General features: G+C 43.2%; 3 protein-coding genes and 1 non-coding gene across 6 annotated transcripts in view; 1 reads left to right on the forward strand and 3 right to left on the reverse strand.

Moving 5' to 3' along the window:
* Positions 1-807: 807 nt before the first annotated feature.
* On the reverse strand, positions 808-59945 carry Etfa (electron transfer flavoprotein subunit alpha). Its single transcript, XM_036193772.1, has 12 exons — positions 59754-59945; positions 48886-49032; positions 47962-48043; positions 47779-47861; positions 41632-41731; positions 40161-40271; positions 39450-39551; positions 37459-37527; positions 31673-31755; positions 10025-10090; positions 7164-7244; positions 808-1067 (listed from the first exon to the last, which is right to left on the reverse strand). The coding sequence occupies exons 1-12, from the start codon at positions 59790-59792 to the stop codon at positions 1029-1031; spliced, it is 1002 nt and encodes a 333-aa protein (XP_036049665.1). The 5' UTR covers positions 59793-59945; the 3' UTR covers positions 808-1028.
* A 26836-nt stretch (positions 59946-86781) lies between these two features.
* On the forward strand, positions 86782-91768 carry Isl2 (ISL LIM homeobox 2). Its single transcript, XM_036191714.1, has 6 exons — positions 86782-86971; positions 87767-87956; positions 88062-88324; positions 89743-90026; positions 90518-90685; positions 91004-91768. Exons 1-6 carry the CDS (start codon positions 86914-86916, stop codon positions 91118-91120), a joined length of 1080 nt encoding a protein of 359 aa, XP_036047607.1. The 5' UTR covers positions 86782-86913; the 3' UTR covers positions 91121-91768.
* A 4321-nt stretch (positions 91769-96089) lies between these two features.
* Positions 96090-144179, reverse strand: part of Scaper (S-phase cyclin A associated protein in the ER) — a 366940-nt gene continuing 318850 nt past the window's right edge. For all 3 annotated transcript variants that reach the window (XM_036192654.1, XM_036192655.1, XM_036192653.1), the window contains exons 28-32: positions 134102-134339; positions 127911-128060; positions 102230-102421; positions 99632-99683; positions 96090-96718 (exon numbers count right to left, since the gene is read on the reverse strand). In XM_036192654.1, coding sequence (XP_036048547.1) covers positions 96615-96718; positions 99632-99683; positions 102230-102421; positions 127911-128060; positions 134102-134339 — 736 coding nt within the window. In that variant the 3' untranslated portion in view covers positions 96090-96614. The remainder of the gene's footprint in view (positions 96719-99631; positions 99684-102229; positions 102422-127910; positions 128061-134101; positions 134340-144179) is intronic.
* Positions 137851-137957, reverse strand: LOC118588189. Its single transcript, XR_004945578.1, has one exon. It is a non-coding gene; the product is annotated as a U6 spliceosomal RNA (small nuclear RNA).

The following is a 144179-nucleotide window of genomic DNA, read 5'->3' on the forward strand; positions in this document are numbered from 1 at the left end:
ATGATGGTGATGATGGTGATGGTGGTGATGATGGTGGTGATGATGGTGGTGGTGATGGTGATGGTGATGGTGGTGGTGGTGATGGTGATGGTGATGATGGTGATGATGGTGATGATGGTGGTGGTGATGGTGATGGTGATGGTGGTGATGGTGATGGTGATGGTGATGGTGGTGATGATGGTGATGATGGTGGTGGTGATGGTGATGGTGATGGTGATGGTGGTGGTGGTGATGGTGATGGTGATGATGGTGGTGGTGGTGATGGTGATGGTGATGGTGATGATGGTGGTGGTGATGGTGATGGTGATGGTGGTGGTGATGGTGATGGTGATGATGGTGGTGGTGGTGATGGTGGTGATGGTGATGGTGATGGTGGTGATGGTGATGATGATGGTGGTGATGGTGATGGTGATGGTGATGGTGATGATGGTGGTGGTGGTGATGGTGATGGTGATGGTGATGATGATGGTGGTGGTGGTGGTGGTGGTGGTGATGGTGATGATGGTGGTGGTGATGGTGATGGTGGTGGTGGTGGTGGTGATGGTGGTGATGGTGGTGGTGATGGTGGTGATGGTGGTGGTGGTGATGGTGGTGATGGTGATGGTGATGGTGGTGACTGAGACCATCTATGTAGCCCTGGTTGGCTGGAACTTGCTATGTGGACTAGGCTGGCTTCGAGTTCACAGAGATCCATCTGCCTTTGGGGTGCTGCGATTAAAGTGAATGCCACCCCACCCGGCTAAAAGTGCATTGTATTCCCTTTCTTCAATTTCTTCTTTATTTAAGAAGTTAGGCGTGTTTCTGATAGTAATTTTAAAGGATGACAAAACTTTATTATATATTTTATTACAGAATTAGAAAATGTCAAAAAATAATTGTTTAGGACCACAAAAAATTAAGAAGGAATATAACAACTGATTCATCAAAAGGCATTCTAGCTGCTGTTAGCATAATTTTTCCCTCAGATTATGAATTTCTATGATTTCAGCTGAATACTTTTGACAATTTCCTTAAGATATGATTTTGATTTATTTTTTCTTCAGTATTTCTGTCATTTCAGGAACCACCTGTAAAAAAACAAAAAAGCCAAAACAGTAATTAAACAATGTAAGCCCTCTCTGAGATAAGGCCACAGAGCTCTTGGGAAGGTCAGAGAGGCTAAAACCATGGCAAAGCTGTTCAGTAACAAGTGCCGTTCAGGCACACACATTCCTTGCTCACTCGCTCTTTCCTCCACCCCTAGTGAGATGGCTCTCCTCTGTGGGGAGAGCTCACCAGGAGCACAGGCTGTCAGGGTCTAGAGCCAACTTCTGCCCAGCTGCCTTTTGACACAACCACCATCTTAGACATTACTACAAATACTGAGGAGGAGACTCAGCTCTTCTCTCTGGGGCTAACAGCAGCGAGACCTCTTTCCCTTCGTAGTTCCCCAGCATCCTTCCCACCTTCACCGTGCACCTCACTTTCCTTCAAGTCTGCACACCAAAGTCACACCTCACAACTCTCAACCTCCTCTAACACTTGCTCTTTCTTTCTTTCTTTTTTTTTGGTGGCACTTTGTTTGTTTCTTGAGACAGGGTTTCTCTGTGTAGCTCCAGCTGTTCTGGAACTCGCTTTGTAGACCAGGCTGGCCTCGAACTCACAGAGATCCACCTGCTTCTGCCTCCTGAGTGCTGGGATTAAAGGTGTGCACCACCACTGCCTGGCTACTCTTTCATTCTTGCATTGCACACTTCATCAACATTCTGTGGCTTCTCACCTTCATTCAAACGAACTGAACATTCAGTATCATTGCTTTTCATTAAAATCAAGATTTTGTGCCAATGCTGTGGCTGGTCAGCAGACAGAATAAACCACAGCAAGTGCAAATGACTAGGCTAACGCCCATTCTAAAGCACAATTAGCTTTGACCCTTAGTCCTGTCAGGGCAGGCTACAACTAGAATGTGATGTCTGAACAGCAGAAGAGAGTGGACAGTAAGACTGGGATGCCACACAAACGCTCTGAGCACCAGCTGATTGCCTGTGTAAAATATCAATTACCCCATCTTTCAAAGGGATGTGAGCTGCCCTAGCTCAGAGATCTCCACTGACCGCTGCACTGATGAATGCAGCCTCTCAATTATTTAAGAGAGCTACATTTTCACAAGGTGGAAATAATGCGTTCCTACAAAATTTATTAAGGAAATTGTCGACATGTTGTTTCTTCCGAATGTCACTTTGTCTCCAGCCTATTAAAAGGCCTGTGTTTACCATGGAGCCAGCAGGCATTCGCTCAGGGCAGCTCTAAGTGCTGGCACCACTTCCCCTGGCTTCCCTCAGTGGAGGCACCATGAGCTCATGCCAGTCACAGGGATGACACGCTCCTTGAGCCTCACATGGGACCAGCGTGTTTCATGAAAAATATGCCATAGCACAACATCTTTCCCCAAGAGATCAAACATTTAGAATATATAAAAGCCCACCCTACAGAATGTCCCCTAACCAAACTCCCCACAGAAGAGTCAAGGGGACTTTCTCTTGTCATCATTAAACCAACTATAGACTTTACAAGGATTCTATATAATCCATTAGGGGGAAATGCTAAATGTAAAGGCCGGGGCATTCTGAAAGACCTAGATTCTTACTTTTAATTTCCTTTGGACATTGCAGAAGCAGCCAGATCTACTCAGGAAATGCAAATCAAGGAGACTTGAATTTAAAAAGAAGGCAGTCTACTGCCATAAACCCATGATGAACATGTTCCCCTTAGAGCTGGGAGAGTGGAGACATCTCTGGGTATGGGATTTCTCTTCAGTGTGATGGAAATGTACTGGGATTAAAAGATGTCTGCACAGCTCTATAGATATACTAAAAATCAACAAACTTTACATTAAGTTTGTTGATCAATTCTGTTACTAGAAATACACTCTAAACATGGTCATCTTATACCAGATGTAGGAGAATGAGAGAAACAGCACTACATGCTCCAAATTAAGGAGTTCTGTGGTTTGTGGTTGCTTTGTTTGTTTGTTTGTTTTTTTGAGCTGAGGACCGAACCCAGGGCCTTGTACTTGCTAGGCAAAGCACTCTACCACTGAGCTAAATCCCCAACCCAGGAGTTTTTAAGAAAGAAGAGACCAGTGTAGCCTAGGGAAATTCAGAATATCATCCTAGAGAAGAAAAGGAATCTGGTTAAAAGAGAGAGGGGGTGGGAGGAGGAAGAGAGGGCGGGAGAGACAGAGAGACAGAGAGATAAATACTGGAGGTTCAAGAGGTAACAGAGTATAATGGCTGTGGTGGGAAGACAGGAGGTATAACAAATCCATCCCATGGGAACACTATGGTCTTTTCAATAGAGGGTGCAGGGCGGCCGGGCATGCCCATGAAAAAGAATGAAGGTGGGCCTATCGCACACCATATACAAAAATGTACTCCAAACAAAGCAATGACTATAACCATGAAGTTGTCAGAAGAAAACCTAAGAGGGAATCTGCATTACTTTAGGCTGTCCATTGCCTCTCAGATACAGTAACAAAAGCACAAGTAACGTCAGGAGCATTAAACAGACTGGAAGTTCTAGGCCAGCCAGGGCTACAAAGTGAAACCTTGTTTCAACAAACAAACAAACAAAAATAAATAAATACAAAACAAAACCCTTTACTGAATGGGAAGAAGTATTTAGAAACCATACATAGGATGATGGCTTTATATTGAGATTATGCAAAGAACAAAACAAAAAGTCAGACAGCCTAACCAAGACTTCAGATATAGCTCAGTGGTAGAGCATTTGCCTAAAATGCATGAAGCCCTGGTTTCTACCTCTCGTACCAACAAAAAGGAAGCAAGAGACTTGGGTAGAAATGTTCAATACACATCTTTTCATGTGCTTGAATGTTCTTAACACCATTAGCTACTGGTGAAATACACATTAAAACTATAACTGAGATACTACTTCATCCCTAGTTGGGGATTTAGCTCAGTGGTAGAGTGCTTGCCTAGCAAGCACAAGGCCCTGGGTTCGATCCTCAGCTCCACAAAAAAAAAAAAAAAAAAAAAAAAGCACTACTTCATCCCTAGGATGGCTCTAATTAAAGGAACAGAAAATAACAAGTGTGGATGAGGCTGTGGAAAAAGCCTTATAGACTGCCATCAGGAATGTGAAAAGGTGTGACCTCTGTGAAAGCAGTCTAGAAGGTCAATTCTGTTCTGTGTGCATGCAAAAAAAAATGAAAGCAGGGGTTTTAACATATACTTGAAGCCTAATGATTACTACGGTATATTAGGAAAAGGGAATCATACCTGATAGGGAGCTAACTTCCAGACAAACAATTTACAACTCAAGAACAAAAAGGCCAAACAATGTTAAAATACAAGAGTCACTTCTACAGAGAAAATATGTAAGTGGCTAATAAGAATACAAAGAAAATAGTCATCAGGAAAACACAAATCACAACTAAAAGATGTCACTTCACATCTGCAAGGACCTGTATAATCAGGAGGACACAGTAACACGTGCTAGTGAGTGTACAGAGGACTCAGAGCCCCACATCCTTCTAGTGGGAATGTAAACTGGTACAGCTGCTCTGAAAGCAGATTGACACACACTTCTACAGCAATTCCATGCTGAAAAAAGAACTTCAAAGAAATAAACACCATTATCTATATAGAAATCTATATATGGATGAGAAATCTATACATGGATGCTCATAGTGTCATTATTCACAATAACAAAAAAGCAGAAACAACTGAATGAACAAACAAATGTGGCATATTTCAGTGATGGATGCTGTTTGTCAACAGAAAAAATGAAGTACTACTAACACGTGCTTCAACAAGGCTGGAACCTGAAGCTTAAGCTCAGGGAAAGCAGCCAGAAAGATCACAATATTAATGATTCCAGCTATAGAGAGAGGCCAGGATGAACAAGCCTGTCGACTAAAAGTAGATTTGGGGAGCATGTAGCATAGAGGTCATGGGTATAAGGTTTCTCTGCAGTGGGATGGAACTATATTAACATTAGGTTAGTTGTACAGCAGCATGACTAGCCCAACAATAATTAATTATATATTTTATCTATGTTGATTTGTATGTAAATATGTGGATGCATGCATGTGCATGATTCCGTGCACAGAAGTCAGAGGACAACTTTGTCGGGGCAGGAGTGTATTCTCTCATTCCACCATGGGGGTCCCAGAGATCAGGTTGTCAGGTACGGCAGCAAGTGCCTTTACCTGTTGACCATCTTACTGGCTCTAATTATACATTTTAAAGATAAACTAAACATTGTTTAAATTGTAAGTCTGTGTGAGGGTTTGTGCACATGAATGCAGGTGCCCAGAGAGGCCAGAAGAAAGTGTTGGATCCTCTGAAGCTGGAGTTACAAGGGGTTGTAAGCTGCTGATGTGAAAGCTGGGAATCAAACTTAGGTCCTCCACATGAACAGAATGTGCTATGTCATCTCTCCATTTAAAAATAGCAAACTTTACAGTAAAATTATTTTATATTAATAAAGCCTTTATATTAAAAAAAAAGCCAGGTGATGTTCAATGTCCTGTCATTCTAATACCTTTTATAATATTTACCAATTACTTTGAACACCTACTATGTATCTGAACAGGAGAAAATACAAACAGGCAGGCTAATATTTACCACAGACTGCAGCAGATACAGTGTAATCACAATCTTAAGGGTAGGCAGTGTAATATTTACTATACTTATGATGAAGGTAACATTCAGCAAGATTAATCTGGCTGAGATAGTATAACTAGTATGAAGACAAGACAGAATTTGAATTAAAGCTCTTAATATATCATAGTATTTCTGTTTGTGTCCTAATTCAAAATTTTTAAAGGGTGAAGCTGTATAGAGATAATAAAATTTCTCTTTTGCAGGGCTAGGAGTATAACTCAATGGTAAGAACACTTGCCTAGCATTTGTAAGACTCTGACTTTAATCCATAGCAAAACACACACACACACACACACACACACACAAACACACACAGAGACACATACACACCCCTTCTTTTCATACCAGTTCCTTCTCTCACCAAGACATCTCAGTGGCTAAACAACTCTCCTAACAGTTACACACCTAGGTCAAACAGGAGCAGGTGACCTATATGAACTCCAGGTTCCTGATGCAGAACCTCAGCATCATTGAATTGGGTTATATTTTTCCCAAGACAAGGTCTAGGCCCTTTACAGGGTCCCTTGAATGAAGGATGACCTATGCTGAATGAGAGAACAGTCTCCTAGTTTTTCCACACAGTCTGAGCCAGTAGTGAGTGCCACGGAGCAGCTGAAGGGTCTCGGGTCTATTTCTCACTGTCTGGCATCAGTCCATTTGCTGTGAACTGTCTTGCCTCTATTCTCAGGCTGCAGCCTCCCCAGTGTGGCACATACTTCCTCAGTATAGTTCCATGTTGGGGATCCTATTCTGGCAAACCCATTTCTCCAAGGGCTGAATGCTACTCTCAGAGTGTCAACTTCTGCATGTATGATTCTGCACAGGCAGACCAGGGTGACGAGAGGAGGCTGAGCCAAGCATGAGCTGTGTACCTGTAAATGTAGCTAAGTACATTTCAAGTGATTATCAACTACAATTTGCTAAGTAAGTTTCTATGGTTAAAGCAGTCTTTCTCAGGGAGAAGGCAAACACACAGAAGTAGTAGAGTAAGAATGCTCACAAATGAAGAGTGTTTAAAATGGGGGAAAAACACATTTTCCTTCAACCTGTCACATGAGAAAGACCTTAACTTTCAAATTCAGTAAACAGAATATTCTTGTTGAGCCAGTTAAACTGGACTTGAGTGCCAACTCTTCCCTGAAAAGGCCTCATATCCTCAGCAACCCCTGAATGAAGAGCTTGATGCTCATTTCTTTAGTATATCTACCAAATGTGGTCCTAGGTTCTACCTATGGTGTTACTTTACACTATGCTGATTCAGTTATGTGATACACCAGGAGGCGTGGATATTTTACAATTTGGATTTCTTTGAAAGAAGAAAGCTGTGTTGCATAGTAACTTCACAAAGCTGTTAAGGAGACTGCATTTTAAGTAGGATAAAATTATGTAATCTATTAACAGCATGTATACAGATGCACAACACACATTTCATCCTTGACAAAACCCACTGGATGGCAATGTTGGTGACAGCAATCCCTTTTAAGGCTAGCTTACCTTAAACAAATCTGCGACTATCCCATAATCTGCCACCTGGAAAATCGGAGCTTCTGGGTCTTTGTTAATAGCCACAATTGTCTGTGAAGTGAAAACAGCACAGTGACCGGTAGTTCTGTTTTTAACTTCTCTCTTACAATACACTAACAGTCTTTATATTATCTCAAGACTAATTTGGAGCTTTAATGCCAACACTATACATATAAGAAGGTTTTGGGTAGTATTGTAGTAAAATATCTACCACTATTAAAATATCACTACTGAGCCCATCTCAGAGTAAAGAGTTTAAAATTATTAACCTCTTAAAATTCTTTCTTAACAAGAAAAAAAGTTTGATTTTTAGATAAAATAGTAACAAATCTATACCCCAAAATCATAATGCTTGTAAACTTTTATTTCCTATATATTCTATTCCATTTGTTACTCATCCTGGATCTGTTGTGAGTATATAAAAGCTGTCTTGCCAACCTGCTATTAAAGGAAACTTAAAAAAATTAAATGTTCTTATGTATGCAGCAAATAAATGTAATAGAACAAGTTCCTGGGGCTCTTGTACAAACTACCAAAGATCAGCCTTACCTCCTACAGATGCATTCTTAAATACGAAAGGCTGTGGCAGTTACAAAGCAGGAGGAATGACTTGGTATTTCCCATAGGTGTCGAATACCATTACAATTAAGTCAAGTCAGAGCTGTGACTCAGATGCAGTATTATTTTAATGGATGGTGGATTATCATAATTCAGGTTTCTAGAGGTGAAGTTAAATTTCTAACTACCCGTCATTGTATCTTGAGAAATCCACTGGCATTATTTTGATGTAGTCTGGCCTAGAATGAAGGCTTCAGAACATGTCTAATTCCCCTAGCAGGGCTCCTGAAAGGGACAGTAGAACATGTCAGAAGAACAGATTAAAGCTCAGTGTGGCCTTGATGTTGGCCAGCTCAGAGACAATACATGAGTTTCACATGTGAGTTTCAAATTCAGACTTGTGAGGACAAACATGCCTCACAGGCCCCAGTGTTCACTGATGCTTCTCTTCTGGGAAAGTGTACCCTGCTTCACAAGCTAGAAGCAGAGATTTATTTAATTGATGATGGTTAACGATTCTCCTGGAGGCCACCTAGTCAAACATTTGACAGTTTAATCATCTGAAAGCTTTCTCATCCCACTACATAAAAGTTATTTTAAAAGAGTGAGCACATAAGTATGGGCTAGGAACCACAATGATATTAAAAAGAGAGTGAATGGCTATACTTTTTTGGATTACTAAAATAATATTCTTAAATTATCAACTACAAAACTGCTATGATAAAAGTCTTGCTTGCTCTCAAGAGCTCCTTGTAAATTCAAGCTTTTCCTCCTGTTTTAAATGCACACATTGTATTCAACCCTATCACTATGTATACTGATTAATTTGCTACAATAATCAAATCTCATATTCAACTACACTATCATGCTAATTTTAAAAACCGCAGTTCATAGTCAATGTGACTATCAGATTTAAGCCATTTTAACCTCATTTTAGAATTTAATAAAAATTACCAGTAGAAATCAATGCTTTCTGCTACTTTTTGGATCCAAGGTCTATAAACCAGGCTAGCCTTGAACTGATGTTTTTCCTGCCTTAGCCTCCATGGTGGTGTGACTGAAGGTGTGCATCACCACATCTGCTGGGTTACTTTTTATCATTTAGTCACTTAATTATGTATCTGCTGACTGGGTGAAGAGATGTCACCATTGAAGTTTATTCTCATAGATTATTCCCCAACTGTGGTCTCCATATTCCAGCTGTTCCTGGCTTGCTTAGACATACACTATCAAGTCTGTTTGTTTCCCTCAGCAACTAGTCCTGTTGCCAGGTGAGAGGAATTTTCACCAGGATCTTCTTGGCACACATAATCTTTTATTTTAGAGAAGCAGTATTTTAAGTACATCTGAATTGGTCTAGCTAAAAATGTATTTTAAGCTTCTGGTACTGGAACAGTTTGTGTGTGTGTGCGCGCGCGTGCGCGTGTTAATGCATAAGTCACACTTTCCCCACTGGCACTGCTGTTTTCAGAGCTTTGTAAAGGAACCTGCCATCCAACTGTGAAATCTGACTGGGTCTGACCAATTCATTTAGAAGCTACAAAGACATAGTGCATGTATTTCTTCAAGTTAGAACTTAAGCCTGTTAAAAGTTTTATTATCTTTTATATCCAGCTTCCATCTGAATGGATAAATGCAGGGTTTCAGATGCATCTCTGCCTTCATGAAAGATAAGTTCATAATTCAAACTGTACATTATTATGCATGAGTTAATATGTCATACTCTGAAATATATGTTCAGAGTTATTACAGAGGCCTTGCAAATGTGGTCCAAGCAGTAAGTTAAAATCGAGTATTTTGACTACACAGTGCACCTTCATCAATTTCCAAGGTATTAAGACTGCCCGATACTCTAACCCAGCGCGTGTCAGTCACACATTGCTAACAACCCAGAAGAGGGTGTTCTAATAGGTCACCAAGAGAAGGTGACAAGAGAATCAGGGACCAAACCCTCACATCTTCCACCCAGGTTGTCAGGGCTGAAATGAACACTGGTGATTGTCTAACACCTACTTTGGGAGACAGAGAATCTGAAGCACAGGCAGACAGGGCCCAGCACACAGTAAGCTCGGCTTAAGGTTCATCTGTGCCTTGGGATAAGCTGCCCCTCCCCACTATCAGTACACCTCAGGCAGGGCATAGGGCATAGCAGCTTCAAACTCTCAGTTCCCAGAGCTATGTTAATGTCAAGTGTTCAAGTACACACTCTAGCTGCATGTATATAGAAATGTGAAAGCTTTTCCTCTTAGCTCTCAATTACTGCACATAATTACCTTGCTGTCCTTCATCCCAGCTAAATGTTGGATGGCTCCAGATATTCCAACGGCAATATAAAGTTCCTGAAACAAGAGACCACATTATTAATATGCGTTTATATTATATAACACTTTTGAGGCAGAGTCTCAGGTATCCCAGGCTGTCTCAAACTCATTACCTAGCTGGGGATGACTCTAAAATTCTAATCCTCTTGCCTCTACTTCCCAAGTGCTGATATTACAGGCATCCACCACCACATCTAGTTTATAGAGAGCTGTAACTAAACCTAGGGCTTTGTGCATGCTAGGCTAGCACTCTGCCAACTATGTGCTACATCTCCAGCCCTATACAATACAAACTGTATACCATAGCAATATAAGTCTTAGGCAAAAGATATGTAAAATGAATTTCCCAACATGTACCTCTTAAGTCATGCTTTTCTTCTCCAATTTTTGTACCACAGTTCTCTTTTTCTAGTGAGTTCCCATAGTAGTGGTGGTATAAAAATACATATACACACACTGAACAGTTACAATGCACCAAATACTGCTCAGCATCTCACAGCAACCATCCCAGTTTCATACTGACACCTATGGCACTAATGTGGGTATCATTGTGCAATTCACATATGTTGTATCTACATGCACACAATGTAATATTAACATATAAACTCACATTCAAACATATTAAAATAGATTTGTTTTGCTTGTTTGGCTTCTCATAAAAGGATATTTGTGAAAATGGTAATTAGGATCTATTAAATTTAGGATCTACTAAATGGTAATTAGGATCTACTAAATTTCCTATTTATAAAGGCCAGGAATACAAATTAGTGTCAAGAGGTCCTATGCATATGTTCATAGACAGATGGATGAATGGATGGGTGTACACACATACATTCATACATACACACACACACACACACACACACACACACACACACCCTGGCTGAATATAAAAAGTAACAAATTTCTTGAAAGTATTGGGTGAGGCTCCCACATGGGCATTTCTGGGTGATGGCATCTGCACACCTTCCACACAATCTGCCCCCAATAATTAGAAGGAAAGCATAGCCAACCACTGTTCTATCTCTTTATCTAAAAATTTTAAAGTACCAATGTTTGAAAATTAAAACTACCATCATGGAAGAGTGATTTAACAAGCACTTAATTACAAGAGCTTAGCGGCTCCATTTTGTCTACTCGGTATAATGAAAACTTCAACTGAGAACCTTTTCCCACCCATAAACTGGCATGCCCTGGCTTGGGTGGGAGGGGCATTGACCATGTAACTAGAACGTCACTACTTTTGGGTGAGTAACATGCAGGAAACACTGGAGGTTTCCTGCTATACTTACTTTTGTTATAAGGCAGACACTTCAGAGTCACTGGCAGCATCAGGTGGTCTCACCTTGTTTTTCCTATTGCTTACGATCTCATTTAACTGTTCACTGTATCAGACAGCATTTCAGCTGGGATATACCTAGGCGTATATGGACATGCATAGGTCACTTTCTCTCCTGTGGGTCTTAAGTCTACTGGTGCTCTTTCAGCAGCCTCCAGAGTACGCTCAAGAACAGCCAGAACTGAATACGGTAAGCAGAGAGATCCTTCAACTCTGATTACAATATACAACTCTAGTACATTGGTAGCATAACCATGAGCCTTCTCTTTAAGAGCATGAAGTGTCCAGCTGCTTTCGGAACAACACAGGGCCTCTATGTAACCTGAAAGCAGTCTTGTCTCCATAGTGAAAGAGCTATGTGCCTTAAAGATTGTGTGTTGGGATGAGAGGTCTACCACAGAAAGTAAAGGTAACTAGCTAGTACATGTTCGGTCCTGAATACACCAGCACTTGCACAGCTGGATTACAGTGTGGTAACACGCCCAGCTGATGTAACAATGTTAAAATTATTCAGACAGAAAATGTCTCACTAGTCGCTCTTCCTGACTACTCTTCCATGCAGATTCTCAAAGCAAGCACTGGAAAAGATCAATAGTCCTATAAATGAGTTTTTCTGACATACATGTCTGCATTAAAATTCAACACATCTTAAAAGCTCCATCTGTAGCATGAAATGCTAATAAAAATGTTAGTTCACTCTGGCAATAAATAGGAGCATAATATAAATAAGTCTACTTTGAGCTTCTGCATCCTTCAAAAGAATCCCATTGCCTTTTATCACAAACATACCAAGGAGACAATAGAATGCTGACCAAAGCCAATCCAAAACAGGTGCTTCAGGCTATCTATGACCAACATCAACAGCCTAAGGGATCCACCTGACCATCAGACTTCATTTTGTTGTCTAAAAGTACTGAAATAAGACCTTAAGAGAGAGAGTTGGGGATCTGGGCTGCTGTGCTGAGGCCCATGGCTCTCAGGCAGGAAGAGAAGCTTTCTCCTTCCTTTTAAAAACATGCTCAGGCAATTAGACTAATATCCTAGGATGCTTCCTCTGGCTTTAGAAAGCATTTTTCTGTATTTCAATAATAATAATTAGTATGTACAAAACTCTCCAGATGCTCATTTATGGAGCACTTCAGATCACAGCACAGGGCAATCCCTGCCCTGAGGCACTTTCCTTCTAAATCAGTGAAATAACTGGGAGAGAAAATGAGAGACGTTGAGGGGAAGAACAGAAATTAAGGGTTCAAAAAGAGGTGGGTTAGAGGACAGAGACAGACACTGGAAGGAGGAGGAGGAGGCATCTTGAAGCTGATCCTAGGGCTTTAATGAATGTAGGAAGAGGAAAGGAAAAGGGAGAAGGGAAGGAGAGAAGGAAGGAGAGAGGAAAGAGGAGGGAGTGGGGAGGAAGGAACAAGAAGACGAACACAAAACCAGACCCACCACACGACTGGTAGTAGTATGGGTTGGTTACTCTGCAGGGAAGAAGTAAAGCCACAGGAGAGAAGAAGGGCCAAAGTGATGTGTGTGTGAGGGGGGGGGGGAGGGAGAGGGAGGGGGAGAGGGAGGGGGAGGGAGGGGGGTAGAGGGAGAGGGAGAGGGAGAAGGAGAGAGGGAGAGAGAGAGAGAGAGAGAGAGAGAGAGAGAGAAGGGGGAGGAGGGAGGGGGAGAGAGGGGGAGAGAGGGAGAGGGGGAGGGGGAGGGGGAGGGAGAGAGGGAGGGAGAGAGGGAGAGAGAGAGAGAGAGAGAGAGAGAGAAGGGGGAGGAGGGAGGGGAAGAGAGGGAGAGGGGGAGGGGGAGGGAGAGAGAGATAGAGATAGAGATAGAGAGAGAGAGATAGAGAGAGAGAGAGAGAGAGAGATGGCACCAACAAACCTGACCCAAAGAAAGCACTAATTCTTTTACTTTTCCCAATGCTAAACAAAAAAGCAAAACAAAACCCTACACCTGTAGGCCCATCCAAGGAACTCAGGGGCTGAGGACTTACAGTGGACTAGGAGTCCAACACCAAGTCTCAGAGGCTGCTCACAGATGTGCTGGAGCACTGCTGGGGTCAGTAACCCAGGCTCTGGAGACTGTTCAGGTCAGAATCCATTATTTAACCTCTCTATGCCCCTGCCACTTGCTCATCTCAAAACTAGGATCATAACAATTCCTACTTCTTAGGATTATTGTTGAGGTTTCAGTCTTTAGTACAGTATCTGGTTTCCCAATACACAATGATCTCTCACAGTCTGAAATCTGTTCAAACCTTAATTCTCCAATCTCACTGGCGAACTGGGTGGAGTATCCCAGGGGTTCCTCAGGACTACAGTGCATGGGGTGCACTGATCAACTCTGGAGAAAGGCACCGTTTATGTCAGTCACTATTAATCTACATTTTTATTACAATAGCTTTCCAACAGATGGCAGCTTGAGAACTTGAGAAAAGGGCACTTTATAATTCAAAGGAGCAGCCATAATGCCAGGTGATGCAAATAATAAAATGTAAAAGTGTACCAGAACCAGAAAGAGTTCAGTGGCAATGGTTAGCTTTCTACTTTATGTGTGCCTGTGTGTGCTGCACAGCCTAGAGGCTAACACTGGGTATCTTCTTCAATCCTTCTTCCCTTTATTTTTTGAGACAGGGTCTCTCATTGAACTTGGCTGGGCTGGTTGGCCAGCAAGCCCCAGTGATCATCCTATCTCCACCTCTTCAGCACTGGCATTACAGGTATGCAATGTTTCGCACAGCTTATTTTCTGTTATAAATGTATTTTAAATTTATCCCCGGGTATCCAATAGAATCATATAATGTATTTTGGTCACATCCACCCCACTCCCCCATACTCTCCCAACCACATGTTCTCTTTTTTAAAAACACAGAGTCCACTTAGTGTTGCCTGCAGGCCATCTACAGGAGCCTGAAGAATTCTAATCCCCCCCCCCCCCCACATACACACACCACCAACAATCATCAATTGCCAGTAGCTCCTCAGGTAGGGTGGGACTTGAACCCCTCCCCCATCCATGCTGGAATTCTGAGTGGCTTGATCTTGTCCACATCTTGTACAAGAACCCACAGCCACTGAGAATTCATGAGTGCAACAGCCCTGTCATGTCCAGAAAACACTGTTTTGTAGCAGTCTTCCCCAATCTCTGCCTCTAACAACCTTTCTGGCTTTTCTTCTGTGACGTTCCTTGAGCCTTGGAGACAGAAAGTATGACATAGATACATCTCATGTAGGAGTGAGCAATCCACAGTCATTTATTTTCTGCATTTTGAGCTGTTATGAGTCTGCTTTAACCACCATCCACTGCAAAAAGCTTTTCTGATGAGGGTTAAGAAATGCACTATTCTATCAGTATAAAGGTTAAGTACTTAGAAATAATTTGATATGATATTCCACTCAGTAATAACAGTAGTAGGTTTTCTTCCATGACTCATGACCTCCCCAGTCATGGGTTCTTGACCTAGTTTACAGTATCAGAGCATGTGCTGTGTCTTGTGGAGTGGGCCTTAAAGTGGCTGGTTACCCCTTCCTCACCCCGTAACATTCATGACACTAGTGTATACCAATGTGCGTATCTTGCCAGGCCAGTCATTATTATAGCTCACAGGTAGCTCACTAGATAAGACTGTTGATGGTTTTTCTCTTGTCAGCCTGTACAGCACCCTCTAACACTATAAACACTAGCCAGGAGGGAGGAAGCTTCTGCATCAACTTCTACCTTGATTTCTCCATGTCCTGTGACCCAAGTATGTGCTGTCTTCCACATCAGGGTTGTACCATCAAGTTCTGGTGAGTGATCAAGAACAGTGGTAATAGCTTGAATTGTTTGGCTGTATGGGGGGAACCCTGACCAACAACTTGAAGGGGAGTATCCCATACATGGCACTGGGGCCTTTACACGGATGCTGGGGCTTGAAATCAGATCTTCATGCTTGCATAGTAAGCCCTGTACCCACTGAACAATCTCCCCATTTTGGTTAGCTAATTTTTCTATTGTCAATGTTGTTAAACCTTATAGGCAATAGAAAGCAGCACACTGCCCTTGTCCTCAAGAAGCTTATCATCTAACAACACAGCTTAGGCAAACTCATAATTTAAAGTAAGGAAAAGGGCAGAAAAGAATGTGACAGCTCTGGTCTCTTATGTAAACCTTCACTTCTTGATGGACCACTGAGAAGTACAAAGGCCTTTAGGAGCAGGAAGCAGATGGAGAGGCAGCACTTTTACCCTTTGGCGTCTCTGTCCCTACTTTCTTAGTCCTTCAAGCAACACTCACATTTTTATGGTTCTAACTCGATATATGTGAGGTTGACTGAACGAGACCTTAGTACTTCCACAGAACTCTAATGACTCCAATGAATTCAATGTGGTCACTGTCCTCTGCAATGGTCTGGCTTCTTTAGGAAGTCAGTAGCACTAACATCAGTGATTCAGATGGTGAGCTGGAATTCTGAGGAATGTAATCTGAGCACTGCTTCTCCAGGGAGGCTGAGTGCAGGGGCTAAAGGGAAAGCTGTCTCCTCCTTACAACACTGATTGTAGCCTAACGCTATTAAGCCTAAAACAGAGATATTCAATATAGATATCTTTTAAGCCACATGTTTAAAATTTTTAGTCAGTCATGTTATGGTAAAAGGAAACAGCTGAGACTAATTTTAATAATATAATCTCAATTTAGACTAGCCACATTTCCAGTGGCCAAACCCACACATGGCTAACAAATTCAAAATAATCACAGAATAAACTAAAGAGGAGTTTTTCATAAGCTCTAGGACACTGTGGGGTGTGGTTGAGAGACAGAACTAATGGCTGTTACTGGTCCTAAAAAGAAAGGTTAGCCATGGGTACAGGACAGCAGCACAGTGGGAGCCAACAAGAGGCACTAGTGGAGAGTCAATCAACCAACAAAAATGCACCAGAATTCTGGTAACAGGGATCACTGTGGGTAAACCAAAAGTGGGGAAAATTGTACTGGCTTAATATGGAAAATTTACACTCTAAAAAGCAATTCTCCAACTAGTAAATTATATGTATATTCTAGAGGCACCTGAAGAATCTATCCTCAAAACCTGATGCCCTCAAAATAAGGACCTAAAGCATCAAAAACATTAACATGGAATTTAAAAAATATCTGGACTGGAACACCAAAAAGGGTGTTATATCACAATGTGTGGGACTTGGCTAGAGGGATGGCTACAAATGTATTAGTCAGTTAAGTTTGACTGTTTGTCTAAATTCCTAAACAGTGTTGCAAGGAAGCTGGGATTGGGATGAACTCTCATGCAAATCCTTAACACTATACATTATATATATATATTTATATATATATAAAATAGCTGAAATTAAATTAGTTTATAACACAAACTCATGAAATCCTTTTTTTTTTTTTCTGGATCTGGGACAAGGTTCTGCCTGGAGCAAGCAACTTCAGATCTGCCTTACTTTAAACAACGGAGAATAGAGAGATTTAAACATTTACTTTTTTGTTTATATAAAATATGGATATGAGCAGAGTGGTTATATCTGGAGCATTCAGAGCAAAAAACTAATTTGGTATTGTTTCTACCCTAAAATTTAATCAGGTTTTAAATTTATTTTCTACCAACAATCTCTCTCTCTCTAGATAAAGCTGGAGGAAAGAACATGAAAAATTACATTTTGCCAAAGGAAAAAACTTAAAACACATCATATAAATAGTTCTTATTAAGTAAGTTCAAAGAGTCAATTCTATGTATTCAAGTACAAGATCCCCACGCTGCCCGAGACAAAAGCTCTGCAGAAGGGCAAACAACTTCAACCCTCTTTACTCAATAGCTAGGCAGAACCTACACAGTAACTGTTAAAGCTCAACAGAATAAAGGACACGTGTCAGGTGAGGACAGAAATGAGTTTATCTCAGCAATAGCAAACGCCTCTTTGAGGATTAGACTGAACCATATTTTCTAATTACTGCAAGCATCCTATGCATCAACGTTGCTATATTTCATACTGCTGCTCATTTTAAAAAGCCAAACTATTTTCTGTTTGCCAAATTGCCAAGTATTTAAGACGACTTCTTGGAAGAGGTTCCAAAATGCAAAGACAACTAACTATGGCTTTTCTCAAGCAGCCCTCTGTCTATATGACAAAACTGTTGAGCAGGATTATGGCTAAACTACATTTTTACATGAATGGAAGTTGGACTCAGTCTCTCTTTAGAGCTGAAATTCTGTCTCATCCACAATTTTCCCATCAGGTTAACTCCTTGAACTGAGACTGCCTCAAGGCTGACCAGGATTCAAGACTGCATGCCAATCACACAAATGTGTTGCTGGTGACATGCCAGCACCCACACTGTCCTTTATATTATTTCACTGACCTACAATAACTTTACAAGGAAGAAATATTCCCATTGTATAAAGAGAAATCAGAGACTCGGGCAGGTTTACTGAACTATACACCTAGTTAAAGGAAGGCTTTTTATTCCTAGCTTTATTGAGGTATTTTTGAAAAGTTATTTATATGGAAAGTATACAGTGTAACATCTTGGTATACGTGTGACTGTGCAATGTTTACCACAATCAGCCGGTTAGCATACCTATTGCCTCATATCATCACCCTTTCCTCCTTTTTTTTTCAGATACTGAGTACTTATGATTAACTCTCAACTCAGTTGTAGACACTTGCCTACACGTACAACGCTCTGGGTTTGATCCCTAACACTGAAAAAGATTCTTTATAATGTATGCTCAACAAATTTTAACTATCTAACCTAGTATTAACTACAGTCACCATTATCATTCTGGGTATCAGATCTCCAGAAATAATTGTCTTTGACAATGGAAACTTCATAACTTTTAGCTACGCTTTCCCCACTCATCCACCCCCCACTAACCCCGCTCTACTCTCTCAAAAGGTAGGCACTTTTTCTACGATACCATATGACTAAAAGTGGTTACAGTACCATAATATGCTTCAAGTGAAGTCACCAGTCATCTGAAACTACAGTAAATAATACACTGACCATAGAGAAAATCCCTGAAACTTATGAGGTCAGATGAGACTAATCCGCAGAAGTGGCAAGACTGAAGTTACTGCTATCTTTTTTTGTTAATGATGCTTATTTAATTTATGAAACCTGTATTGAAAACTAGCTGATACTTTTTGGTTAACTATCAATGAAATCAGTACCTGGTCCCAGACAGCCATTAAAGGGAAATGTCTAGAAGCAAAGCCAATGAGTGGGTACTTCGTTACTTAGTAGATGGACCTGGTGCTTATTAGGGAATAATGTAGCTGTGGCTCCTCAGTCACAAGTTCCCCAACCCCCTAAATCCCTCCACAGATAGAAATTCCCCCTAGTCTTTTACAGCCACTTTCTTTTCCAAGAGGCCCAGGGAACTGGTATCATCTTCACAAGCAGCCTATTTACAAAATGCTGAAAGCTGGTCATGAACTCATGACATCTATGCCACCACCTTCAAAGCTGGTGGGGTGATTAACACCATGCCAGGCTCAAAGCTTTATGGATTTATTTTTATTTTTACTTTAAACTTGGATATGAAATATATTATAATTTATACTTTGAAAAACTAAATATAAACAAAAAAAAAAGAAATTTTTGCCCTTGACCTCTTTAGTATTATTTTTAGTTACAGGTTTCAATTATACAGTATGTATAAGACCTGAGCAAGTTTTCCTTAAGGAAATGTTTTCACATTAAAATATGATTTAATTACTTTGCAATGAAATGGTTTCCCTTTACATAGTTTGTTTCTATACTAAATCACATTTTTTTCCAATTTGGAGAATATACTTTTAGTATACCTAAAATAACAGAAAACCAAGTATGACCTTGTACATTTGGCCAAATCTACTCATGTGGTTAATTCATATTGAAATGTTTGAATATAAGGCACAGAATACTTAGATAGAATACTAAGATACAAAATCAAATCTATTATAAAGCTTTTCAACTTAGGAAGTCACATATAAAGTTTATTTTGACCACCAAAATTATTATCAGCAAATGTCTTAATGGATCCAAGTCAAAATATGTAATATTTTACTTATCTGTAGAATCTGAGAGCTGTAAAGGACCACTGTGTCATATATTTTAATCAATAAAAATAAATCTAGGTTACAGGAAACAAAGCTGGCATTGGAACCCAAGCCCTGACCTCCAAGCAGTAGTACTCTTACCATTTACCAAACTATTCTCTCCTCAAACTTCTAGAAGCCAGGCTTTCTTTTTCTTTTCTTTTAATTTTTCAACCCAGAGTTTCTCTGTGTAGCTTTGGCTGTTTGGTCCTGAAACTCAGAGATTTATCTGCCTCTGCCTCCTGACTGCTGGGATTAAAGGTACGCACCACCAAGCCCAGCTAACAAAGGCTTTCTTGATGGTTAATCTATCAATACTCAGGCAATTTCTATAAAATAGCACATAAGAGCTACAAAGCAACTGGAGGAAACAGTTTTGCAGTTACACACAGTGCAACCCAGCACTTCCACTCTTAGGTCTAGATCTACAAGTAACAACGGAGAAGCAGAGGAAGAGAACCAATTCCACAGTTGCCCTCTGACCTCCACATATCACTTGTGGTGTGTGCCCACATAATACATCATACACACACAACAATAATAAATAATCCTTAAAAAAAGAAAAAAAGAAAAAAGCTACCCCCTTGAAACCTTTATATAATTTTCCACCTTCAAAAAACTTAATTTGGGAAACAGGGGAGGGGGAGATAGTCCAGCAATTAAATCACTTGCCTTACAAGCATTAGAAATAGTTTGGAGGGGCTAGAGAGATGGCTCAGAGGTTAAGATCACTGGCTGCTCTTCTAGAGGTCCTGAGTTCAATTTCCAGCAACCACATGGTGGTTCACAACCAGCTACTATAGGATCTGATGCCCTCTTCTGGCAAGCAGAGCAGTCATACATAAAATATAAATAGATAAATTAAAAAAAAAAAAAAAAGCTGGGCAGTGGTGGCACATGCCTTTAATCCCAGCACTGGAGAAGCAGAGGCAGAGTTTGAGGCCAGCCTGGTCTACAGAACAAGGTCCAGAATAGGCTCCAAAGCTACACAGAGAAACCTTGTTGGGGGTGGGGGGTGGGGAGCGCGAACTAAAAAAAATTAAAACATAAAAAAAAAATAGAGTTTGGATCTCTAAAAAGCCATGTAAATGCCAGGTGGTCATGGTGGCCTACCTGTAACTTCAGCCCCAGGAGACAGAGGCAGGGATCCTCAGAACACGCAGGCTCCTCGGACTAGCCTCACACACAAGCTCTGAATCTGATTGGGAGATTCTGCCTCATTGAACTCTGTAATAGTGGTTCTCAGCCTTCCCAATGCTAAGACACCTTAATATAGTTCCTCATGTTGTGGTGACCCCCAACCGTAAAATTATTTCATGTTACTTTGTAACTGATTTTGCTGCTGTTATGAATCATACTGTAGATATCCTGTGATATGAGACTCCTGGGGGGGGGGGGGTCACTGCCCACAGGTTTAGAACCACTGCTTTAAAATAATCTCTTTAAGGAAATGGGCAGGGCTGGTTGCACATACCTGCAGTCACAGCACCTGAAGTGATAGAGGCAGGAGGACTGCTACAAGTTCAAGGCCAACACCAGACATTCAAAGTCAGCCTAGTCCGCATAGTATGCTCCAGGCCAGTCAAGGCAATACATTGAGACCCTGTCTCAAAACAACAAAGAAAGGAAATGGAACACATACTTCCATCCTCTGGGGGGAAAAACTATTTCCAAAATGCTGTTAGTCTAATATTAACATATAGTTAAACCAAGTTGTTAACATTTATTTTCCTTTTGGTTTCCTGAGAATGGGTGTTGCTTGATGATGCAGCTGGCCTGGATCTGCATCCTAAATTAGCCTTGAGTGTGCAATCCTTCTGCTTCAGCCTCTTACAGGCGAACGGCACCATACTCAACTTTAACTTTTTTTGTACATTTTAGTATTTATTATTTTGACCTCAAAGTAAATCCAAGAGCTGAATTACATGTGCTAAATCCACTGGCTGTATTTCCATCTGGTATATGTCTTATATTCTTTGACACTCAAATACACACGTATCAACTTGACACCATGCACAAAAAAATAAATTCATTTTTTTATGAAAGACCCCCAAAGTACACAGTGTTGGTTTTTCAAAATGGAAATTTAGAAGTTTTATTCCTTTTGAGTTACCACATCAAGATGGCTGAAGTAGATCTGCTATCTACTCTAATTGATTTTCATGTCAGCTGTTAAATTAGGTTGACTATGTACAAGACATGTCAATCTATCATTCAGTAGCATGCTTTTAAGTAGATAAATGGGGCAGAAAAGAGGGGCATGTATACAATAGTCTGAAATTAAAATAGTTTAACTTTATATAATAAAGTGACAATAGGTAAAAAGAAAAATTCCACTGATCCAAGTCCTCTGGAATAAATGTAAAAAAAAATCAGCTTGATAAATTTTAGCTGAGAAAACAAACCAAAGATATATCTAGAACTGCTAACTTTTGGCAACTGCACAACCAAACAACATATACATGCAAACCACAACCTACAAATGCTGTACCTTCTCTTTGTCACTTAAGATTCCCTGGAAGGGCTTTGATCATCCAGGCCTTGTAATTACCTTTTAAGAAGCATGCTTAGGGTGTTTTCTGGACTGTGGGTCCACACAGCATTTCTCTTTGTCCTCTTGGGGACAGAACATCAATTGCTTTCAGCCAAATGCACTCACATATGAATATTTTAGTACAATTTAATGCTTCTATACCAACCCCAAAGGAAAAGCACATCAATTTGTGAACACCGTTCTCTTGCAGCTAAAAGCCAAGCTAGATAATGCAGTATGAAAGCAGTTGTCAATCTTCAGCTTTTTAGCAAGTTAGAGGACAGCCTATCCCATAATCTCATTCCCAGTTGTATACAAATAACTCCATAAAGTTTGTTTCTACACTGACTTTTCAACACTAGTGAATTTTCAAAACAAAGGTCAGAAACAAAATATACTGTCTTGGTAAATTCTCCTAAACTGCTTATTCATTTGGTAACTTTGACTCTATTCACTTAATCTCAAAATTATAAACAGGAAGTTGATCTGTCAAGAAAATATCAAAATACAGACAAAGTAATCCACACCTACTAAGATGCTGCACCAAGTGTAAGGACCACACTCCCTGGCAAAAGATAGTAGACTCTAATGATCATGACATGCTTATGTGTTTGGATAGCTGCAAAGGTCAGGTCAGCACCATCAAACAGATCATTGAGAGCAATCCAGAAAAGGAACTTCTCCCAAGTACATCAAGACTTAAAAAGTCATACTAATTAAATCTAGTCTCAGTATAAATCTAAAACTCTGAACCCAACAAGTATTAAATGATAATAAAATCCAATGAGCCTGACAAATACCAGAGAAATAATTTAATGATTGATTGTTCATGATTTCAACAACAACAAAATCTTTTAAGAATCTGTAGGGGCTGGGAGGTGACCCAGTGGGTAAGAGCATTTGCTGTAAAAGCAAGAGGATCTGAATTCAAATGCATAGTACCCATGTAAAATCTGGGCACAGTCCATGCACCCTGTAACCCTAGCACTGGTTAGTGGATACAGGCAGATTGCTTGCTGGCTAGCCAACCTAATTGAAAAGGGGAACTTCAGATTTAGTTGAGAAGATCTGTCTCAAAAGTTAAGGTGAAGACCAATAAAGAAAAACAGACAATATCTTCTTCTGGTCTCCACAAGCACACGTAGGACGCACACCCCTATATGTTAACACATGTGAATACATAGTACAACACACACATACTATAATACATACACAAAAAATAATCTGTAATAGTCATTGTGACATTAGCTAGTGCATAGCATTTTAACATGCCAGGCACAGTTTTAAGTGTCATATACACACACAATCTCTCATTTAACCTTGTTTTATATATATTAACTCATTTATTATTTACAACTCTGTGAAACAAGGATTATTATCACCATTACACATCTCAGGAAACTGTAGCACAAAAGGTTAAGTGATTTATCCAAGGTCAATAGAAAGCAAATGGTAAGCTAGGTGCAGAACTCAGACAGTTTGACTGGCATCTAGTCTGTGTCTGTGTCTGTCTGTCTGTCTCTGTCTCTGTCTCTCTCTCTAAAGATAGAGTCTCATGCAGTCCAGCCTGGCCTGGAATTATGTACAGCCTGATCCTCCTGCCTCTATTTCCCACAGACTAGGATCAATTTGTGCATTTCATAATGCATGTGTCACTACTATTCAAAAAAACAACCCACATTAAGAATTTACATGAGTGTGTATTTAAGGTACTTATGAATCTGAGTGAGACTATACCATTAACTCAGCAGCTGTTTCTCAGCTACTATCCAGACAGGATTGGTATTATGCCCACACTGTATAACTGCAAGCAAAGAGAACACACATATCCATTTGAGATTGTTTTTTCTTATCACTTTTGGACTCAAGGCTTTAGACAATAGTTAACAGCCATTTATTTCTAGTATTTCAGGAGCTAAGAAGTCCATCACCTCTTCTTTGGATCTGAGAGACCCTCTACCACCTTGCTTTCAATTATCCTGATACCACTCAACAGTTAGTACAGCTCCCTCTCCTCAACACAGAAGCCATCCATAAAATATCTATTATAAAATGGGTCAAGTGTGATATATTCATATAACAGGCTATTGTAGAATCAATAAAACAAAAAACAGCCTGCCTGTATTCACATAGAAAAACCTCAAAAATAAGATTATAAAGAACACATATAGTGTGTTGCTATTGATATTTAAAAAATACTGTGTGACTAGTGCTCTCCAATATATTTAGGTCATAGCACGCAGATCATAACACAGTATGTTACACTTCAGTAAGTGAACAAAGTTGGTCATAAAGTCTACAGTTCAAAGGCTGAGAAGATGGGTCTCTCCAACACTTGAGAATCATCCACAGCATTCAAACTGGTTTCCTTCCCCTTCCCTTTCTTTCTTTCTCCTCGATAGAATCCTGCTTAATATCCTATGCTGGCATCAAAATACTCATGACAATCCTCTTGCCTCTATCCTCCTGAGTGCTGGCATTATAGGCATGCATCACTCTATCTAGCTCTATATAGTACTCAAATTGAAAAGTTCAGTCATATACTGTTTAGAGATTTGCACAAACATAGTAAAAGTAAAAATGAAGTATATTAGAAAAATAATCATCAAATTTAGGATGACAGTTACTTTTGAGGACAGAAAAGACTATATATTCAAGCAAAAGATTCATGGGGCTTTCAAATAACACTGCTTTTTTTTGAGGTGGGGGGAGGTGTTTCAACACAGGGTTTCTCTGTGTAACAGCACTGGCTGTGCTGGAACTTGCTCTGTAGACCAGGCTGGACTTGAACTCAGAGATCCACCGAGTGCTGGGATTAAAGGCGTGTGCCACCACTATCTGGTTTTAACATTGCTTCTTAAGTTGGGTGTTATTTCAATATTATGTTCCATATATTTATATAAATATATAATTTTAGATGAAAATAATAGGAAGTAAAGTACACAGAGCAAGTGTAAACAACATTTCAGGCTTAGACTTGTGAGATGAGAAAAGGGTGGCAGCTTGGGAGAAAAAGAGGTTGCCAGATAAATGCAGGAATGATGAGCTCTAGAGAGAGCAGGTACAATATTCACATCAAACAAGGAAAGGATAATGTTTTTCTCTTGACACACACAGATAAGCTGGGGCTTTATTTTGTATGGTTTTTGCTTTTATAGCAAGTACATCACATTACATTTATCTATCTATCTATCTATCTATCTATTTATTTATCCCAATTAGGCAGTAGTCTTTACCCTGTGTTCTAGGCTCTAGTTATCTTGCAGAGGGGCAGATCTGAGCTAGCACCTCTATACATTCATCACCTGACTTCAGCTCCATTCTTTCTAATAAAATTCACTTGAAGAAGGGTTTGATAACTTAATTGCCAGCCTGCAGTTTTACTATAACATAAGCCTCAACAGCAGACACAGAACTAAATAAATTCTGTTCCTCTTGAAAATGCACTTACTATGCAATTGGCCCACACTGTAGGGCATCATAAAAACAACCCTATAAAACTACTGTCCTATTTATAGTAAAGATATTGTTGAGGATGTCAATCAATAGTGTCTTCTTTATATGGACTCAAGGGATATATCTCTTTGATCTTGATACCAGGCCAAATGATACTTCCCATGTACAATTAGTTTGTTTTACCTTTGGGACACTATAAATCAGGGCACTGATCTTGTTTCCTAATATGAACTGGCTTTTAGAAAACCTAATGCCAAATTTGTAGATCACATCTAGAGAGGGCCACATAACTTTCCAATATTTCTTCATCTGCCACCTGAACTTTCTCAAAACCATTTAAAGTGCTACCTACAACAAAGAGATTAGAAGAGCTTGCCTGTCATAGATAGGTGGTAAGGAATAGGATCATAAATACTGAGAAAGACTAAGAATGAAGCCCAATAAGAACCAAGTTCTACTGTTCATCACAACCAGGAAACCACAGACTGAAGAGGCACAACAATGGATGCAGATTCTGTACTGGGGGGTCAGAATTAGTAATAAATATGAAGATGAATGATAAAATTAGAGTATTAAAATACAGAAAATGGGGGCTGGAGAGATGACTCATCAGTTATGGGCACTAGCTGCTCTTCCAGAGGACTTTTTTCCCAAGTTCAATTCCCAGCACTCACATGGCAGTTCACAACTATCATAATGGGATCTGATGTCCTCTTCTGGTGTGCAGACTTACAAGCAGACAAAGCACCCATATATACAAAACGCATAAATAAATATTTAAAATATAGACAATTAGAATAAAAACACAAACAAAATTGGGATATAAAACATAACTGTACTAGAGCTGGAGCTGGAGAGACAGCACAGCAGTTCAGAGCACTGGCTGCTCTTCTGGAGGACCCAGATTCATCCTCAGCATTCACATGGCTGCTCACAACCGTCTGTAACTCCAGCCTGAGGAGATTCAAGGCCATCTTCTGGCCTCTGCAGCACCAGGCAGAGAATGATAGAGGAAGACTCCTGATATCTACTTACACAAACAGACCATGTATGCACAAAGTAATAAATATAGGAAAAAATAAATAAATGTAACTGTATTTCAGATGAGAATATTTCAGTCTGAAACAATTATGCACTGAGGTATTTAGGAGCAAAACCCCACAATGTTACTTAATGTAAAACAGTTCAGAGAAAAATATAAGCATGTACGTACACACATGCACACTATACAATTTAGTTTTACTTTTCTAAATTTGAAATTAACTCCAAATCAGAAGATAATTAGAAATAAAAAGAAGTCATTGTCATAACAGTAAGCTGGGAACTAACGAGTGGCTTCTGAATGGGGTCGGGGGAGTTCTATATCTTGCAAGACTGTGAGGTCATAAGGACATTGGGAACTGTTTCACACTATAAATTGTTGTGAATGACAAAAAAACCATGTAACTAAATTCAAGGTCTATTTCTGGAATTATATACTTTCTCTAATTAAAAAATAAAACAATTATTTTTTTCTTAGTTGGGTTTTATTGCTGTGAAGAGACACCATAACCATAGCAACTCTTATAAAGGAAAACATTTAATTGGGGCTGGCTTACAGTTCCAGAGGTTTAGTCCATTATCATCATGGCGGGAAGCATGGCAAAGAATTATTTTTGTACAGATAACAAAATTGACTTTCTATGTTCTGTTACTTGAAGCAGGGAACTTCTGGCTCCTCACCATCAGAAAAAAAGTGATGATACTTTCCACAGTTGTTACAAAATGCCAACAAGTCAAAATACTACTGGATCTTCTAATAACAAAACGAGAAAAGAAATAAGCCTCGAAATGTTCAAAGGTGGCAAAATGGCCCCATTAGATAAGAATAAATGAATGTGCTGTGTTACAAACAAAGAATGCTGCATTAGTATTAGTGGAGATGGATTTAATAGTACATAGTTCAAATGGGTGGAGGTGGGGAGAGATTTTTGGATGTTCAGAAGTATAATTCTTGCCAATAGTGGGATATGGCTGAAAAAAACCTAATACAATATTAATTAACATTAATTAAGATATTATTTAGGGTGATAATAACCAACTCCACACTAGTCAGTGAGGATATGAAGTAATACATTCAAATTCTGGGCCTTAGGTCTCCTTATGGCTCTAAGGAACAGCTCCTATCAGACTTACCATCCTGCTAAAATAACTATAATCCAGGTTCAAGTATGGATAGCAACTCTAAGTATGCTGGATATCAACACTGACAGGTAGCATTTGAGGAGTCAAAATTCTGTAGAGGAGGGAAGCATGCAGACATGAGTTCAGCATACTTCTCCCCTTTCACCTGGGGTATCTGCAATTTCTCCACAGGGATAAAGGCCCTTTAGGTGAAGACCTGAAGTCTTACTGGTTGAAGAAAATACACAGAAGGTATGTGGCTGTGACACCAGCTGAAGTGTGGAGAAAGTTCCAGAGAAGAGAACCATGAGAGAAAACCACAGACTCTGCACAGAAATTCCATTCATGATGAGAGCTTACAGCAAATGAGAAACAGCAAAGAAGTTCCTCAATTAGAGATCATATCAGAAAAATAAATAGGCAGGCACGCAATGGAAGTAGAGAAAGTGAACAAGAAAGTCACTACCTGAATTTATTAAAAAAACAAAAAAACAAAAAAAACTTCCACAAGTCAGTAATAAAAACAAGCACTTCAATTAATAAAAGTAAAAGATTTCAATAACACTTTACAAGAAAATACCTAGATGGCCAGTAATACAATAGTTGCCCTATAATCCTGAAGTCCCTCATGATGTGAAACTAGGATTGAGAAACTAGAACTGAAGGACATGCCAGGTATGTGCAATATGTGATTCTAAACTAGCGACATTTTCTATAAAGGACATTAATGAAGTAACAGGCAAAATCCAAATGGAGTGTGATGACTAGATGGTATTATGTGTTAATGTTCTGATTTGAAAGGCTGCATTATGGTTATGTAGGAAAATGCACATATTTGAAGCTGGAAGGGCACTGTCTCAGCAACTTACTCCCAAATGGTCACAAACACACACACACACACACACACACAAAAGTTTTGTTCTATACTTGAAAACTGCAAATTGATTGTTTTCTAAAAAAGGTTTTAGAAGTGAGAGGAGGGGTAATAGAGGGCAAAGAATGGAGGATGAGAACATAAGAAAATGGGAGGGTCAAGCTGGAACAGGGACAGAGTGGGAGAGCAAGAAAAGAGATACCATGATAAATGAAGACACCATGGGAACAGGAAGAGGCAGGGTGCTAGGGAAGTTCTCAGGAATCCACAAGAATGACCCCACCTTGGACTACTGACAATGATGCCTGGACTGGTCTACTCTGGTGACCAGAGTAATGAATACCCCAACTGTCATCACAGAGCCTGTATCCAGTGACTGATGGAAGCAGATGCAGAGATCCATGGCCGGGCACCAGGCTGAGCTCCAGGAATCCAATCTGAGAGAGAGGAGGGATTCTGTGGGCAGGGGACATCGAGATCATGATAGGAAAACGTGCAGGGATGACCAGTCACACTTGTGGAAACCCATGAACTGTGGATTAGTAGCTGTGGAGCCCCCACAGGACTAGACTAGGCCTTTTGGATATGAGAGACAGTTGTTTGGCTTGAACTGTTTGGGGGGCCCCCCAGGCAGGGGGATCAGGATCCATCCCTGGTGTATGGGTGGGTTTTCTGGAGCCCAGTGCCTAGGGTGTGACACCTTGCACAGCCTCGGTGCAGGAGGAAGGGGCTTGGACCTGCCTCAGCTGAGTGTGCCAGGCTCTGCTGAATCCCCATGGGAGACCTTGACTTGGAAAATGTGGGGATGGGAGTGGATTGGGGGAAAGGCTAGGGGGTGGGAAGAGGGAAGAGGGGGGAGATCTGTGGTTGGTATGTAAAGTGAATAGAAAATTTCTTAATTAAAAAAAAAAAAACAACTATGGTGTATGTGTATATGAACACACACACATACGCACACACACATATATGCACATACATCTATGCCTGTAATGGCCAATCCTCATTGTCAACTTAAAATCACCACTGAGACAAAAACATGCCTCTCTGAGTGCTTTTGAGGGTATTTCCAGAAAGGCTTAGCAGGGTAGGAAAACCCACCCTGAACATGGGCGCTATTCCACAGGCCAAGGTTCCCAACAGAATGAAAAGAAGAGAGTGAGCCGAGCACCAGTGTTCACTCTGTTTCCTGACTGGACTCAATGTGACTTTATTAAGCTCTTGTCATGTCTTCCTCATCATAATGGACTGTACCCCTAAACTGTACCCCTAAACTATCCTTCTTTCAGTTGCTTTTGTCCACTATTTTGTCTCAGCAACAAGAAAAGGTACTAACACAATGCTCAACTAGAGAGGTAATACATTAGAATTCCCTGAAGGGTTGCATGAGTTATGTTAAAGTCTTCAAAGCATTTAATGTTTACTCTCCTTATGAGCAAAATTCAATAGTTCTATAAGAGTAAAGCTGAATAAAGCTGGCTGTATGAAACTTGTTTCCAATACAAGAAAGGATGCCACCAGCCACTCCCTGCCCTCTGCTCCTGTTTAATAACTATGAATGCCCCCTTCTGAACGCTACTTCAGGGTATAGTACACACTGAATTTCTTATAAAAGTAGTTTTGATTAGGAAGCTGTTGATCTTTTATGAATTCAAGCCTGAATGTGTCTACTCACATAAAACTGTACACGCAAGATTTCCACAAAAAATATATGTGTGCCACACCTAATTAAATGTCATGGAAGGCTCCAGCTCATCTGCTCAATAAATCCACTTCCACAGCCAGACTAATGTGGTATGACAAGCAAGTCAGTCACACAGTGCTTTGACTTAATTTATGAATAGTTTTAGTGCCTATACTCAGTACGAGATGTTCTCTGACTTCAAGTAAGCTAAGTAACACAAAATATATTAACCAAAAGAAGAAAGATTGCTTCACTGAACTTTGTCAAAAATGAAACATTTCTGCTCATCAAAAGAAAAATAGGAAAGTCCTAGCATGGGAAAAAATTCACAGTACAGATCTGAAAAATAATTTGTATACAAACTATATAAAGTTCCAGAAAGAGACAATAAAAAGATAAATGACCCAACTTTAGAAGGACAAAATAGGTATTTCAAAACAAGCTTCAAAGATAAGCCTTAAAGAGTTGGGAGGAGGTGGGGACGGGAAACATGATCAAAATATTTTGTATGAAAAAAATTTAAAAAGAGATGACTATTTGAAGTCATCATCTTATAGACCAAGGTAATAGGAGAGTTTAATGAACATGATATTGAATCTTGTTTTGAAATGACAAAAAACCATTTTTTTGAGTTACATAAAAATATTTTCCTCATACAATACAAATTTAAACTGGTTGAAAAATATTATTTAAGAAACATGAAGTTTAAGAAACAAGAAATGCTTTAAAAGATTCAACTTTCAATTCAACATTTCCTAAACTTCCCTTTTAAGTTTTGCAAAGACTTTTAGAATATGCGATCTGGCTGGGTGTGGGGGCTTACTCCTGAAACCTCAGCACTTGCGAGGCTAAAGCAAGAAGACTGCCAAACTCTTGACCTGGACTACAGACAGATTCTGTCTCATCCTCTTGGCAGAAAGGAATACTCGAGCAGTAGGAATCAAAATATCCTGAAATTTATACAAATAGATAAAAATATAGAACTAAAGTAGGTATTCAGGAGCACATAAGACTACAACAGTCATTAGTAGCTTCTATGACAAAAGCCTAACTAAAATAGGCTCAATTAAAATAGGCTAACTGTCCGGTTTTTATACTTAAAAGACTTTATGGACAATAAATATAATCAATGTTAATTTACAAAAACCATAATAAAGTAAGTTAGGGTGTAACTCGGTGGAACAGCACTTGTCAAGCATGGAGTCCTACTAGCTCTACCACACTACAAATACAAGACAACAAGCATTACGACTTCATACTGCTTCAAATCATTGTGCAAAGCAATTCCTAATTTAAAATGCTAAGCATTTTATTAAGACCAAAAAACTCCACACTTTGTGAGGACACATTCACCATCATAATGGCTAGCTGTATAGGATCATTGAGTAAGATATAAATCACTGAAATTATTGTCCAACAAATACATACAGTGCTGATCCCTACAGAATTCTGCAGGGCGTATTTTATTGCAATACTTACTGGCGCTACTATTTTTCCTGTCTGACCAACTTGCATGTCATTGGGAACAAAGCCAGCATCAACAGCAGCACGGGAAGCACCAACTAAAAGGGCAGGAAATGTCATTATTTTCAAGCTCTATTATTCAGCTAGTGAGATATTCACCAACAACTACAAAACATCCTAATATTGTAGTCAGAAATTATTGTATAAAGGACTCACTTTTGAAAAAAAATCCTCTAACTGATTAAGAATTCTAAACAATAAGTACAAGTGCATTTTTTCAAAATAACTTCCACAAATTTCTTTTTCTTCTCTTAAATTTATTTATTTATTTAATTTTATGTGCGCATGTGTCTGTGTGAGAGTGTCGGATGCCTTACAACTGCATTGGACAGTTCTGAGCTGCCATGTGGGTGCTGGAAATTGAACCCTGGTCCTCTCGAAGAGCAGTTAATGCTCTTAACAGCTGAGCCATCTTTCAACCACCATCACCCCCCTTTTTGGGACAGGGTCTCTCTATGTAGTCCTAGCTATTTTGGAACTCACTATGCAGATCACACTGACCTTGAACTCACAGAGATTCTCCAGTCTCTGCTTCCTGAGTGCTGGGTTTAAAAGCATGCACCACCACACCACTTCAGGCACAAAATTTCAATTTTTTAATTTGGTTGGCTTCTGACATTTGCTTTTATCAAAAAAGCATTCATAAACTCCACATTATAATCTACTTAAGAAATACTATACAATGTTCCTTTACATACTAATTTCATGGTATTTAAGGAAATGCTGTATAATATCATTACCTATTATTATCAGATAGTCATATTTAACACAAGATTGAGGTTTAGTAAAGTATCTCAAATTAATAAATAAAATGTAACTGGTTTTCTCTCCACAAGATCTACTCTTGGGGCGGAACCACCCCTTCTGTAGAGGGGGAAGAAAGGGACTCAAATATTTCTTCTGTCTACTGTTGCATTAATTTATTTTCCTTGTTCTGGTTTCTTTAGAAGCTCAGATAATTAAACTTAGATCACTTTTTTTTCTGATACATATTTAATATTAGAAATTTCCCTACAAGAACTTATCCTATTGGTACAGGTCCATACTTGCAGCACATGGAAGGCTGAGGCAAAAGGATCATAGGCTAGCATGAGCAAGGCAGTGAGACTGTCTCAAATATTTGAAATTTAAAAACAAACAAATAAATAAAAGGTAGGGGCATGTGGATATTGCCCAATGGTGGAACATCTGCCTAACATATGAGAGGCCCTCAGTTCAATTCCAGTACTAGGGAGCCACCTCCTCCCCCACATCCAAGCACTGTTTTTACTGCACCATACACTTTTTTCATTCAGTTCAAAATATTTCTCTTGAGGTGTCTTCCTTTACTCATGTGTTACGTAGAAACACGCTATTTAATCATGGAGATATGTCTTGGAATTTTCTAGTTATGTTTAGTTGCTGACATCTAGCTCAAGCTCACTGTGGTCTAAGAACAGACATTGTATGATTCCCTATTCCTTTACATTTATGAAGGTGTTTATGGTCCCAAATGTGCTCTTCCTTGGTGAATATTCCTGTCAGCTTGAGAATTTGCTGTTGGGCAACAAAGACACCCATAGATGTTAATTCAATCCAGCTAACTGCTGAGTTCAACTGAGTTTCCCTGTTTTGTTCTATACATTTCTGATAGAATCACTGAACTTTACTAGTAGATTTATCTATTTCTTCTTGGATCTTATCAATTGTTTTCTCTTTAAAAATATTTGTGTCAGGCGGTGATGGCACACACCTGTAATCCCAGCACTTAGGAGGCAGAGGCAGGTGGATCTCTGTGAATTCGAGGCCAGTCTGGTCTACAGAGCTAGTCCAGGACAGGCACCAAAGCTACAGAGAAACCCTGCCTCGAAAAACCCAAAAATAAATAAATAAACAAACAAACAAATAAAATTTGTGTGGGGGCTGGAGAGATGGCTCAGAGGTTAATAGCACTGGCTGTTCTTCCAGAGGTCCTGAGTTCAATTCCCAGCACCCACATGATGGTTCACAACCATCTGCAGTGAGGTCTGATGTTCTCTTCTAAATAAATAAATCATCTTAAAAAAAAATTGTGTGTTCCCAGATATGAGTATTTGTGTGCACAAGTACATGTGTGATAAAGGACAGAGGTTCACTCTATCTTCCTCTATCGCTCTCCATCATTTGTGTGTGTGTAATTTTTAGCTTTATTTTTCATTTTTGTTTTGTGTGTATGGGTGTTTTGCTTGACCACATGCCTATACACTACTTCTGTGTAGTGCCCTAGACACCAGAGAGGGCACTGATCTCCTGGAACTGGAGTTACAGATGGTTGTGAATCTGCTATGTGGGTGCTGGGAACCGAACTGGAGTCCTCTGTAAGAGAAGCTAGTGCTCCTTAACCAATGAGCCATCTCTTCAGCCCCTCTCCGTCTTATTTTTGAGAAATAGTCTCCTCACTGATCCTGGAGTGCAGCATTTGGCTAGGCCAACTGGTCAGCAAGTCTTCAGGATTCCCCTGCTCACACCTCACCAGAGCATCCGTCCACCACACCCAACTTTGTAAGTAGGTGTAGGGGTTCTGAACTCAACTCCTCAGCAAACACTTCTTGACTCAGTATTTTTCCCATCCCCTTGTGTCTGTTTATGAGACATTTTGCTATATTGCTATGATGTTTAACTTAGACTATCAACTTGATGGGATTTAGAACCACCATGGAAACAGTTCTCTGGGTGTATCTGAGATATATTATCTAGATTAGGTAAATAAAGGGAAAGACCTACCTTAAATGTGGATGGTACCATTTCATGGGCTGGGCAGGGCAGCAGCATCCATCACTTTCTACTTCTATACTACAGACACAATGTGGCCAACCACTCTACTCCCCCTACCTTATCTCCCTGCCATGACGGACTATATCCCCTGAAACTGAGAGCTAAAATATGCCCTTCCTGAAGTTGTTCTTATCAGCACTTCTTCACAGCCACAACAAAGTAACTAACAGTCACCCAGTTGGTCTTGAACTCCTGGGAGAAAGGGTCTTCCTGCTTTAGCCTCTGCAATGCTAGGACTATAGGCATGCAGTGTACCAAGCTTCAATCCAACATCTTTTGCCTCAGTTATCTGGATACTGTTTTTAGACAATTATACATTAGGGCTTGCCATGTCTTCAGAGAAATGACTCTTTAAATATTATGTAATGTTTCCTCATCTCTGATGATTTTCTTTGCTATTAAGCTGGCACAGTCTTAATTTTTTGTTTTGTTTTTTGCTTTTTCAAGACAAGGTTTCTCTTTGTAGTCTTGGCTGTCCTGGAACTCACTCAGTACACCAGGCTGGCCTTGAACTCACAGAGAGATCTACCTGCCTCTGCCTCCTGAGTGCTGGGATTAAAGGCAAGTGACACTATGATCAGCTTAATATTTTTCAACTAGGGTTAATCAATGTGTGTGTGTGTGTGTAATTCTTTGAGAATTTCACTCAGTGTATTTTGAACATAATCATTCCCCCTCAACTCACCCTTAATACCCTCTTAAACCTCCCATCCCTTCTCTTCCAACTTTTACTTTTTCCCCTTCTTTTCCCATTGAGGTAGTTTGTGTTGGCCTGCTAGTGTACTTCTATATTTAAAATGAGTTTCTTGTAGACAAGAAATAATTTAAGTCTTGGTTTTCCATCTACTCTGACAATCTCTTAATTGATGCATTTAGATCACTGACTTTCAAAATGATTATTGACAATCTTGGATTGACTGGTATCTAAATTATTTGTTGCCCCTTATCTTTTACATTTTCTGTGTTTTTCTTTAACTAATTTTATATAATTTATCTTTTCTCTTTCCTTACTTCTTTTTCATTTTTGTAGTGACTGCTGGAGTTGGCAATTGACACCTACTCTAATTCCACTTTCAAGTAACACTGCACCACTTCAGGGTGTGCATCCATCGTAGGATAACCCCAGAATCCTATTCCTGCTGCTCCCTGGTAGTACTGTCACTCATTTCACCTACCCATGAGCTAATACAAATGCTTACACGCACATAAGTAACTGACCACATCACTGTCTATTATTTTGACTACACTATTACTTGTTAGATTAATAAGAAAAGCACATTTTTTATTTATTCATGCCTTTTGATTCTCTTTACTCTTTTGACCCTAGCAGTTCTTCCTTTCTTCAGAATTCTGTATGATTTCCTTTTTTAAAATTTAATTAACATTTTTTTTCATTTATTTTACATACCAACCAGTTTCACCTCCCTCCCTCTTTAGCATTTCTTGCAAGGTAAATCTCTAACAGATTTTTTTTTTTTTAGAGTTTTCTATTTCCTCTTTACTTCTAAAGATAATTCCATGGGTACAGAATTCTAGGTGGCTGCAGTTTTCCTGTCAACACTTGAAGCTTTTTATCCAATTCTCATCTTACTCACACGGCTTCTGAAGAAAAGTGGAATGTATTTCTTTTTTTTTTTCATATATTTGTCTTGCCTGCATGTATGTCTGTGTAAGGGTATCAGATCTTGGAGTTACAGACGATTGTTGACTGCCATGTGGATGCTGGGAATTGAACTCCTCCGGAAGAGGAGTCGGTGCTCTTAACCACTGAGCCATCTCTCCAGCCTCTGGAATGCATTTCTTATCTTTGCTATGGTATGACCTTTTTGTTTTGTCCACTATGGTTTCTTTCAGGATTTTTATCTTCATCTTTGACTTGTTCTAGCTTGCAAATTACAAACACATTTGGTGTTTTCTGAGCTTCCGAGATCTTTGCTTGGGTGTGATGTGAATTTAGAGAACTTCTCAGGCTTCATTGTATCAACCACTCCTGTTCTTTCCTCCCACCTCCACATTATACCCACTATTCCTCAGTTGTAGTTACTTTTTACTTTACATCACGTTACTTGTATTTTTTGGAGGTGTGTCCTAGGTACTGGATATTTTATTGTTGTTTTCTAGCTCTTTTTTCTCTTTGCTTTTAGCGTTAACCATGTCTGTGGCATATCCTCAAGCTCAGAGGTTCTTTCCTCAGTTTACTCTGTTGGTAAGATGCAGTCATTTCTGCTCCCATGTTTTTGTTCTTAAATTTATCATTTTTTCCAGTTCTTTCTCAGAGTCAAGAGAAGTAGATTTACTTAGTATTGTGTATGTAAGTCACACAGAATCAGAGAAAGGGAGGAGGTTGGGGAACAGCTAGTAGGAGGTCTGCAGTAGGCTGTGAGGCTGGCATTTCAGTACTTTAAAAATCAAACTAGAGAGATCCCCAAGATTTGGCAAATTTCAAACTGCCACACACTCTTTAAAAATTACTAGGATACCCCTTTACTGAACTGTTTCAGCACTTATTGGGGGACTAAGAAAACCACTGCAGAAAGACTGAAATAATGGTCACAACTGGAACTCATGTAATGCAAAGTAAGTCAGACACAGAAAAGCAAGTATCTTGTTTTCTCTCATGAAGAATCTAGATTGAAAAAACAAAGACATGGAAGTAGAAGGGAACTACATGGACAGAGAAAAAGGAAAAGAAGAAGGCAGAAAAGAAGTAAGTAATCAGGGTAAATATGACCAAAATATGCTATGCACATGAATAGAAATGCCACAACCAAATGTTATTTTGTATAACTGATAAATGATAATAAAGTTAAACAAAAAAGCCAAGTCAATAAATAAGAGGAAGAAAAACTGAAAACCATAGAAAACAAAATAACCTGAAGCTTTGGAGGAATTATATAAATGAAATAATGAAAAATATTTCCAGCAAAAAGAGAACATCATGCCTTTACCTGCAGCATGCAATTGATCTGCCAGGTCGTATAGCAGCTTAAAGTTCTCTCCACTCTTCAAGCCCCGACCTCATTAAAAAAGAAAAAATGAAATTAGGTATATACAGGTTGCACTCTGTGAAATGTTTGCCATTTTATAGGCCCAACTGAATGCCCATATTACACACTGCCACATAAAGCATACCACCTCCTCCACAAAGTCTTTTTTAACATCTATGAAGCATACAGCTTTGAAGTTAATTAACTACATAAAGAACACTGTGATGCTTGCCGTTTCTCCACTATAACGGAAACACTTTAAGTCCAAGAGCAAGATCCACAGTCTCTAGGTCACTGCTCTATATGTGGTATTAGAAAACTCTTACTAGAACTTGGTAAATAGTCCCTGCATGACTGAATGGAACTTCCTGCTAGATTTCAAATTCCTTAAGGGCAAACATATTCTACTTTTTGGTTTTATTTCTCCAGGAAATGAAAATGCATCAAGCCCACCATAGAACAGATATGGTCTAATATTTCCTGAATATACAAACCAATAAACAAGACAAACATCTTTGCAAAATATTAAATTGCTCCCTCTGAATACCACTTGAGCAATAGATGGGCACTGGGAACATCAACTATTTTGTTTAATGTTCAATTTGGAAAGATTTTAAAATCATATCAATCCTTATTTTCTCAAAAAGTCATAGTCAACAAACTATAAAGGAGCATAATATACAAAAAGAGTTAAGCCTGCCAGGTGGTGATGGCGCAAGCCTTTAATCCCAGTATTCGGGATCAAGCAGATTTCTGTGAGTTCGAGGCCAGCCTGGTCTACAAAATGAGATCCAGGACAGGCACCAAAACTAAACAGAGAAACCCTGTCTTACAAAAACAAAAACAAGGGCTGGAGAGATGGCTCAGTGGTTAAGAGCACCGACTGCTCTTCTAAAGGTCCTGAGTTCAATTCCCAGCAACCACATGGTGGCTTACAACCATCTGTAATGAGATCTGGCGCCCTCTTCTGTATACATAATAAATAAATCTTAAAAAAAAAAAACAAAAAAAAAAAACCAACAAAAAACCAAACTGGGCGGTGGTGGCGCATGCCTTTAATCCCAGCACTTGGGAAGAAGGGGCAGGTGGATCTTTGTGAGTTCGAGGACAGCCTCGAGGAAAGGTGCAAAACTACACAGAGAAACCCTGTCTTGAAAAACCAAAAAAAAAAAAAAAAAAACGAAAAAACAAAAAAAGTAAGTCTTATGCCACATTCAGGTCCTGACATTAACTGTGAAGGGCTTCCCAATTGTCATCTACAGAGACCTGTATAACACTGAAAGCCCTTGAAAGTAGAATAAAGCAGGGGATTTATAGAGAAATTCGAGATTCCAATCACTTTTTCCACAATTCAGAAGCCAATCAAATGCCAAAGAAAACCACCCAGAAGTCTGAAAAACAAAAACACCATGTGGCAGAGGTATGGACTGAGATTTGTGCCCTGCTCCCAGATGCCATTGACAGATGTATGACAGGGAGCCCAAATCCTTACTATGGTCATAATTACATATTCCTGGTAAAATATGACTAATATTTACAACTTACCAACTTCTGACACTTGGAAAGAAAAATTAAGGGGCTGGAGAGATGGTTCAGTGGTAAGAGCACTGACTGCTCTTCCAGAGGACGCAGGTTCAATTCCTAGCATCTATAAGGCAGCTAAAACTGTCTTTAATTCCAGTCTCAGGGGGCCTGAAACCCATGGCAAAACACTAGTGGATATAAAATAAAAATAAATAATTTTTTAAAAGCAAAAAAAAGAAAGAAAAATCAAAACAAAACAGAAACCCTATGCTCCAGACTACAGATTCAGCTCAACAGTGCAAGACCCTGGGTTCCTTCCCCAGCACCACCAAAAACTAAATAAAAAATTCTTTTTTTTTTTTTTTTTTTTTTAAATGAAGTCTGTAGTGTATAGCTTATGTTATCTTTTAAATTACTATTGCACTCACCACCAGATACCACCACTTTGGCACCAGTTAGTTCCGGTCGATCACTTTTTGTCAGTTTCTGGTCAAGCCACTCTGATATTCCCACTGGTGAGGAACTTGGTGCTGCACACATTGATAAATAGAATTAGAAAATGAGAATGACTTCAAGCAATATGGTAATAATTATTTTTAAGACAAACACACAAACATCCAATTCTAGGAAATTTAAGTTCACTCATTTTCATGTTCCCAATTTCATTTTCTTTAATTATAAAGGTTTAAGGGGACAAGATTCTTTTGGGAAGTCATTTACTGCTCCTAAATTCATCTGTAAAAACCAGAATAACCATTCTCTCTAGTGCTCAAATAAGATGCCAGACATCTTAAAATGTAACCCTATTTTTACTGTTATTACATTCTGTTATTATACTGAATCACTCAAATATCAAAATAGGAAACAATAATGAAAATAAAAAAGTCATAACACAAATGTAACAGATTAATCTTAATTGGTCCTCTCTCCTACTTTCAATCTACCTAAGTGGTTATCCTTGTACCAAGAGGATGTGAAACAGGCGTAAGTTATAATTATTTATATAACCTTGGAATACAAGTCAGTTGAATTTTTACTCTGCACTAGAAATCAAATGAGAGGCTGTCTCTGATTCTAATAAAATCTACAGACTGAAGAAACAAAGGCCAGCCTATCAACAGGCTCAAGTGCACACTTACCTTTCTCTGAACCAGCACTACCTCCACTTGTTGCTGCAGCCTCAAAAGAAGTTCCTCGGACAGAAAACACCTTCACTTTCTCATCACACTTCACGGTACATAACGCATTTCCTGAAACACAAATTTTATTATGAAGAAGGAAGAGCAAAAGTATTCCTCTCAGGCTCAAAATTTACTTTATGAAGATGAGGCAAAAAATAATTATGGATCAGCTGTTTCCTACCTCTGCTAATAGAGGAAGAGAGGAGCACAACAGTGAACAACTTCACCAGGGACATCTGTACAAGTCTGAATGTCTTTTAAAGAGAGAGAGGTACTGATATGCCTGGAATCAACACACGCAAGCAGGTGGCCAGAGGAGGAATGCACACCTCCTCTGCAGCAAGCAGGAATGACGTTCCTTTCTCCCAAACCAACTCAATCAGTAATCTAAAAATACAAGCTGCTCTGCCTTAATACACATGTAACTGCTATACGTACCAAAGAAGATTATATGAAAGCATGGCAGGGCATAAAGAACAAGTTCAGAGGAACCAAAATTTTAAAAGTATTAGAGACATTTCATGTAGACTAGCCATCACGTTAGGAGTGACTGACACCATGATCAAAAACTTCCCCTTGAATATTACTCAAGAATACAGGTCTGATTTAAGAATCAACCAATTGCACTGAAACATACAACTTTAACCAGAACAAAGGCAGTAACAAAGAAATCAACTCCTTCCCCAGCCCCATTCGAGATCAGTGTGTTTAGAAATGATCAATCAACTAAAGAGATGCTAAAATGAATTGTTTAGTGCACATGGAACTAGAAAGCAAAGACTGAGAATACTATTTTTAAAATATTTTGCCTTTCCAGGTACTACTTTCAAAATATAGCTACTTAAACAAGAACTGAACATGACAATAGCAACAGACATGCTAATGTGACAAGGAGAAAGAATTACAGGCAACTAATTAGTCTCTCCCAGAGATGGACCCTGTAATTGGTTATCCAATATAATTGGCTATCCAATGCAAAGTAGCCAGCCCAGAAATCATATACACACAAGCAAACCAAACAGACTCAGCAGGTTGTATTCATATATTCATGCATGTGTGTAACAACAATAAAGAAAAACAGACTGTCAATGTGAGAGTGAAGAGGAATTGACACAGTAGTGACTGGAGGGGAGAAGTGACGTAATTACATCTTAATTTAAAGAAGATATATATGGGTGGCAAACTTAATTTTTATTAACCACTGGGGGGAAAGATCTCACTCCATAAACTCAAAGGCCAGTATAAAAGCACTGTGCACAGGACAAATCAGAATGTCATGTCATGGCATAGTAGCAATTCTGAACTAAAGCATTTCTCAGAAACATTTAAGATGATCCATTTAATCATATGGTTTGCTTCCAAATCTATTTTTAAGATTGCATACTTTTAAAAAGTAGCATGTTGATTAATTATCTTCCTTGGAACTTACCTGCATAGATAGTTCTCACAAATGTATCAGGTGATTTGATCTCAATGATGTCAGAAACTGGGGCAACATCAAGTTTAGCTGCTACTCTGGGCAAAAGGTTCTAAAAGAAAAAGAAGTAGTAAGCTACAAAAGTGCAAGCTGATTAATATAACAATCAACAATGGTTATCTTCTAAACTCCTTTAAAGGGAAGTGATCTTCTGCATAAACTTTAATTCAAATTCAAGATTTTATACTTCATGTGTCTTTGGACATGGGACATCAAGCCCAGCTTTTGAGGTGTCTTTAAAATTAAGTGCCCACCATTACTCTATGTTAAGAGTTATAGAAGATTTACAGTAATAAGAAGCTGGCTCAATTTGATAAATTATGAGATCTACTGCCCTAATAAACATCAAGTACAAAGTGTGACAGTTATGGATCCCTTAATTTAAACAAGAGAAGGAGAAAATATTAGAAGAGTAAAATACTGGAAAAGATTTTATATATTTACTATAAGATATGAAAGAAAAAATTTCAGCAGACATTTCAACCTTTGTCAAGTTCATGTTGCATTAACAAATCAAGCACGGCAGCCTGTGTGTCACACATGAAATAAGCAGCAGAAGAACAAGCACGCATGCTCTTGCTGACACAGGCACATAACAATGTTGTTTGTTTTTGTCTCTTTTTGGGGGGCCTGCCATCCAGCTCCCAAATAAATCATCACACATGGAAGCTTATTCTTAATTATGAATACCCAGCCTTAGCTTGGCTGGTTGCTTTCCTTAACTTTAAATTATCCCATCTACCTTTTGCCTCTGGGCTCTTCCCATTCCCTTACTTCTGCAAATCTTACTTGTAGCTTGCTGTGTAGCTGGGTGGCTGGTCCCCAAAGTCCTTCCCCTCCTCTCTCGTTCCCTGATCCCTCCTCCTACTAGATATATTCTCTGCCTGCCAGCCCCGCCTATTTCTCTCCCGCCTTGCCATTGGCCGTTCAGCTCTTTATTAGACCATCAGGTGTTTTAGACAGGCACAGTAACACAGCTTCACAGAGTTAAACAAATGCAACATAAACAAAAGTAACACACCTTAAAATAATATTGTACAACATAACCATTTAAAGTAAATACATGTATAACTTTGCTCTCAGTAGCCTGCATCCTTAAGCCAGTCAAAATCTCCTTGCATTTCAGTTACCACATTTTATAAGGAGGTGAAAGGGAACCTCCACATGTGGTTACAATTCTACCAGGACTCTAGGGCTCTAAGCAGAAGACAGTCACTTTGTGAAGGCTGAATTTCCATGTTTTCTGAACGAAAGTTCTTTTAGATGATATAAGTAATTTTAAAAGTGAAGCACATTTTATCACACCAATACAAATGCTGATGCCTACAGACACTGGTGTCAGACAAGCTTCTGGCAGCCATGCTTTCACAAAAACACAACAAACCCTCTCTATTCTGTAAAGAGTCTTCCAAACTACCTCGTCATCACCCCCTCATTCCGTACTCTCCCACATGCACACATAATTATATTGCATTAGCTGTGACTAGCATGGATTTCTGTAGTAAAATCATTTTTAATATACATGCTGTATGACTCCTAACTAGGGTTCTAAGCACCCTGAAGGTAGGGAATTGTGCCTTCTATTTCTCTTGTGTTCCTGTCCTGTTTCTACTCAGTGACTTCATATAAAGTAACTACAAGTACTGACAGAATCAACTTCACGACTGTTAGAGTTTCTGAAAGCAGATTCTCATTTTCATTTTGTCATACCTGTACTAGACAGTAATCCTCTTTCAACCACGAATAAAGAACACTGGTCTTCACTACTAAAAATACTGAACAGTACCAACGTTAATTTTCTTCTTTTGTGGATCTTCCTCTCCCACTCTTCCCACATCCCCATTTACACTACCCTTCCACTCCCAGGGGTCTCCTTTCCACTTTCACCCCAATGAGTCCTACAGCCCTCCCCAACTTCCTATCTTTCCTCTTGTGGTCCCCTCTCTACTGTTATAACCTATACCCATAGATATGCACATATAAATCTTAAAAGCTAGGAACTGCTTGCCAGAGAGAGTATACTGTATTTGTTTTTCTGAGTCTGGGTCATCTCAATATAAGAACTTCCTTTTCCTGAAATTTTAATTTTTTTTTACAGCTGTATAGTACCACATTTCCTGTATCCATTTACATGTTGATGGATATCTAGGACATCTATTTCCTTGCTACTGTGAATAATACAACAGTAAGATGTGCAAGTACCTCTGTGGTAGGATATCAGGTTCTTTAGGTATAAGTTCAGGAGTGGTACAGCTGGGTCATATGGTAGTTCTATTTTTAATTCTTTGAGAAATATGATTTCCATAATGGCTGTACTAGTTTACACTTCCCACCAGCAGTAAATAAAGGCTCCTCTTTCCCTACATCCTCACCAGCATTCTCTGTCCTTTATTTTCTTGATGATGGCCACCCTCATGAAGATGAAGTGGAATCTCAAGATTTGTTTTGTTTTGTTTTGTTTTTGTGGTTTTCCTAGACAGGGTTTCTCTGTATAGCCCTAGCTGTCTTGGAACTATGTAGACCAGGCTAGCCTCAAACTCACAGAGTCACATGCTTCTGCCTCCCAAGTGCTGGGATTAAAGGCATGTACCACCACACCTGACTGTATTCTCAGGTTTTAATTTGCACTTTCCTTATGGTGAAGGAAGTTGAATATTTTGACAAGAACTTAGATGTCACCCCAAAGCCATGTATTGAAAGCTTGGTTGCTAGCTGCTAGATGACAGAACCTTTAGGAGATTAAGACCTAGGGCAAGATAGCTGGGAGTGAACCTCAAAGGAGATACTGAAATGCTCACTCCCTTCTTTCTCCCTTTCCCCTCTCTCTGCTTCCTGGCTACTATGAGGTTAGCAATTATGTCTTCTCATGTACTTCTATCATGAGCCAAGACCTCCTAACTCACCACAGGGCCAAAGTGACAGGCTGCATTGACTGAAACCAAGAACCAAAATACATTCTTATTTTGCTCAGGTTTTTGTTTTTTCTTTTCCCCACAGTGACAGAAAGCTTACTCCAGACCTACTTAGAGTCCCCTGTGGAACCCCTCCTATGGACTTGTCCTCATTTCATGTGCACTTGTAGGTCACAGCACCAGTGTCTCTTCGTTGGCTTGCTGTCAAACTCTCATCTTTCACAATAGAGACGTCAAGGTCAGGGAGCTTGGAAACCAAAACACAACAAACACTCACAGTCTCACAGGTGAACTCTCACCAACTAAATTCAAGATTAAACCACCCAAAACAGAAAGAATACTCTCAGAGACAAGATGGTCCACAAAGACTCTTCCATTAATTTAGAGGAGGGTGGTGTAAAAATTTGTAATACCATGTGTTGGCAATTTAACAGTATCTATCAAAATGTTCAAAGCACAATCTTTAAATTCACCTATTTTACTTCTAGAACTCTTCTACAGATATGTCAGCAAAGGTGTACAAAGATGTATGTGCAAGGATGTTTTCCTTGCAGCAAGTGATTGAAAACAACCTGCTGACATTGATTAACACGGATGTTATGCAACCAGAGAGACAGATACATTGTGAGCTAATATTTTCAAGACACTATCAAGCAAAAACTTCTAGTCACAAAATAATAGAAATATGTGCATACATGCACAATCTAAAGACCAATATAAAGAGGTCATTACTAAAGTACACTCTTGAAATAGGAAGAGTTAAATTAAAAATACAAAGGAGGGACTTACATCCTTGTTCTTTATACTACTATATTATATCTAAATTTCTACTAAGAGTTTATTTGTGTACAGCTAATTTTCCTATACTGAGTACTGAACCTAGTACCTTGCACATGTGAGTGAGTAGTCAAGGGTTCTATCTGTAAATCAGTCGTGTGTGTGTGTGTGTGTGTGTGTGTGTGTGTGTGTGTGTGTGGCGCATGCACATAGTGCTCAAATGCATATACATCTGTGTGCATACATGAGGTGGCCAAAGCAGAACCTTCCTCTCTAGGTCTCCATCTTATTGCCTTGAGGCAAGGTCTCTCACTGTAGAGTCCTGGAACCCCCAATTTGGGTAACTGTTGTCTTGCTTGCCGACCTTGACCAGATGTCCTCCCTAAACTGATTCCCTGCCAGTCTCCACCCTCCTGAATGCTTAAGGGAAGTTCCTTGTTTGTGTATCCTGCATTAGGACATAAACAGCTTAGATGTAAGATTGTAAACATCAGTAGGGAACTTCTGCCCTCCAGGGTTCTCCCATTGTGCTGTAAGCCTGTATTTAAGGTTTCCTTCCTCCTTCAATAAACGGCATTCGGCATTCTGCTGACACGAATGACCCGCTGTCTTTCATCCACAGCCCCTTGCTGGGACATGGTAAACAGGTGGTGGTAACATCTCACTAACCAGAAACTGACTATCTGGGCTAGGCCGAGTGTCCAGTGAGCTCACAGTATCCTCCTGTAATCAGCTTCCAGTGTTGGAGTGACAGGCTCATGCAGCCATGCCCTTATATAGGTGCTGGGGACTTGAACTTGGGCCCTCATTCTTACAAAGCAGGTGCTCTTACCTGCTAAGCCATCTCCTAGCCCTCTCTTTTACTTTTTATTTTGAGACAAAGTCTTGCTAAGTTTCCTAGGTAAGCACTGAACTTGCAATCCTACTGTCTCCACATTCTAGGTAACTGAAATTTAGGTAAGCACTGGCTGCTCTTCCAGAGGGCCCAGGTTCAATTCCCAGCACTCATATGGCACTTCACAATTGCCTTGGTTACTTTTCTATTGCCATGACAAAACATCATGACCAAGGCAACTTATTTAAAAAGGCATTTGATTTGAGATTCATGGTTCCATAAGGTTGGAGTCCATGACTATCATGGCAATGGGCTGGCCAGCAAGGTGCTGGAGCAGGAACTGAGAGGTCACATCTCCCTCCACAAGCACATGGCAGAGAACACTAATTGGGAATGGTATGAATTTTCTAAAACCTCAAAGCTCACCCCCAGTGACACACCTCCTAATCCTTCCCAAACAGTTCCACCAACTGAGGACCAAGTATTCAAATATATGAATCTATAGGGGTGATTCTTATTCAAACCATCACAAGTGTCTGTAACTCCAGTCCTAGGGGATCTGATACCCTCTTCTGGCCTCTATGAGCACTACACCCACATGGTGTACACATACATGCAGGAAAAAATGCATAAACATTTTTTTTTAATGAAAACAAAAAGAATAAAAGAAAAGGGAACTAGTGGGGGATTAAATTCCTGAGGCCCCATGCACATATGTCAACACTCCCCTCTAAAGTATACCCCATCCCTTTGTCCTTCCCTCCATGTTACCTTGATATAGATCAACATTACTCATTTGTGATGGTAACTTCTAATTGTCAACTTGACACAATTTAAAATCATCTGTGAAGGGGTCATCCATGGTTACATTAATTGATGTAGGAAGACCCAGTCCACTATGGGCAACACCCATTCCCTGGGTTTGGGTCTTGAAGTGTATAAGAGAAGGGTTGAACACAAGTAAGCATGCATTCATCCTCCTCTCTCTGCTCTTGACTGTGGATGCAATATGACCAGTTGTCTCAAGTTCCTGTCACTGTGTCGCCCTGTCCTGATGGACTGTACCCTGGAATTTTAAGTTGAATAAGCTTTTTCTCCCTTAAAAGTTACTTTTGTCAGGGTGTTTTATCACAGTGCATATGATCAGATTATAGCCGTCTTTAAGAGTATCCCTAACCATATAACAGCCCTTCCCAAATCCCTAGGGTAGACAGACTTAGATTTTCCACTGTGTCCATCAGACATCCAAGTAAATCATCTCTTAACATGCACACACATACACAGAATTCAACTGAACAATAGCATTATCTGGGCCAAATTAGAAAACCTAGAAGTGACAGGTTTAATAAATTATGACAAAATTCTGAAAAAACAGTTAACTCTGTGACAAAATTTAAAGATCTGGAAATGACATTTTAACAGAAAACTGGATAAAATCTTGAAAGAATAAATGCAAATGTTAGCAGTACTCCTCTAGGTATGACCAAGCCAAGACTGGCTATCTAAACAAAGTCTATTACATTTCCGGCCCAGAGAAATCAATACTGTTCAATGAGGTCAGACTCCACTTCTTACCTTTCCAAAAGCAGATGCTCCAGCACAGATGTGTGTGTAATTGAACTGTTTCTGAGTTTCCAAAATCAATGGTGTCAGTTCCTCTGAGAATTAAACACATTTGGTAAAACACATTTCATGCTATTTTCATAATCATATATTCAAACATAACAGACTCTACATCTTCCCACAGGACCACCTCACCTGGAAGAAGGCCTTTGTATGCATCATGCTGGGCCACCAGAACCTTTGCTACACCAGCTACTTTACAGAGATCTTGTACCACCTGTGATAAAGAGACTCAATAATCATCAAGAGGAATGTGATAAAGAAATCCATATAGCCCGAAACTGAATATAGTCTTTAAAATACCAAGTTCATGCAAGGAATTAGAAGTGGTACTAGCATTCTGAACCTGCATTACCACATGCTCTATTTAGTAAAGTACATACTCTCCCAAAAAGAAACATCCTCTCTTATGCCTCCGTCAGGGCCAAGCCCCAGTCACACAGGTGGCAACTCTGACATGGTGGAGGAGAACTGGCCGCTAAAGCTTTTTGAGTCTTCACAGGCACTTGTCTACAAAGCAGCCCAAGGCCAAGGGCACAGACCCTGCAAACCTATTGTAGGATAAATTTTCCCAAGGGTAAGTTTCCAAAGCTGTTACTTAACAACCATGACAAAACCAACATTTTCTATCAGCTGTAATTTGGGAAGAATGAGACTGAGATTTGAATTCTTCTACCAATTAATTAGCACCTCTGATACTTTGCCTAGATTTACCACTTTCAGGAATTAGAAGCAATTAACAAGTATATTCATCAGTACAAAAGGGATCAGCTATTAACCTCTAAGGGAACTCATACTACCATTCTCCTTGGTACCTGATGGCACAAGATGGTGCCAGCAGAACTAAATCAAGCATTCCACCTCATTTTGAAAGACAAAATGCTTCGTGAGCAAACCTTTTGGTTCTTTTTCTACACAAGCAATGGTTGTGACACTGGCCATTTAATGAGGCTTAGAGTCAGTTTGGGTTAGGGTCCTTAGCATCATTCTCTATTACCATCTTTTGCTGTCTCGTGATGGAGATTATATTTGCTATGGCTGACCTTAAAAATCTCTCACCTTGTCACATTTGGTTCCAGCTACTAAGCAGGACACTTCACCTCCAAGACGTCCAGCTGCAGTGATGGTATTTAGAGTAATGGGTGCTAGAGAATCATTTGCATGCTCAGCTATTACCAAGGTACTCTGAAATCGGAGCAATGAGGCCTAAAAGAAAAGGAGAGGAACATTATTGTATTTAAAGTGTATGTGGGCTTTAACGAAAACATTTTTGTATGCTATTCAGTTTTGTAAGTGTACTAATAAAGTACTTCTTCGATAGCATAAATTAAGCTGTGTCTACCTTTATAATATCAATACCCTTACCTAGCAAAACCAAAATGGAAATTTGTTTCTGTGCTGGCTATGTGAATTTGACACACAAACTACAATTATCTGAAAGGAAGGAACCTTAATTGAGAAAATACCTCAATAAGATCTGGCCGTAAGGTATTTTCTTAATTAGTTATTGATGGGGAGGGCCCAGCCCATTGTGGATGGTTCTATCCCTAGGCTGGTGGTCCTGGGTTCTACAAGAAAGCAGGCTGAGCAAGCCTGTATGCAGCACTCCTCCATGGCCTCTGCATCAGCTCCTGCCTCCAGGTTCCTGCTGTGTTGTTTGAGTTCCTGTCCTTTCTTTGATGATGAGCAACAACATAGCACTGTAAGCCAGATAAACCCTTTCCTCCCCAACTTGCTTTTTAGTCATGGTGTTTTCTTGAAGCAAAAGAAACCTTAAGACAGAGCCGGGCGTGGTGTCGGCGCACGCCTTTAATCCCAGCACTTGAGAGGCAGAGGCAGGCAGATGTCTGTGAGTTCGAGGCCAACCTGGTCTACAGAGCGAGATCCAGGACAAGCTCCAAAACTACACAGAGAAACCCAGTCTTGACAAACCAAAAGGAAAAAAAAGATAGTTTCTTTTTTAGTTTTTTGAAACAAGGTTTCTCTGGCCCTGGCCATCCTGGAACTCTCTGTGTAGACCAGGCTGACCTGGGACTCTGAGATCTGCCTGCCTCTGCCTCCTGAGTGCTGGGATTAATGGCATGGGCCACCATCACCTGGCTCAAAAATGCAGGTTTCTTAACATTAAAAACGAACAACAAAATTTATAACAAAACAATTTTCCCACTCTGACCAATAAATAACTGCTTAGATCTATATTTAAAATCTTTAAACACAATATATTAGATGTCAAACTAGGAATTAGACAAATTCTATCACCAATTATATTCAGTTACATAATGAACTTCTACTAAGATATTTTGGGGGAACCATTTAATATCAAAGTAAATGAAGACCTGTTTTTAAAAATGACACAAAAGGCTGGGGATGGCTTCCTGGGTAAAGGTACTTGCCCTATGCCCAAGGTCCTGAGTTCCACCACAAGGACTCACATGGTGGGAGAGCACTGATTCCCACAAGTTGTCTTCTGAATATGGATACTGTGGCATGTGCATACACCTCCCACCAAAAGATGTAATTTTTAAGTTTTAAAGATGACACTAGCAGCAGTGTTGCTGAGATGTCAACTGTTTGAATATGCTACGTTGCTGAACTCCTATCTAGCACAGACTCTCAAACCACCACCATGGACCGTGTAGGATGGCGTAAGAAACTGAGAAAGAGGCACGTGGATCAAATGGCACTGTTGTGTGGCTTCATTTACCATAAACCTTAATTCTAGAATGGTAGTGAAGAAAGCACCGCACAAAGCTGAGCCAGATTTAGAAACTCACAGGGAAGATGGGAATGAAGAGGAGCCAGTGATGGTGCTGTGAGGCTGCTTACATAACCAACGGCCAGGCTCTATAGATCGCTGGGCTATTGTGACGGTTTTTAAGTATTATAAGCAGCATGGAGAAAACATTCCTCCAAACTAAATATCAGCACAACTTCAGGAGACAAGAATGTCTTCTGCTGAAAGGATCCTTCTGGCTGGAATCTGAGCAGGCTTTCTTGGTCTCCATAAGCCAGATTCAGCCCTACTCTCAACAAGATACGTATCCTTCTGCCCCTAAACTATAGCACTTCATCCCCAACCTTCTCCCAGCCCTCTAAATCCCATCTACCTAAAATGAAGCAAAACCAGACAGACATGGGCACATACCACCCACCATCTCCAGAGATCAAAGACCCTAGAGCAAGGCATCCATTAGTAGAAAACTCTCCAAGGTCACATGTCCCCAAGGCTTAGGGAAGTAAGAGGACAGGGCAGCAAATGATGCCAGGGGAAGCTTTGTGGTACTAGCATAAGGCACTTCTTGTCCTTTTCTTTCCTTTTTGTTTACTCAAAGGAAGCAAGGAGCCGGGCAGTGGTGGTGCACACCTTTAATCCCAGCACTTAGGAGGCAGAGCCAGGTGGATCTCTGTGAGTTCGAGGCCAGCCTCGTCTCCAAAGCGAGTTCCAGAAAAGGTGTAAAGCTACAGAGAAACCCTGTCTCAAAAAACCAAAAAAGGGAGCAAGGAAAAGGGAGAAAATTGATACCTTGGTTTCTTGAGGTTTTGTGTTGTTTTGTTTTGAGACAAGCTCTCACAGATATCCTAGGCTAGCCTCAAACTAGTAATCCTCTTGCCTATGCTTCTCAAGTACTAGAATTATTGCAAGTACCAGCAAGCTTCAAAGAAAGTAAGATTGGTTATCACCAAATCACATACCTAGTCATATAAACTACTTCACAACTGAAACTTTTCAGAAAGAATTTCTAATTAAAATCAGGAATTTTTATGCACATTTTAAGATTCTTTTCTTGGGCTGATGAGATGAATCAGCAGGGAAAGACCTAGCCACCTGAGTTTAATCCCTTGAATCCACATAAAAGCTACAAGGGTAGCTGGGTGGTGGTGACACACACCTTTAATCCCAGCACTCTGGAGGCAGAGGCAGGCAGGCAGATCTCTGTGAGTTCAAGGCCAGCCTGGGCTACAGAGTGAGTTCCAGGACAGGCACAAAGCTACACAGAGAAACCCTGTCTCTGTGGGGAGGGGACGACGACGACACCCAACTCCACAATTGTCCTCTGACCTCCACACACACCTCTTCTGGCGTGGAGGCAGTGAGATGGTGCTTGCTGCACAGCCTGGCAACCTAAGTTTGACCCTTAGAACCCACATAAAGGTGGAAAGATAGAACTAACTCCACCAAGTCATCCTCTGGCCACTATATGCATGCCATGACAGACATGCTTCCCGTACTCACATATCACACCCGCACGCATGCACGTTTGTTAATAAATATTAGAAAGCATCCTTTACAATTTTACTCTACAAACTGACCTCTAAAGAACCACTTCAAGCCTAAGTCAGTCATTCTCCAGTACTATTCATCTGAGCCCCAGAAAATAACTGGAATTACTACTTTCTTGAATTTTCCAATAACAAGCACAGCTAAACAAGGTACACAGTTGAAATGTGAGCTCCCACCTAACACTATCTTCCTTATGTGCCTCTGGCAGGAAGTTTATTGAGGAGTCGTCTAGAGAACCACGACTCCCCAAAATCAAGGAGTGGGACTGGACAATGGGTTAAACTGAACTGCACTATTGCCTAGATATGCAACAAAATGCAGGGGAGCCCTAACACCAGTAGGCCCTGAGATCTGGGGAGTAAAGAAAGGGGCTGTAGATTCTCCTTTTTAGACTGTGTCCTGGTATTCTAGGACTTCTCCCTAAGTCCCAGGACCTCATTGGTGTGTTCTGCATTACTGTTTCATTTATTATTTGTTTATTTATTTGAGGGTTTCTTTTATGTAGCTCTGGCTGTTCTGGAACTCACTATGTAGACCAGGCTAGCCTCAAATTCACAAGAGATCTGCCTGCCTCTGCCTTCCAAATGCTGAGATAGATTCAAAGGCATGTGCCACCACACCCAGCTCCCCATGTTTTTTTAAATAGTTTTAAATAATCAAATTAATGTGACAGATATTTTGTTTCTACTTCAGCTCCAGAAACACCATATTAAAAATAAACACATGTTAACACACGACATGAACAGAATCAAAATAATGGTAAGGTGATTGATTTAAAACAAAAAAAACTAAAAAAAAAAAAAAAAAAAATTTAAAAATTTTTAAAAAAGAACATTTTATTTTTAGGTATATTTATTTTATGTGTATAAGTGTTTTGTCTGCATGTATGTATGTGCAATACCTGAAACCCATAGAGCTCAGAGAAATCTATCAGATCCCCTGGAACTGGAGTTATGGATGGCTGTGAGCCACCATGTAGGTGCTGGGACTCCAGTGCTCTTAACCACTGAGGTATCTCTTCAGGTCTTTTTTTTTTTTTTTAGTATTTACTTTGTGTGTGCATGCACACACACATATCGCAGTGAGCATGTGGAGATCAGAGTATAACCTATGTGGTTTAGTTCTCTCCACCATGTGGATTCCAGGGACCCATCAAACTCAGATTGTCAAGCTTGAAGGCAAGCAAAGGCAAGCACTTCTACCCACTGAGCCATCTCAATGGCCTACATTTTTAATCTACGAAAAATCTTAGCTGGGTGAGACAGCCCTGGAATCTTAGCTCCTAAGGAATCTAAAATAGGAAGATCACAAATTCAAGGCCAGCCTGGTCTACAAAGTGAGAACCTGTCTCAAAATAAAAAGTAAAAAGATCTTGGAACTCTCATCCAATAACTGATGGAAGAAGGAAAAAAAAAGTAAAAAGAGAGCAGGTATAAAGTTCTGTGGTAGATCAGTTGCCTAATAACCCCAGTACCACAAGTAATACAAATATAGAAGATTAGAGAAAAAAACCATCATTTTTATTATTGTATAATAAAATTAGTAAACTTCAGTTTACTAAGACTTTGTAATACTCTTTTTAGACTTTCTCCAGCCACCAAAGGATTTTATGCTCCCCAAATACCCATTCACTCTTCTTAAATGATCCCACTTAATGTGATTAGCATATATCTTCTCCAGACTACTTGCACCAAACTGGCAGGGACTAGGCCCATCTTGCTTTCCACTATGAATTCTGCATCTACTTTTGTGCCTGGCACATAAGTGGCCTCAATGAACACTGAGACTAAATGAAAAGGTTCCCCAAAGTATCTAAAACCTGAAAGCAACAGTTCCTGGACCATCTGTGGGCTAACCACTATTAGTTACTATTCTTACCGCAGTGACCTGGAAGAAGTAACCTAAGGAAAGGAGGGTTTGCTCGGCTCTCTGGCTTAAGGTCACGGCTGCTGGGACACCTTACTGGAACAGAAGAGAGACATGAATGCTGGTGCTGTGGTTTCCTCCTTCTCGCTGTATATTCCACTTAGAACCTCAGCCCATGGGATGCTGCCACCACTTTCATGGCTGCCTCATGTTAAACAACTCTGTGAACACATTCACAGACAAACCCAAAGATGTGCTTGTTAATGCGCTACCCTAAGTGGGTTTTCTGTTCGTTTGTTTTTAAGGGTCTCATTATGTAGCCCGGATGGCATAGAATTCAATACGTAGAGAAGGTTGACCTCCAACTCTTGAGATCTGTGTTCTGCTTCCTGAATGCTGGGATCAAAGATTTGTGTTACCACACTGGGCTCCCTAATCCAATCAAGTTGACAATCCAATTGGTCATCAGGAGCATCAAAGCACACGTAAAGAAGGCTACGCAGGCAGTACATAACTTGCTAAGTCATTGACATAGATAACCCACCATGCTTCTTGGGAATTTATCCAGACTATAGAAAGCTGACTGGTCTTTTAACAAGCAACATGCTTTAAAGAGGTCATCGCCTTCCCTATACCCTTAGAGAGCCAAACATAAAAACATCACTCACAGCAAGCTGGTTTTCATTGCTACCACAGCACTGAAGCCCATCTTAAGCCACGGACACATTAGCCCAGCATACACATTTCAGTCCTTCTATTATTCAAACTCATCACTGACCCTGATTGTGTTTCTCAGTTTCTTTGCATTCCATTACTGCAACTGCATGGTCTAGTACAAACTAGCAGATGTTACATTACACACTTTACTACCCCAACAAAACTACTCACATTCAAAGTAGCAAGAGCTCTGTTAACCTATTTCTCCCCTAACTACTTTAAGAAAGTAAATGGGATGAGGACATAGGGGACAGATATGGAGGGGTGGAAGAAAAGAGTAAGACTTTGTTTTGGTTTTGCTTCTTAAACTAAAAGAACAAACAGAAAACAAGAAAATAGCAGGAATAAGCTATAAAATCTTGCCAAATACTATTTAAAGGGATTAAATAATATATAATTAAAGTCTCCTGTCCCCATTTTAACATATTTTGTCATAATAAAATGTATATTACATTTCTGTACTTAAACTACTTTAACCTCTGTAGTAATAAAACATAGCAGCTTTTAACCATGACTAGAAATGTCATATGACATTGATTATAATATTAAAAACAGTCAATTTACTTCACTTTAAAAACAGACAAGACTCTTAGTAGACACATTGGCAGGCAGCATAATTTTAATGAAATCACTTTATGCAATAAATTTTGTTTCAGAATCACACAGAATTGGCTCTCTTCTTTTAAATGAAATTTAAATTTGCATGTGAAACACAGAGTTCAGTATCATTCATCAAGGTTGGACAATGGGCTCTGAAAAATGTCCTGTCCTTAATAGTTCACAGCTTCTCAATCATGACAGATAATCCTTCCTGTCTGCCAAGAAACAAGAACATGCAAATGACCTAAAAGTGTTGCTTCACTTACTACATACAATTTCTTTTGGATCCTACTAATCAACAAAAATTTTAAAAACAAATCAATAAAATAAACTCAGGGTCAGGTAAAAACCTGGCTCAAGGAAATCTCCCAGGAATTTACAAGGATGCCCAGCTAAGACACTTAGCAATAGTGGATATGCAGCCTGAACTGGCCATCTCCTGTGACCAGGCAAGACTTCAAGTGGAAGAAGTGGGACACCAACCCAGCCACATAACCTTCGCCCTACATACAGTCTGTCCTGCCTAGGGGATGTGCTGGAGTAAGGGTGGTCTAGAGATTGACAGAGTGGCCAAACCAATGACAGGTCTAGGCTAAAACCTGTGACAAGACAGTAAGCCACCCTTGACACTGCCTGGAGCACCAGAACCCACAGGCTGGATGACCAAGAGGCCTAGGATAGAACCAAACATGACTGTTGGAAAAACAAGTCAATGTGATGATGCCTAACGATATTCTGTTGTACTCATAGGTTGGTGCCTAGTCCAACTGTCATCAGAGAGACTTCATTCAGCAACTGGTGAAAACAGATGTATACCCACAGCCAAACATTAGGCAGAGCTCAGGCAATCCTGCAAAGGAGGGGAAGGACTGTAGGAGCTAGAGGGGTCAAGGACACCACAAGAAAACCCACACAATCAACTAACCTGGGCTAATGGGGGCTCACAGAGACTGAACTGACAATCAGGGAGCCTGCATGATACTGAACTAGGCACTCTGCACATATGATTTAGCTGTGCAGCTTGGTCCTTTTGTGAGACTCCTAACAGAGGGAGCATGGGCTGTCTCTGACTTTTACTGGCTTTTGAGACCCTCTTCCTCATACTGGGTCACCTTACCCAGCCTTAATACATGGGCAAGTGCTTAATCTTACTGCAACTTCATATGCCATGTTTTGTTGATATCCATGAACAGAAATGGACATCTTTGCCCTTTCCTGAACAGAAATGGAGGGGGAATGGATTGGGGGGTGAGCACAGAGAGGAGTAGAGGGAGGGACTGGGAGGAGAGGAGGGAAAGGAAACTGTGGCTGGGCTGTACAATTAATAAATAACAATAATTCATACTAATAATTCAGCAAGAACACTAACTACAAATCCTTGACTATTTTCCTCTGAGTGTGCTCTCTAGCTCTATAACTACAGCTATATATACAAAATTACCTTCACTGATGGGTGCCATAACATAGTGACTAGAACACCAATATTTGATAGGCAGAGACAGGAGGATTACCATGAGTTTCAGGCTAGCCTAGTCTAGACAAGACCTTACCTCAAAAAGACAAAATAAACAAAAACACCTTTGTTAACAGATGACTTTAAGGACACTACTCAGTGACATTAATTGGCCAAAACTGAAACGGCTTTGATAGTACATCTGCCATTAGTAAAAATATGTATTTAGATTTTTTTCAAAGAAATCACAGATAGCTAGAGGTTTTGTTTTTGTTTGCTTTTTTAAAGAGTAGGACCTGCAGAGTGCTCAGTGGATAAAGTACTTGCCAAGCAAGTGTGAAGAACAGAGTTTGAATCCCCAGAACCCATGTTTAAAAAAAAAAAAAAAAAAAGAAAAAGAAAAGGCAGCTATACTGGCTGCCTGTAATCCCAGATGTCAGGGCAACCTCGATAGCTGGGCTACTCAACTCCTGCACACTACACATACACATACATACATATACACATACACACACATATACACACATATACACACACATACACACACATACACACACACACACACACACACACACACACACATCACATACACAAACATACAAAAAAAACAAGAGCAAAGATTTGAGATAAACTATTCTGGTTTATAGTATCATAAATTTATATAAATAATAACCAGATTAAATTGGTCCCCACTTTATAAATATGGAAAGAACCAAACATCAAAATAAGGGTGATAAGAATTATAACCTATTAAGGATCCCTGGGTCTGCACATATATAAACAGGCAAGGGAAGGTTCTTCCTTAGCATAGAATGCTAAGTAATAAATGAAGGAATCATGGATTAGAAAAAAATCACCATTTTGTATCAAGTATTATTTCTCAATTAAAAATCAAGTGCTAAAACTAGTGAAAGTGAAAAAAAACAAGAGCTTTATATAGTCTCCATCTTTGTAATCAGTTAAAAATTACTGAGGACATTGGGAAAAGCTGGCAAACTACTTATCACCTAAGTCAGTAAGGTTAAGATCTTCACTAATGGACAAACTAGTGTTGTTCACCTCACAGTACAATGTACACAGAGCACAAATCACATGCTAACCCTGCAAAGATACAGGAGGTAGTCATGAGGGAAATGTCAGACACAACTAAAGTGGGTAAGTCTACAAAACAGAAGGCCTGTGCTCTATACAAATGTCAATGTCATAAAAGCCAAACTGAAAAGCTGACAGAGGCACTGGGTACCTTAGAAGTGGGGGGGGGGGGGGGGGGGAGGGTGCTTTACAGGACAGGAAGACAAGGCAACTTTCATGTGAATGTCTGGTAAGAAAGTGGTACTATATAACACTGCTAAACTTCATGATTTTGCCAGTTATATTCTCATTAGGAAGTGAACCTCCTTGGTGATTTATTTGCCTGGTTTTGTTGTACCCTGACTCTAACAGAAGGCATGGGGTCTACTACAGAGTGAATTCCTAAGCCTCATCCTTATAAAATACCTAGGGAACCATTTAGAATTAAAGGCTATGTCTAAACAATGTGTTATGTACAGTGAGAGATAAAACAAACTGGTCAACTGTTAAGAGTTGTTGGAATTCAAGGAAGTTCTGTGTTTTTTTTTTTTCTTTCTTTCTTTCTTTTTTTAACTATTCTGGCTGCTTTTCTGTAAACTTAAATTTATTTTAAAATTTAAAGAGGTAATTATGTGATTTGTGTGTCCATTTGAGTGTGTTCCCACCATTTGTTTTGTGCTTGCAATTCAAATCTTCAAACTATTCTTAATGACCTCAGAGACACTATCTACTAAGCTTGACTTCTAATTTTAAAAATAAGCCAAGGTCACAATTCTTGGCAAATCACAACAAAGGTTTGGCAATGCTGCCTATGTATGAACACTGGATTTTTCCCCACTACTAACTCTACAAAATTACCAAGTCCTAAATTCTCCTTACCACAATTATGCTGGGCATAAAACCTATCCATATTATTGCCTTCCAAGTACTGTATAGGTCTTCCAGTCAGGTTCTGGGGCTTGGAATTTCCCCCAAACATGGTTTTCACTTATTTATTGACTCTCATAAGGAAAGGGGGTTAAAAAATCTCGGAGAAGACGAACTAGGAACCTGAAGGATGTGTTTTAATTTTTTACAGGAAGCTGCAACGTTTTATGGAACAAGACAGGGGCACCAAAAAAATAAAAATGAAATAAAATAAAAAGTCTTCAAACTCCCAAAAGCCCACAAGTTGTGTTCCAGAGAGAAAAATCCCAGTGGTGATTGAGGGGAAAGGCACTAAAATAAAACAAATAACTGGGCAGAAAGGTTGCAAGGGGTCTGGATAATTTCTAGCACAAGGCGGACGGTCTCGTTTCTCTAACAACCTAAATTGTAAATTAGAAAACCTACAAGCTCCTTAAGTTACTGACTTAGAATTGGTCAGCCTCCATCGGCTGAGCCCTCACAGCTCTCAGACAAGAAATGGTTTTCCTCTGTAAGCCCTAAGAAAACAGACAAGTGCTAAACTTTGGCACCACGGAGGAGGGAAATAAAAAAACAAAACAAAACTGAAAATTGGCCACTACCAACTGTTCCTGGCTACTGAGCCCCTCCACGCAGCCCTGGCCCACCAGCCAAGCAGCAGAGCACGCCTGGGCATGGGCGCCGCCCCCTCCGCCCCTGCCCTTGACAGTGGGCGTCCGGGGTTTCGAACTCTTCCCGGAGAGGCTCCCTGGGGACGCAGCTCTCCCCTCCAGGCGCGAGAACCCAGCAGCCCCGAAGTGCTGCTCTAAAGCCAGGGTCGTGGGAACCCCGGCTGGAGGGGGAGGGGGAGGGGGAGGGGGAGGGCGACCCGGAAGAGGTCAAGGGCGGAGGCTGCAGAACTTTGACCCGAGTCTCAGGCACCTCACGGCCTGTCTATCTACCGGGCTGATGGGAGCCCGTGACCTTCGCCGGACAGGGTCGGCAGGCTGCGGCTCGGAGGTCACCGGCTCGGCCCTCCCCGTCGGGACTCACCGCCCGCCGGAGCTGCCCAGGCGCCGCTGCACGGAACATTGTCTCTGTTCTAGTCAGCCCAGCTGTACCCTCGGCCTCAGCGAACCGGAGCGCGCGGGAGCCGCCGCCGCCGCCGCCGCCGCCGGAGACCCGAACGCTCGCGAGACGCGAGAACGAGAGCGGACAGCCCCGGCCGGGAATGCGGGATCGTGCTTCCCGCTGGCTCATTGGGCGGCCACGCAGCCAATGAGGAAAGCGGAAAGTTAGAGGCGGGACTTGGGAGTAGGGCAAAGGTAAAGGTGTGCGCTGCGGACTCGCTCGCTCGCCGTGCCGCCCGCCGCCGCCGCCGCCGCCGCCGCCGCCGGTTGTTAGGAGCGTCAGGTCTCCGACTGTCTCCGACCTACCGTGGTGACGTTGTCTGCACGACCTGGCCAGCTGTCCGCAGCTTTCCATCCGTGAAGAAGACCCCCCACCCCCCCCCCATTCATTCTTTCCCTCGCTCATTTATTCACACCATCCGCTCTGCACCTGTAATGTGCCAAACACAGTCTCGGGCGAGGAGAATTTAAACGTGCATTGGGTGTCCTGCCCTGGGCACCTTACAGGACTCTGGGAAAACATGCGAACCAAACCAAAACAAAAAGCTGTTATAAATGATATAAATAAATACACCGTTGTAGCAACAGCAGGGAAGGGTCCGTTGAGGTGGTGATACTTGAGCCAGATTCTAGAGGGAAATGTGGGTACTGGGAGGGCTCTGATGGGAAGACCCCTGCACAGGCTTGTGTGTGCTGCTCGCAGGAGGAGGCTGCGTGGCTGGAGGTGGGCCTCGCCAGCACGCCGGGGCCAGGTTCCAGTGAGGTATAACACGAAGCCCACCCCACCCTGATCTCCCCACTCTCCGCTCTCCTTGGGCAGCTCCACTTTCAACCCTGGCTGGCATCAATGCCCAAGGCTGTTAAAATCTCTCTCGCTCTTTGGATCGACCAATCTGCCTTCTGGACTTCTCAAGATGTCCCTCAAAACTCAAGCCCTACCTCACAGGGGTGTATTTCACCTCTAAGAGCTTGCTCACGTAGTATTTCTTCACTAAGGTCTTCCCCGAGACCCCCTGCAATAAATCTTTATGTTCCTCACTTTCCTGGTTTTGTGAACCAGGCTAGAACTCATCTTATACAAGACCACCCATGTGGGGGACTGGGACTGTGCCCACCCTGTGAAGCTATCCCATTGAGGAACCACGATCACTTTCTCCTTGTAACGCAACCCCCAACCGGGCTCAAATCTAAGTCCTATTGAAAGAAGAGAAAAGAGTCGTTTAAGTACAAACAAACAAACAAAAAGTATTTTTATTGGAAAAATATTTTGAGACATGAGCTACCTCCTTCCTGTCTCCATGACAAGGCAAAACACTAAAGAGGAGAGAATCTTCCCTCCCCTCCCCCATGGGATGGCTCTGGCACATCCCAGGCTCCAGTGAATCAGCAGCAGCCGTGCCCAGCAGAGGCACAATGCCCATGGGGCATGAGGGTTCCTGGCAGTGCAAAGGGAGACAGAGAAAATGGCCCACGTCTGTAACAAATAACCAGACTCGCTGTAACAAATAACCAGACTCGCTGTGAAGACAGGAAGAATGTCCTTGAAGAGCTTCAGGGGGAGGGTACAGATAGATATGCATCTACATTTACATGTATGTCAAGTTCCAGAGACGTGTGTATGTGAAAGATTGATGTTCTGGCAATGTTCCCTATAAGTGTTTGAAAGCTTTTCTTTCCTACTCTGTTATGAGATGCTTTGGAGGCAGAGGGCATAATTTCCGATAGCTGGCTTCTATATGGCTGCCTGCTGTGTGCAGAAATAACTGTACAAAGAACAAAGGAAGACAGAGAAGGAGAGAGGAGGAAGAGCCGCCTTCAGCCAGTCCTTGAAGACTGCTCATGTAGCTACAGCTCTCCCAGGATTCCGGGTGGAAACAAGAGGTTAGTGGGACAATCTGCCGCTTGCCTGGGAGCCACCCTTAATGCTCACTGTCTCCTCTGCCAGCGTCTCCACTGAGCTCGAGCTAACTGGCTGCCTCATCTGTTGAAGACCGGAGTCCCTGGCCACCAGGTCTTTCTCGAGCCAGGGTTACTGTATTGTGTTCAGTGCCTCTTAGAGCACTGCTAGTCAAGATGGGGGCTTTCCTTCCTGACTTCTGGGCCCTGCACATAAGTGCTCTGAGTCCCCAGATGACCGTTGTAGTTCAATCGGACCTGTCAGGTCTAAAGGAAAGTCAGGACCAATGCTAACTGTGGTGCCTATCAGCACCCCCAAGTGTCTGCTGGCCTCCAGGCTCACTCAGCTCTCAGTTCTTCTCCCTCTTCCCCCTCCCCCATTAAAGTTCTCCAGCTTTCCTTTCGCCCGGTGGCTCATTCCTATATAACCCTGGCATTTTGGCCAGGTGCCCTCTTGGCACTCCTTGGTTCTCTTTGCCCCCCCTGCTGCTCCCCCTTCTCCTCCTCCTCCTCCTCCTCCTCCTCCTCCTCCTTCTCCTCCTCTCTCCATCATCCCTGCCCCCATGGCCCAGTTCAGTCTGGCCATGTTTAGTCTGTTACTTTCTCTCCCTGCTCTGGGCTCTTCCAGATGCCTCTGGCTGTACTCTGATATCTACACTAAAAACCTTCCCCTCAACCATACCTTGGAGCAGACATGTCCTCACTTGATACATCTGGTGCCAAAATGGCAGGGTTACATAGGAATGAGCTGTTGGGGAAGGGAAGCCCAGGAGCTGGACAAGTTTAGGGTAAGAAGAGCTGAGAGCAGCCACAGGTGCTGGCTGAGTGAGCCTGGAGGCCAGCAGACACTTGGGGGTGCTGATAGGCACCCCAGTTAGCTATTGGTCCTGACTTTCCTTTGGACCTGACGGGATTTGTTGTTGTTGTTGTTGTTGTTTGTTTGTTGAGACAGGGTTTATCTGTGTAGCCCTGGCTGTCCTGAATCTCCCTCTGTAGACCAAGCTGGCCTTCAACTCAGGTCCGCCTGCCTCTCCTCTGCCTCCTGAGGCTGGGATTGAAGTCGTGCACCATCACCAGGGAAGTTCAACAGGACTCTTGCTGAGTCATCTGGTAGAAGATCCCCTTTCAGAGATAAAGACCTCTAACCCTGTAGGGCCCAGGGTCACAACACCTTTGATTCAAGAGATACTTGACATTCTGAAAGATGTACCCCAGTCCCTGTAAAGTCCTGCCTACAAGCTCTGCTTTAAGTGGTCCTCAGCAGGCCATTCTACTTATCTATCAAAATGGCAGCATCTTGGTGACAGTGTGATCTGGGATCCAGTAATCCTCGACTCATTTCTGTGGCCACTGCAGGAAGTGATAACAAGCTCAGCTGGCTCCCTCCTTCTCATGCTCATTCTGACTGGGCCACCAGCCCATGGAGGAGTGCTGGCCTCGTTCAGGGTGGGCCTTCACCCTTTAGTTAACCTCTCTGGAAACTCCCTCACAGACTTGCCCTGAGGTATATCTTCCAGGTGATTCTAAATCCAGTCAAGTGGACAACAAAGATTGAGCACCACAAGTAACTACCCCAGCCTTTGCAAGTGACATCCATGCTGTTAGGCTCCTGCTGCCACTCTCTGCCACTGTGAGCATGGTACATGTGTGTCCTCAGTGCCAGCACAGGGTAGGTCATGACCAAGGTTGGCTGAGTGACCTGATAACTTGGCTCCTCTTCCCAGATGGATTCTTCCATATGTTCATCTTCACAGCTCTGTCCAAACCGCCCCTGGCTTTCCTATCCTCTAGCCTCTGCTTCTCTATCCACATAAAGTGAATGGCCAGACATACCTTTTTTATTCCCCCCGCCCCCGGAGCTGAGGACCGAACCCAGGGCCTTGCGCTTGCTAGGCAAGCACTCTACCACTGAGCTAAATCCCAGATATATCTTTCTAAGCTCTAGCTCTTACAACATCTCCCTTCAGCACTGTCTTCCGAAACCGTGAGTAAAGCCGTGGTTTTCAGCATGAATTCACATACTGAACAGACTCCCCATAAGCTGCAGAAGGGATTTCTCCTCCTCTCGGGTAGCAGATTGTGAGGGGTTCTCCTTATAGCCATAGTATCTGTGGAGGCCCACAAAGGTTTCCTAGTGAGATCTGAGCTTGCTTTACCCAGCAGGGCTGCATTAGAGGATTTCTTGACCACGTGCATGGTTACTAGGTGATTGGAAAGGTCTGCACTTGGCTGTGCTGGGGGGAGGTCTTTGCTCTGCCCCTTGGCATTCCTATAAATAGCCCTTTAGACGAGACAGGAGGGGCCGAGGATAATGATCCAGGCCCTCCCGAAGCTGTCCTGTGTTTCTGTTTCTCTCCCCTCTATTCTTCTATCTAAATCTCTTATCCCTCTCTCCTCCAGAGTTCCCTGTCATAAAGTGTGGGAGCTGGTCTCCCACAAGTTTTACCTGGCGCTGATACAGCAGTGGTCATGGGGACTAAGCTACCAACTTTACATGTTGCTGTGCCCTTAGCTCTTATTCCACCCTAGAATGGAGTGCTTCTACCTCCCTGCTACTATGATGGTCTTTATGGAACCCAGCTCATGATAGCTAACACCTGACATTTGGTCACCCATTGTCATATGATGGAGCCCAGGATCACACTAGAAGATTTTTGTTGATGCTTTTGTTTTGTTTTTAAGGCACATACATCTCTGTTTCAAATGTCATGATTTGGCACGTGCCACAGAGGGTTCTGTGATAACATTCCAGCATAGTTTGTCATTAAACCTGCACTACGTCGCTTTAAAATCATGATGGAAACAGGAATGGCCAAGTAGCAAGATTGTCTGTACTGCAACCTAGATCCCCTGCACTGAGCGCCACTCACATCTATCAGCCTTTTGTGTCACCTGTTATGTGAGCTAGAGCAGAATTTTCAGGTATAGAATAGACTATTTAGAGCCCAGAGACTGTTATCAGGCATAGGGTTCCTTCTTCATATTGGGAAGTACAAGATGTAACATTTTTCTTTTCATTTGAATGGGATAGCCTAGCATGCCCATGTCTTTGGACCCCTAAGTATCTTATGGTGCAGCAAATCCCTGAATCTTTAGAGCAGTGAGTCACAACCTTTGGGTCACAACCCTTTGGGGGTTGATGACCCTTTCACAGTGGTTTCATATTAGATATCATGTATTTCAGATGTTTACATTATGATCCATAACAGCAAAATTACAGTTATAAAGTAGCAATGAAATAATCTTATGGTTGGGGGTCACCACAACATGAGGAACTGTATTGAAGGGTCACAGCATTAGGAAAGTTGAGAACCACTGGTTTAGATGGTTTACACACACACACACACACACACACACACACACACACACACACACACACGCTGAAGTGTATGTGTCGGATGAATGTCTCTAATGCACTATCCACTTTTGTCCATCTGGCTGAATTGGAATGATGTCATAGATGTGGTAGTTCAATGTTCTGCAGTGTGTCCAGATGGTCTAGATCTCTTCATGCTGTTATGACAGATGCTGAAAGTTAGCATAGCCCTGGGGCAAAACTGTAAATGTCTAGGGTTGCTTATTGTACTTGGATGCATACTGTTGTGAGGCTACTTCTCTCATAGGGCTAGAACTCACTTGCCAAGCCAACGAGCATTAAAATCGCTGTGACACCCTGTTCATCTACTCTGGTAAAGATACCAGAATAGGTTTGGTGACTGCTAGACAGCTGCTCCTTGAATGGTTTGGGAACTCTACTGTCTATCATCCTCCTCCAGGTTCATCTGGTTTCTTCCAGGATAATACCAGGGATCTGAATGTGAAAGAAACTTTAAGGGCTACATTCTGATGTTTGTTCATTGTATACTGTCAAGGAGATCTTTTCAGTTTTTTGTTTGTTTGTTTGTTTGTTTGTTTTTTGCCGGAGCTGAGGACCGAACCCAGGGCCTTCACGCTTGCTAGGCAAGCACTCTACCACTGAGCTAAATCCCCAACCCTGATCTTTTCATGTTATATGTGGATCTTGATTGACTATTACCAATCCCTGATCTCCTGTAACATTTTTACAGAGCAGCCTAACCACCCCTCAAGCTGTTTCATTTGTATTACTATGCCCTCCCCCATGTTTCTCAAAACGTCTAGCAAGTTACATACCAGAAGCACACAATTCAACACTAGGTCTAACTTCCAGCAGGTGGACTTCATGCCAAAGGCTATCTGTGTTCCCGCTGCCAGCTGTGGTGGGGTCCTCAGTGCCAGGGCACCAAAGAGAAGCACATCAGAAGCCCCATCTTGTATTTCTTGCTTTTTCTGACAGTTCTTGTACTCTGGTTTTTCTAGAATGGAGGCTCTGAGAAAAGGCTAAAAGTGCATAGTAAGCTGTGATCTAGGATCCATTTGAATGTTAGGGATGTAAAAGAAACAGAATTGGGCAGAGGGAGAAGCTGGGATAGTTAGTAAGCTGAGCAAGAATCCAGTGGAGCATGAGTTATCCTGTTATTGAACTATATATTGTCTATGCATGTTAAAAGATGTATGTGTACCTTAGCTGGCCAAGCACATACTACAGTAGTCTTCATAGAGCAGCCATCAGAAGAACTAGGAAAATGGCCTCGGGCGGGAGAGACGGCTCTGTGGTTAAGAGCAGGCAATGCTCTTACAGAGGACCTGAGTTTGATTTCAAGCACCCATGTCAGGCAGTTCCCAACTGCCTGTAATGCTCACAGAATGGAGAACTGGGGCCTGGGCATAGGCAAGCAGCAGAGCTCTTGCATCATAGACCCACAGCCCTGGCTCAGTCCCCAGTACCACAATATCAAAACCCAACAACCAGCAAGTGAACAAAAACATGAGAAAAAGGCTTTTACACTGTACACCAAACAGGAATTAATGTCTAGAATATATATAAACTAAAAAAATTAGACAATAAACAAATAGACTACAGTAAATGGGCTAATGAATGGAATAGACTATTCTCAAAAGAAATACAAACAGCATTCTTAGCCATTATGAAAATACAAATTAAAAATACTTTGGTCAGAGGTGGCAGCTCACACCTTTAATCCTTTAATCCCAGCACTTGGAAGGCAGAGGCAGGCAGATCTCTATGAGTTCAAAACCAGCCTGGTCTACAGAGTGAGTTCCAGGACAGCCAGGGCTACACAGAGAACCTTGTCTTGGAAAAACAAAATACAAACAAGCAAGCAAAAATACTTTGGGATTCCATCTCGCCTCAGTCAGAATGGTTATTATGAAGAAAACAAAGGACACTAAGTACTGTAGGGAGAGAGAAGCTGTTATTCACTGCTGGTAAGCATGTAGATGGTGACCCTGCTGTGGAAATCAATGTGGAGATGGCTTCAAGACTAAAGATACAGCCATAATGTGACCCAGCTAGTCCACTCTCAGTTACAACTCAAAGGACTTTAAATCAGCATACCACAGGGATACTTGATCACCCATGTTTATCGCTTCACAATAGCCAGGTGTGAGCCAGCACGGATGTCCATCAGCATGTGGATAAAGAAAATGTGGCACATATACACACTGAATTTTACTCAGCTGTAATGAAAAGGGAAATTGTGATATTTGAAGGAAAGAAGTATGGAACTGGAAATCATTACATTAAGGAAAAGAAACCAAACCCATTCACACCAATACAGCATTTTCTGTCATGTATAAAACCTGTGTGTAAACGTGGTGGTGGGGAGGGAACTAGTAAAACCATGAGAGGGAAAGAATCTTAAGGAACGAGGGAGAGGCAGCATTATTCATAGTAGCCAACAAGGGAAAACAATCCAACGACGTCCTTCTACTGATAAACGACAAAGTGAGAAACAGCCATACAGTAATACGTGGTGAAGCGCTTACTGTACCTGGTGCAGCACAGATGACCCGTGAAAAACGTTGTGAAGTATGGTTAGCTTCAGCTGTCAACTTGACGTGAACCTGGAGTCATCTGGGAAGAGGGATCCTTAGTTGGAAGACTTACCTCCATCAGATTAGCCTGTGGCATGTCAGTGGAGCATTTCTCAATTTCTAATAGGTATGATGTGGTCCCGCCCACCGTGGGCTGTGCCATCCCTAGGCAGGTGGTCCTGGGCTGTATAAGAAAGCTAGTGGCCCAGCGGTGGTGGCCCACACCTTTAATCCCAGCACTCGGGAGGCAGAGCCAGGCAGATTTCTGTGAGTTCGAGGCTAGCCTGGTCTACAGAGCGAGATCCAGGACAGCCTCCAAAGCTACAGAGAAACCTTGTCTCAAAAAGAAAGAAAGGAGGGAGGGAGGGAGGGAGAGAGGGAGGAAGCTAGCAGAGGTGCTGGAGAGAAGGCTCAGAGGTTAAGATTGTTGGCCAGTCTTCCAGAAGACACATGTTCATTTCCCACCTCCACATGGTGGCTTACAACCATGTTTAACTCCAGTTCCAGGGGATCTGGCACCCTCTTCTGGCCTCACCAGGCACTGCATGTACATGGAGTGCAGCCATACACGCAGGCAAAACATCCTTACGTTTCAGTTCTCTATCATCTCTCCGAAAATTCTAGTTAGTTACAATCCACTCCTTCTTATGGCTGCTCCAGAATGCCTGGGTAGGAGGGAGACTCAGAGATTTGTCTAGAAGCTCTCTTTGCACAGCACAGCTGATCTACTGTTTCTACTGTTTGGAGGCTCATGAAGGTCCTGCTTCCAGATCCTTCCTTCAATTTGGTGTGGGCTAGAGAGAAAGAGATCCGTATTCCTCCTATTTCCGTGCTCATGTGTGTTCTCAACAAGTGTCTATTTTGATTTTCTAAATACAGGGCACGAGGATGAACTTACCTTTTGGGCAGCATCTGCCAACGGGACTTTGTTTTGAGCTGAACATAGGCAGATGTGCTTTTGACAGGGCCATTCTCAGAGGCTCGCCTCAGCTCTGCTTTTTCCTCCCGTGTGTTGTCTCCCCATTTGAAAATCATGACCGTGAAACCGAGCATTTATAGGTTATGCAAACAGCTCCCCTCGGTATATTTTTAATAATTGTGGGTCTTATTATTACCAGATGTTGAAATCCCAAACGGTAACGGAGTGACAGACTTAACACTCAGGTGTTCCCTGAGACGAGCAGGTGCCTGGCCTGGGCTTGCATCCAGTGTTTTCTGTCTCACTGGCGTTCTGTTCGGAATAGCGAACGGTAAGACAGGAGGCTCACACCTGCACAGGCGTGGTGAAGATGTGTGTGCTGGTGTTGTTGTGTTACTTGCTACGTTACCCGTTTGTTACTATGACAAAACATCTTTGGGGGAAATGGACAAAAAGAAGAAGACTTTGTGCTCATGATTCTAGAGGTTATAGTGCACAGCCCGCTGGCTCCATTGTTGTGGGGTTGGTTGTAGTGTGGTAAAGATGGAATGTGGAGCAGAGATGCTCTCTTCATGGTGGCTAGGAAGCAGAAGAGGGGAGACACAAAGGCGTTAGAGCCAGATATACCCTTCAAGAGGCCAGTGGCTTGCTTCCTCCAGTCGGCTCCACTTCAAAATTGCTGAAGTGAGCACCCTGATGATCAAATAACCCTTCAGGAGCTCCACTGACTGGGTCTCAGCTCTTAAGCCTTTGGGAGGTTACCTGATATCTAACTTACAGTGTTACCTGTGGCTTCTTTACAAACAGCTCCACCTCCCCATTTAATGGCCTCAAAAAATACCTGTTATCTTACCTAGCATTTGAAGCGTGGTTGTCATGGAGTGCCTTAGCTGGTGGCTGGGAACCATCTTGGAAATGGCTACCACTAGTGTGTAAAGTATTCAGAAGGGCACCCAGATGCCATCAACAGCCACTCAAGCATTCACTGTGTGTTTAGACCCTTGCCTTAGTGACTCACTGTTGCTGTGATAAACACCCTGACAAAAGCAACTTAGGGGAGAGAGGATTTACTTTTAGCTCCCAGTTCCAGGTTAAAGTCCCTGATTGCTGGGAAGTTGAGGTAGTGAGGATTTGATATTACATCCACAGTCAAGAGCAAGGAATGAATGAATGAATGAATGTACACGTACTCATGCTCAGCTCTCTTTCTTAACTTTAATACAGTTCAAAACCCCATGCATAGGGAATGATGCCACCCATAGTGGGTGGGTCTTCTCACCTCAATTAATGTAAGCCAGACAGTCAACTACAGACATGCTCACAGGCCAATCTGATGTAGACAACCCCTCACTTAGACTCTCTTCCCAGGTTATGCTAGAGTGTGTCAATTTGACAATTAAAACTAATCATCACAACCATCATTTAGGCTTAGAAATACAGACATAGTACTTACACTCAAGAGCTTATGGTCTAGAGAACTACAGGGAAAGTTCCAGAAATAGACATTTTCTCCCTCATAAGAAAGAGAAAAAAGAGACTCCCTTAAAAGGCACCTTTGGTAATTAAAGTATTACCATAATCCAAGTGCTTAACAAAGTAGTGAATCTATCTCCCCCACCATGGGTAATTATAAGTCAGAGGACTACAATTTCTAGTTTAGAAGCTGAAATTTTCCAGTAAAGATCCCAGCGGAACTGATGACAGACAAAATAATTGTGAGAAAAAGACATGCTAGGTAGATAGTACCAAGCCTCTCCAAGTGTACCTTGGCTTAGTTTTCAAAACTGGTCTTTTAGGTTTTGTTTGAATTTAATGGTACACCAATAAGAGTGTGTGTGTGTGTGTGTGTGTGTGTGTGTGTGTGTGTGTGTGTTGCATGCTTGTACATGTGTCTGTGTAAATATGAGCATGTGCATGTAGAAGCCAGATGTCAGGTGTTGTCCTCAATCTCCACCTTACTCTTTAAGATCCTGGCATTTTGGTCAGGCGAGTCCAGGAGACTCCCAAACAGTACAGGTTATTGCTATGGCCCTTGGTTGCTCTCCAAGAGAAAAAAAAAAAAGACCCTATTGATGAAGACTCCACACATTTTGTATACAGGACTTGGAGGGATCATTTGATCTGACATGGACGTCTCCTTCCTAAGGACTAGCTCTCAGAGTACTGAAGGAGAGCGATACAGGCTGACATGGGAGGAAATCAATTACAGAAAATCAACGTAATGCCTATGCACCACAACAATGATCAGAAAGGCAGGATCTCCCTAAAGGTATAATAGTGGTACTTATATCGGGGGTAACAACAGCCTCCTGATTGGACTTAAGGCCTGCTCAGTAGGAGGGAATTCAGGCCTGGTACTGTAAAGCTAGCCAAATGACCTGGAGGAGAATCTGCTATTCCTATTACTAAACCACAATGTCCAGCTGCAGTCTACACACTTACCCTTATATTCACAGATAAGTGTAGCTCTCAATCCTCATCAAAGAAGCTTCGTGTTTTGGGCCATCACAGAAAGCCACAACTGGTCAAAATGCAGAGAACTATTGACTTTGGGGGCCCATCTCCAATTACTGCATTTACAGCGCAATCCTCCTAAGCTAACACCTAGGAACACTGCGGAAGAGGAGGTGGAAAGATTGAAAGATTCAGCTAGGACTTCTGGGAGAGAGTATCTTCTTAAAAAGTAAAAATATGAAAGGGAGGGGGTTAGGGAAGAGGAGATAGGCCTGGGAAGAGTTGGGGGGAAGTGGGAAGTGTATGAAATCCTCAAAGAACTTCATAAAAACTGCTATTTTAAAAATTTCGGGGCCGGGTGGTGGTGGTGTATGCCTTTAATCCCAGCACTCGGGAGGCAGAGCCAGGCGAATCTCTGTGAGTTGGAGGCCAGCCTGGGCTACCAAGTGGGTTCCAGGAAAGGTGCAAAGCTACACAGAGAAACCTTGTCTCAGAAAAAAAAATTTTTTTTTCGACATTTCATTTAGTTAGCTGTTTGGAGGCTGGGGTGGGGGCACTGGAAGGATGTGTTTGCTGAGTTTGTGGTCCTCTGTCTCTGAGAGCAGCAGAGACACAAGAACAGAGCCAGTGCAGCTCTGTCTGGTCTTACAGGTCTAATGAGAGCCGCTTGTACCAAAGATTTTCAAGGAATCTGCAAAGATGAGTCCCTAAGAACTAAATGGTCCTTGCTCCTCAGAGATCTCTTTGCTTACCTGCCGTGGAACTTCCGAGCCATGCACGGTGGCAGGCCTTCCTCTACACTGCCACAGTCTGCTCATTCCTCAACCCACCTTTGTTCCTGAGTGTGAATTGCTTGGAGCAACCTCCATACTCCCAGTCTCCCCCAGAATGGTCCCCAAGGCCCAGCCCAGAGTCTTGAAGGTTTATTGTTTTGCAGGCCATGAGCTAGTTCTGTGTGTGTGTTGATGTATGATTTTATGTGTGTGTGAGTCATATGCACAGGTACATATGGAGGCCAGGGGTAAACACTGGCTGTCTTCCTTAATTGCTCTCCACTGTGCTCTTTGAGACAGCACCCCACTGAGCTATTGTTTCAGATAAACTAGCTGACCAGGGAGGCCCAGGGATTCCTTGTCTCCTGCTTTGCTCAGCTTCGAGATGCCTGGGTACATCATTGAGCTTGTCCTTTCATGTGGGCTCTGAGGATGGGGTTCTAGTCCACATGCTTGTACAACAGGCACTTGCCCTTCTGAGCCTTAGCTCTGGTAGCTTTAATTTTTTAGATGGAGTATCATTACATCACTCATGCCTGCCTGGGATTTAGGAGCCTGTTGCCTCAGCCTCCAAAATGCTTATTAAATGTACCTACCACTACACACAGTAGTCATTATTACTATTTGTTTTGAGATAGGTCTTACTATATAACCCTGGCAAGCCTGGAACTTGCTGTGTAGACCAGGCTGGCCTCAGACTCATAGAAATTCCTCTGTCCCTATCTTCTGGGTGCTAGGATTAAAGGTGTGTGCCACCAAACACGGTTGTTTCTAATTTTTTGTTTGTTTGGTTTTGGTTTTGGTTTTTGGTTTTTCGAGATAGGGTTTCTCTGTGTAGTTTTGTGCCTTTCTTGGAACTCACTTTGTAGACCAGGCTGGCCTCGAACTCACAGAGATCCACCTGGCTCTGCCTCCCGAGTGCTGGGATTACAGACGTGCGCCACCACCACCCGGCTCTGTTTCTAATTTTTTAATGTCACTTAACATCACGAACCAGACAAGGCTATCTCCATTGGTTTTGTTGGTTTCGGCTTGTTTTCTTTGCTCTTAAATTCCAGAGTCCGGGAAACCAGATCAGTGCAGTTCCACCTTACTCTGCGGCCTCCCTTTCAGGGCTCGCTTTTGTTATCTCTGAAAAGACTCAGGACTGGAGATTTATCTCAGTTTCCCAGCGCTTGCCAAGCCTGGGTTCCTTCCTTAGCACCAGAGAAAGAAATAGCATTTAGGGTGCCTTCACCTTAAAGTCATATACAACTGGTACTTTAAAAACCTGCAAGTGACCAAGAAAAAAAAATCCCCTATATCTCCACCTTCAGACTTTTTATTCTTTTAGTTTGCTTTTTAACTCTTTATTTTACGGATATGAGTTTTGCCTGCGTGCATGTCTATGCATCATGTGCATGTAGTACTACCCATGGAGGCCAGAAGAGAACACTGGATTCCTCTAGGACTAGAGTTGCAGATGGTTGTGAGCCATCATGTGGGTGCTGAGAATTGAACTGGCTTCTGTGAAAGGGGTCAGTGCTCTTAACTGCTGAGCCATCTCTCCAGCTCCTTATTCAACCTTCCACGCAAAAAGACTTCATGAACAAACTCTTTAGGCGAGCTGTTCACTAACTTCATGATGTCCCTTTACACCAGTGTCTTAGGTTTCTGTTTCTGTGATAAAAAACACAAAATGACCAAAGCAATTTGGGGAGGAAAGGGCTTATTTCAGCTCACGACTCTCAGGTCACAGTCCGTCACTGGGGGAAATCAAGGCAGGCTCTCAAGGCAGGAAAATGCAAGCAGGTACTAAAGCAGAGGTCACAGTGGAGTGCTGCTTACTGGCTTGTTCCTCAGGCTTGGAAAGTTTACTTTTTTTTTCCCCCCCCGAGACAGGGTTTCCCTGTGTAGCTTTGCACCTTTCCTGGAACTCACTTGGTAGCCCAGGCTGGCCTCGAACTCAGAGATCCACCTGCCTCTGCCTCCTGAGTGCTGGGATTACAGGCGTGCACCACCACTGCCTGGCTAGTTTACTCTTTTATGCCATCCATGACCACCTGTCCAGGGGAACCGACCGCCCTAGGATTGTGTCCAGGCTTGCTTACAGGCCAGTGGTAGGGAGGTATTTTCTCAGTTAAGATAGTCTCTTCCTAGATATGTCTAGGTTTGTGTCAAGTTAAAAAAAAAAAAATCAACCAGCACAGCATCGAGTCACCTCCTCCTCTTCCTCCTCTCCCTCCTCTTCCTCCTCCTCCCCCTCCTCCCCCTCCTCCCAATTGTTCCCACAGACATGGCCCAGTCCAAGCTGGGTATTCACATGGATGAGACATTTAACCCCCAAAGGAAACCCAGGAATGGGCACGATTGTGTCTTCTTGTCATTGAGGCGCGGGTGGTTAGGAAACACCGTTTTACAGAGCTGCTGAGCAGGAGAGTCTGGACCTCTGATGCCGGCTGGACTGGATGCTGGAACCCTGATTCCAAAGCCCGGAGACAGAGCTTCCACTGTGCACACTAACCAGAGTTTATATGACCCGTCCCCGCTTGGTTCTTCTCCACTCCCAGTTGTTGGTATAAATACAGTTTAGTGTAAGCACACAGTAAATGTCTCACTCCCTGTATTTCCTTGGTACAATTTCTAGCAGAAGAACTGCTAAGTCAAAGAGATTAGAGTTTGAATTCTTGAATAAATTTGCCTAAATGCTTTCAGAATGCTTACCACCTGACATATCCTCTACAGGCAGTCAGAGAACTAAGCCCCCACTCCTTGCCCACACAGAATTTTCAGGGTTCTTTTTTCTCCCCAAAATTTTTGTTAGCGTGAGAGACAAAAACAAACCAATAAAAACAAAACAAGGCCGAGCAGTGGTGGCGCACGCCTGTAATCCCAGCACTCGGGAGGCAGAGGCAGGCGGATCTCTGTGAGTTCGAGGCCAGCCTGGCCTACCAAGTGAGTTCCAGGAAAGGTGCAAAGCTACACAGGGAAACCCTGTCTTGAAAACTCCCCCCCCCCAAAAAAAACCCACAAACAAACAACACCAGGCAAATCATATGGCTAAAGCGCCTTGCTTTTTTGACTTCTAATATGGCACACATCCCCTAAAGTGACCCCCAATGAGCCATCCCTATGTTCTAGTGATTTCCTGTGATGGGCACTAAGACCGAAAGCAGCTTGGGGAGGAAAGGGTTACTTCTCATACTTCTGGGTCACAGTCCATCATTTCTAGAAGTCAGGGCAGGAACTCAAGGCAGAAAACTGGAGGCAGAAACCATGGAGGAAAGCTGCCTACTGGCCAGTCCTCTGGCTCTTGCTAAGCTAGCTGTCTTTTTTTGGTTTTGCTTTTCTTTCTTTCTTTCTCTCTCTTTCTTTCTTTCTTTCTTTCTTTTTTCTTTTTTTTTTTTTTCCCGAGACAGGGTTTCTCTGTGTACTTTTGGTGCCTATCCTGGACTAGCTCTGTAGACCAGGTTGGCCTTGAACTCACAGAGATCTGCCTGGCTCTACCTCCTAAGTGCTGGTATTAAATGTGTGCACCACTGCTGCCCAGCTAAAGTTAGCTGTCTTATATGGGCCAGGCCTGCTTGCCCTATCATGCCTGCCACTGTGGGCTGGGACCTTCCACTCCAATCATTAAGACACATTAAGACTGGACGTCTCTCATAGACACACCCATAGGCCAATCTGATTGGGCAATCCTTCAGTTAGGCTTCCTCCAAATGACTCTAGGAGGTGTCCATGTGACAAATAAGCTATCTAGTGGACATTGCACAGTACCCTTAAATAATCGTGACTTTCCCTCTAATGAATAGAATCTAAAGAAAGGGAAGGATTTTTCAGAAGTTATTAGAATCCCTAATCAGTTGAATTTTTGTTAATCAAAAGGGAGATTACCTACATACATAAACAGACAAGTTCTAGAGCGTGGCTCAAAGCTAAAACCATAGTATCTCTGTGTCTGTCTGTCTGTCTCTGTCTCTTCCTGTCTTTGTCTCTCAGAATTGAAGATACATGCTGACTGTCATAAAATAAAGCTGTAAGGACATGAGTTCTGTCACCAATCTGAAGGAACCTGGAAGTCTGCCCTTCCTTTGTTGGCCCTCGGTATGACAATGAAGTCAGCCGCATCCTGGGCCTCAGCCTTGTGATATCCAGAACAGAGAACCCATCTCAGCCAAGTCCGGCTTTCTGACTTAGGAAAACTGTAAGATGGGGCTGGAGAGATGGCTCCCTCTTCTAGAGGTCCTGAGTTCAAGTCCCAGCAACCACATGGTGGCTCACAACCAACTGTAGTGGGATCAGATTTCTTCTTCTGGTGTGCATGAAGACAGAGCACTCATATACATAAAATACACGCATAAATAAATTTTAAAAACACCAAACCTGTAAGATCGTGGCTGTGTGTTGCTTTAAGCCACTGAATTTGTAGTGATTTGTTACCTAGCCTAGATAACTAACACCACTTACAGGACTTCAGGTCTTCCATGTTGATCAGAGGTTTTCTTCCTTCAAGCCTGTTCCTGTTGTTGTCCACCATTTTCTTACTCATAGTTGAACTCTTGGTGTGTTATTGAGACTTCTATCAGGATCCCACCCCTTGTCTGTCATAAACAATGAACAGCTGCAATCTGTGTGTCTTCCCACCCAGGGTCTTCTTGCCAATGGCACTTGGAGGGCCGGGTTCCTGCGGGTTGTAGGAGACACATATAGGCTTACATGGTACCTTATGTTTATGTCATCCCTTTGAATCTTGAATTCCTGTGAAGAAGACTTTGGTAAACGGTGTACAAAGAAATCTATCTTCCAATGTATCAACAGTGTCTACCAGGTTGTGGGTGAGAAGTTCAGTAACAGTGCACGAGTCTATGCAAGGGGGCCTGGGACAGTCTCAAGCACGCAGGGATTGTCTACTGTATGGTCAATTACTTTCCATGTAATAACTATCAAGTGAAAAGTCCAGTGTTAGCCGGGCTGCGGTGGCACATGCCTTTAATCTTAGCACTTGGGAGGCAGAGGTAGACGTATCTCTGTGAGTTCGAAGCCAGCCTGGTCTACAGAGTGAGATCTAGGGCAGACACCAACACTACACAGAGAAACCCTGTCTCGAAAAACAAACAAACAAAAAATCCAGTGTTGTCTTTTAAAAAACATTGCTTGTTTTTTTAAGAATTCATACATGAGTACTGTGTTTACATCATTTCCATCCCATACTCTCCCCTCCAATTCCTCTTATGTTCCCCATCTCGACTTCATAGTTCTTATTGTTCCATGTGTATACGTACATCTGTGTATAGACTACAAACTGCAGGGTCTGCAGGCACATGGCTTTAGAGCTGACCACTTAGGGCTGGATAACGTATTGGGGGTCATCTCTGGAGAAGAGTGCTTCTCCTTCTCAGCAGTCATGCAGGGGTGGGGCCTGGGAGAGTTCCTTCACACACACTGGTAGTTTGGCTTTTCCCAGCTGTCCGTTCAGTCTCCCAAGTCTACTTTAGTCTGTCTACTGTCTCCCTGTTAGGATTTTACCATACATTTGTATATGTAGTAAAAAAAAAAATCACCTTTTCTTTGATAAACTTACAAACTTGCTTCCTTCTCCTGAAGCTGTTCTCCTTCATTTTGTCTTCAGAATTATCTTGTCAAACTCCACTGGCAACTTAATTATATTTGTACTATACTGGTTTGTTTTTATAGATTTATACATCTATTGATTAATTAGGAGAGAGGTGATCTCCTATAACACATACCGGAAAATGCTTTGACACTGTTATACATTTGCTTTCTTTCCTGTGACCCTGGCTAAGACAGTTTTCTTCATGTTGACCTGAGACATTTCTTGTTAAATTAATGACAAGACTTTTAGTGTTTTCATTTAGAATATACTAACTCTAGAATATTTTTATTCTTTTTTTTTTTTTTGAGACAAGCTTTCTTTTTTGTTATTGTTGTGTTTTTGAGACAGGGTTTCTTTGCATAGCCTTGGCTGTCCTGGAACTCATTCTGTAGCCCAGGCTGTCCTAGAACTCACAGAGATCCACCTGGCTCTGCCTCCCAAGTGCTGGGATTAAAGGCGTGCGCCACTGCCTCACTGAATATTTTTATTCTTGTCCACTGCTATATTATAAGAGAGATACCTATTTTTACTTTCTTACTCCACCATGGGTGGTCAGAGTTTGACACAATGCAATGCCTAGGACTGAGGCAAGAGCTCAGAGGTGGGGAGCTTGCTTGGGATGGATGAGGCCCTGGTTCCAGTCCTCAACACTACAAATAAAAGTTACGGACTGCAACACTGCCTCTGTGTCAGGAAAGAAATAACAAATTCTGTTGTAAACTGTAGACTAACAGGCAAATAGTCTTTGTCCCTAAAAAGCTCGTTCATAAACTTTTGTTGGCACTCACTGTTTGTACCTGTGCTGCTTGGTCTGGGCCCATAAGGGAACTCCAAGTTCCTTGCCTGTGACTGCTTCAGAAATGGTCAACTCTACTCCAGTTTGGGCTGGTGAAGAGAAAAGAGGTTTTCTGGGTTCTGAAAACAAGGCATCTTTTCCCACTGGTTGCAAACAAGGAGGCATCTATCTGGTCCTGCTGTTTTGGCAGCCACTTGCAGACCATGAATAACAGTTCTTAGCCTGGAGCCAGATGTGTGGACAACAGAGCAGAGAAACAAACAAACAAGTTGTTGCTGATGAGGTTGAGACCCAGATCACCCAACTCTTGGGTCTACATAAGATTTGCTCCTGTTTGAACCAAATCACTTCCTCTTTGTACTAGTTTTAGCTGGGATTATTTTCCTACCCTCCGAAAGAAGCCTAGATGCATGTGGTGTATGTAGTCCCAGTCAGCCCCAGCACCTAGAGGTTGCGTGGAAGGAAACCACATCTCTCTCTGCCGCTCCAGCAGCAGGCCATCCTTCCTTCCTCCCTTCCCACAAGCTGGCAGCTTTCTCTCCGTAAGCAAACTCAAATACCACCTCTGGCAAACAGCAGGCCTTACTGGCCACCTGCTATCTGGTTATCTCTCCACACACACACCCCCGCCGCCCCCCCATCCCTCACTCTGCCTCAGCTGAAATCCCATGAAGGGCAGAGCCACCCTTCAAGCATTAGCCAGCCTCCTGGCCCTGACCCTGCTGCACTGCCTGGACTCTCCTGATGTTGTAGCGTAAGTGATAAATCTCTTCTCTCTGTAAGCAGTGATGCTGCCATTCAGCAGAATGAGGTTTCAACAAGGGGAGCATTATGATTTTGTTCTCAACCATAAGGCATGTCTAAGGCAGCTATAAATAACACACATTGTCCATAATTCAAGTTGATCAAAATAGAACTCAGCCTGTGAAAGGGGGCAAAATCTGCTGCCTCCAAACCAATTACACATTCCTAGCGGATGAGCGAGCACCTGGCTGGATTCCCTCCTGCAGTGGGCTAATGCCCATCCCAATCTCACTAATCGCTAATCACAGTCTGTCCATGATTAGATCTTGGACAGTCTCCTCAGCAGCGAGGTGACAACCCAGATTCTGTTGTCTCCTGTGTTACTTAATTTGGGAACCTGCCGGCAACTCAAACCTCCTGGAGACGTTTTGCAACAACTGGGTACCCAGAGCAATGCCTCTGCTTCAGGGGCCTTGACCAGAGCTCGTTACTGGGTGCTGTTGTATTTCTTGTTTTGATGCAAGGTGATGACTAGGCAACAGGACAAGAATCTCAGCTTCTTGTCAGGAGAAAAAAAAAATCATATATTTAATTTCTTGTAAATATGTGTTGGAAAGAATAGAAGATATTCCTAAAAGCCATTAAAAGGACAATAGCTTTGATGAGAGGAAAGTCTTGTGTTTGAGATAGTTTTCCATTTGTCACAGATAGATGCAAGCGACCACAAACACAGGCCCTCAAGTTTGCAAAATTTAAACCCAACACATCCTGGAGAATGTCAGACCTTAGTGCGATATTCTGTTATGGGATGGAGAGATTGCTCAGCTGTTAAAAATGCTGGCTGCGGCTTGAGCAGCTGCTTTGGAAGTCAGTGTGGCACTTTCTCAGAAAACAGGGAATCAACCTACCACAAGACCCAGCTCTGCTGCTCTTGAATCAACCTACCACAAGACCCAGCTCTGCTGCTCTTGAATCAACCTACCACAAGACCCAGCTCTACTGCTCCTGGGCATCTACCCAAAGGATGCTCAACCTTACCACATGGACGCTTGCTCAACTACATTCATAGCAGCTTTATTTGTAATAGCCAGAACCTAGAAACAACCTAGATGCCCCTCTCCTGAGGAATGGATAAAGGAAATGTGGTACATGTACACAATGGAGTATTACTCAGCTGTTAAAAACAAGGTTACCAGGAAATTTGAAGGCAAATAGAAAAAAATCATTCTGAGTGAGGTAACCTAGACTGAGAAAGACAAACATGGTGTGCACTCACTCATAAGTGGACATTAGCTGTACAATAAAGGCTAACTGATTAAATCCACAGACCCAGAGAGACTAGGTAACAGGGAGGCTTTATGGGAAGACACCCAGATCTCCCTGGGAAGGGGAAATGGAAGAGATTTCATGAGTGGACTGAGGGCAGGTGGGGATGGGAACAGGAGGGATCAGGCAGGGATCCGCACAGAAGGGGGGAGTGCTGAGGGGATGCTTGTGGAGGGGGCACATTTCCTAGTCAGGCAGAAGCCTGGTGCAGAGGAATCTCCCAGGAGTCTATGGGGAGGACTCCAGCTTAGACTCCTAGCAGTGGTGGATAACTAGCCTGAACTAGTCATTTTTGACCAGATTGGTGCCTGGCCCAGTTGTCACCAGAGAGGCGACATCCAGCAACTGATGGAAGCAGATGCAGAGACCCAGAGCCTAACATTAGGTAGAGTTTGGGAATCCTGAGGAGGAGGAAGAGAAGGATTGTAGGAGCTGGAGGGGTCGAGGACACCATGGGAAGGCTCACACAATCAACTAACCTGGGCTCACAGAAGCTCACAGAGACTGAACGGACAACCGGGGAGCCTGTGTGGGACTGATCTAGGCACTCTACATGTATGTTACAGTTGTGTAGCTTGGTCCTCTTGTGGGACTCCTGACAGTGGGAGCAGGGGCAGTCTCCGACTCTTTTACTGACTTTTGGGACTCTAGTCCTCACACTGGGTGGCCTTACCCAGCCTTATCACATGGACAGGTGCTTAGTCTTACTGCAACTTGATATGCCATGTTTTGTTGATACTCAGAGGAGACCTGCCCTGTCCTGGATGGAGAAGGAAGAGGAAGGGTTTGAGAGGAGGGATGAGGGAATGAGGAAGAGGAATTGTCTGTGTCAGGTATGGAAAATAAATAGATGAGGGGGGAAAAAAAAAGGAATGCAATGCTTGCCGCTCTTGCAGAGGGTGGGGCTTGTTTCCCAGCACCCTCATGTGGCATCTCATAACTGCCCCAAATTCCAGCTCCAGGGCATCCTCTTCTGGCTTGTGTGATTTCCTGCACTCATGTGACATGTACTCATACAGACACACAAATAAAAAGAAAATAAATAAAATTATTCTATTGTCCTGCTGTATAAATAAAAATTTAAAAGGTAGCATTAATGCTTGTGCTGACGATTCCTCTAATTTGGGTATAGCAGTGTTGTTATTGGACATGCAACCTGGGTCTGATGATACATGCCTGTAATCCTAGTGTTTAGGAGGTACAGTCAGGAGGATCATGAGCCTTGTGTGGATTATACACATTAATGAGTTTGAGGCTAGCCTGGGGTACATGAGACCCTGTCTCAGAAAACAAAACTAAACAACTAAGGACACAAACAAGTACCTAGCTCCAAGCCTGCCTGGTGCCTTGGATCAAGTTGCTGGGAACCACTCCCAGGCCATGCTGAGCTAGCCTATTTCCCCCTTATGGAAAGATGGGGAACTGCAGCTCCCCCCCCCCCAATCCAGCCCCATAGTAGCTGCCTCCCCATTCCATGATCAAGCAGCAAGTCTGGGTTCTAGCTCTCTCTGTATTCCTCCAGCTGCTGTTGAGGGTGTGATTTAGAGCAAACCAGATGTGTGTGTGTGTATAACAAAAGTGTTCATTTGTCTCCATCTTCTATAGTGACCCCGTGGTGATTTTGTTAGCCACCTCTCACCTCCACCCTCCCAGAGTGACTGCTCCAAAGACAAGAGTGCTATAGACTGTGGGATTGCTTGTTTGTTTAAATATGGAAGGGTTTATCCCGTGTCTGTCCACTATAAACAAGTAACAAACAACACAAAAACATTTCCATCTGGGCACACCACAGCTCATGACTCATCTGACGGCCTGCAGCGGGCTTGAGTCTCAGTCCTCTCTCTCACTAATTGTATTGGCTTATGAAGGTATTGATTTTGAGCTGCTTAAAGATGATAACAGAACCTGCCCCAGTGCTGCAAGGCTGAGCTGGCTTTGTGGGACCAAAGCCTGTGCTGTTAGAAGGCTTTCCACTCTGCCGTCAGGGTCTTGAAATTCTTAGCAATGTCTGAGCAGGAAGTCCAGCAATTTCATTTCAGTGGGGTCTGTGAATTATGTGGCTAATCCTGTTTAGGAGGTGTCTGGGTGCTTTAAATGGGGTCTTAGTTGATCCTAAGCCCAGGGCCCATTCTCCATACAGCAAGTGCTCAGGAAATATTAAGGGGAGAGAAGGATTGGCCATAGGTACCTCTCTGTTCACAGGGGCAGGAAAGACAGGCGTAGTAGAGGGAGGAGGAGATTTGGCTATCAATATCAGACTCCCCCCCCACACCCATGCCTCATCCCAATTGGCCAAGTTTCTTCTTTTCCCCAGGCCACAACTGCTTCCCTGAGGCATGGTGCCCTGGTCTCCACCTCCAGAAGCCTATGGTGGTAAAGCCACCAATGCTGACATCTCCAACAGTGTTTGTAAGAGAAGGAAGATCTGTGAAAGTGGATTTGGAAGGGTGGAGCAGGAGCAAGAGGCAGCCTGGTGAGGCCGTCTGAGAGGTGGTCTCAGGCCTGGACAAGGGCAGAACGGCATCCTCAGGCAGGCACTCCAGCAGAAATGCCTTGGCCTGGGTCAGGGAACCTGGCTGTCAGCTCTAGGACTGTCATTTAGAGGTTGCGTAATAAACCTTAGTTTCCTCTCTAATATTATTATGGTGTAGATTTAAATTTTCTCCCCAGATAGCTCATGTATTGAGGGTTTCTGTCCAGCTGATGGAATTGTAGGGAGGTGCTGGATCCTGGGGTACTCTGATCTAACCAAAAGGTAAGTCCATTGATAAGGTTGTAGTTGATGGACTATTCGGAAGTGGGCCTGGATGAATGAGATAGGACACTTCAGGTGTCTATGAAAGGCATATCTTGTCCGGGGCCTGCCCTGCTACCCTCCACCTTCTACCCACCCCTGCTCCCCGTCACCACCAGGGGTCCTGCCATGAAGTAAGCAACTTGTCCTGCCCTCTCTGTCATGACACTCTGCTTACTGCAGCCTTAGAGCAACAGGGCTAACCATGGACTAAAAACTCTGAAACTGTCAGAGTTTAACTTTTTTTTTTGTTGTTGTTGACTATGTTGTTACAGTGATGAAAAGTTATCCAGGGTGTAGACTGAGGCTCCTTCCACTACCAGCGGCTTCCTCTGTGAGTGTTGGGAGGCAATACACATCAGTGAATCCACAAGCGGGCACTAGACACCGAGAGCCTGCTCCAAAGACTGCCTCTCAGTCGGTTGTCTAACCTGGTCTGAGTTACCTAGCCTTCCCGCACCACAGTCCCTCAGCTGTGAGGTAGGGGTAACTGTACCACAGCAACTCGTCCCTAGGATTTCTGTGAGGTATGCTGAAACACAAGATCCTGAGACTCTCCTGTACTGGCCACGGTGATGGTTTTACCACGACCAGTACTCCTTTTTACACCTGTCAATCTATGGAAAAGGAAGGGGTAAGAACAGGAAGGGGATGGTGTTTGTGTGTCTGCAGGACTGTGCATGTGCAGGCTGGCAAGGGCTCTCTGGGTCCCTGAGCTGGGATCTGTGCATGCATGTACTGTCAGTCATGGGGAACACGAACCACTCACTCTCAAACAAGGGCCCAGGAGAGTCCCCAAGAGTGTGTCCTGCCTCCTGGTTCCAGGTGGAAGGAAACAGGGAGAAAGGATGGAAAGACTGACTAAACACACAACAACAACAACAACAACAACAACAACAACACCCAGAAAACCACATAAAAGCCAGTTTGTTTTCATCTCCTGGCCTGTGTAGGTGACTCCCTGGCCACAGGCTGAGGATCCTACTGCCTCTTCCCTCAGGCAAGGCTTGTTCTGAGAAGGGGGGGCTGTTGTCATATAGAGTGAGGCCATCTGCTTTCTCAGGGACCTTTGCACCTGGGCCAACTGTGAGCACACTAAGTGATAGAATGGGGACGCATTCCGGAAGCTTCTTGTTTAGCCCTTAAGTCTTCCCATGTCCTAGCTGAGGGGAGGGCTCTTGGCACTGCTCCCAACAAGCACAAGAAAGGAGGAGAAAGAACTCTTGAGTGCCACAGCCAGGGGTATGGAGAGAAGACCACCCTGTCCCTCTGGAAGGGGACTTTGGGTGTTATCAAGGGGCAGAGCAGGCAGGGTGAAAGACCCGTGTGTTTCCATGCCAGCACTGGACTCCGTGACCCAGGAGGCCCACATTGAGGGACCTGGAAAATGGTTTTTCAGAGATATGAAGGAGGTGAGTGTCTCCGAAGTCTTCTTAGTATAGACTGAGTTTCTTGTTAGAAAGGGGGACTTTTGATAGGCAGGAGAGGATTAAAGGTTGAGCCTAGGAGTCTGGCTGAGATTTGCTCCCTCCTGAGAGCCAGTACCCAAAAGGTTTGTAGGATCTTAGGGGTAAGGAGAGCCAGGCATGACCTAGGACTGTCTTGGGGTGCAGGGTGAGGGGACAATGTCCTGGTGTGCCTGGAGCTTCCCACACAGCAGGCACAGTGCAGAGCCCACTCACTGACAACACCAATAAACAAAGACCACACCTAGAGCGGAGATTGACCTCCCATCCTGCACAGCAGGCACACAGAGCGAGCACACATCACATTCACAAACCAACCATTGGGCAAGTCAACAGGCAGAGATGTGCTTTAGACCCCACTTCCAGCGAGGCCCACACAGGCACCTCTCCAGGAAAGGCATGCTTGCTTATACAGACTCCCAACACAGAAAGAGCCGCTATGGTTACCACTGAGCAACTACTATGTACCAGGTAGGATGCTAAGGCTTTTCCTGAAACTAGTTCAATCTTTACAAAGCAAAAATAGCCGTTCTAAGTATCATCCCATTTTACAGATGAGGAAAAGTGAGGGAAGGAGGATGAAACACCCCAAGTCACACAGGGCTCTGCTCAGCGGCCAGCGCAATGCTTCAGGGCTCCTTCCTTTCCTCGTGGATTGTGGTTTACTAGCAAGCTTAGCAGGGCCCCAGCCTCTGACACAGCTGCTCACAGAGACCGAGAGCTGCTGGGGCGCCAGCAGGAGAGATGGGGAGGGGTCGACCTGTTGTCAGGGGCTTGTAGGCTGTGACATAACACCTGGTCCCGTGAGAGCACCGGCGCTCCAAAGGTGGAGGTGGGGGTCAAATGCCGCAGGAACCCGGCTGTTGAGCGAGGTGCCAGAGGATTGCTTCCTGCGTTGAATCACCGCGGAGGAGCGATTTTTGTGCATCCAGGGCAGGGCCTACCTAACCCCGACTTTCTGCAGAGCGTCTCCTGTGCTCTGGGCTGCACCCGTTTCCCAGCCCAACAGCCTCCGGCTATTAGCAGTTGGATCGCCGCGCCCTAATTCGCTCAGCCGGAGAGGCCGGTGGAGAACCGAGTCCGGATATAGGATTGGGTGGAGACACTCGATCCCAGGAGCCTACCCGCACCCCACCTAGAGAGGCATCAAGTTCTTCGTGTCCTTTTAAAATGGGGGTGGGGAACTTCCAGACCATCGTTGGATAAACGCTGTTTAGAACTCACCGATTTGTCTGTCAACCCTTTCAAACAAAACTCATGGCGATTTTTGTGAAGGAAAAGAAACCACAACCCCCTGACTCTTTAGAAGTTGCAGATTTTCTAAGGATTAAAGAGCCATCGGGAAGATAGCGAATTACCCCTCGCCCCACATTTGTTTCTGATTATTTGCGTTGTAATTGGTTTGTGAAATCCAAAAGTAGAGTTCGGGAAAATCGTTTATTCTGGAAGTGTAACACATCTCAACAGTGTTCTTAGAAGGAACCAAGCAGCGGAGTGGAGAAAGAAGGGGGTGGGAATCGGCGTCCACTCAACCAAAAAGGCGAAAAAGATGAGGGAGGAGACAGAGCCGCCGCGAGGGTGGAAGCAGGACCTTGGCTAGAGTCTCTGGATTCCTTCTGGCTTTACCCACCTGCAACATCGAGTTTTCTACAGGCGGCGCGGGTGGGAAAGTCCGAATAGAGTTTATCCAGACCCAGGTGGTCATTTCCTACCCGTTCTCTCTAACTTGGACCCCGCCGAACAAAGGCTCAGGCGCACGGGGGAGAAAGTGGCCCGCTGGACCAGTGATGGTCGCGCCCCATCGGATCCCCTTTTGTCCCTTAGTTCTGTCGTCCCCAGGAGGAATTCTTAATTTAAAAATTATAAAAGAAAAGCACTTTGAAGGGAGCGAGGGCTCCCATCTATCCCCAGGTGTCCATCACCCCGCTAGAGAGCGACTAGGGCAACCTCCCCGCCAAGTCCAAAGGAAGCGCGGCGCTGCGGCAGAGCTCGCTGGGTGGAGACGCGGCTTCCCAGCGATTGCGGGACCCGGGGCCGCAGAGCGGATCCTGGAAGGTTTCGGGGGAGGGGGCTGCGCTCCATTGTTCACTCCGAACCAATCAGAGCTTGCCCACTTCCTTGCAGCCAATCTGCCGGCGCCTCGGGCTCTCCCCAAGCCCACCCTCCGGGTCCCCATCACCTCCCCTGCATTCCCCGCGGCGGTGGGGGTGCTGGGTGACGCTACAGGTCCCGCCTCCAGCTCGGGCCCCGGGCGAGTGCGTGCTGACGTCATGCTGCGTGCGGGCCGGTGCGGAATCGCCCCTTCAACTCCGCGGGGCAGGAGTTAGTTAGCAAAGAGCAGAGGCTGGGCGCGCGACCCTGGTCCTTCTGCCCCCGGCCGCACGCTTTGCGTACACTTCTCTCTGCATGGTGGATATTATTTTTCATTATCCTTTTCTGGGTGCTATGGGGGATCATTCCAAGAGTAAGTCTTTCTGTGTGTGTGGGTGTGTATGCGTGTTTAATATGCAACGTTTCCAATGCAGAAGAATGTTTAGCGGATTCTACAAGTGGCTTCTATTTGACAAAATACTTGAGAGAATAAAGAAAAAAAAAACCCAATGCATTTCGACTGTAGCAGTGTTTATCCTTTGGAATCCTGCTGTTTTATTTTATAATTAGACATTATTTCCCAAGCCGGCTGAACTGACCTCAGTCCGTGAATTCTTTCTCTTTTCTGTTAGGACGATTAGGTTTGATTTAGGGAGATAGATGAGTTTCTTTTCTGTTTGCTTGTCTTTCGGTCTTTCAAAGCTAGAGAGATCTCAGTCGCTTGATCTGAGGTGTTTAAATTAAGATCTGTCGAAGAAGCTGAGCGCGGACAGCGCTGAAAGCTGCGGTATCGATGTTGGGATAGATAGGAGGGAGTCATTGTGAGCGGGCGGAAATCCGGGCTTGGCCGACAGTGTGGACGCGGAGGCGTCCGGGGCTCCCCGGTGTCCCTGTGCTGTCGCCTGCCTCCCGTTAGTTCTGTTTGTATCTGAACCGATACGACGCGCGTGTTCAAAGACGGTGATAACGGAAATGTCAGGAGAGTGTGTTGTTTTCGTTTACTATTTTCTAAATCTTCCGAAAGCTTTCCGGTCCCTTGTGGTCGCACTTCTAAGAGTAAGAGCGGGAGAGGAGAGCGCGAGAGAGGGTTGGGTTGGGGCTGCAGCGGCCGAGGCCGGCCGGGGTCGGCAGCCAGGCCTGACGCGGGCCCTGCGCCCTTCCCCGCTAGAGAAGCCCGGGACGGCCATGTGCGTGGGCTGCGGGAGTCAGATCCACGACCAGTTTATCCTTCGGGTGTCGCCCGACCTCGAGTGGCACGCCGCCTGCCTCAAGTGCGCCGAGTGCAGCCAGTACCTGGACGAGACGTGCACGTGCTTCGTGAGAGACGGGAAAACCTACTGCAAGCGGGACTACGTCAGGTGAGCCGGCGGGACCCCGGGTTCGGCCCCCGTGGGCTGGGGGACACGGCTACGCGTCCCGGTCCCGGGTCCCCACGCTGACACCCGCCGCGCCCGGGCCCGCAGGCTCTTCGGCATCAAGTGCGCCCAGTGCCAGGTGGGCTTCAGCAGCAGCGACCTGGTGATGCGGGCGCGGGACAGCGTGTACCACATCGAATGCTTCCGCTGCTCCGTGTGCAGCCGCCAGCTGCTCCCGGGAGACGAGTTCTCGCTGCGGGAGCACGAGCTGCTCTGCCGAGCCGACCACGGCCTCCTGCTGGAGCGCGCTGCGGCCGGCAGCCCGCGGAGCCCCGGCCCGCTCCCCGGCGCCCGCGGCCTGCATCTGCCTGGTAAGCCGCTCACCCGGCCCGCGGAGCCGCGCCGTGTCGGTGGGATGTGCGAGTGAGTGTGTAGCCGGCCGCCCAGGTTCCAACGGGAAGCTGGTGTGAGAGGCTCTGGCGCTGGGAATCCGGCTACGTGTCGGGGAGAATATTTCATGTGTGTGAGCGTGCGAGCTTCAGGAGTTGGGTTCTCGGTGGCCCGGACGATGTAGGACACAATGCTAGGGTTCGGAGAGCGGAGGAAGATCCAGAATCCCAGGCGTTGCCTGTCTGGGTTGTATTTCGAATTCCTTTGATGAACAGGTTATCGTCAGGGAGAAAAGATGGTATCCGTCCCGGAGCCTACGGAAGAAGGCCAGCCTTGCAAAAGAGGGGCCTGCCTGTGTTCTTGTTAGGACGTCAGGCTAGCATAAAGATTCAGGGAGTTTACCGAATAACCCTCAATGGTATGATAGGTGTCCTAACCAGGAGTTGCTCAGACTGAGTGTTGACCCGAAGCAGGTGGAGAAGGTGCAACAGAGACCCCAGCTCCAGGGAGACAGGAGGTCTGCGGCTCAGACAGTTGTAGACCTCGCCTCTCCGTGCTGTGTGGCCCCAGGGCTCCGCCCCTCTCGATTTCTCAGTTTCCACACTGTAGAAGGAGGAAATTGGTCTGGGTGGGCTATTTGTAAATGTTTACCTAGACTTAGAAATGCCTAGAGGGGACATCAATGTAAACAGTGCCTCTAATATCCACTGGGTGTGTAGACCAGGTTGGAGCAAAACAGAGTGGAATTGGTGTTAAGGAACCCCATCTAAGATGGCCCAGGGGCTCCCCTTTGTTGTGAAAATGTAGGCTTAAGGCTGTTCCATGTGGGTGTCAGTGGCACCAGGGGCTTAGGGAACCCAGAGCGAAGGGAAGAATCTCGGGGCCGGCCCAAGCTCCAGGGCAGACAGCCAGGAAGGAACCATTCTGTACCCAGAAGGCCTTTGCTGTCTCAAGTCGGGATTTTCCCTGTTCCAGAGTGTTAGGAAGGGCGAGACCGGCTGGAGCAGGCCCTTAGGAGCAGAAGAGTTTCTCAGTCTGGGAGTTGTGCTGTGACCCAGACCCCCGACTCTTCTCTTTCCCCGCCGGAGTCGCACGGAACCTCTTCCCCGAAAACCCCACCTTCTTCCAGAAGGCTTTGGGTTTTCCTAGGGTCTGCTAGTACTGCAGCGGCCTAGAGCAGAATTCCAGAGCCCTGCAGGACTCCGGAGATCGCTGCTGCGAGGCAACCCGGCTTGGGAGCCAGGGACAGAACAAAAAGCATACTCCCTTTGGGTTAGGCGAACGGATGGAGAGGGAGACGAACAATAGCCAAACGAACGGAATCAGAGGGGAACGAAATCTTGGGGAGAATGACTGGCTGCCCATCCGACACCCTGCTGCCTCTGTTTGGCTCCCGCAGATGCCGGGTCCGGACGACAGCCCTCGCTGCGCACGCACGTGCACAAGCAGGCAGAGAAGACGACCAGGGTGCGGACTGTTCTCAACGAGAAGCAACTGCACACCCTGCGGACGTGCTACGCCGCCAACCCGCGGCCCGACGCGCTCATGAAGGAGCAGCTAGTGGAGATGACCGGGCTGAGCCCACGGGTCATCCGCGTGTGGTTCCAGAACAAGCGTTGCAAAGACAAGAAGAAGTCCATCCTCATGAAGCAGCTACAGCAGCAGCAGCACAACGACAAGGCGGTGAGGTGCTGGCGGGGGCGGGCGGAGGGGCAGGGGCATTCCGAGGCCTGTTTCTGGGGGAGACCTAGGCGGAACTGGACTCTCCGCGTAGAGTGGCGCCCACATCTTAGGAGAAAGGCTGGCCTTGGCGTTCAGGTTGCGGTGGTTGGCGACGGTATCTTGTGCCAGCGACGGCCCAGAGTTGAGGGGTCTTAGGCGCAGAGATAACCAGGTGGTCCTTTTCTTTGTTAGGCTTCCCTCGATCTCAGCTCCCCCCGCCCCATACCTGGCTAGGGAAGGGCATAAAGCCTGGTGTTTGGCTCCTAGCGTGAAACGGATGGCAGGTTTGTCCTGGGGTATCTCACTGCGGAATGGGGATTCGTTGTGTGCAGTCAAGTGTGCCTCCTCACATCAATGCAATCCTCAGATCGAGAGCCTGGGGCTCCATGCTCAAAAGTGGTGTAAAAGCCAAGACCTAACTCTAATGCCTTGTGCCTCTGCTTGCCCCTTAGAGCCTCCAGGGACTGACCGGGACGCCTCTGGTGGCGGGCAGTCCCATCCGCCATGAGACCGCGGTGCAGGGCAGCGCTGTTGAGGTGCAGACCTACCAGCCTCCTTGGAAAGCGCTCAGCGAGTTCGCGCTCCAAAGTGACCTGGACCAACCCGCCTTTCAACAGCTGGTGAGGCCCCGAGCTAGCTGCCCAGTGGGAGTGGAGTGGAGGGGACTTTGCATGGGACAGGGGTCTCGGGTCCAGACCTGGCCATGGGGAAAGCCTGCTGGGCCTGCAACCTTGCTGCTGACACTAAACCTGGTCTTAATGTCTCTCACCCGGCCCCAATCCTCCTGTGCCAGTGGGGACCTGACATCCCTCGCCTCAGGGTTTACTCAGCTGGCGGCTTGTCTGCAAGGAACACACCGGGTCTCTGAGCAGGTGACCCAGGAGCAGAGGCTTGGGCGTGTGCTCACTTGTTCTACCCTGGTGTCTCTGCCCTCCCAGGTCTCCTTCTCCGAGTCTGGCTCCCTAGGCAACTCCTCCGGCAGCGACGTGACCTCTCTGTCCTCACAGCTCCCGGACACCCCCAACAGTATGGTGCCGAGTCCCGTGGAGACGTGAGCGGGGACCCCTAGCTGCCAGCCCGCGGACCTCGCATGCTCCCTGCATGAGACTCACCCATGCTCAGGCCTATCCAGCTCCGAAAACTCTCCGGCCCTTGTAATTATTGTTGTTATTTAAAGCAAGGGGGCAGAGGCAGGCGACCACGACCAGACAGCCAGAAGAGCGGGACGCAGCCTGCCCCGCCGGGACTGGAGAATCCTGCTCCGAGGACTTTTCTGTTTTTCTCAACTAGAATTTGGAACTTGCGGGGTTAGTTCCGCCCTCGCCACTCCCGCGCTGCGTGGGGAGCTGCCACTCTGCCTCTCGGTGCCCCACTCGCCCGGGAACCCACCTCCGCGTGGGGCCCTACAGGGAGCTAGCTGCCCTCCCTCGTGGGAACTGCTCCGAACTCGCCTACCCTGACCCGAGGCTTTGAACGGGCCCTGGCGGCGAGGAGGAGGGGACAACCCCAAGGAACAGACACAATCCCCAAAACGCATGACTGCCGGGCAAAGTAGAAACCAGACTGTCTTTAAAAAAATGTTTTAAATTATCAGTCGACGGAGGACAGTGAAAGCCTTTGCCGAACAAACGTAAGTTATTGTTATTTATTGTGAGGCGAATCGTGGGACGAATATTTTGATCTTAATAAAAAACAACCCAATGATGCCATTGCCGCTCCTGTGTGCTGTTGGCGCCCGGGGAGCCAGACGAACGCCACTTCCCAAGTGGGCTTCAAGTGAAGTTTCAGCTTCACCCGCTGCCACCCGCCCTCGTGCTGCGGCAATCGGCGCCCGACGGGCGGGCCAGACGCTGATTGGGCGCCGACGGGCGTGCCCGACGGGGATTGGGCACCTACAGGGCGGGCCCGGCACTTATTGGATGCTGGCGGGGCGGGGCGGGGCGGTTCGGGTACAGTGTGAGCCCTGAGGCGTTTCCGGAAGCGGGACCGCTCTGTGCCCCAGGCGAGGACGCCTGGAGACTGGTCCCCGGTTGTGGAGTGATGGGTTGGGGGCGCGAAGCCCACCTTGCGCCCCTGCATTTCTGCCGCGCGTCCTCCGCGCTGTCCCCAGAGTGGATGTGCGACGTGATCAATCTCGCTGCATTTATTAATTCCCCCGTCTAGACAGAGGAGAAGGCCGGGGCGGCTCCTTATCTATGCTTGGCATCACCTGCAAGCGATACACTGAAGGAGCTACAACAAGCCCCCGCTAGGATCGCGGCTGCAGGAGAAAATAAGTCCACCCAGAACCAGTCTGGCGTGTCTTTGGTTTATTTTCTTTCCAGGCCCGAAATGGAGGGGGCGGGGGATGGCCCCTGGATATGTCGTGCCCAGGTCACTTGGTGTGACATTTCAAACCCCTGCGACTTGTTTTCTTGAAAACTGGTTTTAGTGATCGCAGGAAATAACCAAGAGATACTGAATCTCCAGCAGGCCCCCCGGGCAAGCAGAAGGAAAAAAAAGAAGAAGAAAAGAAAAAACTCCTGGCAGGCTCAGGTTTTACCCTCTACAAATATTTAACCCTTTGGCAGTCTGGGACAATTCTTTTCGAAAGCCAGCCTCTCGCCCTCCCTTGACTGTTCGGAAAGCTGCCATCTACCAGCCAACCCATAAATCCTGCAGCAATCTGACATTTCTATTTCCTTGTCCCCACAGTGAAATGCCCCACTGGGCGCTCTTCTAGTTCAGGTGTTGTTGTTTTCAGAAGGAGTGCAGTATACTAACGGGGTCAGGGACAGTGATCCTCCTAGCTTATAGGTGGGGACCGCTGACCAATGCACCCAAAGGGCAACTGCAGTCCGGGATGGAGGAGGAGTAGACCCCTGTGTTAGAAGCAGTGTCTTGGGCGGTCCAGCAGTTTCACACCCGTCCATCCCATAGCACCAGTTAAGGATGGAGGGCTTCCTGACCATTAAAGAAAATGAGAAGAGGTGGGAAAATCGAACCATCTTTATAGTTTACTTCCTGAAAGTCAAGATGATGCTTGCACTTAAAAAGGGGAGGGATTCGCTTTCTTGGAGATTTAGGAAACGGTCTGCAAATGTAGAGATAAGGGAGGGAGAGAGAGAGAGAGAGAGAGAGAGAGAGAGAGAGAGAGAGAGAGAGAGAGAGAGAGAGAGAGAGATACAGAGTTAATTAGGGCCAGCTTTACCTCTCAAGGCTGGCTCTTTGAGGCGTCATTCCCTTAACTTAGACCATTCCCTCCCAAGGAGAAATACAGATTTCTCTTTTTTGTATCTGGTTGGCTATTGGATAGAAAACGAAACTTAAATAAATCTTACTTTTGATTATCAGAATATTGGGCTTTCACTTTTTTTTTTATTAAAAAGGAACGGGCCCTTAGGGAATTTCATTATTAGCACATTTTGCTTTTGACAGGGTGCAGTATTTTACAAACACCTACATACCTAGTTACTACTTTTCCCTCATTCATAGCTTAAACAAACAAACATCCAGTTTGACTTCAACACTCGTGTGTGCCTTTTATTACCTTGGGAAATTATCCAGGTTAAAGTGGTCACTGCACTAACATGTATGAGACATCACAAACTTTCTCCCATTACCCAAAGGAGTGTGTGGTGTTCTCAAGTTCCCAGGGGAAAAGCTTGCAATGTCCTTGGCAAGGTATCAGATCTACAGTTAGTTACATTAATAAATATCAATTTTACTGGTTCCCAGGTCATCTTTAAATATCTTTTGTAATGAAGTAGGGATTTCCTGGTAAATTAAATTACCTGTGACAATTACAACTTTTGTACTTTCTGCTAACATTTATCAGGAGTAGTAAAACCTCAGATCAAGGGAAGAGGTGGATGGAAAAAGAATTATTTAACGTGATTCACTTCAGAATAAGATTTTCTCAGAAGACTTAACCAATTATTTGCTTAGCTCTGTGGAATGGGGGCAGGAAAAAGATCCCAGAGACAGACCAATTTTTGGCTACACCGTTTGGTACATACTGTAAGGTCACACAATTTCGGGAAATTCAGAGTCTTTGTGGCAGTATTCCCAGCGAATCTTCATATTGAATGACCGTGGGACAGAAATCAGCCTTTCTGTTTTGAATATGGAGTAAGTTAAAGCTCAAGCTTGTCAGAGCTGGGAAGAGCCGGTTTAAGTGACACATTGTTCTAACACTGCCCTTGAAAAATGTGAGGCTCTGCCACTTTTGCCTAGGGGTGGGCTTACACTGCCATGCAGTTAGTTGTGCTCACAAAAAAAAAAAAGAATAAGAATTAGCCGAACAGAAGCCCGCTGGAGGGAGAAAACAATGGATGAGTAAGTATTTGCAGAGAAATAAGTTCCCAATGGAGCTGCGATAAAAGCAGGAAATTCAGAGTTTATTAAGCTGATGCAGGGAAGATTAGAGGCTTTTAACCATGGGGTCTGATTGATGTAAGAGTAAACTTTCTTTAAAATACGGAGATTCGGTGCTATAATGAGGATTGTGTGACCAATTACAGGCTAGCACCTTGTAGATGGAGACTGTTCGTAGAAAATGCAGATAAACAGAGCTTGGTTGAGAGCAGTGACGGAGCAAGCAAGGTCAGGAGGAAGCGCTCCACTCAGATCCAGATGTGGGGCTGGGCAGCTCCAGGTCCGAGCTTCTCTGTGCCTTCAGCAGCAATCCCCAGCCAGGGCGGAATGCTAGCTAGGTGGGTCCAGCCTTTGGCACAGGCTCTCTGGTCAAGAGGGTTAGCACCTCGAGGGACAGCGGGTCATCAAGTGGACTCTGGGGTGGGTAAGTTTGCCGGCTGGGAAGCTGGGTATCTAAATGAGGTGTGTGACTACAGAGGGCTGAGCCCAGGCGCTGGAGCTGAAGGAGGGACAAGATTGGGGACCTAGAGGACAATGTCCTTTCTTACATTCACCGGGAAAGATGCAGATGTTTTTCATAGCTGCTAAGGGCTGAGGAACACAGAGGTTAAGGTTAGGGCCAGGTCTTGACTTAGGCCCCATAAAGGCCGAGTTCCGGGTTCAAGGTCGTAATGCCCATGACCGCCAGAGTCTGGCGGGACGGGGGAGGGGGCAGCTGTGGCTGAGGACCGGGTAGCAAGTCTTAGCTCTGCTCTGCGGAGCTTGGGAGTAGTTTTGTCACCCTAGGTGAGCAATTTGGTTGCAAATGTCGCTGCTCCAGGGCTCTAAGCACCTTTTTCAAGTCGGGTTCGAATTTTAGTCTCCAGCGCTACGCCCGGGCCCCAGGAGGAAGCCGCCCTCACCGCGACTACGTCGGACGTTTCCCGCCGAGGGACAGCAGGACCATTCGATTACGTGTTTAATTCTGAATTCTTGTACAGCTTTGGGAGGTTAATCACTGCTGTCTCGATTATTTACTGCTTTTTGGCAAATTTCCGACCAGATAAAGAGGTATATTCCATCGCGAAGCGTCTCACAGGAAACCTTATAAATATTTGAGGATTCCCCTCGGCTTCGGGGACCGCCCTCCACTGGCTCCCGCCCGTACCGCAACCTTGGGCGTCCCCCCCCCACCCGGAGATGGGGTGTGTTGAGTCCGGGTGGGAGCACCCAAGGAGGTGCTGGCATGGTTGACATCATCATACCTCTTTATTTTCTTTCGATTTGTAAAACAGTAAAAAAATTGAACACACATAACTGCAGCGCCGTGAAGTTCCAAAAAGAAGGGCCCAACATGGTTAGGTAAGTATGCTTTGCTTTTTTTTTTTCTTTTTTTTTTTTAAAGAAAGGTAAGATTTCTTGTGCTGTTCAGCTTCCTGTGACAAACTTGAGGCTTTTGGGTCGATTTCCACAGCCAGATCTTTCTTGGTAATTATTACCAATGTCACTCAGGCTCCGCACAAGACCGCTTGAGGAAAAGACCTCCCTACCCCCACCCTGCCCCTGCCCGTCCCAGACAGAGCTGTGTGCCCATGACTGCTTATATTCAGAGACTTGGCCACCTTCACTGTTTCTTTTACTTCCGTGTTGTTTCAAATAAATTATTTAAGAAAATACTTGATGCTCCCAGATTTTTAAAAAAATTTATTTTGGACACTAAATTTAGGTCAGCAACGCTAATGGTTCACAGTGCTATCTCCCAGGGAAGTCCCGACCAGTGCCTGGGAACTCTAATTTCAAACAATCCCAAGGCTTATGGAAAGTGTTAATTACACAGGTCTCAACTCCAAGTCTTACAAGAAAAACTTAGAGCAGCTTAAATGTCTTAACCCTTTCTCAAATTTGTGCAGCTTTAACGTGAAAAGTCAAAACTGAAAACTGTGTTACTTCATTACAAGAATGATATTTGCTAATTTTATCCATATTACAAATGCAAATTACACAGTATGGAAGTAAACAAACTTCAAAATATTGTGCATAAATGAAACAAACTCAATTTTCAAAATTAGGAAGAACAGTCCAATCTGTAGTCTTTGTAAACAGTGCACAGAGGAGCATATCCACAGCAGGAGAGTAGAAACAGACCAGGAGTCCCTTAAGGAAACAATGGAGAACATTAACAAAGGTACTCAAACAGAATTAGCTAAAAAACATTTATTTTTTCTCTTTTTTCAAGAAAAATTGTCGGGCTTCTTCCCAGGCCTGCTGAGGGAATCTGTTAGCCAGCTCCAGGTAGTCCCCAGGGTTCCCGAGTTTTCCTGAGGGAGAAAGAAAAGAGATTAAAAAGTGACTTCTAAAGGCGCAGGCATTAAGCTTATTTTGGTATCTGAGCACAAACGGAACCATCCATTTCTAGTACATTCTGCTACATTTTCTGTCAACGACGTTTGCTTCATCTACTATAGCATAAATGTTATAAACGTATTTTACACACAACTCAGTCTGCACTTCTAACATTCAGACTTTAATCTATATATAACACATTATGAAGTATTTATTTTGGGGCTCCAGAATAAGAAATAGGTAACAGGGTGACAGCTATGTACACTTAGTTTTGAATGGGTACATCTATATGTGAAGGATGACATTATTATTATTATTATTATTATTATTATTATTATTATTATTTTGCTGGGGACTGAAGTCAAGGCCTTGCAGACAAGGACCAGCTCTTCCACTGACTCAAACCTGGCCTAAATGTTGACTTCTTTTTCCTAAAATAATCTACTTAATTTAACACACATTTAGGCATAACTTTGGAACTGCTCAAATCTGGCATTCAGCAGCTATCTAGAAGAGCAGAGGTGACCAGGGGCAGCATTGCTGACCCCTCAAAAAAGCTTGGTGTAGTCATTAGGCAGCAGATCTGGATGCTGGCACTGCTCCTTGGTGAGAACCTGGGAACCCACAGCTACTTGCACACCCAAGAGGTTACCTGGACAACAACTTCAAAATGACTGGACACATTTTTTCCCCCCGAGACAGGGTTTCTCTGTGTAGTTTTTGCGCCTTTCCTGGATCTCACCCTGTAGACCAGGCTGACTTCGAACTCACAGAGATCTGCCAGGCTCTGCCTCCCAAGTGCTGGGATTAAAGGTGTGCACCACCACCGTCAGGCGACTGGACACATTTTATGAGGACTTAATCTAAGCAAAAAGGGAAGCCATGACAAAAGTGAAAGCTGGACTCTGGAGGCAGAGGCAGGAGGATCTCTGTGAGTTCAAGGCCAGCCTGGTCTACAGAGTGAGTTCCAGGAAAGGCGCAAAGCTACACAGAGAAACCCTGTCTTGAAAAACCCAAAAAAGAAAGTGAAAGACTTGGGATTTGGATTTTTTTAGCTCAGTGGTAGAACGTTTGCCTAGCAAGTACAAGGCCCTGGGTTCAGTCCTCAGCTCTGGAAAAAAAAAAAAAAATCTGTAAAAAAAAGACTTTTTTTGCGGGGAGGGGTCAGGTCCCATTGTGTAGTCCTGGCTAGCTTGTAACTCAAAGAGATCCACTTGTCTCTGCCTGCAGAGTTCTGGGATATTATTATTATTATTGATTTAAGTGTGTGTGCATGCATACACAGTGCAGTAAGCACCCAGAGGTATTGGATCCCCTGGAGTTGGAGTCACAGGGGCTTGTGAGCTGCCTGATGTGGGCACTGGGAATTGAACTCTGGTCTTTGGCCCTTATTCCATTTTTCTTTAATTAAATAAGCATCTTATGAACTGTCACTAAAAGTGCTGGGAGCAGAGCAGAGAACACCTGTCTGATTGCTGTGTGTGAAGCCTGCTGTAGATGCAGCAAGGAAGCAAAGACAGTGCCCCCAGCTCTCCCATTCTCACCCCGGGAAAGAAAGCAAAGGGAGGCAGTTTCCGAGTCTGGGACTGTGCTTCCGGACTCCTGAATAGTGACTCATCTTTTTTAGGACACAAGAAAAGAAGGCCTTCTACATAGCTATACTGGCAAAGAATATTGTTGCTCAGTTAAAAAGAAATAAATTAGAATTTTTGAAAAAGTACTTTCATATGCTTAAAAATTAAACAAATGTACTGATTTCCTTCCCATATCCAAATAGCCTAAAAAAGAGAAAGGAAGGTAAAAGAGGCTGTTAGTGAGGGAGGGCAGAACTGAACTTGCACGCCGACTCCACCTGAGACAATGGTGCTGCCTGTGATGCCGACTTGACTTCTGGGAGGTTGCCTAGCTTTCTGTTTACTTTGCTGAGTACCTGAGTCAATAAAGCCTCACATTTTTTCATGATATTGTAACAGTTTTGTTGTATTTTCTTCTGTGTACTTTGTAACACCTGCCTACTGTAGATTTTTTTTTTTTAATGACAGAGCCAAATGGTCTCCAAGTAAGGGCTTCTTGGTGGGTGCCCCAGAGGATCCTAATGGGTAAAAGCAGGCCTCTCAATAACTACTGTTATATATCTTTTTTCATTTTAGCTTTTTGAGATAGGTTCTCATGTAGCCCAGGTTGGCCAAAGGTGACTTTGAAAGGATTCTCCTGTCTTCACCTTCCAGTTGTGGGATTACAAGCATGTGCCACTATGAACACTTAATACACATTATCAAACTCATGGAGAACTTGGAGAAGGTCGAGACTGGGACTCATTAATCACATTCTGCCACAACAGCCGGAGACGAAACTGTACTTCTGAATTACAGCCTAGGTAGCAGGATATTTAAGAATGTAAAAATGAAGCTTAAAACTCTCCATCTCTGACTCTGGTCGTGGGAACACTTCAGCAGGAACAAAAGTGACCCTTTACTTCCACAACTCTGCTAACTGGATGTTAATTTTTCTCAATGTAAAATTATTTTCAATCAAAATAGGTCAAGTACTTGAATGTTAGGGTCTAGCTACTGTCATGCCCACTTTATTTTGAACATGGACAGGGAGCCCACGTTAGGCACTGAAGTGTTTATTTATGAGTAGAAATGCTGGTTGACTAGCTTCCCCGTCATTAGTCAGTGTTGAATAGATCCTCTCCCAGGTAAGAACACAAAGGTGGTTTGTGCTTTTCATCATTTCCAGAAGCTTCTCTGTAGATTTCTTTACTCTTCAAGTGTTTGGTGTCTGAACCTCACGTGCTTTGGGTGACACAGGAATTCTCTCTTTGGGAAAAGGAATGCAAACACTTAGCTAACTCGCACATGGAACTCAGTTTCAGTGGGACCTACCTTTGGAATAGGAAGACTGGTTATCCACAGGACCTGGAGTCTGTGCAAAGTCCTGCATGAGAAGAGAGAACTGGGTTGAGATCAATGCTCTGAACAGAACTGCAAGTACCCTCTGATCACGTGTCACACTCACACGAATTACCTGGGGCACAGACACAACAGCAGAAATGAGGTTGTGTGGCCAGATTCTTCAAAGTTGAAACCAAGTCTCCTGTGTGAGCATTGCCCGGGGCCACAGGGCTGCCTATAACCACAACTGAATACCCCAAACCTAAAACCTAAGCCAAATGTACCATTTTAAGTTAACAAGATTTTTAAAAAGGCTTTTTTTTGGGGGGGGTAGGGGGTTATGATGTTATTAATGTAACCCAGGTGGGACTCAAATGCGTGACCCTCCTGCTTTATTCAGACATTATAGGTGTGTGCCATTATGCCTGGCAAGAATTTAAAAAAACTATGAGTATGAGTCCTTATAATCCAGGACATCCAGGGCTGCTACACAGAGAAACCCTGTCTCAAAAGCAAGCAAGCAAGCAAAACAAACAAAAACCAAACCAAAGCAACCCAAAAGTATTCTGCTTCTAAACCTTAAAGTTTGGTCATTTTACTGTTAGATGGAAACTGAAAAAACTGTAGTATAAAAGTCTTTAGAAATCTATGACAGGCCATAATCTCATTTTAACATTACTTTCTAGTGATTATTAATAACCTATATATGGAATCATGACACATTTATATGATGTGTTATTTTCTTGAGCAAAATGATTTATAGAAAGATTATTTAACTTCACTAGTCTAGTCTAATAATGCTACCCCAAATTAAGAAAGAAGTAATTTCTGTACCATTTAGCAAAACTGTATTGAATATGGTCTATTTGGAATAGCTGTAATTAATATCACCCACCTTTTACTATGGTTTTGGATTTCATTCACATTTTTGTTCTTTGAGAGTCTCACTACAGAGTTCAAGTTGACCTCACACTGCCATCCTCCTACTTCAACCACCTGAGTGCTGTCACTGGTATTTTGAAAGTATTTTTTAAGAAACTAATGTGGCACACATGGAAGCTTGTCTCCGTTGAGGCCTCTCGGCTTAAGCTATAAAAAGCTTCGCTCCCTCCCCAGGCCATGGCCTTCTGCACAGCATTCACCTCCTACCTGTCATGCTCCTTGGCCTTTCTGTTGTTTAGGAAAGGTCCTGAAGGTGTTTTTTTGTTTTTGTTTTTTGAGACAGGGTTTTACTGTGTAGTTTTGGTGCCTGTCCTGGATCTCGCTCTGTAGACCAGGTTGGCCTCGAACTCACAGAGATCCACCTGGCTCTGCCTCTTGAGTGCTGGGATTAAAGGCTGTGCAACCACTGCCCAGCGACACTGTCTAATCTTAATGTTTGCTCTTTCCATCTCTACTGCCCAGCTTTGAAGGTGGGTTTTATCTGTCTTATTCATGATACAACTCCAGGGTCTAGAGAAGAGGCCAGCACAGAGCACACACTCAGAAATAACCCACTGAATACAAGAGTGCTTTCTCTACTCTTGAGGTTCTAAGAGCAGAGGAAGAGCCCTGTGCTGAATGATGGCTTTACAGTATAAGATCCTATTAAGATTTTAATTTAATCATGAGTCAGTTTGAAACCAGGCAGAAAATAGGACCCAGACTCAAATCTAACAACTACGCTGAAAAGAACATATCTCTAAGCCTCCTTGCCCGAGCTGTGCTTACTAACTGATCATTAACAGAGAGAGACAGGAGTCTGATGCGATGAAGAAGGCCGGGGAGTCTTCAGCTGTCCTCCATGGCTCCCCGGCAGCTGCACAGGCTCACACTGACAGAGGTATCTGCACATTAGCCAGCACAGGGACAACACACACAACTCTGCTTTCTGTTTCACTGTTAGGAAGAACAGGAAATATGTGCAGCAGGGAGCGATTTCAGAGCAGAGCATGTGAAAAAAAAAAAAAGGTACGTTTCATAAAGTAATCATCCACAAAGCTATGAAACATCCTAGTTTAGAAGCGTCACTTGGCTTTACCCCTGCCAGCTCAGTGAGCTGGTTTACACGTGGGGTTAGCACTTTCCACAGCACCAATCCTGATTTCAATCCTACAGAATTTAGCTGGATCAGGCAAATACAAGGCTGTACTTCAAACTTTTCGATTAAAAAAAAAAAAGCAATCAAATAGGTTTTATCCCAACTTTGTACACATGCAAATAATATTTATTAATTTTAATGTTCAAATAAACACAAATTTTTATCTTTCTTCAGCAGTTATCCTCTGTAGCAAGGCTTAAAAGGCAGACCCATGTGATGGTTGATGCCTTAGAGGAGCCTGGTGTCCTGTTAAACAGATCCCTAAGTACAAGTTTCCATTCTGTCAATGGCAAAAGAGCTTTTTGATGAAATCCTCCAGGCAGAGGCATGCAGCACTCCACCCTGTTTCTAGTAATGTGACTTCAGGCTTTAGAAATTACTTTTTTAAACACAGACATAGGTAGAGATTTAAAAGCAGCTTGGAGGGTGAGCATAAAGCTGTTTCACGTTTACCTTTCAGTCTCATGAGTTTGTCCATAAAACAAGAGAAACGAGGCATAAGAAAGTACCTGGATGAATGTGGCCAGCAAAACACAGCTCATCTCTTGCTCCAGAATGGTCTTGTTCTGCAGGTTGTTGTAGCTAGCAGCAATAAGCGTAGGGAACAGCACTTTGATGAGCCTTGGGTCACTGAAGTACTGGAAGGGTAGCTGGCAGAGCTTCTGTAGCACGGTTGGGTGGCGGCCGGACTGCACAATTACCTACGACAGAGACGGAGCTGGGTCAGCTGCTACATCCCTGGCCTGCCCCTCCAGTCAACTGTTGTTGGTCCGAACCAGAGACCATGCTGAAGGAGGTAAAAAATGGAGAAAAGCGCTTGACTCCTTACCAGAGCTTACGCAAGTGATATTTGAAAAGAGCCAAAATTTGTTTAAAATCTTATTTCTCAACTTAAGAAAAAGATTCCAAAGGTTCTGTGGCCATTTAACAACCATACTCCACACTGAAGGGCACAGCTTCCACCGAGAGACCTACGGAAGGGACTTAGGATGCACAGTTTCAGCAGAGCACCCTCAGGCTGCTCAAAGCAGCCTCCTGTTCCTTAAAACAGAGCTGTTCCCAGCAAAGTAAGACAGTGTCTGGGGTGGCCCTGCCCACTGCAATCTCTGCCTGACTTAGCTCACTGCATGCAGCTAGATGGATTCCGTATGTAGGCAAGTCCAAGGAAGAAAAGGGACTGATTGTAGGGATGGAATGGTTCCAGCTAGTACAGGCTCTCAATGATCCTTCCTCAGTCCCCACTCCTTATCACGGTTTCCATCAGTGCCATTGAATCTAAAAGGAGAACTGTTTAGATAAATGAGACTGTTGTCTTGAAGCAGTCTGGGTTTACAACTGTGTACACTTTAATAGGGCAATGCAATTAGTGGACTGGCAGGGAAGCGCTCCTAATTCACTCCCTAGGCTGAAATGATAAACTAAGAAAGGCCCAAATCAGATCTGTTTCAAGTAACTTTGATTAGACAATTCTAATATGAAAGAGCAGGGTGACCCAAAACTCACTTCGTAGTACAGGAGGAAAACCGGAGAAGGTTAGGGACACTGTAAGAGCCTAAAGTCAGGACTGTAAATTGTACTCGGAAAAACACAACTTTACAGGTACACACCCAGACAGGACGGCATTCAAATTGAAACCAGAAGGACAGAACAAAACAGCAGAAGCAGGAGAAACATAAATTACTGGGATTTACAAGTTTTCAAAGTACTTTTAACAATACTTTAAGAACACATTCTCAGATGATAATGCAGTGTGGTTTAAGGACAAAATCAACAAAGTAATAGTTGACATATTTTTGTTCAATAGCTAATATGACATCAAAAACCTTTAGAGAATGTTGATAGGGACCTGCTAATACCTCCAAATCCATAAGGCATTTTAAAGACTCGTACTGTGACAATTCTGCACATGACTTGGTGATGCCATTTCGGACACCAGCTGAGACAAATGTGCTCTGTCTACCTCATTGATAAAGCTCCCACTTAAATCTTTATTTTAATTATTAGCTACATATTTTGTAACACAGCCAAATGGTCACCACTTCAGAATTTATAACGATGCCACTAGTGAAATTATTTTTCCACCCTCTTTGGGCAAAAATTAAGAAGTTTTTCTTTTTCTTTCTTCTTCTTCTTCTTTTTTTTTTTAAACTTCATTGTTAAAATGCCATTATTGGAAGATTCAGTAATTCAAAAGGCATTAAGAGGGGCCATTGTGGCTGGCACAGACACAATGTTAACTCAAAGACATCAGCTCCCCGGTCCTGGTGAATTGGCATGGAGTGTGAGAGCATCTGTTGAGCTTACTTCAGCCTCCTGAAGCAGTGTCCCCTAGGGACTTGACATCCCCTCAAGGAACAGCACTGACTATCCATCGCCTGCTTATAGAGCTCACTAGCAGTTAGTGAGGTACCCTGTTGGAGGCCACTAGTTTTAGGTCTTTGGACTGGACAAGAAGCAAATGGGCACAGACGGTTTGGTGACCTTGTGTTAAGGAGCTGTGGCTGTCAGATTGTCTACGGTAGGACCTAACCTAGTCATCTGTAAGGAATCTGTAAGGGCTTGAGACCCTCACTCACACGGGGCTGTGAGTCAGGGAGACACTTCAGACACTGTGGGAAGGTAGTGTCAGGAGGTCTGGAAAGTGTACCCAGACTTATGGGTTAATTCAGGTGGGCCTGTGGTGGAGGATGTAATGTAGTGAACATGAACAGTCAGCTGCATTAGGTAATCGCTACCCCTGGGGGTGGGGAAATGAGTCTGGAATATAAATATCCTGACTTTGATGCCCAGGGCTTTAAGCACCAGGAGAGTTGCCTGTGGAGCTTGTGAAAGATGCCAGGCTGAAGGCAGGCCTTGGTTTTATTTCCCCATTCATTCCCAGGGCTTAGGATATCATCTTGGACTGCCTTTCAAACTTTCCAAAATCAGCAGGAAGTTAGTAGAATAATCATGGAACACAAGGGTCTTCCTGCATAATTAATCAGCTCAGACTTACAATATCTGTTGACTTTCTTGATGGGGCTGGAACGTTAGTAATCATTGGACTGTTACTAAGTCCGTAACCAAAGGACTGTCTTTGTTCAGACAAACGGACAAACTGCCCAAGTCCTAAGGTGAGCACTGATCCTGAGCCTGGTCAGGACACTTCCCTCCTCTTTCGGGATTCCCACAGAGCCTCCTTCCGGAGCACTGCAGTAGTGGTGTGAGGTGCCTTGGCCATATGCTTCCCTGGTGGCTAAGGTCATCAGCTAGAGACAGAAGTCAGGAGCAGCTACAGCCCCAGTAAAAACAAGAAACTCTTTCAAATATGCTGTCTACTTTCAGATGCTGAGTTGGGCTCCAATACCAGCAAGAGAAGTCTGGTGAGGTGGCTCAGTGGGTAATGGTGCTTGCCATCAAGCCTGACAACCCACATGGGAAGGAGACGTGGCAGAGATAACCAACTTCTGTAAATTGTCCTGCAACTGTCACATAAACACAAATGGGCACCTAGCACTGTGATGTACTCACATATGCACACTCATGTACACACACACACACACACACACACACACACACACACACACACACACACACTAAATGTAATAGATCAAGAGAGATGGAAAGTGACTTTGACCTCAGGTACAGTTATAAAATAGGTGCTCACTGGGTGTGGTAGTTCACGCCTTTAATCCTAGCACTCAGGAGGCAGAGGCAGGCAGATCTGAGTTCAAGGCCAGCCTGGCCTACATAGTGAGTTCCAGGACAGCCAAGACAACACAGAGAGAGACCTTGTCTCATAAAACCAATAAAACAAAATAGATGCTAATCAAAAAGTAGGAGATCTGGGATCTGCCTTTACACACCAATTAGCTGAGTAGCCTTTGGCAAACTGTTCAATTGCTTTGGGTTTCAAGGTAGACAATGTTTTTAAAAGCAGTTTCTTTGAAGTCTCTCTCATACACAAATCAAATAGTTCAGTTTCACATACAGACATAGCAGTATTAACATGCACCCCAATAAAGAAAGAAAAAAATGGTCCAAAACACTGGACTTTTAAATATATTCTTTCTCATTGAAAGATTATATTTCTACATTTTAAATCTGAGAAAAGTACTATACATTTCAAGGCTTTACAGCTCCCTTCAATCCTGCTCTGGGGAGGGCCTTGGCAGTACAGCTCCTCTGGTCTCCTAAGAAAAGGCCAAGGGCATACTTCTGCGTTTTTACCCAGTTGCCCTGTGATGCATAGTTTTCCTTAGTGTCCCTGATGAAGGGCCATGGATGGAAGACAGAGCCCTATGATGACTGCTCTTTCGTCAAAAGCAATGATCCTGGAGGTTGTAGCTGTCGAAAAAGGAAGCAGAATTCTGTGTGGAGAGGACAAGGAGGAACTGGATGCCAGAGAAAAAGGACTCTAAAGAGGATGTGTGTGTGTGTGTGTGTGTGTGTGTGTGTGTGTGTGTGTGTGTGTGTGTGTCTAGGACAGACAAGTGAAGTTTGTGGTTCTTTAATTTGCTTTGGATCCTGGCCACCCACTAGGCCTCTAACCAGAGAATGCTAACTTCAGCCATCATTTGTGGTACATGTCTCATGCCAAGTGATGTGCTAATACCATTGGAACAAAAGAAAATAAAGAGTGCTTTTCCTAACACACAAATGAAGATGCAGTATGCTGGGCAGGATTAGTTTGACATTAGTTTTGTGGGAGCTGAGGTATTTATACCAGTAATCATAATACAAGGGGTCTGCTGAGGGTGCTGTACTATGGGAGGAGAGACTTCCTTGCTCAGGTTCTCTAGAAGTTATACCAAGAGGGTGGATTGAGCTGGGCAGTGGTGGCACACACCTTTAATCCAGCACTTGGGAGGCAGAGCCAGGCGGATCTCTGTGAGTTCAAGGCCAGCCTGGGCTACAGAGCAAGATCTAGGACAGGCACCAAAACTACACAGTCTCGTGTGGTGGGTATTGTGTTCCCTGAAATATTGTGTGTTCCCCGAAATAAACATATCTGGGGGCAGAGAACAGACAGCCACTAGAACAAAGCCAAAAATGGTGGCTAGAAAATAGGAAGAGTAAGCCCTAACAGAAGTTGGGCGGCGGTGGTACACACCTTTAATCCCAGCACTTGGGAGGCAGAGCTAGCCAGATCTCTGAGTTCAAGGCCACTTTAGAAACAGCTAAGCATGGTGACCCACGCCTTTAATCCCAGGGAGTGGGGGGCAGAAAGAAAAAGGTATATAAGGGCTAGGAACAAAAGAGGAAAAAGCATGTAGTTAGTTAAGCATTTGGTTAGTTAAGTGGTCAGGCTTTGGAGCAACACAGTTCAGCTGAGAGCCTTTGGGATGAGGACACAGAAGCTTCCAGTCTGAGGAAACAAGACCAGCTGAGGGACTGGCGAGGTGAGGAAACTGTGGCTTGTTCTGTGTCTCTGATCTTCCAGCAATCACCCCAATAACTGGCCTCGGGTTTGAGTTTCATTAACAAATACCTTTAAGATTCATGCTACAGTCTCAAAAAAAAACAAGGGGAAAAAAAAGAGGGTGGATTGTATGTGGAAGGCTTGATCAGATGCAGACACTTGGGAACACACAGATTCGGTATCAGATTGTCTTAGCTGACCACAACAAAATACCATAGGCTGGAGAGACAAAGCAACACACGTTTATCTCCTACCACTCTGGAGGCTAGATGTCTGAGGTCTGAGTACCAAGTACAGCCAGGCTCCCTAGGGGACCTTCTTTCTGGCTGCCCAGGTGTGTGCTCACATGGCCTTTCCTTTGCTCAGTGCAATGGAGAGTGACATTGCTATTATTCCTGTAATTTGGCCACCAATCCACTGTCCTCAGAACGATGTCCATTAGAAAGGCTGCCATCGCTCTCCAGGTGAATAGCTTTCCCTGGGCTCTGCCACAGGAACAGTGCAGGCTCAAGAGTGCTGGCCTTAGACAGTTGTGGGTTCTAGGTCTGCCTTTGCTCATGATCAATACAACCACCCAGTTAATTTTAGAGTTTTTTTCCCCCCATAAAACCAGTAGATGGAAGCTTTGAAGGTTTAAATGCAGACCTAATGTGTCTATACTTGCAGAGCTAGACAGCGTTAGTTAGGGATGCTCATTACTTGACCAGCTCTCTGAGTTCTCTGTAGGACCAGGAGCAGAGCTCCCACCCAGCCTAACAAATGCTTTCCAGCATCTCTCCCCATTTCTTTGGAGCAGAGGCTCTGGCAGAGGCTGGCTTCAATCATCAGCAAGCTTAATGCCACCCGAGAAGCCATTGCTGAAGTTGCTCCCTGGCCCTTTGTGTGCAGGTCAGAGCTATGCAAACAGGGCTTGGGGTGCCAGCCAGGATCTTGTGGCGGCAAAGTAGGAAATGCGTTCTGACAGTTTTGAAAAGAAAATCCTTGCGTTAGCATGATCCAAGAAACATAGGTGAGTGGTGCAGAGCAACAGATGCTTAGCACTCTGCCTGTCTCTCTCTGTCTGTGTGTCTATCTGCTCACATGACTTTGAGGCTACTGTGCTGGACTTGTCACTATGAAGACTGTTATTGGCTCCCAACTCATATCCAGGATGAACTTCCCCACACACTTAAGGAAATCCTTAAGTGCTGGAAGACATCCCAAGTAGCACAGCTGACAAGTCAGCTCAGCCAGGTGCAGTGGTGCACAACTGTGACTCCCAGCACTTGGGAGGTTATGGTAGGAGGATCAGAAGTTCAAGGATAGCCTGAGCTGAGAAGCATCAAAACTTGCCCTGTCTCTCACCACCACCCCAGCAGCAAACAGAAAAATGGCTGGATTTTGTGGTACTCTGAGCCACAGCATCTAGAAGGATGCCAGAACTGAGATTCTCAAGGTCCTGAGCACTTCTGGTCTGGCTACAAGGAGAGATCTAGAATGGACTGTGTAACACTGGTGTCTTCTGAGGTATGAAGGGCTGCAGGGCTTTTAGAACACTGTGCTGCCAGGACCTTAGCAACTCCCAGCTCAGCTGGGACAGTTCTCAGGAGGCCCTGCTAGGCCCTCTGTCAACACCATCTGAGGCCAATTCTGGGGTGGGCAGACAGTGACGACGGCTGTTCTAAGGAAGTCCAGAGATGTGGTCCAAGTCCCCAGCCAGTCTGGAAAACTCTTAACTCCAAGTGTTGGCTTGTTCTAGCCTCTCAGGCCATCCAGGGCCACCATGCTCACCAGGTTGCCCATTCCTGGGTAGAGAAGCTCTCCTTACCAGTTCTGAGCTTACTCTTGTGATTCGCTCTGAGCCAGCGGTGTCTTGTGTGACAATGCCAGCCCAGATAAAGATGAGCACGATCCATGGCCATTTTAAACAGACAAAACCAACCAACATATAGAGAATAAACACAAAAGGCCATTCTTCTAAAACACATGCTTTTCTTGGCTCAGTATCACATGACCAGTTAGTTCTTGGTTATGTGCTGGGCTGTGTCAAGGGTTTGTTTCAAATGATCAGTTTTATTAATGGGAAAGGCAGAAATGACTGGCAATGGAGCAGGACTCCCAGGAGTGAACAGTTAGAACATGTGACTCCACACTGAGCACTGTCTTGCTGTGGCTGAGCACCTGGCCACCTTCCAGAGCAGGCCTGTGTGTTTCCAGTGCCTACAAACCCTGTCACACTGGACTTTTAATGAAGATATCTTCTCAACATCTTCAAATAAAAGTGACTGTCATGTTAAAACATTTTTTTTGTTGTTGTTATTTTATGTGTGTGAGTCTTTTGCCTCTACACATGTGTGGCTCGTCCTGTCAGAGGCCAGAAGAGGTGTCAAGTCCCCTAGCACTGGAGTGATAGGAACTGGACCTGAGTCCTCTGGAAGAGCAGCGGGTGTTCTCAGCTGTTGAGCCAGCTCTGTAAGTTGCGTTTTAAACATGCAACTGCAATGACATCAGGACTCTGCTGCCTCTGGCTCCTCAGTTTTCCATCCTGCTGTACTGCTAATTCCCAGCTGTGGAGCAAGACTCCTCCTCCTCTGTTGGAAGTCTCTGTTACATCCAGGGCGGGGTTTGGGGTTGGGGGGGGGGGGAGTGGGGAGCTTGACTCTTCCAGGTTTGCATTCACTTTAGAGATCTCTCATGAACTTGATGGGAACATACTTTTTCTAATCCATACATCTTTAGTGTATCTTTCTCCAGTGTGGTCACTTGTAGTAGATTTTATTCTGGAAGGAACAGATAGCTTGTGGAGGTGTTGAGCTAGGGGTTAACAGCACTTCTACATGCAGCCCCCTACCATATTTTCCATGTTTTTCAGGCTGACACACTTTATCTGGAATTCTTGATTAGTAAATTGGTGATGAATTATCTATGTAAGTGAGAATTCACACAGCCTTTGTCAGTGTGTGGCCTGCTTGGGGACCTCTCAATTCAGAGTATACAGGACTGACCAGAGTGGTAACTGTTCTCTTTCTAAGCAATGCTCACTCTAAGCCTGATCTTTGGTCTTAATTTAAAAAAATGCTGTCATAGAAAATACATCTAAATATTAATACTTGGTATGGCCCTGGTATAATTCTGTCAAAAATCTGCACAGAAGGAGGAAGAGGGAGAAGGAGGAAAAAAGTCTGAAAATGTATGGAAGGAGGAAAGTGGAGCAGAGGTTAGCCTGCAGACGCCATACCTGTGTGGTAACTGTCCCACTCTCTCTAAGATCCTGAAACGAGTTGAGTCATATAAACACGGAGAGCAGTCTAACCTCCACACCCCTTGGACACTACTTTTCTCTAACTGTGACCACCGGGGCTGCAGCTAAGGCTAGCAAGGAAGGGATGATGTCAGCAGGCCTCTCGTCAGCACCCCATATCTACTGAGAACTTCCACTGCTCAGAATGGGCTAAGGCACTAACTGTGAGAGCTTTCCATCCTTGCAGAATGGGCCATCTTCCTCAGGCCAGTTACCCAGGAAGCTCTGCACACTCCAATGCAGTGTGGCGGCTCACACTTCCGAAGCCAGTCTAACAGAGTAGGGTTTCTGGTCTCCAGTAGTTCAGAGTCAGCAAGTTTGAAGAGTGCTGCAGACGAGTTGGTAAACCGACAACAGAAGAAACCGCGGGGACACAAATAAAAGAAGTGAAGATTCAAATGACTTCAAAAAATCAAAATTCAGGATGTTGTCAAGAACCATTTGATGTAAGAGGAAGTCTCTCTCTTTCTCTTTTCCCATCTGGTCTTGAGAACATGACTATATTATGATAGAATATCTTATTAGTTATAACTAATTATCTTCACTTAATACTCCACACATTTAAAAATTACTTCTACACATACAATGATCCTCATATACCTGACATTGCAGAGGAACTAATTTTGTAAGACAGCAAAAAATACAAAATAAATCAATATGATTCTTTAAAACTGATTATAAGTAGTTAATATCAAACACATATTATGTTTTAAAGGTAATCCGATCACCTGAAAAGTTCACCTTTTTGGGGATAGTACATTCCTGACAGTAACAAAATTACAACACTAAGTAGTAAACTGCAGAGGTGTCGATGGCTGACCTCAACTTCTATACATACAGGTGACAATCAAATCTACAGCTCTAGGGAATTCACCCACAAAAGCAAAACCAAACAGACAAAAAACCAGAAACCAAACAGAAACCCATCAAATTCTGATTTATCTATTTCCACAGAGCGTTTCTGAACTCTATACTTATTTAGGAGTGATCACAGAAAGCTCTGTATTTTGTTTTATTTGTGAAGGTAACCCCCTCTCCCCAAGAAGGACCTATGGAAAGTTTCTAAATACTTACCGTCACTTGAACCTCATCTTTTGTCTATCACTGACTTTAAGAGAAAATTACCATGGCTGGAGAGATGGCTCAGTGGTTCAATTCCTAGCATGCACATGATAGTTCACAACCATCTATAACTCCAGCCCAAGGGGATCTGACACTCTTTGCTGGCTTCCCAGGGCATTGCATGCACATGGTGCACAGACATACATGCAAGCAAAATACCCACACACATAAAGATAAAATGAAGGAAAAAATAGAGCAAGAGAGTGAGAAAGGCTAAAACAGACTGAAGTGAACCCTAGCTGGTGAAAGTCCCCAGACTGTGCTGAGGGCAAGTGCTACCCTTTGTCATTACTATGTCACTGTGCCTCACGTAGTGCCTGGTAAATGATAGTTTTCTCCCCAACTATTTGGGAAAAGAATGAATGAGTTTGGCTTTTAAAATGAAGCTATAAATTAGTTTTGGTTTCTAAGTTATTTCAGGAGTTTATATCTATAACACATCAGAGTCTATGGGATGCTCACCATAGGCCTTAAAGGCCCTCAGTTAATACTGTAGGAGCAGATGATGGAGCTCTTTGGCATCTTGGCACGATGGTTTAGGGAGTCAGGTGTGTGTGTGCGTGTGTGCACATGCATGTGTGTGCAGGTGTGTGTGTGTGTGTGTGTCTGTGTGTGTGTGTGTGTGTGTGTGTAAGGGAGCAGCTTTGTTCACTATGCATGGACAGCTGTTCGGCTAGACTGAAGAGCAGAGCAGTTCTGTCCGTCAGTGTGGTGGGGTAAATGGAGAATAGAGGAGTGAATGCAAATAGTTAAAGCTCACCAGTGCAGATTCCTTGTGCCCAAGAATTCCCAATTTGTTTTTTTCCTCAACACGGGCAAAAATAGGTGTCTAGACATCTAAATGCATTCAAACAGACAGCTAAGAGAGTCTGTAAATCACTGGGACAAAGACTATTATTCTAGCAGAGTGGAAACAAAGTAGCCGTTGCATTCCTCTGCAGACCTGGGCCTGTGTACTGCTGGAGGAGAGGCAGCAGCTGAGGTGGCCAGGTTCTTGGTTAGTGCCCTTGCCAGCTGTCATACTTGGAACCAAGGCTCATGACAGGAGCCACAGGACAGGACTGTCCCTGAGGCCAGCAACTTCTCCATTTTTTTAAGAAAATGGCATGCCCCAAACACACCCCCTCATTTCTTTAATCCAATGCTGTGTGGGAAGGGTGGGAGTGGTAGCTTTAAACATCCCAGCAGAAAAATGAGATTCTGTCCACATATCAAATCTTATCAAATCACAGTGATAGCAAAGAAACCCAAATGTTCCTTTGTCTAGTCCTGCAACAACAGTTTTCTTTTTCCAAACTTGGCTCTTCCATAGGTATTTCTAGGCTGGGGTTAACTGCAGAATTCTTGGGGTCTGTATAGGTGGTAGCAGCTTTTGAGCCTTCTGAGTGCTGCTCCTGGATTCAGTGCTATGTAGCAGCAGTAGAAAATCCAGGAAGGAGGAAGAGAGAAGGAAAAAATAAAGAGAGAAAGCTAGGGTCAAGAGAAACAAAACCCACAGTTGTTGGGGACCTATATACTGGAAACCAGGTGGACCCCAGAGACACAGGGAAGGGCAAACTTTGAGAAGGCCCTTAACCAGCTTCCTGAGGGAAGTCAGTCATTTGCTGGCATCACTAACAGAGGAATGGGAGAGCACCCTGGGCAGGGTCTTCACTCTACTTCTGCAGGGGAGATAGTGACTCAGGACTATTGGTACCAGGTCTTGGTTGTTGGGCATCCAGTGTCTAAGTCTGACAACAACCTCTCCATTCTCCAAATACTGGACTGTGAGCCATGTCTCACCAGGCCAGCCACATGCTAATAGCACCAGAGGTTCCTTGTAACACAAATCTTAAATGGTCTTTTAATAAAAAACCCAGGGCCAGAAATGTTGAAAGATGAGATAGACGAAGGAACAAGCCATTGTCACGTCTCACCTTGCCAATTCCTCAATACTCTGCTTGAATGTCTCTGAGTCCTCAGCCAAAAGGGGTCCTCTCAGCCAAAAGAGCCTAGCTAAATGGCTTCTAGCTGGAAGGGCTTCCTCAGTCAAAAAGCCTTTAGTTCCTGTCTCCTCATGCCTTATATACCTTTCTCCACCCAGCCATTAAAGGCACGTGTGCTTCCCAAGCACTGGGATTAAAGATGTGTGCCACCACTGCCTGGCTCTGTTTTTCTCCTAGACTGAGTCAATCTCATGTAGTCCAGAGTGGTTTTGAACTCACAGAGATCCAAATGGATCTCCGTGTCCCAAGTGCCATCACTGCCTGGCTTCTATATTTAAGTTAGTGGCTTATTCTGTTCTCTGATCTTCAGGCAAATTTTATTTGGGTACACAAAATATCACCACAGCTCCTCATCTCCCAGAAGACAATCTCCAAGTTTTTGGTCACCACATGTCCCTCATGACCTCGGCTCTGCCTCATCTCAGGCTTAGCAAGCTTCAGTCACGATGAAGAGCCTGCAGTTCCTTATCCCTGCCAGGCTATTTCATACCTCAGTACCTTTGCTTCTGCTCTCTCCTATGTATGCCCCTGTGACCCAGGAACTCGAATCTCACTTTTTGTATCTGCACAGGCACTGCTCCAGTTGTGAAATACTGCTACCATACATGTGAGTTGTTTTTCGTTTTCTGTTTGAACCTCACTCTTCAGAACATTAGCAACATGAAGGCAAGGACTTGTTTTATCTTGTTTCCCACTCTCCTGGGTGTCTAGAACAGTACCCGGTGCATTGCAGGCATCTTGCAATGTCTGCTGAAGGAAACACAGGCTCAGCACTAATGACACTGTGCCTGGCTTGTGGACTGTAGGCATTTCTGTATCTCTCAGGACATGGCTTAAAACAGGGTGGGCATTTAGTAAAAGCTGACAAAAAGAGAAGGAATGACTGATGAATGTCTAAAGGGCCACAAAATTCACAATATTGGCATTTCCCCAAGGATAATTCACCCCCTAGCCTTCTGTTGCCTGATAGAGCCTCTTTTTGAATATTTCTCAAATCTTCTTTGAGGAAAAGAGCTATAGTTTAAAAGAAGCACATTCTAAATTCCTTTCAAACACATCCTGCAGCAGAAACTTATGCTAGACCAGCTCGCACACTTGGCCAACACTAAGAGTCGCAGGTTCTATGATTCGTCAGAGATTATTCCTAAGCCCTGCCTCCATTTCAGTTCACGTCTGAGAAGGAAGCCTGTTTTAGAGAGTACTAGCCTTGGTGATTATGCAGACTTGTCCTAATCATGATCACTTTGAGGGACTAATCTGGATTTTCTATGTGCTTATGTATCCGTATCCCATTTGCCACCGGGATGGAGTAGTATGAAGGAAGGCTGTTTGCCGAGAGCTCTGGATGGGGTATCAGGAGAACCAGCTCAAAGGCAGGAGCCAAGTCCTTTCTGCTCTGGCCACAAGGGGAGTTGGCTAGATGATCTCTGAAGGCCTCCAAGTTCCCAGACATCACCCTGTCCTGTGTTACGAGCACGCATACATGGACACGCCTTATGATGCTCACACCTACAGATATTACACGTAAATATGGTAAAAGTGAGTGAATTTAGAATATATATTTATTCTTAAAAAGAAATGGAAGAATTTATTACATGAAATATGCCAATTCAAACCTCAGAGCCTAGAGTCTGATATTTAAAATCCAGCTTCTCTAAGAAAAATAAAGAACACACACACACACACACACACACACACACACACACACACACACACACACTCTGCCCATTACAAATGGCAGGATGTAGGGAATGAGGAGGAGAGATAAGTGGAAGCCAGAATTTAGTAACACCTTCAAACACAAATACTCCAGTGGTCCTTGCTAGCAGACTGGGTAAGCATTCCATCCCATAAGCTGCTGTGTGGTGAGAACGGCAGGGTTAATAAATGCAGAGCACAGGCTGATAGGTTTTCTGGCTATAACCTAACAGCTGCCAGAGACTATGGGTGCATTCCATGGAGCATTTATGGGCTCACCAGCACTAGTCTATGACAATTTTATTTAATCATAAAAATATAATACTAGTCAAATCTTTTTGTAGTTTCGGTTTACTGCTTTCTCAAGTAAAATAAATGGTCTCTCAGATTTCTTCTGCTTTCATCTCTCTGCTCTAAGAATAGTAGGATAAGGTTCCAATTAAGGACCATTAAATGTTCACATTGATTCATGTGAGCCATTTTCCAGTTTCTCTTCCTAACACAATCTCAATGCACCTCACAATAATCTCAGTGCTTTTCAGCTGGCTACACAGAAGAGATGTATTTGGGCGTGAGGTAGTCCTGCTTCTGTACCTGCCTTCACTACCTTCCAGACAAGCATATGCTGACTATCTGTCAGGCAGGTCCAGCTCAATCAGTCATGCCAGACTGACTGTCCCAGGACTCCATGGTGGCTGGGTCAAAGCAGTGTGTGAAAGAACAGCCCAGAGGCCCAGCTATGGGAAGACAAACCTGTGCTTTGGGTCTAAGGAGGAACCTTGAAGGCAGGAGACACAGAGCTTTCTCCATCTTCTCAGCAGATGGAGAACGAGCATATTCTGACAGCGGAGATAACCTACTTAAGATGGTAGTAAGTGTCAGAGCTGACTTGAGTGGACGCAGCGGCTTTTCTCATTAGCAGCAGGGAGTGTGGAGGGAAGCAGCAGCAGCTTCAGCAAACCACAGGTTAGGCCAGGGAATGTGCCAATCACTAAGTAACTGATTCAATTCACTGTGTATAACCATCACGTGGCACGCTATTAATATGATCTACATATCACAGGTAAGGACACAGGCACTGGGAAGGTAAGTGGCTTGCCTAGGATCTCAGAGCTACAGAATGGAACAAATGGTAATATATTCAGTCTGCCTGGTTTCAAAGCCATAGTTCCTTTCATCAAGCTTCAAGAGCAGAATATTAATCCCTTAACATGGGGACCGAATGAGGATTTTAGCACATTGTGTACTATGAGGCAGCAAAGGCAAGATTGAGAGCTGCTGAGAATATCAGTAAAGCACTTGTGTGTGTCTGTGAGGGTGTTCCCACAGATGCCTAACTCAGGTTGGAAAGGCATGCCCTGGAAGTGAGCAGCACTGTCCCAGAGGCTGGGCCCAGACGATAGAACAAAATGGGAATAACAACAAGCCTACCAGGAGAGGAACAATCTGCATCTGGGCTGCCATAAAGTAAGCATGTCTATAAAGCCGGGCGGTGGTGGCTCACACCTTTAATCCCAGCACTCGGGAGGCAGAGGCAGGAGGATCTCCGTGAGTTCGAGGCCAGCCTGGTCTACAGAATGAGATCCAAGACAGGCACCACAGAGAAACACTGTCTAGGGGGGGAAAAAGTAAGCATGTCTGCTTCTCCTAATTGTCCACTGCACCGCACATCATGAACCTGTCCTCTCTGAAGCTGCTCTCGAGGTATTTGTCATACTGATTAAAAAAAAGTCTTGCCAACAATAGAAAACCAGGACCAAGAGCAAGGGTTGTTGCTGATGATCTGACCATAGAATTCATGAACCTTTGGACTAGTTTGTGGAGGAAATTGGAGACATAGGCAACAGAAGCCATAGAACGCTGTAAGCAGAGCTTAATGGACAATTCTGGAAAGAGCTGGGAGTGTTGACAGGAATGTGGAGGTTCCGACTGTGTTCTTGAGGTCTCAGATGAGCATCAAGTATTCTACTGGGAGCTGGACTAGAAGCCACGTGTGCTGCATTCTGGGAAAGACTGACCTCCATTTCATCCAAGCTCAAGACTTGGGTTGAGGGGCTGAAAATGATCTGGTGGAGGCAGCCCAGCATTCAGGCTGTGGTGTGGGGCCATTGCCTGCTTTTAGCCAAGCTTATAGTGAGAAGTGGGAGCAAAAGAAGTCAGGGGAAGTTCTGAAAAGCGTGTGGACTGGCTAGAAAAGGAACACATTTGAAGTTGCTAGCAAGGAAGGCATGGTTACTAAGGAATTCATATCATTAAAAATACACTAAATCTTGGCACTAGGGCAGAGTAAAGATGTCTTGAAGATACTTTAGGAATAAAGAGGACCCTACTTTTTCCACAGCCAAGAATAAAAAAGGGTAAACTCATTTGAAAGCCTTTGCTCTGAGGAGAGAGCTCTATAGGCCTGCACACCCAAGGATGTCTCCAGACATATTCATCCACATCTAGCCCACTACCTGATCCCAGGGATCTGAGTCCACTGTAGACACAGTCTAAGGCTAAGGGAGGGGTCATTACTGTTTGACCAGTGGAGAGCTTATCATTGCCCAAGTGATGCTGGTTTTGAAGGTAAACTGGAGTTGTGGGGTCAGGAAGGCTGCCATCAAGATTTCAAAGAAAAGGAGCTGGAGAGATGGCTCACCAGTTAAGAGCACTAGCTGCCCTTCCAGAGGTCCTGAATTCAAATCCCAATGACTACATGGTGGCTTACAGCCATCTATAATGGGATCTGATACCCTCTTCTGGCACAAAGTACATGGAGATAGAGCACTCATGAACATAAAATAAATCTTTTTAAAAATACTTAAAAAAATATTTCAAAGGAAAGCCTAGGAGACCAAGAAATTTGTAGTAAGGTCAGAGTCCCAGGGGCAGCCCTTGAGAGAATGATACATGAGCTTTAAGAGTGGAGCTGAAGACGTAGTGGAGACTCAGGCAATGAAAGATGCCAAGGACATGTAATGTCTGCTGAGAAAATTGGAAGGAGAGAGTGTGCAGCCAGACTAAGGCCGTCAACCCACAAGGGCACAGAGGTAGAGCTGCCTAAGTCCCTTGATGCTTATGTGCCTGTCAGAGAGCTTCCTTTTCAACCAACTCACCAGGAGTCAGAGTAGATGCCACCAGTCCAGGGAGAAAAGATCCACCTCAAAGGCATCTACTCCACAGCATGAGTCAACCAAACTGTGACCTGACTAACAAGGTGATATTTCATTTTTTACAATAACCTCATGAATTAGGGCCACTGTCTCTGTCATAGCAGTGAAATAAACATTCAGATAGCCTGTCATAGGTCGAATACACTGATGCTTTCTCAAATATAAGACTTGCCACACCATGAACCAGGTTGTTTTCTTTAGATCTCAAAGCCAGTAGTTAAAGCTATGACATTTTTTAGAAAGATAAATTATGATGATGAAGAAATGGCTAAAGTAAGTTTTAATTAAGAGCTTAGGAGATTTGGTCAGTAAGTAGAAGTGATGGATCTTTCAAAACCTGGACCATTTTGACCTTTTCTGTAAGATGACCACAGAGATCATCTCACCACCCAATATTCTTCCAAGACATAGTTACCTTATGTGCCTGGCACTGTCATATGTACCACTACTGAGGAATTTGTTTTTAAAGTACTTAACATTTCAGCAGGGTAGAAAGACAAAAATCAAACAGATAAAACAAATAAATATCAGGGGAAATACATGAGTGAAGAAAAATAAATCATGGAAATTGAAAACAGTGACTACATGACTGGTCCACAAGTTAGAACACTGGCAGGTGCTATGGTAAACGGACAAGTAAGAACCAAATTGTTGGAAGTGAGCCCCTGAAATGACACTGATTTCTGAGGGGAAGATTCTAGGCAGAAAGCAGCAAGGATGAAAGCCTGAGCAGAGAGATGGGTGAGGTGTGCTTGAGGAACAGCCAGAAAGCCAGTGTTAACTGGAGTATCTGTGGTTACTATCCTTAAAAATGAACAGGGCTGGAGAGATGGCTTGGTGGTTAAGAACACTTGCTGCTTTTTCAGAGGACCTGAGTTTTCTTTCCAGCATACATGTCAGGTAGCTCACAACCACCTGTAACTCCAGCTTTAAGAAACCCTATGCCCTTTTCTGGTCTTCTCAGGCATCCACATTCATGTGTGTGTACACACACACACACACACACACACACACACACACACACACACAAAAAGAATGAAAATGATTGAATTTATCTTAATGCTGGTTTGGCTACAGCTTCCCAATTCATCTTAGAAGTGTAAATTCATCTGTTAGAGCTGAAAGAAGCATGAGCCTTTTACCTGCACTATCATGCTGGCATACTTAATTCTTTTTATAGACAGGAAACTGAACCAGAGATGGGCAGTGACTTGCCTAAGGCCACATATGTATAGAAGGATACTAGTGCAGCCATTATGGATCTTTCTGGGGCTGACAATAGTAATATAGTTTCCTTATTTCAGGAGACCTTGAGTAAAGACTAGACTTTTACAGTCTATCTCTGGGTATTTTATTTAAAAAAGTTCCTCTATGACAAAAGACATAGATTCAGAAAAATATGATTATCATCACTCATGAGTTAAATTGACAAGAGTCTCGAACTCTCATATTTTGTGCTCATATGACACCCCAACAGACTTTTTCAAAACCTGAGGCCTGTGAACACTACTGAACAACATTTATGTCTGAACATTGGGCAAGAGATCTGGGCTGGGCAATCCTTTGTCCATCTTTGGATACTCTGAAGCAGGGCCCAGTATTAAAATAGACATGTAAGTCATTAATCGTATGTTGCCCTTGTGGCCAAACTACACCATTGAAGTAAGAAAACAGAGGCTTAGTAACTTGTGCAGGGTCCAGTGCTAAGGTGTCAAAGCCAGCTGACCTTCCAGCCTATGCTCAGAATCACCATAGCATTTAGCTTTTTGTATGATTGAGTTAAGTTCAAAATTTCAGTTGCAGAGTCATCCAGAGCCTATCTAGAGCTTCTTTTCCTGCTGCTGTGTCGGCCACAGCAGGAGCACCTGAGCAGCCATCACATATCAGGCAGCAATCCCAGTGATGGTCCTTGCACAATGACGTGTGACCATCTTAATTAAGGTCTTGCTCTAAGTACTCAGGCTTGAGGCTGCATGTAGATTCCCACACTGCCTGCTATCTGCTCTGCTTTGTTCCTCCGCAAGGCAACCACTGTCAACCAGGAATTTCTTAGGACCTCTTGAGTGGCTTGTGGAGTGTAAAAAACATACCCATGACATATGGCAGTGCACTAAAATTGTGTAGGAAAAGTCACAAATGATGAGGCAAGTGAAGGGTCTTTTTGTTTGGATCCCGTGAAAGGGGTAACTTTTACTATAAACTGCCAGAATTGGTGGCTGGCAAACTTCTTCATTCTAACACAGGCACACCACTGACTTAAATGATCTACCTCAAGTCCCTCAAGTACCATGTTGTTCTCTGGTGCTATAATATTGAGAATAACTCGGCTCCAAAATGGCTATATTACTGAAATTCTTGAGATTTTCCTTAGACATACAGTTCCATCTTATGAACGGAACTGGAACTGTCACAAGGAAGAGCATGTGCAAAGGGGAATGCTTATGTGACAGGTGAAGAACAAGGTGTTGGCACTGGGTGAACAGGAAGCCCAACGAAGCGCTGCTCCGTGGACCAGATGAGGCCAGTGCAGTGTATGTACCAAGTGGGTGTGACCCAGGATGGATCATCTGCCTTTGAGAAAGACAAAGTGCAAGATAAGGATGTTTGAGGAGGACTTGGGCCAGCTCTGAGCTCCTAAAGGCTGGACAGTGGTTCCGGAAACTGCTAGGCAACTACTCTATTTCTGCCTTAACTGCTATTCTCAAAACACAACTGAAGCCCGGGATATAGCTCATCAGAAGAGCACTTGCCGACCACGTGTGAGGCTCTCATTTCAAGCCCTAGCACTGCAAACAAATAAAATACAAACGAAATGAAACAGAACCCCACAAGGCAGTGAGAAGGCTCAGCTAGTAAAAGTGCTTGCTGCCAAGCCTCAGTTCCCAGAACTCGAATGGTGGAAAGAGAAAACTGACTTCCACAAACAGTTCTCTGATTTACACACATACATACATGAACTAAAAATAAAACAAACACAAGACCACAAAGGAATGGCTGAGGCTGGAGCTCAGTGACAAAGCACCTGGCAGGCAACATACCATAAGCGAGTCTTCCTCAGCTGCAGGTAGACAAAGACCAAGACATCACTTATGTGTGCAGGGGAATGCCTGACATGAGTACAACAGAGTCCTTCCAGACACTATCACTAAAATAAATCGCCAGGCACGGTGGTGCACACATTTAATCCCAGCACCAAAGACACAAAGGTAAGAGGATCTCTGTGAGCTGGAAGTCAGCCTGATCTAATCTACACCCAGGACAACCAGAGATGCTTAGTGAGGTCCTGTCTCAAAACAAACAAACAACTGGGCAGTGTGGCACACATCTTTAATCCCAGCACTCAGGCAGCAGAGGCAGGTGGAGCTCTCTGAGTTAGAGGCTAGCCTGGGCTACAGAGTGAGTTACAGGATAGTCATGGCTACACAGAGAAACCCTGTCTCAAAAAAACCCAAAACCAAACCAAACCAAACCAACCAACCAACCAACCAACCAACCAACCAACCAAACAAACAAACCTACCCAACCAAACAAACCAAACTAACCAACCAACCAAACAATCAAACCCACCCACCCACCCAACCAACCAAACAAACCAAACTAACCAACCAACCAACCAAACAAACAAACCCACCCACCCACCCACCCAACCAAACAAACCAAACTAACCAACCAACCAACCAAACAAACAACCAAACCAAACCAAAAACAGGACAAACAAAAAACTTTGAGTCATCAAAGGATCTGGAAAACACACATGGCACGGTTGCAGTGGAGCCCCACTGTCTGGTTTCCCGTCTGTTCTGATCTACTTAAAAGCATCCAGTGCCTCAAGCACAGTGAAGGGCAGATGACTACATACATGATCCATACCCCAGCTTATCGAACCATGGGTCATGACCTTCTTAGAAGGTCACACAAACTACTGAGGTGACTGTGAAACGTGTGGCAACCTTGAAAGGTTTTCAACATGAAGTGATCAAAAATTAATCTGAATCAAACATGATTATTCCAAGGTAACTCTGGCAGCACTTGTCCATGTATCATGCACCTTTACTACATACAAGACATGCACATTTTCCTACACATGCTATACCCCCAAACAACACACCTGAAAACCCTTGGCTAAGATTCAAGTCTATTACATTGGATATGAAATAAAGTGTTTTTACAGTACAACCAAAGTTTTCTGTTCTTACAGAAACATAATGGTTTACTTACAAAAACCAAAGACTTCTAATACTTTCCTATTGTCATGTAAGTATCTAATCAGTATATCTTTGAATTGTGTTATAATATTTGATTTTAAAAACTGCCACTGGAGTTGCTGACTTGAGTTTCATTAAAAAAAATATGAGATGAATTTGTCTTTAGGTTAGGACAGAATTTCCAATAATTTCAAAGGCCCTAAACATACTTTTAAAAAATTTTATTTTATTTTTGAGATTGTATTTAATTATATTTCCCTCTTCTCTTTCCTCCCTCCAAACCCTTCCATATACCCCTTTCTGCTTTCCTTTAAATTCGTGGTCTCTTTTTTTCACTAACTGTTATTGCATGTATGTATTTGCATATGCATATATAGTCCTAAATACTACCTGATGAGCAATGTTACTTGTATGCACATTTTCAGGGTTGACCTTGTAGCACTGAACGACCAGTTTGTGTGCTCTTCCTTGTGGAAGGCCACCCCTCCTGCTAAATGTACTTTTGCCTTTTGCACTATATATGTATATAAGTGATGGTCTTAATACTGATGATTATAAATATCAATTAGCTCTGAAAACTGCTGAAGATGCTCTATGATCTGCAGTATCAATATTCAGCCAATATTTATTTATTTATGTAAAATAAATAAGCACATCTCTCTAATTAGTTTGCATACTTGCTTTAGTTTTTAGTAAACAGTAAATTTATATGTATGCCAAGGATTGTTTTAAAAAAATTTTCCTTATGACTTATTATCAGTAGATACTGGATTTCTATACCTATTTACTCATCAGGGTCAGGAAACAATTCTTTGGACAAAAAGGGACCCTGAATTGAGAATGTATAAAGAGCTGATCTATCTTCCTGGTACTGTAGAGAGGCTGGGCAGGCAAGTGGGCCAAAGTGATCTTTCCTTTCAATTACCATAAGACTATAGCTGGGATACCTGGAGTCTATCAGGCCTTTCCAAATGAGAAGGGCAGTCACTAATCAAAATGAATATGCAAAGGTGCTTATTCCCAGGACAGTAATATTCAGGCAGTCACACAATCTTTCATTTGAGTTAATTTAATTATCAGACCAAATTTAATTATTCAATACAATGTAAATAAAGTGAAGAGCTGACAGCACATATTAATTATGTTCATTATAATAATTAAATGGGAAAGAATTTAGAAAGTCATGAAAATGCTGTAAAATACAGGGAAGCTTTTGATTAAAACATTGTTTTAATTAGACACTGCAAACCTATAGGAAACAGATGATGATTCAATCAGGGATAGGGCATTACTTTTATTATCTGGCTTGTTCTCCTGATCTGTGGTATCATAGGGCTCAGCCCTTCTAGTTAATTGACTAAGTGGTGGCAAATAAAAAAACACCAATCCTTTATGTAAAGCAGTTACCTAATCAAGCAGACTAAGCTTCAGCAAGATTCAGGACCCACTCTGTCCCTTGTAGAGAAACATGCTGAAATGAAGGATCCTTCTTGAAAAACATGCCCTGCAGATTAACATGAAACCTACCTGAACTGAGAATCATTTCTCCCACACAATCCCCCTGATTTAGAGAAGCCTGTGCCAGGCTGAATTGTTTTCCTGAGACCTGGAGTAGGTGGGAAGGGGTGCCACTGGGCTACTGCCTCTGAGGTGAGGCTACCCAGATGACCTTTTAGGATAAAAGCTCCACAGAAATGGACACTGGGGTAAGAGCTTACAGCTGCTCTTACCACATCTCCTGAGCAAATGTTCACTTAGCAAATTGCTGGGTTGTGGTAGACAGAAAGGGAATTTAAAACGTTCCATTTTAAAGGAAAGCAAATACACACACCTTTTTAGCTGGAGAAACCCCCAACTTCACCGGATACAGGTCACTGTCATCTCACCGTCTGCCTTATGCTGTCCTCCACCTGGGCCTAACCACCGAGCACGGCATAGATCCCCACTTGGGCTAGGGGACACAGCAGATAAAACAACCGTGGTGGTGATGGCATGGCAGAGCAAAGCCTAGTAAGTTACCCATGAGGTGTCTGCTGCTGTGTCTGCCAACGGCTCTCAATGCTCTTCAGTCCATACTGGGGAAGCCGAGATCTACTGCCCTTTAGATGCCAAGCTGTCTGGTGCTGACAGGATCTGAAGCAGAGTAAGGAGGATCTAAAACCCACAAAAGGGTGGTGAGTCTTCTGACATCAGAATGCTGGGCTGTCTGTGGTTTTCGTCTCAGACTTTTAATGTCACAGCTCAAGGCATTGGTAGGCAAGAGCATCTAACTACAATCTTTCTCGTCCTCTCCTCTTTCTTTCTTGTTTACCATGTGAAATACACATAACACATAACTTAGCATTTGAAACATTTTAGCCCTACAATTCAGTGGCATTAAAAATGCCACACACACACACACACACACACACACACACACACACACATTGTGTAAATGTCACTGTTCTACAGAACTACTCTACTTTTCAACAGTTACAGATTCATAAATCTAAAGGGAGAAGATTCATCTAAGATCACATAGGTAGAAGCAGAGCTGAGCTAAAACCCAAGCCCTCTAATTGCAAAACTGGTTTGGGTTTATTTATACCTTCCTAGAACCTTTATGGGTTTCCCAGAGTGAGAAACACACACATGCAGTCTCCTGCTCCTCCACTTCCTCCCCGCCCCAAGCATCTTCCACTCCTACCTTAATGCTCTCTACCCACTTCAGCTGCCTTTCCCCTTGTCTCTCCAAATATATCCTCTGCTTGTCTTTGTTCACTCCAGTGTGATACCAAAGTGTGTGTTTATCTAAAAGGAGAGTGCTACCGTGTGATCTGGCATCAGTAGAAAAACTCAGAAACCCCACAGAACTCTGAATCCCATAAACTTATCACAAGAGAGTTGGTTTGTACATGAAATGCGCTCAAAGACTGGAACTTTCTGGTGTGGAGTTGCACACAGCCGAACAGCATACTCACAAACTGCTCGGCTCTTCACAAGTGCAGCAGAAAGTCATGATGTCTAGCACAAACCACTGACACATAAAACAGGAAATTGTTAGGTAAATTATGAGTGTCCACACAAGGTAAAGGCATTAAAAATGATATTCTGGTGTAATAGGAAGTACACGAAGCTGGACATGCGCACACATGCAATAAAACCTGCCGGTGGCATCTTAGATGCTGGGATCAGAAACAGCAGAGATTCCATTTTATTCTTTATGTTTTCCATGTCTTTTTCATAACAAATAAGGACTGCTTTGTGGTCGTAAGTATTAGAAGAAACTTTAAAGTGAGATGAAAATCATTTAGTAGACTGATATACACAAAGGAAAGAAATCCACACAGGACAATCCCCTTACCTACCTTTTCCTGAGTAGTTTTTAAGAGTTTTGTCAACCTACTGGGCCAGATCCTTAAAAAGGACAAAACCCTGGCTGTTTGCAAGGGAAGGGGCTTCCTGGGTGTTTCTACATTGGGAGATGACAAACAACCGCCTCTTGGCAACAGGGTCTGGGCAAGGGAAATTTTTTTATTTTGTAGATAATATTATTCCTGCAGACACCTAGATCTTCCACATTTTAAACACAAGGATGTTTTTCTAAAACAGACTGTCCATTTCTTATATTCTTACAGAGAATGCACTGAAGGTCTACTTTGTTCCCATGCTTAATAAGTGTCAAATATTCTTGTGAACCTACAAGTCTGTGATTGTGGCCAATTCTATTGTTCTTGTTATTTTAAGATGTGTTACATTTGTTTATGCTCTGAAACATTTGCTTTAATGATGCAAAGATGTGTTGCATTCTTTTATGTTGCATTTGTTTAACCCTGTAAAACTTTGTAACTGTGCCTGTCTAAAACACCTGATGGTCCAATAGAGAGCTGAAAGACCAATAGCAAGGCAGGAAAAAGGATAGGTGGGGCTACCAGGCAGAGAGAATAAACAGGAAAAATCTGGGAGGAAAGGAAGGAGGAGCAAGAGAAGGAGGAGGACGCTAGGGGCCAGCCACCCAGCCACTGAGTCAGCCATGGAGTCAGAGAGAAAGTAAGATATACAGAAAAAAAGGAAAAAGCCCAGAGGCAAAAGGTAGATAAGTTAATTAAAGTTAAGAAAAGCTGGCAAGAAACAAGACAAGCTAAGGCCAGGCATTCTGAATTAAGAATAAGCCTCTGTGTGTGATTTATCTGGGAGCTGGGTGGTGAGCCCCCAAAAGAGCAAAAACAACTGACAACATTGTTCTCTCTATCCTCTCCTCCTCACTGGACATGAAGTGGCAGCTCTCAGTGTGCAGCTTCTTACCTTGTATGTGGCTCTGACAGAACACCCATCTCTTTTCTTGCCTTCCTCTAGTATGCTCTAGGCTGATAAATCTAATAGGCACATTTATTTGAGATTTACTTAAAATAAAAACCAGTGAGCTTAGAGTAAAGGCTAGTGGGCTCTTTGGATCTTTTTCTCAGCTATAATCTATATGATCAAGTTTCTGCCTAGCTAAAACTATATAAATGAGGTAGTTAAGAAATAGTTTGAGGGGCTGGAGAGATGGCTCAGCCATTGAGAGTACTGGCTGTTCCTCCAGAGGACCTGAGTTCAATTCCTAGCAACCACATGGCAGATCATGACTGTCAATAACTCAAGTTCTAGAGGATCTGATACTTTCACACCAATGCACATAAAAATAAAGTTAAGTAAATTATTTTAAAAAAAAATCACGTTTATAAAAAAGAAATAGTTTGATATGTTAGTTGTGCCATAATTTATTTAAAAAATAAAGTGGAAAGAAGAAGAAGAAAGCTGCCGTATCTTCTAGTTCATAATAAACATTCCACCATCATAAAGCAGGAGAATGCATTCATAGAGGAACCTTTACTCAGAAACCAAATAAAATAGCCAGGAGCAAAACTATGCCCATCACTCAGGCAGGAGAAGCCAGAGAACCTTGTGCTCTCAGGTTCTGCCCCAAACCATCTGGAAGCCTCTGAACACCCAGGCAGAGGAAGGCCAAGGACAGCTTTATATGTTTTGCTAAGTGACCTGAGCCAAGAGATGCAGATGCTTCCTTATCACAGTGAGGGCATCAGAGTTCACACAGTGTGGGAGTGGAAGCTGACTGTACAGGAGGGAATGGCTGCTTCTGTATAAAAGATTTCACCTTTATAGCTCTAAGAGGAGGCCCTTGTGCTATCTGGTGCAGATCAAATATCTTTGGAGAGATAATGCAATCAACATATCTTGGGAGCCCGGTTAAGGGCCTTCACACAGGACAGATGGGTTCCAGCAGGCTAGCCTGCCTTTTCTCACTCCAATACCTCACACTCAGTGCTGGGAGTAATCTAAGGTACCTTCCAGAGCCTCTTACCTGGTTATCTGGGTGGTTGACAGTGAAGTAGCCCACACAGACGATGACCTCATGAAGGAGGCTTTCACAGGAGACTTGGCTGCAGTGGCCCAGCAGGGAGCTAGCCATGTGACGGAATGCAAGGGACAAGCCTTCTGCCCCTACAACAGACTGACAGACAAGGAGCAGTTAGAACTCCCGGCCCAGGGAGAGCCAGCCGCACATCACATACAAGACACGGTTCTGCACACTCCCTGTCATGTGGCCAGAGGAACGGGGACATCTCTTTCGAGTTTTGTTTAAACAGTTATAGAGAGCATGTATCTAACACCAGAGCTCCTGTTCCTAGAAAAGAGGAGATCGGGACTAATAAACAAGCTAAAGACATTCTTAACTTTCAAAAGGCCTAGTTGTCAAATGTTTGTAAGGAAGTTTGCTTGAACCTGGAGCTTTACTTTTTTTTATTTCGTTTTTAAAGTTTCTATGTTATTTACTATTAGAAATTTTTTTCATACACTATATTCTCTTTTCCTTTCCAAACTCTCCCTGAATTTTCCCACCCACCTCCACACCCTTTCTCTCTTTAAAAAACAAAACCAAAAAAAAAAAACCAAACCAAAACCAAACAAAAAACACATACAGTGCTCTTCCCAAAAGGAAACCAAAAATATACAAGCAAAAGACCAGTAAGACAAAAAAAAAAAAAAAAAAAAAAAAAAGCCCAAATAAAGCAATATGAGACAAAAAACATCTACAAAAATATAATGAGCCTGACACATTTCTATAGTACTATGGGTAGCAGTCAGTTCAGGAGTTCTTAATCTAATAAATGATCAAAATAAATGTAATATTTAACCTGAAGGACAGAGAATAGGATCAAGACACTGTCTACCTAAAGCAGTTATTTACTCCATGCTTAATAACTTACATTTTCTCATTAGACAAGAATTCTTATTGTAGAAAATATGTAGAAGTGTAAAAATTATCTGTGATTGTACCATGTAAGCTAATTTCTAACTCTTTATTTCTAAAGGAAAGTATTTTCTTATACATAGCGAAGACATTTAGTGTTTTTGTGGGCTCTGGGGATCATACCCAGGGCCTCGCACATGCTAAGAAGACTATCACTGGCCTATGTTCCCCACCTTTGTACTCAGAGACAAATACCCATTTCTAGTTATTTACTTATGTTCAAACAGAAAAGAAATCTAAATAATAATTATTATTCAAATAAACTGTGCTCTAAAACAACAGCTACCAAAAGAATGTGAAGACCAAAACAAAACAAAAAAAAATCTTCCCCCCAAACTATGGAGCCCTTCAGCTAGGAGCTTCTGGGATCTTTTCTCCAGACAGGGTCTGCGCTGTCCGAGGAGGGCGGCTCGGGAGGAGAGTCTGAGTCTGCCTGTGCAGCCTGAAGCTTCTATTTAATAAACATGTCAAGCAGACAGAGCGACAGGAGGGCAAAGGGGAGAAGCCACAGAACACACTTGCAGCCCACACTGGAATGACGCCCGGCGGCCGGCCTGTGGGAAAGGCACTGTTTTAAACTCCTCTCTTTATTTGGGGTCTTGCTGGGTTTGAAATCAGGTCAGATGGCTGTAGCTTGGAAATGTCACCAAACCCATGGTCTAAACTGGGTGAAACACAGTGTTCAGGTGGACACTGCTGTGCCGTGAAGATTTCCGACTTTAAGAGTATCTTCTGTCACGGTTCTTCTGCCCCAAGACAACCCCCACCCCAAATATTTTTCAAGCCCCAAAGACACTTCAGGAAGGCTTTGCTCTTTAAATCAAGTCCTGACACCTTCTCAGTTCAGCCCTTATTTAATTAGTTGCGTCCAGCATGCTGTGACCTAGTGCCCTCTGTTTAACCTTCCCTGATAAGAGCAGGTCAAGGGGCATGTATGTTTGAATATAAAAATCAAACCAATTTTTCAAGGAAAGTATATTTCCTTTCTAGCCAGAATTAATTGCCAAGTCAGTACATTGATTTGTTTCTTGAGACCACCTTCAATTGTTAAAAACTGTCACTGCAAATACAATATACAATATCACTGACCTCTAGGCCATCTGTGGCAATATGATTTCAGAGTGGATTTCCTTTCTTTGCTGGGAGAGGATATTTTAACAGCCTTATAGGTATATCATGAAAATGTTCTAATGGATAGCCCTTTTGTTGTTATCATATAATAGGTTTTCACACACAAAAAGCACACAGATACATGGCTCTGAAGAAAGGTGGAGAAGCATGAATGCTACATTCAGCACTTTCTGATCCAACATCTCCCAGGAGGCTGAGTAGATGCTTTATCTTCATAAGTCGCCCAGTAAGCATCAGTCACTCAGCAACAGCATCCACAGAAATGCCCAGCAAGTGGGTTGCCCAGGGAAGGCACAGACTCAGAGGCCAGAGGGTGTCAGCTCATTTGTCCGGGCCTAGCACCTGCTGGCTAGCACACCACTATTGTGTAATCTTGTTTAATCTTCTGTTTTGTGAGGTAGATGTTTCTAATTTGCTTTAGAAGAGGGTACTGAATCTTAAACGCTCAGATGGCTTGTCCAAGGCCATACAATTTATGGTGGTGGGTCTGCTTAGTGGGGTCAGTCTGACTCTGGGCCCAGGGGCCTGATGAGCATGACAGTCTTGGGCACTCTGAATTCCTGTGATATCTGGACGTGTGAGGAGGAATCAACATCCCCCTCACATCATCTTGTCTCACTCTTCTGTAGTAGCTTAGGCCGCCTGCCACATTTTAGTTTTCTTCTTTAGTCCCTTCTAGCCTTTTAGGGTCATCCCCGAATCTCCTACAGTCGGAACAATGTGGAGATGTACACTTCCCTTCACTTCATTGGAAATCTCTTTCCCTATCCTTCATGAAATCTTTGCTTTGACATGGACTTGTTTGTCTGAGATAGAATTTGAGTTTTTCTGATCACATTTATCATGAAAATAGTATTTTCTTCCCAAACTCACTTATTTCTATGCAGTGCAAACACATTTTTTTTTATCTGAGCATTGCATACTTGATCATCGATGGTATCTGGCTTGCTAAACTGTGGTGCAGTTCATAAATACCCTCAAATATTTCACCATTCTCTTACTAAAGGTGGGACCTATGTCTCTTTTTCAATCTGGGAGGTTTATAAGTGATTCACCCAGTAGTACATACTTTGCATATGTATATATGTATATATATATGTATGTATACACACATATTTTATACAGAGAGATTTTTGTTGTTGTTGCTGTTGTTTTTTGAAACACGGTATCATGTAGCCTGGGATGGCCTCTAGCTCATTAAGTAGCTGAGGTCTTGAATTCCTGTCTTCTTGCTTCCTTTTCCTCCCTACCTCCCTCCCTCTCTCCCTCTCTCCCTCCCTCCCTTCCTCCACTCCTTCCTCTCTTCCTATAGGAACAGACTATGTCAGGCTATAAAAATTGCTATTATTTTAAAAATATATATTATTTTATGTGTATGCATGAATACTTGCAATGCATGTATATATATGTGTATCACACACAGGCCTGGTACCTGCAGAAGCCAGAAGAGGCCATGTGATCCCATGCAACTGAACTTACAGGTGGTTTTTGGCTTCATTTGGGTGGTGAGAACTAAACCCAAGTCCTCTGCAGGAACAGCCAGTGATCTTAACTGCTGAGCATCTTTCAGTCCCCTTAACATTATTTTTGAGACAGAGTCTAAAAATGTAGTACAGGCTGGCCTCAAATTTGTAGTAGTCCTCTTGCCTGAGTTTCCAAGTACTAAGTAGAGTGTGCTTGGCATATAACTATGACTTCTGAAACTAGGTCATGAAAAGCCATGCGGCTGCTGTCTGGTTTTTTTGGAAAACTTGCTTTGCAGAAGCTTCCTCTTAGGACTTTCCTCTCAGGACTCTGCCATCATAATCTTTGGAGAAGCCTATATCACATAGATAAGCTATATATAAGTATATAAGCTGTATATAGGACTATCAGCCAGCTAGTCCTCAAGCACAGTCTTTGAGGTATCCCAGGCATCAACCATGAGCAAAAATTCAGTTCCTAGCTCCATGAGACACACTTACCCTCCCTCCTTTTCCTCCTTCAGCATTGTGATTCTTTTGGTGGAAGTCTTGTCATCATGGAGTAGAGCCAAGCAATCCTTGTGAGCTAGGAAGAGCCCTCTATGAATCCTGAACTCATAGAGTCTGAGATTCTAATAAAACTGATCACATTGCTATTGTTTACTCCATTAAGTTCAAGTGTTTGCTTTTAAAATGCATAAAAATAACTGGATTAAGCATGCACTTTTTCATAATCCATGGTAACAAGGAAATCATTTTATTTGGATCTAACTGATGGGAAAACTACTGGACTCTATATTCTGAGGCCCTCTGATAAAAATGTCACATGCAACCAGAAACAGGAGTTACTGACATTGTCTGGAGCAGATCTCTCTCATTTAGGCACGCCATAAGCTACCTCAACCCTGAAGACTGCAGTTAACAGCAAGGGCCACTTCAACTGCTCTGGAAGCAGAAACACATTAATCCTACAGGAGGGACCTTTCTGCCCTTGTGATGGATAAAGTAACTCTACAAAGTACAACTATACAACTTACTAACTCCCTTTCTGAACAGAACCATAGAAGGACATTAATGAACTGAACGCATCTCATCAGCTACAAAACAGAAATGTTTCTTACAGCTCAGAATGGCACAGCCCACTGTCTTCATACACTGCAACTCTATAGCCTTCCCCCTCTCAGCAAGTAATTCATCTAAATTATGGGTTCATCATCTGCCAAGTTTGTTCCTTTTTTAATGAAATCACTTGACAGTTAATAAACGGATAGGGTAAGTCTATTCCTTGGGGCTTGCTCTGTTACACAGGTTCAGTGTTTTTGAAAATTAAATTTCCGACTTGAAAAAAGTCTGTTTTTAAGCTGACAGTGTGGTATTATAGCAAAAAGCCATTTTTAGCTATAAAAACAATTTATAGCGGTTTGTACAGTTATGTATAAATGACCTTTACTTTGGATACAAATCAGTTAAATCATCCATAGAGGGTTATAGCAATCAAAATAATCAATTCTGGTTCTATTTCTATAAGAAACCATTAGTTTCCTTAATATTTAAAAGTTGATGGGAGGAGAATACCTTTATCTAAAGAATTCAAGATAGAAGATTTCTAAGTGGCAATGTGGCATAGGATATGTTTAAGGAGTGGAGAGTCATGGGTAACTAATCTTGTTTCAGCTAAATAGAACCTTGGGCAAATAATTTATCCATTAGCTTCTCCATCTGTAAAATGGTACAATAACATTTTACATAATATCTATGAGAATAAATGAGAAAGTACATGTGGAACATTTAACATGGTACCAGAAATCAGTAGCTTATTTTATTTATTGTAATCTGGGATCTCAAATCCCAGAGTAGAACCTCCCATTATATACACATTAAAGATTAATTTTTTGGAGACTGGAGAGATGGCTCAACAGATGAGAACACTAGTTGCTCTTCTAGAGGACCCAGGTTCAATTCCTAGTACCCACATGGTGGCTAGCAACTGCCTATAACTCCAATTCCGGGGTGGGCTTGGGGGGTATCTGATGCTCTCTTCCGGCTTCTGCTGGCATTAGGCATACATGAAGGGAAAACATAAATCAAAATAAATAAACCTTGAAACGTGTTTTTTAAAAAGATTAACTTTGGGGGGCTGGGGAGATGACTCAATGGGTAAAGTACTTGCTCTCAAGTAGGAGGACCTAAGCTCAGATGTAAAAAGCCAGGCACGCCAATGAGTGTCTATAACCCTGGTGCTGGGAGTGCAGGGAGACAGGCAGAGCCTGGGGGCTTGCTGGCCAGCAAGTATACCATAAATGGTGAGCTCCAGGTTCACTGAGAGAATCTGTCTCAAATGAAGATATAGGTAGGTATGGTGGCACACACCTTTAATCCCACTACTCTGGAGGCAGAGGCAGATAGAGCTCTTTAAATTTGAGGCCAAGTGGTCTATGTAGGAGTCCCAGCCAGGACTATATAGTGAGATTCTTTCTTAAAAAAAAATGATGGCAATCAATAGAGGAGAATACTCAGCATCTACCTCTAGCCTCTATATGCACATGCAAGGATGGGGACACACACACACACACACACACACACACACACACACACACACACACACTTTTTTGTCGGTTAACACCAACCTGAACCAAGGTTTTGTACCTGAAAGGCAGACAAATCAAGAACTGCAAAACTGTTGAAGAAACGTAGACTCTGAATAGCTACTTGGATAGTGTTCTGGGTGTAACCCTCCTTGGGACTTGTAGTGCTGGGGTCTGAGACGGTGCCGTGGAAGAGGACACAGTAGAGCATGTGGAGAACTCCAGCCAAGTCTGTAGCCTGAAGAGCAGCTGTCAGCCCTGTGGGATCCTGGTGATTATTGTCAAATATGCTGTAAGACCTGACAAAGAGACACACAACTCTAGTTAAAGGATGTTAGCATTTTTATAGGTTAAATGGAACACAACAAGCAGACCATTAAAAGCAAACCATCTGAGTTGTGTAATGATGTAAAAAGAAACCTCTAGAAACAAATGTAGCCCTCCCCACTAAGTGTACTGTGGGGCTTCCCTTTTTTTCCCCTGGGAGACCAGCCTGCTGCTGAAGTGGTAACTGAGCACCTTGCAGTTGGTGCCCTTCCCACACTTGGCAGCCTAGGATACCCCCACTATCTCTAGTGCCTACATCTGGACAAACTGCACAGTGTCTGTGAGAGCTTTATGGACTCAGAGATCCAGGACACTGTGGCTTCCTTTTCTGCATCTACATAGGGAATTTTCTCAGGGGAAGCAGCTACCAGGAGAACACAGGCCCTTAAAAACCTGCAGTAAGTCCACACACTTGAAGGAGGATGCTTCAACTGCTTTGTAGACACTGTTCCAGAATAAAAAAAGTATTAGCAGCATAGGTTGTGGAGGCCATAATCCCCAAAACAACCAGATTAGGTTACATAGATCATTGATTGTGAAGTCAGCTTAGTAACTGAGGCATGCAGCTTTATTGATGAGACAGAAAAGGCAATTCAGTGGTAAATGGATTTTTAAAATCAACAGTGAGACAGCAAGGTTTGGCTAAATCTATCTCATTCCTGAACTAAGGCATACAAAGCATGCAGGGACCAGAGCATGCAGTCAAAGTATAACAGCTGCCAAGTATTCATTCACCTCGCCATCCCCAGTTTCCAGCTAGGAACAGACTACTCTGAGGAAAGAGCACTCCTCACCTGTTACTGGAGTACTTGATGGGCACTTCCTTATTTACTCTGGCACAGGGTGACTCCCCTATCTGTCCAGCACATGCCACACTCATAGCTACAGGCTGCAGATGGGCACCTTTGTCACTATGCTTGGAAAGCATTCTCACTTTTTATTTTACTGGGTTTTGAGGTGTGGCAGACATGGACAAACCCTAATGTTTCTCAGTGCTGTTCCAAGTGAGTCAGATGTTGCCTTTTCATGGGACCCGGCTCTTTCTCGGGGAAGTTGCAGGCTTTGCTCAGTGTCTTTCTTTAATACTATATCATCTGCACAGCCTGCAGCACAAGTGCCCATGCTACTCTACAGCCATGCAATGACACCCTTCTCAGGTTCTTAACAGTAACGGGTATTCACCTATCATTTGTCATCCCTTCAAGCTGGAATGGAGGAGGGACAGAGGTGGTAAAGATCTACACTTATCTCATTTTCTTGCCTGAAACATTCAGAAGATATCATTAAGTAAGAATTGAGAGGATTGGCTGGTGAGTTTCTAGTACTTTATCTAAAGAGATTGTTTTATTCATTTTAATTTGGTAGTGGCATTGAAGTAGTTTTACTGATAACATTGGTCAGCATTTATGTCTCAGATATACTCTGTTTCTGATATTGCTCAGAACACAATCATAGAACATGACAAATCCTTGTAATCCTTGTGTTCTTCTCACAGAATACTATTACCTCATTTACACAGCAGGGTCTTCTCAGTTGGTAGGGTTGGTACTATTTTCATGCACTGCTAACAACTACAACCTAAAGCAGATCATATGAACTTCCTAAGGAGCAGAGGCAGGGGCATGACACAGGCCTTATTACTTGTGCTCTGCCCAAGGACCAAAAACATCCACACAGAACAGGAAGTGATCCCTTATTTTCTCTCTGCCATTTCTTTAGTCAGAATTTGCTATTAACTGAATATTGTTAAATACAATGCAATTTTGTGTCATCATAAGATCTTTTGTAGTATGTTGTTTAATAAAGATTCAAGTTTGGAAAAGGACTTTTGTTTTTCCAAATAGGTACATTTGGAACACTTTTTACAAACTATTTTTTTTAGTGAATATCAATTGGTCCTTACTTCCTGCCATTAAAGTTGAAAGAATTAGGGGTCAGACCTTAACTATAGACATGAGAAGAGATTAATTTGTCTGCTGTTCTTATACAGGTTCCGAAAAAAGACCCTTGTTTGGAATCAGTTGACTGCCTATTCAAACAGGCTAAATCAGAAAGCAGTTCTCCCTAAAACTAATGCTTTTTGTTTGTTTGTTTTTTTGAGACAGGGTTTCTCTGTGTAGCCCTGCTGTCCTGGATTTCACTCTGTAGACCAGGTTGGCCTCGAACTCAAGAGATCCACCTGGCTCTGCCTCCCAAATACTGGGATTAAAGGTGTGTGCCACCACGCCCAGTCCTAAAAGGACTTCTTCACTGGCTTTCAGAAGCTGTGGATGTGACACTTGCTGGTGACAGGAGTGACTACTCTGACTCTGAATGCCGACTTCCCTTGCTAAGCTTGCTGTTTTCAACAGATTAGCATACTCTAACACAGATATTCAGGAGTACAGCTTCATTGCTAAGAACTTGGTCATAACCTTTTTTAGCAATTACTAGACAACATGAACATAATTTTTTTCTTCCAAAGAACAAATGCAAAAAGCCAATCAGCCAAACAAACAAAAAACAAAAAAAGCTCACGCACAAAGCTTAAGGAGAAGGACACCAGCAGTGCTTCCCCTCAAGTATGGGGACGAGGACTGACCTTACAGCTAATAAAACAGCACAGTCTCGGGAAATACTCTCCTAAGAAAATCAAAGTGTTGGCTCAGGAAAATCAACTAAGCATTCAGGGACTGAGATATGGAGACAATCCAAAAATGCACATGATATGGCTTTGAGGAAAAGTATATTTCCCTTAAAGTAAACCCATGGAGTATAAAAAGGCTGTGAGGGTTTGCGTGGCTCTTGCCTTCTATGCATTAATGCAGACCTGAAGGGACATTGGAAAATATTTAATTTTTTTAATCAATCAATCAGTGTGTGTGTGTGTGTGTGTGTGTGTGTGTGTGTGTGTGTGTGTACTACAGCACACATATGGAGATCAGAGGACAATTGTGGGAGTCAGTTTTTTTCTTCTACCATGTGGGTCCCAAGGATCAGGCTCAGGTTGTTAGGCTTGGAGGCAAATGCCTTTACCTGCTGAGCCATCTCTCTGGTTCAATGTTTACTTCTGATTTAGCCCGAAATACAGATCATTAGCCCATCATCATGCTCCTGGCTCCTGTTGAGTCTTAACTCTTAGTTATAATCTCTTTAATCCCACATGTTTATAGTAAAAGGCTTTATGTATATCATGCATGCATTATCAAGTTCTCCTTAAAAAATATATCATGTTATTAAGGACAAAAAGGGCATGAAGTTGTGGAGGGGCAGGGAAGTGGGGATGGGTCAGGGGGGAGTTGAGAGTTGGAGTAGGTGAATATGATAAAATACTTGTATGCAACTCTCAAAAATTAATAAAAATATTTTTAAAATACATGAAAGATTAAAAATGAGATGTGAAGTTTTGTATGGCACACTTTAAAATTTAAAAACTCTTCAATTTTTACCAGATTTTAAGATATTTTTATTTTGATGCAAGGACTAGAGATTTTAGTGAAATATATATATATAAAGTGCTTCACGAATTTGCATGTCACCCTTGCACAGGGGCCATGCTAATCTTCTCTGTATTGTTCCAATTTTAATATATGTGCTGCCAAAGCGAACACTGAAATATTTATTGGTATTCACTAAAACTAGATTTGAATGAGAGTAAGTATAACTGGGCTATCATTAATGCCATATAGCACCTGAAATTCAACAAAGCTTTTTTGTTTGATTTTTGAGACAGGGTTTCTCTGCTTAATAGCCCTGGCCATCCTGGAACTCACTCGGTAGCCCAGGCTGGCCTGGAACTCACAGAGATCTCCCTGTCTCTGCCTCCCGAGTGCTGGGATTAGAGGCGTGCCACCCCACCAGGCCCAGCACTGCTTTTTAGGGAGTGTATAGTTAGGCAAAAAGCAGCGGTTTGCATGGGCATGAGCCATAGGCCGTCTGTTACATAACTGGCCTCCACTAGCCTAAAACAACAGTATGGGAGGGTGCAGTTCTCACTCTGTAACCTCTTCCCTCCCATTTGTTCCTAGTTTGTCTGTGTTCATCTTCCTGGCTTACAACATCCATGTTTCTCCCCTGTGGGGCTAATGACCATCTAGACTATTCTCATAGCTTCTGGGATTTTGCTTTATTCATCCTTTACTTCTAGAATCTCTGAGGCATCTTGTAAACCTTTCATTTCAGCACTGAAACCATAAGACAGAACTAAACAGTATGCATAGTGTTGGTGTGGAGTTGATTAAGTTTGTGTTTGCCCTGATGATGGATGAGAACTTCACTGCACAAGGGGAAGTGAATTATTTCTCAGCAGAATTCCAGCTTTTGGCTCTTAGATCTTGGGATATTCCAAGAAAGCCAACACTCATCTAGTGACATCATCATTTACTAGGCTTTGTGTGAGCACAAAACAAATGATGCTCTCTCAGGTACTCTGCTCAAAAGCCAAAGTGCCAGTGCTCCAATACCATGAACACTAAGGACTAAAAGGTAAGGAAGTCCTGGCCCCTAAACTGGTGGAGGCTGCAGTCCAGTAACGATGCGTCTATCAGCTCCCTATTGCCGGTAGAACACACTGTTACAACCTAGTGGCCGCAAATAATACACATGTAGTATTTTATAGTCCTGGAGGTCATGTTAAAGTCAAAGTGCCATACAATTTGTGCTCCCTCAGGGGCTGTAGGGCAGAGGGCTGCTTCCTGACCTTTCCCAGCTTGCATAGAACACTCAGACCTCTCTAAGGCCCACAGTACAGCATCTTCATATCTTTTGAATACACACGTCTGCCAGATGCCAGCTTTAGGCATTTTGGTGGAGTCCTTGCATGGGGATTTGAGCTTCTTGATGTAGTGGCTGGGCTCTGGCTAAGCCCAGAAGTGGGGGAGTGAAGAACAACAGGCCCAGCGCTGTCCAAGGAAAATGAGGTGACTAGAAGGGGAAGGAGATGCCTCCAGGGAGAGAAGGCTCAGAGTGACTGACTGGGACCAGTCCCAGATCTTCAAAGTGCACAACAGGGACGTTGTACAACAATGCCTCTCATGTGAGACATGTGGACCTCCTTAGTTTCAATTTTCGTAATGAAAACAGCAAAGGGTCCTAGTTTTTGGTTAGTCTGACCTTTCTGATTTCTAGATGGGCCGCAGAGGATCTGTCACAGCCTCTGCTGCCTTGCCAGGTACAGGCTGGGTAACAGGAAAACTGTCCTAACGGGGCTTTCGGATAACCACAGCCATTCCTCACAGAGCTTTTTGAATTCATATTTCATAGAGCATAAAAATGCTTTTTTGGGTTGGGGATTTAGCTTGGTTGTAGGCAAGTACAAGGCCCTGGGTTCAAGTCTCAGCTAAAAACAAAACAAAAACAAACAAACAAAAATGCTTTTTTTTTTTTTTTTTGGTTTTTCAGGACAGGGTTTTGCTGTGTAGTTTTGGTGCCTGTCCTAGATCTCACTCTGTAGCCCAGGCTGGCCTCGAACTCACAGAGATCTGCCTGTCTCTGCCTCCCGAGTGCTGGGATCAAAAGCATTTTCCACTACTGCCCAGCTCTCCTTTACTTTTAAAGCCATTCTTCTGTTTAAAAACTTCCAATTGGTTTCCCATCAAGCTTAGAATAAAATTCAAATTTCTGATCCTGTGTAGCCCTGGCTGTCCTGGAACTCGCTCTGCAGACCACACTGGTCTTAAACTCATAGAGATCTGCCTGCCTCTGCCTCCCAAGTGCTGGGACTAAAGGTGTGCACCACCATGCCTGGCAAAACTCAGATTTCTTTTTTTTTCTTCTTCTTCTTTTTTGTTTTTTTCAAGACAGGATTTCTCTGCATAGTTCTGGTGCCTGTCCTGGATCTCACTCTGTACACCAGGCTGGCCTCGAATTCACAGAGATCCACTTGGCTGTGCCTCCCGAGTGCTGGGATTAAAGGCTTGTGCCACCCTCCCCTCACCCTCCTTTGGCAAAACTCAGCTTTCTAATGTGTGTCTTCCCTCATCTCCTGCCCTTACTTCATCTCCTATCACTTTCTTGCTCATCAAATTCAGCACTAGTTTTGATTCTGGAACACAGGAAATCAGGCAGGACCTTGCTATTCTTTTCAACTAGAATATTCTTCCCTTGGATTTGTTCATGGCTGGTCCTTTGAAGATATAATTTTATTACCCCAGAGAAGTCTTCTCTGACAGACATGTGAGTAAGAGCTTAGATGGCCTCTAGTTTTCAAGTCTCCTAGAGGCCTAGGCGTTGTACAATAAAGATAACTCATCTTTCCCTGTACCTTGACAGAATTCCTGACCTACAAAATCTGTGAAACTTTGGGATAATTTGTTACACTGTCATAGTAATGACCTGGAATAGGGAGAAGAAAATCAAAAGGAAATGTGAGGTCACAGACATTTAAGGAGAAAGACAGGACCAGTTCGGTCTGTATGTCAGCAAGGAATAAGCAGGCTAGCATCCTGGTGTGAGGGGACACTCTGTAAGCCTCAGAAACCCATCAGTGGTAGAACTGGCCCCGTAGTAAGTAATGATCCCCATGCATTAGATATATCCAAATAAAAAATGGCAAGGTCATTAAAAAGACTCACATCTTATTGCAAGACTAGGTGATTGAAGGTTCTTTTCTTTTCTTTTTTTAAAATATATTTTATTTTATTTTTATGTGCATTTGTGTTTTTGCCATGGGTGTCGGGGTCCCATGAAAGTAGAGTTACAGACAGGTGTGAGCTGCCATGTGGGTGCTGGGAACTGAACTCGGGTCCTCTGGAAGAAGAGTCAGCACTCTTAACCCCTGAGCCATCTCTCCAGCCTGAAGGTTCTTTTCAATCAACAGAATACACTAGTAGAGTATCTGGTGCTATGGGATAATGCTTTTGTACACTGGTTTTTTAATAAAACGCTGATTGGCCAGTAGCCAGGCAGGAAGTATAGGCAGGATAAGCAGACAAGGAGAATTCTGGGAAGAGGAAGGCTGACTCAGCAGATGCCAGCCTGCTGTCCAGGGAGCAGCATGTAATGGCACACAGGTAAAGCCATGAAACATGTGGCAACGTATAGATGAACAGAAATGGGCTGAGTTTAAGTATAAGAGCTAGTTAGTTGTAAGCCTGAGCTAATGGCTGAGCAGTTTTAATTAACATAAGCCTCTGTGTGTTTATTTGGGTCTGAGTGGCTGTGGACTGGGCGGGATACAGGAAAACTTTAGTTACGACCTGGGGTATGCAAAGAAATGAGCAATGATGCTAAGTCTGGAGCTGGATGCCTCAGAGGCTGGTAAAACCACATACACATTTTCTTTTGTCCTTTGCTTCAGATGCTATTAATGGCTACTCTCACTTTCTTCCTTCTCTCCAATACGTCATTCATATGGGTACTTGTTAATGTTTCAAAATTTGGTTGCTTTGTTTCTGCTCAAAGACTATTAATGACATTATTGTCCCCACAAAATACCAGAAAATAATTTATAGTTTTACATTTTTTTTTTTTTTTTAGGTTTTTCGAGACAGGGTTTCTCTGTGTAGCTTTGCGCCTTTCCTGGACTCTCTTTGGAGACCAAGCTGGCCTTGAACTCACAGAGATCCGCCTGCCTCTGCCTCCCAAGTGCTGGGATTAAAGGCATGTGCCACCACCGCCCGGCTAGTTTTACATTTTAACCTTATCATCTGTGAGACATTATAATCACCACCAAACATGTCAAATCAGCTAAAGTACTGTATTTGTTATTCATGTTTTTCTGCTTTTATGTCTTTGCTTATGCTTCTTTTTTTTCTGTCTATATTTACCTCCAATCTATATGGTCTTATTATATCCATTTTTTTTTTTTTTTTTTTTTTTTGGTGCTGGACTGATTTTTAGGTACTCCAGAAAATATCTAGCCCTTATAAACTCATAGCAACCTCCCCCTCTCCTGAACTCTGTTGATGATGATGATAGTGGCCAACACTTATTAAGCATTTACACGTGCCAGACAGCCTGCCAAGTACTTGCATACAAGTACTGCATTCTAACTTCTTTCTCACTGTCTTTTATCATGGATATGTGTATATGTTTCTTCCTTTTCCTCCTAACTTACCAGGTCTTTGAGGACATAATAGGAGTACTGAGTCATTTCTGCTTTCTCCCAAGTCTAGCATAGGACCTGGCATGGAACAAGTACTACATAAATATTTGTTCAATGAATGAATGGATAGGTAGGGAAGCAGAATTAAAAGTTTACCTTTGTTTGAACAAATGGCTTGGAAGCATCCTTAAACACTTGAGAAGCACTCATTTATATCCATATAATTAATGGGCTAAATTATAAATCATTCTGGTCTTTTTGTGACACAGGCTTCCAGACTTGGCTACAACATATTTTGTTAGTGTAGTTTGGATATGAAAATGGAAAATATATATACATGTAATAACAAAATTCCTTTTTATAAAATGATTTTTAAATTCAGATGTCTTCTCTAGGCAATCATTATCAGCTATGTCTTCCACTTCTCTCCCCTCAGAGGTGAAAGGTTCTCAAGGGTCATACTATTAATATATATGTATTTGTTTGTTTGCTCCTCTGTTGCCTCTACTGCATAACTGCAGGTACAGTGATAAAGACAGAAACCACTGCAGAGTAAGTAGGGGCCGAGCTGACTGTGATTTACAAAAACTCCACTTTCTGGTCTCTTAGTTCTGCTGAGGACTCCACACCTTAAAGGAGGCTGAGCTCACCTGGTTATGGATTAGGGTGCTGCCCTGAGACCCAAAACCATCCTTTTCTCTTTACTTCCTATTAGACCAAGAATGGAAAACTGATAGCAATAAAGGCCCAAAATAAACATTTCTGAAAATCCTATTACAAATGGTTTTGTTTTGTTTAAGTGAATAAGAATTATAGTTTATGAATAATTTTCATTTTAAAATTCTGTAGTAATCCTAAACTAAACCAAGTCTTTTATCACATTTTCCTTTTTTACTTAAATAAGTACATGTTCATTGTTCAAAACCAAGTATAGAAACCGTGGGCCCACTCTTTCCTCCCTACACTGAAGCATAGATTAACAGCACAAATTCTGACGCCCAAACTGTCTTTCGGAACACCTAGGTAAACATTAGAAGATTAAGAGCACAAAGGGAGAGGAGTCCAAGGGTGGCCCTGCTCAACCTCCATTACAAAGGCCAGGCTGCCAGAAGACTGCAGCATGCTTACTCAAAGCCGGTGCTATCAATTAGTCTGCTTAATTATCTCAGGCTCTGCCAGTTTAAGACACAATTTTTAAAGGCCTCCGTGGCTCTTCTTTGTCTTTTATTCTGGTTACTCACAGAAGGGCTTTAAGGACAAGCTTTCCTTGACATTCTGGCTCTAGCTAGTCTCTGGTAGTCAAAACAGGCATTATGTGAATTATTACAATAAAGCAAATCATAGGTCCTATTTCTTAGACAGGGCTGTGAGATAGCTTTGAAATTCTAATGCATGCAACAAAATGCTTGAATGGGGCACTGTAGTTCACAGTTCAGAAATAGAGTTCCTATGAAGAAGGGGACCAGCACAAATGACCTGTAAACATTAGATGTGAGCAAGCCTGAGTGGTAGACTCCTCCCTGCACTGGTTTGCTGCGGTGTTCTGGAAATGGTGGGAGACAGACTGAAGGGCAGCAATGAGAGCAGGAGATCATTTTTTTCCCACTCTGAGAGTAGTAGCTTACATAAACTCTACTAGAATTTCCTATGGAAATCGTATCACAGGACCACCTGGACCTGTTTTCATTTCCAGAATAATCTGCTTTTGCAATAAGTCCTCCTAATAGAAATTTGCTAAGCAAGTGAAGCTGGACAAAGAAATTATATTGGGGGAAATTAAGAACTCTTA

The sequence above is a fragment of the Onychomys torridus genome, chromosome 7 (assembly GCF_903995425.1).
Source record: "Onychomys torridus chromosome 7, mOncTor1.1, whole genome shotgun sequence".
Classification (NCBI taxonomy): Eukaryota; Metazoa; Chordata; class Mammalia; order Rodentia; family Cricetidae; genus Onychomys; species Onychomys torridus.

Coding starts and splice junctions, on each gene's coding strand:
- Etfa (XM_036193772.1), bottom strand. CDS start 59,792: ATGTTCCGTGCAGCGGCGCCTGGGCAGCTCCGGCGGGCG. Junction 47,862..47,961: donor ATACAAAGGCCTTCTTCCAG/GTGAGGTGGTCC, acceptor TTTAATTCTCAG/AGGAACTGACACCATTGATT. Junction 31,756..37,458: donor AGATCAATTGCATGCTGCAG/GTAAAGGCATGA, acceptor CTGCCCTTTTAG/TTGGTGCTTCCCGTGCTGCT.
- Isl2 (XM_036191714.1), top strand. CDS start 86,914: ATGGTGGATATTATTTTTCATTATCCTTTTCTGGGTGCTATGGGGGAT. Junction 88,325..89,742: donor CCGCGGCCTGCATCTGCCTG/GTAAGCCGCTCA, acceptor TGGCTCCCGCAG/ATGCCGGGTCCGGACGACAG. Junction 90,027..90,517: donor AGCAGCACAACGACAAGGCG/GTGAGGTGCTGG, acceptor CTTGCCCCTTAG/AGCCTCCAGGGACTGACCGG.